This window comes from Passer montanus, unplaced genomic scaffold, assembly GCF_014805655.1.
Source record: "Passer montanus isolate IOZ18808 unplaced genomic scaffold, ASM1480565v1 scaffold1, whole genome shotgun sequence".
NCBI lineage: Eukaryota > Metazoa > Chordata > Aves > Passeriformes > Passeridae > Passer > Passer montanus.
This window is the reverse complement of record NW_024356504.1, coordinates 748,755-870,650: the sequence shown is the minus strand read 5'-3', so window position 1 is coordinate 870,650 and position 121,896 is coordinate 748,755. Positions and strand designations below refer to the sequence as shown.

Genomic DNA, 121,896 nt, shown 5'->3' with positions numbered 1-121,896 from the left:
CAATACTGCAGGTTTTGTTTATTTTTGAAGTTAGTGTAGCATTAAAGCAATATGATTCCTGTCGCTTTTGACTCACTAGCCAGTGTCGGAACCAGAAAGAGAGAGAGTTGTGTCTAGGATAACATTTGGTATGCTGGTATAGCTGACTGAACTGCAGATTCAGTAATTTAGGATCTTCCCTGAATTTCAGTTTAGATATTGTTCATACAGACAAGAAACATCTTTTGTGTACTTGCATTGTTTTAATAATTTTCCTTACATTTCATTGTTTTAGTCAAGAGGAAGCTGTGATCAGATATCATCTCCCATTCTTGATCTCCGAAGGTAATGGGGGAGGAAACGTTTAAACTGCATTATTAAATAGCTTCTGCAGATCATATTGGGTTTTGGAGAAGTAAATAACTTTATTCCTGTAAATAGGCTTTGTGTTGAGATGGGTTTGTCACAGATGTTCCAAACCTCAAGAAAGGTTGTCTTAACAATTCTAGCAAGAGAGATTTCATCAAAAAGGGATGCCAGTGCCACTCGTTTGGCACCAAGGCCATAGACAGAGCCTGCCCTGGCTGTCACAGTGATTGCAGCTTAGCACAGAGTCAGGAACAGGGGACATCTATTTCCAAACTGCAGTTTCAAGCATGGGGTGGTGTCTTTTTGTTCAATAAGCCTAGTAAGGTAACAAGAAACAAAAATGCCTCCCACATAAAAGCTTTCAAACCTCCCCCAGACAAGAGGGAACAAAGCAGATCACGAGCCAAGGGAGGAACAGCCCTGAGGTGTGGGTAGACAGCAAGGCTTGTTTGTCTCCCAGTCTGGTCAGAGCTGCTGTGCAGAGCTGCTGCTGCTGCTTCTCATCCTGTGTTGCCAGTGGCCAGCCAGTAATCCAGCATGGGACACACATCCCTATTGGTGTGCTTCTCTTGCTGTCTTGGTATCATTTTTCTGTTTAATCCAAACAAAAACTTTCGGGGATCTGGAAGCCTTCCATGGAGACAAAGTTCCTTTGGGCTCATTGGTCCTTTGTCTGGCTGTCTTTGCCTTCTTTAGAGTCTAAAAATTATATCCTGCTTCAGTGAAGGAGTCCCAAGCCCTTTCAGAGGGATGCTGTAAATACAACATGCTGGTGAATCACAGGGTAGTTGTAGGGATTTGCTCTCTTCTGATACCCGTTCCCAGAGCCTTTGCATTTTGGGTCAGTGGAAGTAGATTGTTTTGTAGTTTGTATCCACTTGGTAACAGGAAATTGCAGCTCTTGAATCTTAAGAATCTTGTGATCCTGTGTCTCTCCTGAGTCATTCAAGTGTTTTGATGCAGTTTTAAACTCCAGTGGGGGATGCTGCTCATTCTTGCTGATTTTGTTTTGGTTTCTGTATTTTGGTGTGTGCAACCTTTGGTTTTATTAGTGACTTGAGTCAAGTCTGCTATGACAACTGTTGACTGACTTCCAGCTTGGAAGCTTATAACTATTTATACTTATCTAGGATTGCACAGAATATAGACCATTGCTTTTATCTGTAACTGTGATTCTCCCTGGTGTTGTAAGAGTTTGTTTATATTATGGAAAATCCTATCTTGGTGAGGGGGTTGTAATATTGTGTAAGCCTTGTCATGAAGAGTTCAAAATACACATTCAAAATGGCCTCATTAAAAATGTAGCTATTTTAAGCCAAGTAAGCTGGATTCTCAAGGCTGAGTGGACTCTACATGTATGGCTGATATGGCAACAGTTCAGGGATGGCCTTTACTGAAAAACAAGTCATGTTTGGGAACAATTTCTGTGTGAGAAGACTCTCAAGAAGATGAAGAATTCTGCATATTTGATATGTTTTCCTAGGTTTTAATCGAGAAGACAATGCTTGAGGATTTCCTTTCTGTTTCAGCACCTGGGAGCCTGTTTTAAAGACTGCAATAATTACAGTTTCAGTTCCAGGCTCTTTATGAAGTGATTTTAATTTTTTTTCTAGAATTAAGTGACTATAATCTATAAGGTATGTTTCAAAAGGTTGTAGTCTCTAAATTTATTATTCTTGCTAAACTACTTAAGTTTAAAGTTAGATCACTTTGCTTGCAGTAGTACAGAAACCCACAAATAGTTAATGTCTAACTTGGAGTTATTTTTAATAGAAAATATTAGCATATTTAATAAGGTATATATATTTCAATGAAAAAAGGAGAAAAGCCTTTTGAATTTAAATGTGCCATTCATATAATCTGCAATGGTGTTATGAATCTTCAGTTTTCTCTAGAAGACTCTGAATTTCTTTAGGTGCTTAAAAATAAAAAGGCAAATTTCTAACAGTTCATTCTGGGAACAGCAGAGCCACAGAAAATCACTCAGCGTTCTTTTTTTTCTCCCTATGCGTTCTTGTGGTCTGCATCAGGTATAATGCAGTTACAAGTGGCTTGCAATAGTTAATGGAAGAGTAATGAGAGCCCTTAAAATTATACTGAGTTTTGAGAACCTAAAGAAAAGTTTATTTCGAAAACTTTTTACGATGTTGAAAGTCTGTGGCTGCACCAGCTAAGGTGAGTTTAACAGAGGAGAAAAGGATTCTGTTTGTTTTATACCAGGAGTAATGGAAAACAAAGTTTTGTCATTTTTTTGTATGTAGTGTTGACAGAGACTTTCCCATTTGAAATGACGAATTTTTCAGTGTAATTATTTTTGGTCTTCTTCAAAGCCAGTTACATAAGTTAATTTTTATGCTAAAGATTCTTATTGCTTTTTCTGGACAAGAAATTACTACATATTTTTACACTGTTACACTATGTTCATGTTGTTTTGTTGTTTTTTTTTTTTTTTCTCTCTGTAACAAAGTCCCTGTAGAAAGGAAATAGGAGCCAACTCTGAAATCTAAAATAAGGACTAAACAGCTTTTCATTTGCCTTTCTACCCTTTGAGATGCCAGAAGCAATTTCCTCTTGAAGCTGACTTCCTTTCTGGAAGTGATTTTCATCTCCAACCATGTTGAGGCTCTTTTCTCATTCTTTCATTCTGACTAACTTGCTTTTTTCCTGTCTGACTTTCTACTGCAGTTGGGAACTTCTGGAGGTAAGTAATGACAGACAAGTTTCTCTCTAACTTTCTTTTTCAGTTCTTCTTCCCCCCTCGCCCCCCCTCACCCAGTCAGTCTAGAAGGACAAACAAAGCACTATTGGTGTCCTCTGCAAGAGAGCACTGATAGGGGCTGGCTGTAAATTGACGTGGCATGGAAAATCTCTGCTAGTTGGGAGCAGCTCTAATGTTGCTGCGAAATCAAGCCTACCCTTAACCAAGTTTGTGGCTTGAAATCACCACGAGCTTACTGCTTCTACATTAAAAATGAATGGAAAGTACCTTTGCTTTTCGGTCTGGGAGCTGGACTTTTTCTCTGTTTGGATTTACAGCTAATAGGAAAAAAAATCAAGGGGAATTATTTGGTTCCTTTTTTTTCCCTGTAGTAAGAGCGAGAGATCTTGCTGCTCCCCCCACCTTTTCCTGCGACTTAATCATTTGCAGATCTTGCCATGGGGTGCGGACTGAGAAAGCTGGAAGACCCAGATGATAGCAGCCCTGGAAAAATCTTTTCTACACTCAAGAGGCCACAAGTTGAAACAAAGACGGATTCTGCGTATGAATATGTATTGCTGGATTTTACCTTAGAAGGTATTTATTTATGCTGTATCTTTACTATTTTGAAATAAGAAGGAACAGGAGTTAACTTAGTTTTGTCTTGTTTGACTTACAGTAAATCTTAGGCACTTTTATCGAAGCTAGCCAAAATGTAAGACTTTTATTTTGAAACACAAATCATGACGAAGGTTCTTACTTGTATAAAATTACAATGGAAACTGCTGAAGTATTTTTAACAACCAAACCCTCCAAATTATACAACTGTCCTCGTTAAAGAAGCTGGCTAGAAACTGTTAAGAGATTTTTCCCTAGTTTCCTGTGAGTCAGATACTGCCATCCGTACTCGCTTTGAATAATGGTTGTCTGAATTCAGTGTGACGGTTCAGAAAATACACTGTGCCTGAGCCTTAATTGAATAACAATTTTTTAAATGCACTCAACTTCCGAAAACAGGCTGTCATTGTCCTTGTTACTTTATGCAGAAGTAAGTCTGTTTCTTAGTTGTGTATCAGGAGTAACTTCCCCTCTTTTGCCCACCGCAGTCTCTTGGTAGAAGTTTCTGTTACAAGAGTCTGAGTTTTGTCTTACTTTTTTTCCCAAACGCTTTACTTGTAGTTGTTGAATAGTCTTTTGAAATTGTGACTGAAATGAAACAAAATCTGTATGCATAGCTGGAGGCAGACAGTGCTCTGTGGGATACTTCCTTCCCGAGGGTGTCCCATCTCTAACAGAGCAACTCCCTGTTCCACAAAGTTGAAAATATAAACAAGCCCAGATGGCTGCCCTCAGAGCACAGACAGCTCAGTTTTACAGTCACTTCATAGTAACTTGCATTTTCTAACAACCCAATCTACTGCTAATGCTTAATAATGGAGTAAATGCTGTTACTAGAAGGGTTGGATAAAGGGAAACAGTGTAAGTGCAGGTCTTACTGCAATTACAAGTACTTTTTCATAAACAAAACTTGGCTTTTGATTATTTTTAAGTGTTGTAATATTTTTATTTAAAATACAAGAGTCTTTCCATTAAAAAGCTGTGATGTACTAATAGAAGATATATTCTGCTAGGTTTTATAGTACTAGAAATCTAACTTTGTTCTGTTTATTTACACAAAAAGTTTCTCACTGTTTTTTTTTCCTTTTGAAGAAACAAAACTGTCAAATAAGTTGTGGTAAGATATTGGAAATAAAGCTAGGCTGCCTAATACATACTACTGAATCGTATTGTCTACTGATATATGAAGGATAAATTTTTTGGAAACTGAAGAGCATTCAGTGTTGTTAAATAGCATCCGTTCCAGATAGTTTTGCTGTGTTTTCAAGTTACAGTTTCTAATAGTGTTTTATTAATTATTTGTTTTAAAGGTGGTTGTGACCTTTGAAGTAATAGCCCATCAACCAAGTGCAATTAAAGGTGTATCTCTGTTTTAATAACCTAGGAGTACAGCAGTAAAGATTAATTTTTCTGTTGTTTTGATTTGCTTCAGTGAAATTATGAATATTAAATAGCTGAGATCAGTTTCAGAGTTACCTCACTCTTTTTTAGGTTTCTTACTGGAAGTGAGGAGATTTGTAAAAAAAGGTATCTTTCTGTTGAATGGTTCTAGATATGTGTATATAACCTTAAATTTTTTTGAAGTCTCTATTTTTAGAGCTAAGATGAATACAGAAAAAGAAGGTGGAGGCATATATCTACTGTCCTTTCTGTTGAATGGTTCTAGATATGTGTATATAACCTTAAATTTTTTTTGAAGTCTCTATTTTTAGAGCTAAGGTGAATACAGAAAAAGAACATGGTGCATATATCTACTGTTTTGGAGGCATTTTTCAATTCTGAGTGTTTCTGAAATGTGTGGATTGGCTCAAGTACTGTGGAGAACATACTGAGTTTTTTTTCCTTTTTCCTTCAGTCAGCTTGCTCCTGTACTTGTTGCTATTTGAATGTCCTTTGGCTTAACTAAGCTGAGTGAGAGCCCTTTATCACTTCAGGCCAAAGTTTTTGCTCTGCTGTCAAGCCGTGTATTTATGGCACTCATTCTGCTTTGCCTACTTCCAGAACAAAGTCTTCCTCTGCATAGGAGATTTCTGTGTGCCTAGGTGATTTCTTGCCACTGGATCTTGCATCAAGTAAAACAGAAAATTTGTACTTAATAACATTTTGAGATCTTACAGCAAACCATGTCCTGTATCAAGATAAAAGTATAGCAAGCATAAGTGTGTAATTTCAATTCAATATGCCTTATTCTATGCTTTATCAGGTACATGCAATATGAAGTCAAAATGAGCCTGCTGGGGAAACTTTCAGCAGTCCCTGATCTTTTCTCCCAGGCCATGATGCAGATTAGGTCAACCATGCTGTAGTCTGAATTTGCTGGCTGGAGTCCCTGTGCATCTTAACTAGATATTAGCTGTGCACTGAACCTTGGCTTCTCCCTTCCTGGTCCCCAAAATGCTCCCATCCCTACTGTAAAAATTAGCTTTGAGTTCCATGGAGGATGAAGGGCATCAGGGGAATCCCAAACAAAAAAATCACAGCCAATCTTTTCTTTTAGTGGACTGGAATAGTACAAAGAAGAGGGAGCAGTGGGCTCTGAAGTGTAATTTTAAATGCTAGTCAGTGACTGTAAATTCCAAGATCTCAGTCATTAAGCATACCCCAATCACACAAACAGCTGCTATTTTTGAAGTCAGTTTAACCAGAAAGTAGGGATAGTTTATGAATTTCTACTATACAGAATGCTTTTGCATTATCCACTATCCTTCTGTTAGGGAAAAGAGGAAATATTGATGCAGCCTGCTAAGATGACATGCTGTCAAGTTCTTGTCACTCTGAATACCAGTATGAGTATGTATGAAATAGCTGCTTTGTCATCATCTTCAGTGTCCTGCATCTGAGGCTTACTATGCAGCTGGAAAGTTAGCTGGAGTTGTTATTGCTACAGTGTTTTGGCTACCTGTTGAGAGCAGCTGTCAGGAAGGAAACTTTTTTTATGAAAAAGGGTTTAAGACATTTATAAAATCAGGGAAATTATGATCATATTGCATCATTCCTGCTTTTTTGGTCTGTGGCTATGGAGCAGTTATTTCTCAATACATGTGGGTCCTGGACTTACAATGAGTGGTATCATGGCATGGGGGTATTGCTAATGACAAAATATCATCTGTTTACAAAAGGGAAGTTGTGATACACTGTCTGCTTAAAGGAAAAGTGCAACAGCCCTGTCCTTGTGACTGAGAATGACTGACAGTTCAGTTTAATAGCTTGAATTTGCTGGTTATCAGCAATGAACCATTGATATGAATGTTGGTGATAATTTTTGGTAGTGTGTGTTTCCCATGGTATAAATCATTCTGGTTCTTCTTCATGGCTTTTCTGTTAAGGCTCTTGCAGTTACAAGCAGAGTAGGCCACCATTCTTTTTCCCATTAGTAGAAAGTAGTGTTAAAAAGCATTTGAGTGTTGTAAAGTACTAGTTTCTGATAGTTTGTGGCATTTTTTGTGGTCTTTTTTTAAAGCCCTCAGTAACTGTAAGTATGTCAATATTATCCACATTTTATAGTGGGAATGCAGTACAGTGGCTTTACAGAACACTACTTGTGAATCAGCAGAGTTCTAATTCAGTGTATTAGAATAAAATATTTATGCAAACTAAGGAGTCATATCTCTGACTTATGATAGTTTAAAACAGCAGGATAGACAAACTTAGTGACTTCTGTGTCTTAGGTCCTTAAATTGCTTGCTAATTGCTGACCTGCACTATAATGCAGAGAGACAAGAGAAGGTAGGGACAAGAAATTAACTCAGCAAAGTGATGAAAGATTTGTGGTATTGCATTTACTTTATTTTTTATTTTATACATTTTTAAATTACAGAATCAAAGAAGAGTTAGTGTATTTAATTCTTTTCAGTTGCATGCTTTGAAAGGGAATGTTTAGGGCAGCACATTACAGTTATTTGTATCTTGGAAAAAGTGTTGCAAGGTCACTTAGTTTTGACTGAGGCATCCTTTAATGCAGATGGGCACTGGTCTTAGTGCACAGAAGGTCCTGCAGAGAGGGATCCATCAGGATCCAGTCAAGGAGGGTGCTTGGAGCAGGGGTCAGCAATAGAGCAGCAGATTTCCAGGCAGGCTGTTTTGTTATCAGAGTTCCTAAGCGCAAAGGATGAAAGCTTTGGCAAATCTGTGCTGGCATAATGACTCTTCTGCTGCTATTTGTGTGTGAGTATTGATTTCCTGCTTTCTGAGAGCATCTAGAGTTCCAGCTGTACTTGAGAGAAACAGGAATTACTGACACATCAGACTGACTGTAGCAGAATATGTATCTGTTACCAGTGTGGAATCTTCCTTTTCTCTTTGCAAAAGCTGTGGATCATTTAAAAAAGGTTCTCCAAGAAGTTTTCCCTTTATCTCTGTAGTTTTCCCTAACAATAATGTTTTATCCAGGTGCTGTCTATTGATGCAAAATGCCTGCACATGCTGAGAGGGACCCTCCTTAGAAATCAGTGACTTATTTAGGTGTTGTGTAAGTCTGTTGAAAAAAGGAACTGGGACTGTCAAAATGTCAACTGATACTCCTCAGATCACTTCTAAGGGAAAAAAATAATGGAAACAAATCAATTGTCATAGGCTTAAATCTGTTATGTGGGAATTTACCTGAAAACTAGAGCTGAGGACTACTGCATTAGTATGTTTAAGGCTTTGTCTAGACAAAATAGTTGCTTTGTTAAGTTCAGCTCTAGTATGTGTTTAGATGTTAGCACAGCTTTTAAATCAGCTTGGCAGACCTTGATCAAACAGAATATTTTGCCAAGTATGTTAAAAATAGATCGTGTTAAGTTGCAAAAATAGGTACTTGAAGTAGTTGAATAGTGTTGAATCATCCATGAATCTGCTTTTTCTTGTGTAAATAGAACTGTAGGTTTTAATAAATGCCTGGGGACAGGTTTTGTGGGATCTACATAAAAGGAACTCACCCAAAATGTTTATAGACTACACAGTATCGTGTGCTTCTCTTCTGCTTTCAATGCTTTTCAGCTTCTTCAAATCCAGAAGTTATCAAGATCAGTTCTGTGCTGGATATAGCATCTCGGGTGGAAGAATATTACAGCAAAGGCTATGTTGTAGGAGCTGTGCATCCCATAATGCTGCCAGTGGGACGGAGGAGGAGTTTCCCTGCCAGCCACATGTATCGAGTGGTGCTCTCACGATTAAAGCTAAGGTAACAGTGAAATCACTTGAATACACTGATCCTTTACTGAAGCCATTTGTAAATGGGCTGCTCAGCATTCATAATTTATTCATTTGAAATGAGCACCTCAGATTAGCCAGTTAGTAAGGTCTTTAATTAGTGCTAAGCACACAGTAACCTAATGTTTCCTTTGTGTTAGTAAATATCCTAACAAAAATCCAAAGTGTAATAACATCTGTTTTAGAACTTGCAGCAAATAAAATTAGATTAGATTAACCAAAATACTAGGAGAGTAATAAGCTGCTTTAAACTGTCTCATGCTTGCTTTTTCTTGGTTTTCAAAACTTTGTCCTTCCCAGAGGAAAATGACATCGTTTGTGAATTAATATGTCAGGGATAGTTTGGGGTTTTTCCTTATTAAGAAGGAAATCATCGTTCTAGATCAGAGGACATAGCAAAAGCTTTGACACAGAGAGAGCAAGGGCTGGGTTATGTTCCAGATCCATGGTCTTGTTTATTACTCCTGTATTTACTAAATTAAAATCACCATGTGATCCTAAAGAACACATACAAAGCAATGTTACCATTCATTAGTTCCTTTGAATGCAAAGAAAATAACCTCTTGTTTTTATTTCAAATAACCAGGAAGTGGATTTCTTACAGCGATAAAAGCTGTGAAGCTTCCCCTTCTCTCCCGAGTCCTTATGTGATGCACAAAGGTTCTTGTCTTTGAGGACTGGGATGGTGTGAATTGGAAGCTGCCTTGCTGCCACTCCAGTAAAACATTCATTTGAGAGAAATTCTCAAACCCCTTGATTAAACAAGCATTGTCAGCATTATTTGCTGTTCATGCAACTTAACCTTTATGAATTCATCTGCAAGCAAGGTGAATGCTGTTCCTGTGGGCAAAAGGTTGAGTAAGAAAACAAAATGCTTGCCCTGGAGCTGGGGCTTCCAAGAGCTGACACTGCCAGCACACAGCTCCCACACTTTGCCTTATCTCTGTAGATGTGACATCCTTTGGAAGTTGTTGTTTGAACTTTTAGGCCCTTGAATGGGTAAATATTAAGATTCTGTAGCCTTCCTGTGAAACTGGCATAGGTTCCAGTTTCCTTCCCAGGTGCCATGTGTACCAAGGCTGGTTTTGCTTTGGGCAAATACACTTTTTCCAACTATTGTTTGGAAAGTTAGCTTTTATATTTGAATATGTCTAATTGATGTTCTTTTCTAAATGAAATTATTATACAGAAAAGCATCAAATAAAATCCAGTTATATTATTGGCATACACTAAATATTGTCTGACTAATGACACAGCTGGCTTTAGAAGAAACATGAGTACTATTCTGTAACTTTAAATGGAAGTTAGAGTTTGTCAGCTTCAATATGGGAGATTTAAACATTATTTAACCCTTAGAAAGTGTCTTTCTATTGTATTCGTAGTATTTGCCTATACTGTTTCATTTAACAGCTGCAGCTCTGCTTTAGTTACAAAAACTAAGCAGCAGAATATTAGAAGGGTAATAGGACCATTTCTATTCATAGTATCTTTTCTACAAAACTGAACCTGCTTTGCGCTTACTCAATTTATGGTTTAAATTTGTGTGTTTTGCATTTATTTCTTATGAATGCAGAGCTGTTTGTCAGTAAAGTTTAATTTCCAAAATCTCTCTCTGCATGGTGTTCAGATGAAATTCCTATTAAATATTAATATTCTTATCCTGGCATTGAAACACACAGTACCTGTCACTTTGTGTAAGAAGCAACAAAATACCAAAACCTATTGAGTTCTAACTAGTATGAAGAAGCATTGTCAGGATTTCATTCATAACTATCCCAAAAGAAAAGAATTCTATATGCAAGCATTTGCTCAAGTTGGCAGCAAACTCCTGACAAAGACTGCTTTCTTTCTGTGTTCTAGCCAGAAGCACACAGCACCCAGAGGACAAAGACACCCCAGGCTGGTGATTGAGGAATGCCCTTTAACATATGAAACACTGACAAATGAAGTAGTGAAAGAACTGCTAGAAAAGGTAAGGGAGGTTTTTTCCAGCTTCTCTTCAGATTTTTGTTTATATCATACATGTAAGTTATATTTAGTGGTTGTGGTTTTAGTTTTGTGTTTATTTTATAGAAGCTACGAAACTTTTCTCAAAGTGAGAAAAGAGTTACGTTTGTAATGTAGGACAAAGTTTCCCTGTAAAGCTTTGGAAGTCTTCACTGAAAGGAAAGTCAGGCTCAAGCTTGGTCTCTCTTTATAAAATACTTACATGATATGTGAACTTTTTTCCTGAGTTAAGTACCTAAGAAGAAATGTTCTTTTCATTCTTTAACAAAAAATACAACATGTATAGCAACTGTAGTAAATATTTACTTAGCACAGCTTTTGAAAACATTATATAGCTACAGAAAACTTCTACTGGAATGCAAGTTACAGTTCTAGTTCTTTTTGTGTTTAACTTCCTTTGCAAAATTGAAGACATGCTGAAACAGGAAGCTATTGTTATTACAAGAGTTAGTGATATCTTTCACATTAGCTGCCAAGGAGGGTAGTTGAAGGAAAAGCATATTGGAGATCTTTAATGATCTTTGAAATTTCAAGAATTGTTTATATGTTATTAATGGCTTGTTTTGACTTTGTCAGGTGTTTCAAATTTAAAGGGTGATTACATTATGCATTTATAATATACATATATATATATACCTATTCCAGGTTGGTGGTGTAGTGTAGCAGACAGAGATTAGAAGGAAAAACACACTTGAAATGAGCAGTGATGGAGTCTTGGAAGCATATCTGTTACAGAAGTAGTATGTGAGAATAATTTGATTTTAAAATGCTCTGTTTTAAAAACACAGAGCCATTATAATCCAGACAAATCTTAGTACTCTTTTAAGAAATGAAACAAAAAGATTTTGTGGTGTTTCAGCAAAAAGATTATGGTATTGTCTGTTTTTCTCTCTGTGGCTTGTTAATTTTAAAACCATTTTGGCTGTCCTTGAAGCAGCAGCTCTGTATATATAACCCAAGTGGTTGGCATATTGTATCATTGCTGTACATAAATAATGGCAGTAGATAGATGAGAGTGTCACTATCATGGTACTAAAAAGGGATTGCAGTACCATCAGTTGTTTGGTTTTTTATTCACTTTGGGGATTAATAGCTTATATGAGTAAACTGAATAAAGGTCCTTCCCCCTCTGCCCTCACTTAATCCAGTACTTCCCATGTGATGTCTTCTTTGTGAGCTGAAGCTCCTGTATTGACCTGTGAGGATTTTACTTCACAGGGGAGCTTGTAGTACAAGGTGTCAGTGGGGTCAACTTCCTCAATGGCAGCACTGCTTAACAGAGGTAGAAAACCACCTCCAAGAACACACATCCCACAGGTGGCACACATGTCACAGTTGTGTATTGAGACTCCAGTGCAGGGAAGACACCCCTGGCTGAAATAAGAGGCTCTTCATTTGCTTTTAGCTCCCTCCTCTCTCTGCTCCTCCACTATCCTCAGTAATAACAAAGCTGAGTAACTCCAAGGGAACCAGGGGGTAATGACTCATGACTCATGAGAGAGATACTGACCTCCAATACTACAGAAGTATTTTTAGTATGACTGGCATCACATATTTAGAGAAATACAATTTATAGCTCTACCGTACTGCTTATCAATACAACACAGTAAATAAAATACTTTGGGTTTGTTCTAAATGAAGGATTTTGTGTACTCTGAGGTCAGTACCAGTGTTGGCCACCTTTCTTGGCCTGACTCCAAAGACAAGCTGGAAAACTTCCATTTACTTTGTAGTAGGGGCAGCATCAAAGACAAGTCACCCTTCTGTAATACAGTGCTAGGCCTTTATGTCCTCAGCAGTTTAGTAAAGTGGTTCATGTATATACAAGTTTTAAAGAAGAAAAAGGTCCATGCAATTCTAAAATGACTTTGCAGCTAAGTTTATGTTGTGTTGCAGGTTAATGAAGCTGCTAAAAGAGGAAAGAAGTTTGTGGGATTTGTAACACAGCATTTTCCTCAGCCTAAAGCCTGTAATGGAACAAGCACAGATGGAGGTGCAGAGCTGGAATCAACTCTGGGCAGAAGAAATCGGGAGCACAGAAGAGAAAACTTTGAGGAAAACTATAAAAACTGGAATGAAGGGACATTGAGCGGCCACTCATCTGAGAGTGGGATAGAGGAGGAAATGCATGGAGAAAGCAGACTCCTAGAGGATTCAGATTTCCAGTTTGGAAAAGAAGTCAGCCCTTCTAAACCACGAAAAGGAGATGGTAATAAATACTGCTTGTTTGTTGCAGAAATAAGGTATTTAATTGAGTTATTGAGGCATTGGGAAAAATAGAAGAACGGCATTTTCTGTTGCACCAAATACTGGTTTTGGAAGGTGGATATGTAAATGCATACATATTTCTAAAAGAATTGCCAGTAAAAGAAGCAGAAGAAATATTTACCTTCTGTTTTATCTATGTGAGCTGTAATAAATATATTAAAATGATATTTCAATTTTCATATATACTATTGTAGATGTACTGTCAGAATTCTAGTTTGCAATTTAAAGAAAAAAAGACCACAAACATACCCACCAAAATCACCCATAATATAATTGTGGCTTGAAATGTTGTGCAAGCAGCAAGGTTTTTTGCTCAATATGTGTATAACAGACATGTGGCAGTAAAAATCCTTCCTTTTAGAAGGATGCAATTGTTATATTTTCTGCAATGCACACTTAGTTTTACTCAGTACGAAATTATAAACACGTAATGATTTCAAAGTATATGTTGTGATTCCAGTTATGCCTGTTTCAAAGCTGACAACAAAGAGAGCCCCTTCCAGCTAGAGCCATAATTTTACATGCTTCCAGGCAACTCACATAATGTACACCAAATAAATCCGTTCATAATGGATTCTTTCTGGGTAATGTGCCTTCAAGAAGTGTCCTGAAAGAGATCACTGAAATTAATGCATTGACCATGAAATCGAAGACAATAATTGTTACAAAATGAATTTCTTAGAGAAAAGTAAGCATTAGAAGTATAGGAAGGAAAAGCATAATTGAAAAAATGCTGGTGCTGTGATAGACAACTTAGTTGTAGAAGGATGAGGTGCTTGGTGTAGTCTGTGAAGAAAATGAAATATTGACTTCTTGTACTGAAACTCTAAGGCCTCCTGGCTGCTAAGAGGAAAAGGTAAAAAGAAAGAAGTAATCTAAGTAAGAGAACTAATGCAGGACAGAATTGTGTGGAAAGCAGGCATCATGAAACTTTCTTGTCAGGCTGCATTCCCTGATGAGCCAGACATGTTTTAATTGCTCTCAAAAGCAACCTTTTCACTTTCCTGTTAAAGCAGCCTCTCCAGTTTGTAGACTGTGAGAACAATGACCCGAAGCACAGAGATAATCAATTTCCCTCTTATTTTTAACACTTGAGTAAAAGCAGTTTTTCTACAAGTGAGCCTTTATAGCATAATCTGGTAAAGCTTAACTCTTTTCTTACAGCTTGAAATAGTGGGTTTCCTATATATCAGCGTTCCTGTAAGAAGTGGAAAACGAGGTTCTGTTCAGGAGCACTGTTTGTGCAGGCTGGTGTGACCAGGTAGATCAGCAGCCAGTACATCCCCTACATGCAGTGTTCTCAGGAAACTTCAAAAAGCTTTGGCAAGGACATGCCAGGCTTCTCTACACCAGTCAAATAGAAAATCGCTGGAGTTCATAAGATAAAACTTCTGGAAACTTAATCACCTTTCTTGGTGTATATTTTATGTAATCATCATTTTGAAAAATACTGATGTAAATTTCCAAGGCAGTCTTACATGTGTGTAGGTATATACTGCTATGCCAGTGTGCCACTTCCATTTCCCTCTGCTCAAAAGAGGCAAAAACCTGTATCCAAGTTCTAGATTTGGTTTTTGTAAGTATGAATTTTTACTGTTATGTTGCTTTTTGATCTACTTTATTGGATTTTGGCTGTAATACATTGCTTGCAGAGGTAGGTTTCTGGTAGATGTGAGGAATTGAATAGTTGTATTGGGAAACAATTTCCTTTTTCTGTAGAATATATGGTAAAAGAAATTAAGGTTTGTCAGGATAAACATATCTATTCCGATGTAAGCACCTATGAAAGCAGTAAAACTGTATAAAGAATTATCTCTTACTGAATTTGTTCTGAATCTCCCTTATTCTAGGCACCTGATATCACCTGCAGTGGGTGTAGTAACACTTCTGAAAGCAGAGAGGGATTCTTCCAGATATTGGTTCAGATTAATTAGAGTACCAATCCTATTTTGGAAATTTCTGTTTCTGGAGCCTAGAGAGACTGACTTCTTAACTGGGGTCATCTAAGCAAATTCCTTTGTTTTGACAGTGCAAAATGGAAATTTCTGTTTCTGGAGCCTAGAGAGACTGACTTCTTAACTGGGGTCATCTAATTCCTTTGTTTTGACAGTGCAAAAACTTTGATATTTAGAGGTTGGTTTGCATTGATTTAGGCTGCCCAGCAGTATTAGGCAATCTGAGGATATTTCTGGGCAACTGCTTTGTGTTACTCCTCTACACCAGTGGCACACAAGTGTATTTGTGGAGCACACATAGTTAGGATTCTATTAGGCAATCTGAGGATATTTCTGGGCAACTGCTTTGTGTTACTTCTCTACACCAGTGGCACACAAGTGTATTTGTGGAACACACTCACATAGTTAGGATTTCATAACTTGTGCTTGTTTGTGACTGGTTTTGTTACAGCACTGTATTAATACATAGACAGAAAAGAAATTTGAGGATATGTTGGTTTTGTATCCTTAACTTCCACTGATCATCAGTTACTATGGGAAAATCCCAGTAAACAACTAATTACACTGGGACTTCAGAGAATAACAGGTTAAAGTCAGAGCAAGGCATTGCTTACATTTGCAAGCTTAGGAAATTGTCTTTTGTTTTTAAGGTTGCAAATATTTGTAGCCAGAAGTTCCACAAGTGGCAGAAATGAAGGCTGTTTCCACTGGCTTTTCTTAGTCCTTGTATGTTTTCTTTATGCAGACCTCAACTACCTGAAGAATTCAGTGACAGCCCAGCTGTAATAAGTTCACATTTTCCTCATATCCCAAAGTGTACCTCCTCTCACACCTTCTCCTGAGTGTGTTTAGGTCTCCAGCAGAGCAACATTAAGAAACAATTATTAAAACTGTTGCTTAGAAATATAAAATTATGTAAAAATAGGAGATTAGTAATATTGCATATTTTGGAACACTGTCTTTGAGAGTCATTCTTCCTTTTTCTCTCCTTAGACAAGCTCTATACAGTCTTCAATGTTTTTGATGATGATTCTACCTGCTGGACCTACCATGAAGGTGTTTTGTCTATGAAAGTAACAAGAAAGGGGCCAGTTGTTAGTACACTGGAAGCAGACTGGCTAGAACTAACTACATTTTATTATAAACAAGGATTGGCCTTAGTTGATTCTTTTGTACACTGGGAAACTTCTAAAGGTGAGTAGTGTCCCAGACTATTGGGAAGCTTTTGCTTGTTTACATAGAATTATGTAACTTGAAAAAATTATGATTATATTTTACTTCTTGATGGGAGGATATATATGTGAGTATGTCCATATGGATCTGTAATAAAGATAAATTACTCCCTTTTAGATATCAGATTCCACAAATTCATAATAGACTAAGTAACTGAAATTTTTGCTTTGTTTTATCAAACTGACAGTTTCCAAAGCAGCAAACTAGAGTAGCTTTATAAAAAAATAAATCTCTTGTGCTAGTTCTTCTGGTTTGGTTTGTGCTTTTTGAAGGAAAATACAATGGGATGATAAGTGTTTAGAACACTTGAACTGTGTTGCTGGTAAGATGTGTAATTGGGAGATTCATTTCCATTTGAACTGGATTTGTCTGAAAGGCAGAAGTTAAAAGAGTGCAAAAAATAGTAGTGACTACTGTTGTGCAATTACTTGGAAAAAAAGTGAAGAAAATTGTAGTACCCTAGAGTTAGGAGTACAGACCAATACAAACTGAGATGATTATCAAACAACAAATGTTGTTTGATAGCAAACCTACACTGTATACTTCACTAAGGTGATGCTTTGGTTGCATTTGTACCTGTCTTACTTATACTAAGTTGGAACTTGTTGATGTTCCTTCAGAATTAATTATTGCAGTGTAAGCAAAATACAGGGTTGCAGTAGAGAAAAGTCTTGTCAAATGTTAGTTGAAAAGATTCCAGGCACCTTAAACAGTTTTTTAATGCTCAGGATGATTAACAAGTGCAATAGATAATTAGTAATGTATTAAAGTGCCTTTCATAAGTAATTTTGTCTGCTTTTTACATTAATTATGTGAGGAGGGTAAAATTACTGTCAGTTTGAGCAGTTGCAGTATTTACTATGCCTTATCCTTTTTTCTGATAATTTTGATTTAAAACAATATGCACTCTTGTATTATTGAAGACCTTAAAAAAAAAACCTGCAAAACACAAGATCTTTGCAATTTAAATTATGATTTTTAAAAAACAAAAATCTGGCAGTAATGACAACTCTTCAGTTTTCATTGCTCTCCACGGTTTTGAGTGTGAATCACTGTTTCTGTAGCTCTGCAGTAAATTTAGTGACTCAGAGGCACATAAGCTCATCAACGTAGATTTACTTCTGATGGAATTTGGCAGCAAGTGCCTCTCAAACTGTATATTTTGTGCACATGAACAGTCTTAATGCCATAGTTTGTAGCAGTCATCTTTTCTACTCTGAAACTGTTACTCCTATTTATTGAAGTCAGTGAAATGACCAAATTTCCTTTGGTGGGGGAGAGGTGAGAATTCAGACTTGTAGTTTTCATTATAGAGTTTTTTTAGAGCTGGAAAAGAACTCTCTGGAGATCTGTTACAGTTCACTGAAGGGTGGTTTTGCAGCTGTTGAAATTAATCTTTGCAGCTGTTATCCAACAAGAGTTTTACAGTCTTGCCATTCCCCACAGAGAGAGCTGTCTGCTCCTCTCTGCATGAATGACTCCCCATCTTTAATACCCAGGTAATCACATACCTCATCCAGTGTTGGAGTGGATTTAATGCTGATATTCTGAGGATTACATGATTTTGCTGTACCAATTTAGTTTGTTAGTCAGCTGTCAAGGTAAATCTCCACAAAAGGAGTTTCCCAAAGGCTGTTAGGAGAAGCAAAACCAGAAACTGAACGGATATTTGATGCACAGCTTTAGTTTGGGCCAAACGGATGCTACCAGGCTTTGACATGTGAGTCAGGGAGCTGTGCTCTGAAACTTCCTTCCCATCAGGAATCCTCCTACAATTACTTACTTCAGGCTCTTCCTGTGGCCATTTCTGTGTTTAAGTGGCTGTAGTTGAGCTTTACACTTGATGGTTCACTCATTTTTGTGCTCTCCCCCACCACACCAAAAGCCACCTGTATTGTCAGGATGACAATATTGAGGAAAAAGGGTTGTGCCCATCCTCTGCAATGAATATGTTGAATACAAGAAACTGGAAATCATACTGGAGTATCAAGGGGTTAATGCTTTTAAGACAGTTGTTCATAGTTCAATTTGTATTGAAAAAAGGGATTTTAATAGTAAGTTTACTTGCACACTTCATAAATAATCACGAATTTCAGTTTGCTGAGTTATTTAATTTTATTTTAGAGGACTGTTCAGTGAGAAAGTAACATCTTGTGTACATCTTGGTAATCTAGCAACCTAAAACTTAATGCTTATGTTTATGTTCACAGGGGATTATTTGCCCAAATCTTTAGAAGGATTATTTATCTATGAAGAAGAAGGTGCTGGGGTTCCAGGTTCTAACAGGAAAGGAAATGATGCAATAGTTGTTGAACAATGGACAGTCATTGAGGTAAATAGGTGATGATTTAACAGTGCTATTTCCTACTGGTATTTTTCTTTGTTTTTTGCTTTAGGATGCTGGTACCAGTGTTCCATAGACGTTCAGGATGGTTCCCTGAAATCACCTGCATGGGCTTTACTAAAGCCCCAAATGATAAAATGAGATCAGATTTGTGGGCATTGGTAAATGTGCATAAAAGAAATATGTGGCCTGACATTTGTAAATGCTCATACCAACAAATACAACTACCAAAGAAAACGTCTTGAGGGATTTTCATGTGTGTTTCAGACTAATTTAGGTGTTATTTCAGCAAGTGCAGATCACATTGGTAGTGTGAAGTGTTGTTTAAAAAAAGGAGAGAAATTAGCTAGAACTAGAAAAACAACAAGAGAAAATTGATAGTGAATTAATTCAATATGATATTCAGATATGTATTTTTATGAAAATTTTACTGCTAAGTATGAAATACTTGGATTTCCTAATAAATTGACATCTACTGCTGTAGTAGGTTACAGCAATAAAATTACTTAAATTACTCTTTAGAAATATTCTAATATTTTGTTTATTTGTATGAATGATGTCTGAAATCAGTTGTTGTTGGATTTTCTTACTTTTGAAATATCCAATAACAAATACATTTACAAGTGTGAAAGAAAACCAGCATCAAACTAAAAACTTGTGTATTTTAAAAGAAGAAGACTACGATCAAAACCTTAAGAATGTAGCTAAATAAGATGCTTATTTTTCACACATGGAGTGAAAACTGTAAAGATGTCAATTGAGACACCTAATTACGGTGCTTAAAAAGTTTTAGGCACTAATTAGCAAAGTGACAAGTTTAATGAGTGAGATGTGCTTTCAATTATGTCTTGATGAGCCAGGGCTCATGCCTAATGTTAATAAATTCTGTTTGCCGTGGATTTTGTAGTTTTGAACTTTTCAAGTTGTTTTCAGTTTGAAATAATGAATCTCCATCAAACAACAGCTTGATGTCATCTCAAAGGATTAGCTCATTAAAAGTGAGAGGGGAGGTGTTGTAATTGTGTAGAAATGCAAATATAACCTGTACAGAGTCTCTTTACTACTTTTTATAATTATTAATGTAGGGGTGTGAAATTAAAACAGATTATGGACCTTTACTGCACACGCTGGCTGAGTTTGGATGGCTCCTGACCTGTGTCCTGCCTACACCAATTGTACGACATGACAGGTACCCAAACTCTTGCTTACAGCATTTTTGGTGTGTGTGTCTGAGAATTATCCAATAATTACTTGCATACTTAAATGTAAAAGGAAGAAAAATGCTGGTGATGTTAAATGTATGTAAAGTTTGAGATGTAAGTAGCGTTTTCATGGAGTGCTTTGCCATCTCTTCTTAGGACTACTGATTTCAATGAGTCTAATTCTAAATTTAAAATACATTGTGTAAATCCAAACATGAAAGATTTTATTTAGGAAACTTTTTATCACATACCCACTCCACAGCAAACATGTTTCAACTAGAAACAAGTGTTGAAATGTTTTACTAGTTTAGGACCTTGGTGAATGACTGATTTAGACCATGGAAAAAGTCATGTTGTCACAAAACAGTCATGGAGTGTTTGTTGCAAATTAGGGCAGAGAATGTGCTAATCCAGCAAGTTTTTGGGCTCTTTCTCTTCTCTAATATAGACATTATGGTTCAACTCAAACATAATACCAGACTACTGGATTTCAGGTCTCTATCTCTAATGCTTATTTAGAGCATTGATTCTCTTCTCTAATATAGACATTATGGTTCAACTCAAACATAATACCAGACTACTGGTCTCTATCTGTAATGCTTATTTAGAGGATTGAGGGGACTCTTTTCTCCTCTTTTCTCTGTAAGAAGAGCTAAATTGTAGACCTGGATTCCTCATCAGGTTCCAGGCTTGCTTTTTTCTTTCTCTTTTTATTCTTAAATAACCCCTTCCCAAAAGATACAACACCTAGACCAAGCGTTCTTAATACCTCTCTTCTCTCATCGACTCTTTTCTCCTCTTTTCTCTGTAAGAAGAGCTAAATTGTAGACCTGGATTCCTCATCAGGTTCCAGGCTTGCTTTTTTCTTTCTCTTATTCTTAAATAACCCCTCCCCAAAAAGATACAACACCTAGACCAAGCATTCTTAATATCTCTCTTCTCTCATCTTTTTTTTTTTTTTAATTCTCACCCATTAGATTGCCAAACTTCAAAAGCAAGCCAAGGTACTGAGGCAGGGCTTAGGGCTCATTAGCAACTGTGAAAAGAGTGGATGACTCGAGTAATCTCTGGATCCCAGACCTCACTGTGTTAAATCAAGACAGCATGAAAAAGATCTGCATGAAAGATTCTAAGAAAACTGTTGCAAGAAAGTAGAGTTCTGCTTAAGTCATTTGACATATTTAAATCAACTCATCCAATATAAGAAGGAGGCTTTTGTGATTAGGAAATAGGTGTTGGGGTTTTTTGGCAGTGTTTTTTCTAATGGCTGATTTTAATCAACTGGTTAAATGCAAACACAAGAAAAGCTGTGGTAATATAGGTTCTGTTGCCTTTTTTTTTAAGAGTTTTTCTAATAGCTGATTTTAATCAACTGGTTAAATGCAAACATGAGAAAAGCTGTGCTAAAATATGGTAACATAGGTTCTGTTACCTTTTTTTTTTTTAAGAGTCTCTGTTTTGCTTTCCTCTGGAAGAAGCAGCAGTTTCCAGAATATGAAACAAACGGTTATCCTTTAATGTCTTCAATAATTTTGTAGCCTAAGTGTGTTAGCTTTGAACATGGTGACTTATTGGCTATATGAGCTACCAGGCCTGGTTTTCATAAACAGCTGAAATTTTGGCCAAATCTTAGAGCTTGAGAGTAAGTCTTCAGGATCTGGGTATAATCTTTGAAGAATGAGAGGGAGATTTTAGTAGTCATGGTGTGTTCTGAGTCATAGGATGAGAGAATATTTAACTTCCAACCTTTTGTGTCCCACAAGCAATGTAACTGAGCCAGTCCCCACAGGGTTTGGACAGCAGGGTCAGGAATGTCCTGAGCAGCTGCTGAGTGACACTGGGAGTGCCAGCCTGTGCTTGCAGCACATCAAATGCTGCTGGTTTGTACCTCAGAGATCACAGAGCCAAGGCAGGGCCAACTAAAAGAGGCTAAGTGCTGTAAGGGGAAAAAAATAGGCTGCAGTGCTGAAGGAAGCATGAACAGATTGATTAGGCTGGGGCTGTCCCTTGAATCAGTGAGAATATACCAGGAAGATATTTGGGTCTCAAGCAGTGCTGTACCCCAGATGTGGAACAGCCAGAGCATTGATAGCAGTGCCCATGCTAAAGGGGTTGTGTCCTGGCCAAATCTGAAACTCATTCATTTTGTATCCACTCTAGAGTAACTCAGCCTAATAAAAACCATTTGTTTTCTGGCCTAAATGGTTGAGTAGGAGTCTGTATGAATTGTCTAATGCTTGTTATCCCATTGTAGTTTGAGTTTTACTCTTGGAAGAAATAGGATGAATCATGTTCTGTATGCCTGTAGTAGATCTCATATACAGCAATTCAGTTTGCTTTAAAAAAGGGGAGAAGCTTATGAACAAGAATTCCTAATTAGGGATTGAGAATTCATGAGAATCAGAAAATTAATGTCTTCCTGTTCTGATAGGCTGAGTAGTGATTGATAACTACTATTTTTAGGCATTGATGTTGGTATTTAAAGAGGAGAAGAAATTCCTGCATGGTTACTGTGTGTCTGCTATGAAAGATGCCATTACTGTGGTGGTGCTGGGTTATCCTAGGAATGCAAAAGTCTTAATAAAGAAGGACACTTTATGCTGCTCAGCAGCTGTTTTTTTCCCCAGACTCAAAACTTTGACCTCAAAACCCAGCCTGAATATTAAGAGGTTTCAGAAACACTGAAGAAACAAAATAAGCAACAACTTGGGATGATCTGACAAAATATTTTCATGTTTATTTTTAAAATAGAATTTGTGCATAGCATTTAAAGAAAGTCTTATCTATTATCCCCATTTTTACTCATGGTAGTATTTTCCTCTATTCTGTCTTTCTTTTCTCCTAATTTATTGCAAAACTTTGCCTCATGTCAGATCTTTTGTGAGTATTTGCTTGTAAATTACTGCTACTCCAGTTTTTAGTATGGTAGTACCGTGAGTTTGTACAAGTCCCTACATGTTTGTATTGAAAACTAGAATTACTTTTAAGGCTTTTTAAATTTTTCATTTAATAGATCCTTGGAGCCAGGACACTTAGTATCCCAGGCTGGTGTCTCTCAAAACTGAAAGTCAAGATGCTATCCAAAGTTATGTTTTTTTGAGAAATGAAAACGCAAAAAAAAACCCTCACAAAAACCCACACCCATACTTGAAAACAATTTATCTTACTCCCCTTGGTCATTTTCAGAAAATCTTGTCTAACATCTGTTCTAAGTGCTTTGTACATTCAATATTCATGCATTAAAAAAATGGATCTGTAAAAACCAGAGCCATTGGCAGTACTGCTGAGCTTGTAGCCTCATGGTGTTTTGGAGGACTCGAGTATAGCTGTGTAAGGGAACACAGTTTTGCCCATACAGCATAAGCAGACAAACAAATTGCTGGTGTTCCAACAAAAGAGCCTCTGTTGCTCTTCATCACTCTTAAAAGAAGAGACAGGAAAAAGGCTTCAGCAGCCTTACTCTGCAGTGACCTTTATTTCCCATCCCTGATTACTGTAGTCCCTGAAAATGGCCAGGGCAGACTGTGGGCAATGCACTGCAAAAACACTGACTTTATGGTTATTCATTTATCCTGGCCCAGCATTTAATCTAGATTTTCAAAATGCCCTGACTTATGAGGCAAAGAGGGAATGTAGAAATGTGAGGGAAACTGTGGAGCTTCCCTTGCTCTAAGCACTTTTTCTCATTTAAATTCTGTGGAAATCCCACTGTCATTGAGTTCTTTGTGAATTAAGCTCATAGCTGCTTTGTCGTGTGCGGCATTTTAATAAGGTCAGACTTAGAAATTTGTTAATTTACTTCTTGTCTACTCACCATCATGTCCTTTTTCTGTTCTAGTAGAATTTGTACAAGCTGTAGCTCAGTGTTTGGGTTTTTTTCTTTTCTCTGCAGGAATGCAGACACTGTTACAAAATAAGCCTTAGGCTCTTCCCCATGCCAGAGACTGTGCTCAGCCTCGTTGCTTGGAAGAGACATTTTTCAGTCGATCAAGAGGGACATAACTGAGGCACAGAGAAATACCTAGCCAAGTGGAATAAGGTTGCAGGATTGCAGATTTCCTTGTAATGACACAAAATCTAAACATTGTTTCTTTTAATGAATAGTGAGGTAGGGACTCTTAGAACAGGAAACCTTGTTAGGCTTAAGGAAACAAATGAATTTGTTCTCCTGCTTTTTTGTTTTTCCCACAAGCTGGAGTTTTAGTTCTCTGTTCTCATCCAAGAAAGAGAACAAAATGCAAAGATATGCCGTGACCTGAGTTGAGCCAGACTGAAAAAAAGATTGTGAGGGTCCAAACAGAATCACAAATCCATCATCACCAACTATTGATCTGAGTGGCTGTTTATGCTGAGAATAGTACTGGTTTGTGAACTTTCTCAGAGCTTACTTCCAGAAGCTTTACTGAGGGATGGCTGATAACAAACTCTTCTGAGCTCATAGGAACAGTTCTAATCCCTGGTTTTTCTTGGAGCAAATCCTTGATGTTAAATACAAAATAATTTTCAGTTGTGAAAGATGCATCAGTTGCCTTGACTTCATGTGTGTGGTGGTTAACCTTGTGACATATCCATGCTGAAGTAAAAGTTTACGTTGTTTTAGTAGTTCCTTGTAATGTTATGCACAATAACACAGTTTTATGGTCAAGAATAGGTAGGATCATAAATACTTCAAATGAGCTGCCATCTCTTTGGTGTTTCTATTTTGCTACTTTCATTTAGTGCACTCTTAAAATCTGTATGTACCCTTTGGCCAAACAATTTCAGTGTTTTGCTTTTATATGCTTAAAGATCTTATTGAGTACTGCCCAGAAGCAGCTGGGGGAAGAAGAGCTTATAAAAATGTAGTATCTGATATTTAGAAGAAAACAGGAATTTTTAAAATCTTCTTTTTCTGGAGTTCTTGTCTTGAAATTGTTTCACTTTCAGTGACATGGGCTTGGGGTTTGTATTATATATCCTGTCAATGTGATGAGATGTATTTCTGGTGGAAAGGTAATAGAAGTACATTAAAACTTAGAGGATTTATTTATCACCACTACTAAGGGGGTGTAATGCTGATGAAATATCATATCAGTAATATATGGTCTGGGGAGCAACTTCACTAATCATGTTTATTTTTCTACAAGTATTCCCATTCGGGGGGGGGGGGGACCCAACCAACCAACCAACCAACAAAACCCCACCTTTGCTTTGCCCACAGTAACAGTATTAGCATCTGTAAAAGTTCCAGGACTGAAGTTGCTCTTTTTTTTCCCTCCCTTCTTTATTTTTCTAACCAAAATATTCTCTTGTTCTGCCTATGCTGGTACCTCCCTCGTACAAAACACCTGGTCATTCATCTCATTCTTGATGTAAAGCTTATTAAAACTGAGCTGAAGCCCTTTATCCATAGGTGGTGGGGCAGCAAGCTTAGCCTGCTGTGTCAATTAGATGACATCTTACAACTTGTATTTAGCAGTAAAGAATGTTAATTTCCAAGTTTCATACCACAAAGTATTGAGAGATTTGCTGAAGCTATGGATCTATTAAGATTGTGATATCAATCGGTAATATTATGTTGCTGTATATTTAACTGTGAAGACTAAGTTAAAAAAGGCTTGTGAAGATTTGCTTCAGACATAAATGTGCAAACTTTGATTAAAAGTAGGAGCTCTGATATTTAAACTTTCAAAAGCACACATGTTAAGTAACTTGAGTAATTTGTATTACCATGACTGGTCTGTCCATATTTTCATGTGCATCACCTTAACCTAGTTCCATGCTTCTGTTTTTTAAAAAATATCATTATAGAACCATTGAGGAATTAATAAACTGGATAATACTCTGTAGTCTGTCCTCTTCTCAGTCGTGAACTTACACTGACCCTGAAGTTGATTTTGAATAGATTAGTGACAATTGTTGCCTTTAAAACATGGAAATTATTTTCTTTAAATTTTAGTGAAGGAAATCTGGCCACAAAGCAAGTAATTTTTCTTCAGAGACCTGTTATGTGGAGTTCTGCTGCCCAGACACCAGAGGTGAGTAACATATTTGTGGTATTAATATTTTAAAAATTAGTGCTTCACATAACGGTAAGATACAGAAACAAACTAGACTTCAGAATTGACAGGGGAAAGAACTGGCAAGAACACAGTTTCCCTGCCAACAAGTTCAAGTTCATGGATGTTTTTTGCAGCTGGAACACATATTATTTTTTTCCTCAGCTGTTATCTCTTGAGCTATAAGAGAAAAGCATGAGCAGGCTAAAAACCTGTTTTGTGCTAAGGAATTACTGTGTCTCAGGTGCATGTGTTTGGCTATGCTGTATTTCCTTGGAAGTCTTTAGGGAGTCTGATCCTGCATCTCTTGCACATGAAACACAAAACTGTTTTGACCTTCAAAACGAGGAATTACTGTGTCTCAGGTGCATGTGTTTGGCTATGCTGTATTTCCTTGGAAGTCTTAAGGGAGTCTGATCAAAATCCTGCATCTCTTGCACATGAAATACAAAACTATTTTGACCTTCAAAACATCTACTTTCACATTTTTAGAAGAAAGGAGTGTTAAGCTATGCTCTAAGGGATACTGTAACCTGCTGGTTATCAGGGTGAAGGGCTGTTGTTGCATGAAAATGTGTGACAGAGATAGAGACTTTAAAACTCCTGCAGCTGAACCTCAACAGCTCCTTGTCCCTTTGGAGTGGAGGTTGTATCAAGTGCTTTGAGGATTAAATGACTGACAGTCTCCACATTCTGCTCAAAGTCAGTGTCACAACAATTACTGCACCAGCACACTGCTGCAGTCAATTCTGCTGTGGCCAGAGGAGGGTGAACTCCTGATGGGCTTTCCTTTGCCAGGTCTTTTGACCTACTGTGATGGGTTTTCATTTTTGGTTCTTTCATGTTTTCAGTGGCTGATCAGCCTTTCTCTATTCAACATGTCCTCCCTGTGATACCCTTAAGTAGTTAGGAAAACTGTCAATGTTTTCACTTGTGTCCAGCAGTGGAGTGGTAACTTCACAAACTCATTCATGGCATATAATGATATGGCAGTGATACCTAGCTGTTTCTTTCTCTATTTGTATGACTACTTCCATAAGTCTTCAAATTTCTTGCATTTCTGTTTGAACTTTCTCTGTTTTGTTTTTTTTTACCGTTTTCTTTTTTTACTGTCTGTTCAGTGTGTTGCCATCATCTGTGTTTTCCTTTGTTTAGTGTTTCTAAAATATACTCTTCCTTTTTTTGTTCTTCTCCAGGCTTCTGCTTATCTTCAGCCTAACTTCCTTCTCCCTGTGTCCCCTGATAATTAGTACTTCCATGCCTGGAAGAACTTGCCTTCAACATGTACGGTTCAAGTCCTGTTTGTTTTTGTCTCTGCCACTGTCTCAATTCCCAGATAGTTCTTGTACACTATAATGTATTTCTTCATTTTCAGAATTGGAGCTTCTGCTTTTTTGCTCTTCAGTGTTCTGTGTAGTCTCCTTTGCCAGTGTCATTGTCTCTCTCCATTCATACCCTCTTCTAAATTCTGCCAGTAGAATTTTTTCCCTAACCACCCACTGTGTCAAAAGCACCTCCAGCTTTTATCTTTAAAACCTTTTGACTTCCTCTCACATGCCTGATTTTGTAGCCTTTACTTTTTTTCCTATTTAATTTCTGAAAGTATGTTTTGGACCACAATTTTTGATAGCAGCACTGTAAATATATAAAGCAAAATCATGACAGCCATAAAATAATGGTTTTCCTGATGCTTTTCTTCTTCTTTAGTACTCTGTATATAATAAGGGCATGAACTCCTGATTCTTTTTACCTTGGTAAGGCATAATGTCACTTCTAACTATGTGCCTCTTAAAAGGCAGTGTAACTGTATGTCACAAGTTGGGTTCTGCCAAGAGATGTAACACAAATCAGTTCTGTAAAAACATTCAGTCTGAGGAACTGATGAATCTTTGAGACGTGGTGTAAATTAAAAATAGGAAACATTGTACTCACTGTTTTAATTCTTTCACCCTGCTGTAGGGTGATGAGCAGCCATGGGTATACAGATGAAATGTGTTTTGTAGTTGTTTTATTTTGTTGGAATGTGAAATGTTTGACTTAAGCATTAAACATACTCAAAGTAAACAAGAAATAGCTGATTTGTAGTCACTTACATCAGGATTTCCATGTTTGAAATCTGAACAAAATGTGTTTTCTTCAGTACCAGTGAATGTTTTGCTTCTCTACCAGAAATTTCATTATGCTGAGGTCATTTAGCTTGGGCTAAATAGGTAAACTAGGGCTGAAGCTGAAACATTTAGCAGAGTCACATTTTCCTTCTGTTTTACCAATTATGTTTGTTTTCTCCATAACTTAAATCCCCTTTACCTGGTCTCTTAATCTCACAGGGTCTCTCTTCTGAGGGTGGAATATGTTATGTCCTCACAGCTCTTCTCTCTGCCTTCTTGTGTATTTGTGGGGTAATGAGTTATGGCCTGGCTTATGATTTATGTGATAGTACAAAAGCTTCTTGGGTTACAAGGGCTGTATTGTCTCTGTGGACTTTTTGTTTGTCACATACCATTTGTTTTTCTAAGGGTTCAGAGAATGAAATGCAAGATTGAACCATGCAGTGCTTGAGGGGGTTATCTTTTCTCTTCTCTTTTTCTTTATTTCCCTTAAGCAAACTTTTCCATCCTCTTTCTGTGGCATCCAGGCACAACTTATTTCCTTCTGTTTCTCCTGAGGCAATGCTGTTTCCCCTTGTTTAATTTCCCAATGTTCCCTGTAACAGCTTTCCTAAATATGTTTCCTTTAGCCACACAGGCCATTGTTTTTACTGTTTCAAAAGGGTTTGAGAAAAAGCTTAGCAATGTACAGAAGGGGGACACAAACTTGCCAAAGCATAATAAAAGTCTGTGGAGTGTTTTGTTTTGTTTTTTCAAGTGTCTGCACTCTGTCCTTCATGCACTAAAATGCAGCTCTGTGCTGAGGCTGGATTCCCTCTCAGCTGCATGTGCTCCTTCTGTGGGCAGGGCAGTGTCCCCTGGCAGACATCTCCTGCTGTAGCTGTGCTGGTGCTGAGAGCAGGGCTCCAGGCAGGTGGCTCAGGGCACTCCAGCCTTGCTGACCCTGCTCCTCTGTGTGCCTCAAGGCACTGACATTGTCTCTGGAGGTGCTGCATCATCACAGATCTCAGGAACTCTGGTAGCTCCTGATGCTGAAGTGAGATAAGCCTTTTATTTATTGTTGTGCCTCAGAGAACCCTTAGCATAGTCTGGTAGATCTACTGTTTGCAGAAATCATGATCTGCTTACTTTGCTTTTTGACATTGGCAACCATACTTCAACAGCAAAGATAGCAGGCAGTCCCAATACTAGAGTCATACTGTATTAATCCTGAGTTCCTCCTGTGCAGGGACTCTGTAAATCCCATTTCAAATGGCTGTAAAGAGCAGCCACTGACTTCTATCTGCATAGATTTGCCATGGGAATGGTAATTGCCTCCTCAGATAATGGCAATCTCTTGTTTCTTGAGAATTGCACTTGTGATTAAAATGCAGCTACACTAAATCTATCCATGATCCATTGCAAAGTGTTTGGCTCAATTGTTTTTCCCCTAAATAAACTAACATTTCAATATTCTCTTGTTTTTCAGAGGAAATCCTTAAGACAAATGACTGGGGAAGAAAAGGGCAGGGTGTCCAGCAGAAGTGTTGGATCAGACACAGCTACTTTTTGCCCTGTAGAAACTGGACAACCACCTGACGAGTTTCACCTATCTCCTTCTAAACAATGTTGGATCAAGGAGGGATCCTCCCATTATGGAGGCTTTCCAGGATTCAGTAGCAGTGATGGAGTATTAAGGGAACTGGATGATGGACAATTTGACCAGGAGGATGGAGTCACTCAGGTCACATGTATGTGATAAGTAAGTAACTGCATCAAATGGACATGTACATAAATCACACAAATGGGTTTTTAAAAAAAAACTACACTACTTTAAATACATTGGTATAATCCTATGACTCTTCCCAAACTCTTTTTGTATTTTTGGCATTTTCCGTGTTGTGTTAATCCTACTGTAGTAATAATACTACTGCAAAATAATTTGTTTTTCTGTCTGTCTTTAATAGTATAATTACGTGACTTGGGTGCTCTGCTAACTTGTTAATGCTTTTGACAAGCAAGGAAGCAAAAGCTGTAAAACAGTGACAGTTTGAATTGTGTGAGAGAGAAAGGAATGAGGATGTTTAGAACTTCCCACAAGCTGGAGGAATGCTTTTGGATTTGTTTGGTGTTTTGTTGTTTGGAGTTTTTTAAGGATGTTGTAAATATTGGTGGGGGAAAATGAACTGTCTGGCTGTTGTTAAGTTTTAATATAATTTTCACTTTATTTGCCTTGCACGAGTTCAAAAGCCTAGAGAAATGTCAAGTTTTACACTAGAGTGTTAATAATGTAAGCTGCATTCAGACTTGGTATGGACAGAAGAACTCAGGAGGCTGTAGGTAGGTAACTTGTTCCTGGAACATAACTTCACCTATGCAGTTTTCACAGGGTTCCTTGTACATGTAAGCCAGGAGCTTATAACTTGTATTATAATGATGTGTTCATAATGTCCTTGTGAGTGGAAATTAAGAACTGCTCATCCCCTGAAAGGTAACTTGCAGTCTGTAAACAGTTAGTTTGAGAAGCTCCCTAGGAAGCATTGAGGCAGTGTGATGCTGCTAATGCATAGGAGGAAGATGTAGGCTAAACTTCATAGGCAGTATTAGATGGATGTATATATAAAAATGTCTCAGCTAAATGTATCTCACACTGGATAAAGTGCATTGAGCTGCATCCAATACCAGACTTGATGTTCAGAGGAAAGGATCAAGTTGCTGTGCTTCCATCCTTACTGTGGGGAGGAGCTGCTTGCATTAAGGGAGGTTAATGCTGTGGGGAGAGGAACAAACAGCAACTGCTTTTATGCTGCTGTCTGGAAACTGTATTTTACAGAGGAGAAGCTGAATAAAAATGCATCTTCAGAAGGTAAATGTGATTATAACTACAATGTGCATTTTTAATTTAGTTCTAGAAGAAAAAAAATTGTAAATGCTCATCATCTCTAAGCTAGTGTATAATAATTTGGTCAAAAGAAGTCAGAACTGAGCAAATGTATTCATAACTTCACTCTCAATGTTTGCAGTACAGTACACACATCACACAGGGATTTTGGTACCTGTCTCTGTGTGTTGTGTTGCAAACCTAGATGTCATTAATCATTTACCTACAACACCTCATTCCCCATGGATGGCATCCCACCAGCTACTGTGGGACTCTGCCTAATCCACAGTGGTGGATGCTGGCACTAAATGCAGTGGGCAGATTAATGCAGTGACTGGAACACCAACAATTAACTCCAGATAAGCACCCCAGGAGATGGCCAGGATAGTGGAGGTTCAGCTGAAGTCTCAGAGCTGTGCAAAAAGAACATTAGTTTTGCTTATTTCAGTAAGCAAAACTAATTCATGCAGAAAAAAAAATTAATTTTATAGGGCAAGGGGAAAACTCATTCTATGACATAATTAGCATAGGGGGAGCTTGAAATAATATTGCTTTGGAGCTGCTTCCTGAGCAACTTAAGAAATTCTTACTGGCAGGCTTGCTTATTTTTTATTATGGAAGAGCAACTCTTAACTGTTTGTAGCAGGATGGGAGGTTTTCTTCCAAAAAAAATCTACAGGAGATTCAACTGTTTTCCCATTGCATGCTGTGGGGAGTGATGGGAGCACCTCCAATAGGAGGTACAGTGAGGAACCCCTTCTGGCAAAGGCTCTTCTCCCAGCTTTCCCACCAGCATCTCGAGCTCAGGGATGTGGGGCATGAGCCTGGTGTTGACTCCCTGTGAGGGGCACTGTAGGAGGAAGATCCCTCTGCTGACAGGGAGAGTGCTGGGCTGGGTGTCCCTGCAGAGCCTGCCCAAGTGCTGCTTTCTCTTGTGGCACTTCTCGGGGGGCACTGGCCATGCCCACAGGCAGCAGGGATCTCCTCCATGGGACACAGATGGAGAAGAAGTATGCAAGTACAAGTTACAGCTATCTCTGGCAGAAAGCCAGGTAACTCTAGCATATTAAAAATGGAGTAACAGCTGGTCTCATGCAACTTAGAATATGTTGCTCTACTTCTTTTAATGAGTTATCCAAAACATGTGTGTGTGCAGTTTTAACCATTGGTCATTCCCCATACAAATCCAATCTGTAAAATGGGCAAAAATTGGTCCAGAACTCCAGTTCTGAATAGTTCAAGTTAGAGCTTTTAAAGTCTATCAAAGAAATAACCTTTTTATAAAGCAAGATCCTTGCTTAAGATAGCTAACATTAGTGAACCCTAAACCAAAACTGAACTGTAAGTATTTAATTAAGTTACGAAGTATAAAGTAGTACATTTAATGCAGTTACTCTTTCTAGAATGCATTCTTTGGATAAAAATTACTTCAATTTTAACTGAGATCTTTCCATATCACCTGTTGAAAGGGCAGAAAATTCAAATAGTATCTTTCTAAGATAAATATTCTCCTTACAATTAATGGGATGTACACAAGAGAGACTGTTTTGGAACTAGGGTGGAAATTGAGTATGCCCTGGATGTCCACAGGTACACTAGAACATCATCACTTCCAGCAAGAAAGGCTTCTTTTAAAATGAAATAAAGCCATATTCTTTTTCAGTAGCCCTCAGTTTTGACTATGCTTTAGTCCTTGCTCCTGAATCTCACAGCTGTTGACAATGCTGCAAACCTCTGGATTCCTTTCTGTCTTTTTAATGCAGTATAACTGTGCTAAATTGTTTCCACTGAACCCACTCAGCAGTTCCTGGATTGTTAAGGACAGCTGGGTTTTTTTAATGTCATTTGTCTCATAGAATCCAAGTTTCCTGTGCTGTAGAAATATTTATCTGACTTGTTTGCTTTTGGCAGTCAGGGCAAGCTGTTTGCTCAGCCTGTGTGAAGACAGTGCAAGAATTTTCTGACTTCATGCACTTCCCCACTCGTCTTCCTAAGGCTTGGATGCTGAAACTGAAAACATTGAAAATGCTTCTAAAACGAGTTATGGAAAATCTTCTGGTATGATCCTTGTAAAAAATTCTGAGAGACGACTCTTACCTTGCTTGGATGAGTGAAAAAGGGAGGGTGCATTTTGAGTATAGGAGATTTGATTTCAGATCCTCATCACCTTTCTGGCACAAACCAGAGCATTAAGCTTTGCCTTTACTGGTGGGACCAGTACTGTCCACTAAGTAAAGCAGCTTTGTAAATCAGAAGAATTCTCTGAAAAAAAACAGTAAGTACACTTTCTGTAGTCAATAACAAGACTTCAGCCAGGAACCTGGGTGTTTGAAATGTAGTAGGGAGAGCCCTTTCCTGATCGTGACAACAGAAATGCTCTGCAACTATTAGAAAGAACAGAAGGCAGCCATGATCATGAACCTCTGCAAAAGACTGTTTATACTTTCTGATGCTTAAATTGTTTGGAGAGGAAATAGTTTTCTAATGTTTACAAACAGGAAGAAACTGTCCACAGTTAAATATTTTGTACTTTGCTTATAACTGTCAGAACAGTTTATTTACATACTGGTCAACTGCAATAAATGGTTGCTTCACTTGTTTTTGGTCTGTAAAATATTTTCTTTTTGTATAGGTTCAGATCTTTTCTATAGTTCATATAGGAATGTTCTCACCATTAGAAATGCTTAGCAAATCAGTTCCTAGTTTATGGTGTTTGTCTCACACTGACATTAACTGGGTTAGATCAATGTATACCTTGCCTTGTTCAGATCTTTTCTATAGTTCATATAGGAATGTTCTCACCATTAGAAATGCTTAGCAAATCAGTTCCCAGTTATGGTGTTTGTCTCACACTGACATTAGCTGGGTTAGATCAATGTATACCTTGCCTCAAGGTAAAATTACCTTTTTGTAGTCTTGTCTGAACAGCAAAGCCTGATAGAGTTAATACCATCTAGTAAAAGCTCATAAGGTTTTCCCTGTTTTTAGTATATTCATCTTTTGAAGGCAAAAAATGGAGATTGCTGTCTTGACAGCTTAACACCATGGCTGATGTGCTGGAAGATGTGCTAAGCCAAAGGTGAGGAAAAACCCCAGTGACAAAGGAAGAAGTAATTTGACAGTGAGTCTTTGCCTACAGCCTTTGTGTCTGTGACATGCAGTCAGAAATGTGCTTATTCTGTATCTAGAGGGCCTCTTCTAGACCTCCCATATTTTAACTGTGAAACCAGCATGTACTGATTTGAGGTGTGTAAATTTGAGGTCTGATTTGTAAGTTTCTAATGAGTATTTTAGTTCTCTACTTGGGAAAGAAGACAACCTGACTTGAGCACACCTTGAAGCAGAGATGGGGTCCCAAGGGTCTGTTGGAAACAGCTGCTGTGTTATTGAACAAGATGTAAAAAAGAGACTTAACTTGTCAAAATATAGTGGTATGGATAAAGAAACAGTTTAATTTTATCCTTTTTTTACAATATAATTCAAAGACAGTCTCAGTTTCCCTATGATGTAAAGTCTAAATTAAACCTGTTAATATTTATTAGACAAATCAATGGTTTGCTTAGGCTAACTGAAGTTTTATGGTACCATCCAGGCACATGTGTGTACACAGTACTCATGTAAACAATAGCAAGGGAAAATACAAGCAGTGTCTCACTTAGGCCTTATATAAAATCAGCTTAGTACAGCAAGTCAACTTTACAGTGCACATCTGAATGAGAATAAACAGGATTCAAACTTCCAGAGTGTTGTTTTGAAGTTAAACTCTTAAAGCATAAGAGGAAGAGGTTTAAAATTTTAATGCAGTCCTGAGCACCACATCATTTTCTTCAATTTTGTAGAGGAAATGTAATTAGCAACCAGTCCCATGTTTTTGCCTGTCCCAGTCACCATGGCCAATATACACATGCAGAGTGACTGTACAAAGGAGCCACACCATGGATGGGCCTAGAGCAGACAGCAACGAGCTAAATACATTTTACCACCTGCAGAAAACATCCTCCTACCTGCAGTACAAACTCCAAGGTATCTAGCAAAATCAGGTAACCTGGTCTATACAAGGCAAGTTACAGCTAAGTGTATAGACAGTAACTAAAGCTACTTCACTCTGACAACATCTCATGCAATTACCCTGCTGACAGTTAAATACAATGATAAACATGAGACAAGAAGCTGCTGAAGAACACAGCTGTTGAAGTACTTAAGCTTAGTCTCTCAATTTTCTCATTGTTTATATTCCCTTTACATCCAGGTGATAACAGTTGCTTGAGGTGTGCTTGATTCATATAAAGAAAAATAGAATTTAAGGCATGTTTAGTATAATATGAAAAAACACTTAGTAAAAATATGTGGACTCCCTTCTTTCCATGTAAATGTAATGTAGAAAACAAAGTGTAAATTACTGAAACTAGCTGAGCTAGCCCATTCTGACCTGCTGAAAGAAATAAAGAGGGCTCCTGTCAACCTCAGAGAAACAAGCCAACTTCTTAAACAGCAAAGCAAAATTCATTCAAGAACACTGCTACTGCTTTTAGACCCTGCATTCATGTACACTTAGCAGTATTTCTCTTATATGCATCTCTAAAACATTTAATTCTATCTTTCTAGACAAAACACAATTAAGCAGCACTCATGGAAATTGTCAGTTATTGCAAATCTGCAAACACAACTTGAAACAGACACCTGATAGGGAACCAGAAGCATGACTCCAAATCTTTCTGTCAATATGGTTAAATGAAGAGAAACAAATGTATGTTGAAAACACAATTAACTCCTGCAAAGAATCGGGTTGGATATTTCAGGTACGTAGCATGTTTTGACTAGGAATACAAGCAGAGATTGTGCCAGTGTGTTATGTAGTGTAACATGAACAGCTGAGGTATAATCTGTAAGCAGTTGCCATAAATATGCACAGGTATTCTTTAGAGAGGTGGACTGGAGGACAGCAGAAGTCTGCCTTAACAGGACAGCACCTGTCCCCTGCTGCACACAAACTTCCACTGCTGACAAAGTCCAGAAAGTGTGTTAGATATATATCAAGAATATAGATGTTCAATACCATAGTGAAAGTATCCTTTTGGTTAATATTGTAGATCCTGTTAGTATCTGGATATACACATTCATGTATGTGCATATCCAGAAATAAATCTTCAAAGCCATTTTAAAAAAATAAAAAGGCAAATTAGGAATAAGCTACATTGCAAGAAGCTTCCTGCAGAATTATATATTTAAGGTGATAATCTTTGAACTAAGACTTAATATAGCTACTGCATTACAAAATGGCTTGCTGTGAAATCATAATCTCACTTTTTCCCCACCCAATCAGACACATCTTCAGGATTGGAATTCAATGATTGTTTAGCAGCATTTTTAGAGAACTGTAAATTCTTTTATTAACAGGCATTATAAACAGATACTACTACTTTTATTTAAAAACCATGAGTGCCACATTGATGAATATACAGCTCATGAATAACTTAGAAGTATTTCCCATATTAAAAGGCAATGCACACAGCATACAAAAAGTATACTAAACAAAGCTATGAGGATACGTGATTGAAGTGTCTAAAGTGATATATACAGTACATAATTAATGTTTTGTTTATGTTCAGTACAGGATTCTGTACTGCTCTTGCCATTATGCCTCACTTTCCCCTGACACTGAATTTTGCACTTCTTCTTCCAAAATTGGTACAATCAGGTTATCCTTGGACATCAGATTATACTTCATCACAAACTTAGTGAACCGGTGACACAAGAAAGTTTCATTCTGGAGGTGAAAAAAGGGAAAAAAACAGTATGTACAGAAGGATTATTTTAAACCATGATGAGGAACATGCTAAACAAAAAGCCTGCTTCTATGTAATTGTCTCATTACATTTACAGGTCTTAGTCAAGCTTACATAGTAAATTCATTGCTTCTTTTATATCTTTACTGGTTGCTTATAGTTCCTACAAATACTAAGAAACATACTGAAATTGAGGCTTCAGTCACAGCTCAATTTAACAGCACTTAGTGCATGTAGGAGGAATTTCAGAACCCTACTTTTAAATATTTAAATATATTCTTGTCTACCTCCAACACAACAGGGCACAATCATTTGTTCCAGAAACCTTCAGTGGGACTTGGCAAAGGTTTCCTTTTATATTTAGCTGTACCCCTTATCTCCTATCTATTAATTTCTACTTTCCCATTTAAAAAAAAAGGTTACTGGTTGTGCACAAGTTGCCCTCAATTATTCTGATCCTTTACAGTTATACAATTATAATTCCTTAACTGCTGTGCAACATACACAAATAGGAGATACATATACGTAAGCAGTACTAACTGCACTCAATGCTTGAATACATTGAGTTGTCTGTAGAAAACCTCAAATTCTGGCCTTTTATCTAAATGAAGGGAACCATGACTGAGTACACTGATCACATAAATGAATTTTTGTGTGTACACGTAAGTATAATGGCTTTTCAGTTCTTGTAAAACTGGAATCTACTGTAATCAATCTTTCATTTAAATACAGATCTTCTAATAGGACTAAAATATTTTATACAACTCCATCACAGCTGTAACTTCAGTAAATACTCTGCTTTCAAGATGAAATTTCAAACTACTTACTTCATATTCATCAAATATCTGCCGGTGATGAAAATAAGCGTGTGAAAATATTCTGTAAATCCTTCGGCACACTGATCCTAATTTGGCTACAGAGGATTCCTTTATGCTAACCCTGTAAGCAGCAGGAGAAAGGTTACACAACTGCTCTAATGAAATTACTACTAAGGAACATGTTGACATAAATTTTGATTGTTAAAACTACTCTGTATAATTGCATGTGAAATTTAGACTTGTTGGTGCAAGCTCCACATTTACAAATTTTACTCTGATTACAAAGAAGTTCTGCCTGTAATTAATCATCATCAGTTATTCTGGTAAAGGCTGGATCTCTGGTTTCTAGGGTTTATTGGCAAAGAAAAAAAGAGACTTCCAGTTGCACCTCCTTGTCTATACAGAATTCCTAGAGAAGCACAATTTTGACTTCTGCAAGGAGTTTTCTCTGAAGTGACCTGCCCGTTCAGTAGCCTGTCTCTGTCTTCTGTGATTGCCATGTCCCACAGTAGGTTGGTGTTGGCTTCTGGAGGGTTTGGTGCTGTCCTGTTGAAGGCGTTTGAGGTGCAGCATCTGTCCAAAGGCCATTCTCTTGTCTAGGTGGGCACTACTCCAATGGAAGCCCCATACCACTAACAGATACACTAAAACAGTTTGTACCTAAAAAGCATCCCTGAGCTCCAGTAGAGGGCAAACTATTTGAATAAGCCAGAATTCTTTCTTGGCTTAGAAGTGCCAATAGGCCTCCCAACTCCTGAGAGCTGCAGGATTTTTGATAGTTCCAATAGTAGTCCATGAAACATGCATTACACTTTTCCCTGGGCTTTGGCACTACCTTAAGTTCCAGCCTCCTCCCTCCTTCTCTCCCTCCTCCCAAGAGAAAATGTTTTTACCTGCTGGGGAAATATTTATTGCTATTCAGAAGACATGCAGCTCCATCAAGTGTGTGCCTGGTGTAGTCTATAGCAGGACACTACAGAAACAGACAGTGAGTGAGCACGTGCATGACATTTTCAGAACTTGCTTAAAAAAAAACATTTTATTATATTTCCTGATGCTTTGAACGTCATTGGTCATTTTTATTCCCAGAAGTTTCACACAGCTTGTCTAAAGGTATACCTATATATACATATACAGGTATAGGTGTAACTGCAGTTCCTCCTTAAGTGAGTAATTTCTTTTCTCTGCTTCACAACCCATATAAATTATTTCAAGGCAAAAAGTTACTATGGCAATGCCATTATGCATGTGAGTAGTGAATTTTATGTGCCTCTCCTTGAACAAAGCTGTATAATAAAAATACATGCTAGGAGTACACTGAAAGGAAAGATGATTGTTACCTCACAGCTCATTTGTTTCCCACACAGTCAAGTTGCCAGACTTGTTCTTTTACAGGCTCTGAAACCAAACCTGCACCTAAATCTATCAGTGCTTTTTACTTTGGCAAAGAAAACTAAAATCATGCATGTAACTAAGTGTGTAACAAGCCAGCCCTGGCTCTGCAATCAAGTACACCTAAAGGAAGAAAAGATGAACTGAGCCAGAATGTCTGTCCATTGTCCATTCACCAATTTCAGGAAAAAGACTTGTCAGTTGTACATTTCTCCCAGCAGTTCAAGATTTCATCAGCCCCTATCTAACCATGAGTTGGTGGCTACTGAAGGCAAAAAAAAAAAAATTTATCAAGTGGTTTAACAGCAGATCTGAACAAAGTTTAAACTAACTGGACATGCAGGAAGACAAGCTAATGGCATGCTGATAAACCCACTTGACTAGAAACATCTTCATGACTCCACCACCTTTTTGGGGTTACTGCTCTAAGAATGAGCACGTGCAGTCAGGTTTGGAGTGTCAGGTTTACACTGTGGATCAAGGGCAGTGTTTGAAGATGAGAGCCCATTCTCTGCATGGACTCTTCTATCAGTTAAACAAAGAGCTTTCTTCCCTTGAGTCTCAGGCAGGGTCAACACCAACCAGAGAGAAAAGGGGAATGTGCAAAGTTGCTAATGCTGAGGTAAAAAAGCAGTTCCTTTTATCTCATCCTGTTCCTCTGTAAAACATTACAGAATGGGAAAGAAGAGTAGCTCCAGTGATATTCATAACCCACATAAGCTCTCAGTTTGACTAGAGAAGCCACCTCTAACAGGCTCCCCATGAACATATGAACTGTGAAAGACAATTCCTGCATCACTGGAGTCAATTTTCCAAAATACATCCATACCTCTTTGGGAGTTTTATGAGCTGCACAAAGAAAAATCCACTGCTCAGTTGCTGTCATCTGAGTACATGTGTCAGGGTGACATTCACTCTGTTAAAACAATTGTTCAGTTAAGAAAAAAACCCAGCAGCAAAAAGGAGCTGATCTTTTCAAATCACTTCCTTGCCCTGTCCACCCCCCAAAAGGGTTATTTGCCATAAGCCCTTAAAATCTTACAAAACCTCCAACCTCTGCTTAGCCCTGTGTTTATCTATTTAGAAGAAGCTCTGCAATCCACACAAAACAGTCTCCTCCCTGACAAAATGTCTCAAGAAAATAATTACCTGAAGCTTGACAGCTAGTCCATTGAGCTCAAGGCAGAATTGTCTAAAAGAAATTGAACACAGCAGCATCAAAATCAGCTGTTTGTTTCCTCACTGCAAGTATCTCATAGAAAACAGCTTAGATATTATGATCTTCATACCAGCAGATGTTTTTTTTACTCAGCTAAACAATTATATTTTAATTCTTCACTGACAGCAAAGGCTGAGTTTAGCATATCATTTAGTGCAAGCATTGTACTGCCACTCAAAAAAAAAACCAAACCAGAAGTGGACAAAAAAGTTTGTTTCCTTACAAGCAGAAAAATAACTGTAAGACACTCCTGCTGTTCTTGCCTGTTTGCCTGCTAGTTTCAGGAAAACACTGGGAGCATCTGGAAATCACACTACCCATTAATGGAGATTAAGAACTGACAGTACTATGAGAAAGTGCTATGGAAATTGATGACTATATCTTCCTATTCAAGAAGTGAGGTACAAATATTTTCTTTAAAAAACCATTAAGATCAAAGCACATTATAAATCTTTAGAAGTAACAGGGAATTCAGAAAATATTTAACAGTGGAAAAATCAAGTTTCATTTAAGTTACTTTTGAAGTGTCACATTCAAATAGATTCACTACCAGCATCAATAAAACATAGTACCAAGACAGAATGTTGACAAAAGATGGATTTTTACCTTAAATGTTCATACTTCCATACACCTTCATCCTGGCCTTCGGGAGGTTCAAGGATCTTATCAATGTTGGAACAGTCTGCCCTTATGTTTTGTTGAATATACTGGTGGGGGAGTAGAAATAAAACTAGATCTTGTTGTAATTACAGTAAGAAAGTATATTTAAAACGTTACATCTTGGAGGGGCTTAATTTTTACTTAAATAATTGACAGACTAAAAAGTTCAAAAGTAGATGGGCAGGGTAAGGAAACTGGTCTTAAAAATGCCAGAAAAATGCCTTTCTTCAATTAAAAAAGGTAAAAGAATGAAGAAACTGCCACCATTTTCCTAAATCTGATTTGTTTAAACCAGACATGGGAATTTAAGTTACTTCTGCAAACAAAATTAACCATTAATTTGTTAATATACATAGGTGCTTAGGAAATTCACTGCTGTGCAGCAACACCCTAAGCAGATAAATATCAAGCCCTGTTCAATTTTATACACCAGAACACAAAACCTGGGAAACTGCACTCATTAACAACATTTCATGGAAATAGGAATACCTGCTGGACAGCTAATGTACTATCCATTTCTTCAAAGGACTCATCAGGCCAGTTGTAGAAATCCTGTTTTGAAAAAAGAAAGTTTAAAGCAATGTAACAAAACCACAGGGGGAGAAGAAAGGCACGCAGCCTACAATAAGCCTGAGCATGCAGGAAAATGATGGAGTTGATACAATTCCAGGAAGCTGCCTCTGAACAGAAGCAGCACACAGTCCTGGCAGGAAGAGGGAGAGGATTTGCACGCCCAGCACTGCAGCAGCAGCACACCTTGCAATGGAAGCTGTGCATGACTCGGCAGGTGAACACCCAGAGCCTGCACTTGTTCCTTAAACACACTGCAGGTGTCACAGCAGGCAGCAGTGGGGAAGGAGAGCTCTGCAGAGAGCAGCAGCACGCTCTGGTTATGAAACTAAACTCCCAGTGGTGACACAGCAAGAAAAACATCTCAGAACTGAGCTCACGCAACGCTGTGCTGGCCTAACCTGGTACCACATTCCCACCTCACCCCTGGTAGGGTCAGTGTGCCTTCATTGATTTACCTGGATGCTTATCAGCCTTGCAGAAGTTTCACCTCAGATCCAGCTGCAGCTGTGTTCTGCAGCTGTCCACACGTGCTGCACCCACGATCATCCCAACCACAGGCATCTCCTCACTGTGCATTTTTCACATCCAAAATTTGGTGCTACTCCCTCCTATCATGCAGAGATGCTGCATGTCAGCTTGCTGTAGTCATGCCAGGACGTGCAATGACTCAAGGAAAATGTCCCAACAGCAAAGCTTAGCAATCTGTTCCTGAGAGAGCAAGTCAGCTCTGGGAAAAATACCTCAAGTGCCTATACACTGTTGAAATATCATTGTATTTGCAAACTGAACAGCTATACCAGTGTCATCCAAAATAAACATGAAATTCAGCCACACACAAAGAAAAATCATGCCTACGGAGAGAAATTATCACTATACAGAAAACACTTCAATCTACATGAACATCATGCTATTTGACCAAACCTAGGTCTATGTCCAACTGCTTTTCAGAATACCCCAGATTTATCAAAGGCACACATCTCCTTCTCACACAGGAGACATTCTGTCTCCTTCACAGATTAAACATGCATAGAATGACCTGATTTACAGGATTGTGTAATAATTCTACCTCTACGCTATGACAAAGAACAGAAGACACGTGTCATACACGGCTCCTTTCCCACCTCGAGTTCTCCCAAAAGCAGAGGGGAAAGTCTCACACAAAGGTCTGACAGATCACCTCTCTGAAATAATCGAACAAATGCAGTTTCTGTGTTTGACGTGTGCCTGTTCCAGCTGACCGTGACACCTCAGAAACGAATTCCATTTTGATGAGGAGAAGCGATGTGACACCAGCATTTCCCTGCGCGGTTACGTAAGGCAAGGATGCCTTCCCTCTGGGACGGGCAGCAGCTACGGTCGCCGTGCCGGTGCCGAGCTGCCCGCGGAGCCCAATGAGCCCGCTCCGGGAGTTTTTTCCGCTGTTGTCACGGCAGCAGCACGGCCCGGCCTGACAGCGCCGGGAGCCGCCCTGCCCGCCCGGCCGCCGCAGCCGCCCGGGCCCGGGCGGCAGCGGCGGAGACTCACCTGGGCCTTGGTGCCCGGGCGGTTCCGCCGGAGCACGGCCGTGCCCTCCGCCATGACCATAGCGACCGCGGGGCCCGGATGTGCCGCGCGGGGCGGGGCGGGAGCGGGCTGCGGAGGGAGGGGCGGCGCGGCCGGAACAGCTGCGGGGCGGGAACGGGGAGAGCTTCTCGCGAGAAAAGGCGGGAGGCGGTGCGCGGGGCGGCTGTCTCCCCTCACGGCCGCCCTGGTCTGGCCCTGCCCTTTTCGTTTCTCTGGTCCTTCTCTTTCCCGGCCCTTTTCCCGTCCCGTCCGGCCCCGGGCAGCGCCGGGGCTGCCGCTCTCCTCCGCGCGGCGCTGGAGGCCAGGAACGCTTCCCTGCGAGCTTCTGTGTCAGAGCAGAGCTTTGTGTTCCCGAGAGACAGCACTGACGCCCCCCGCCCCACACACACACAGAGCCGGGAGTGCCGGGGGCCGGTGTCGCAGCGAGTGACCCGGTTCGTGAGGCCAAGCCTCGCACGGAGATTGAGTGGTTGGTGAGGAAATCCATAGCATTTCGTTCTGTTTCATCAGCATCCCCGCCAGCCCCGGCTGTGCGTGCCCTCACGCAAGGTCAGCCCTCGCTTGTCTGCACAACCCAGTCCCTGATGCTCTGTGCAGTACAAACCATAAGGGCGTGCATTTACAAATTATTCTGAGTTTAATATTCAAGGTTTATTTTAAAAATAACGAGTAAAACCCCACCCTAGCAAGGTGTTTGGAGCAAAATAATTTTGAAGTAGGTAGGCAGCCTTTCCAGGTCTGGAAGGCAGGATTGGGACACCCGTGAGCTTGGCGTGCAGAGGGCACGAACCGCTGTGCTGATGGCAAACAGAGCTAGCTCAGGTTTCAAGGGTTACTGAGTCGGTGTTGACTCTGTTTGCGAAGAAAACAAAAAAGACACTGTTACCTCATAGATGGCTGATAAATACGTCTCCCTTACAAGCAAGTAAACATTTTGGAAGACCGGAGTGATTCATATTATTTCTGTAGGGTAAGTGAGAAGAAAATTATTTGAAAGCTGTTCCATTTCTCTAAAATACATGGTGGAAACGAGTACAGAGTAAGGAGGGCTGAATTGCTTCTCTCGGTGTGCGAGCACGACGGAGCAGCGAGGCACCACGAGCCATTCACCTCCCTCACACAACCGAGGAACGAATGGCTGCAGCTGTGGGTGTTGTGTGGGAAATGGAGGAGCTGCTCGCTGCCTGGCGCTGTCCCTGCTCCCACCGCACGTCGGGGTGAGTGCTGCTCGTAGTTTCCCCCTTCACTCAGTTAGTTTGCTATAAATGACACGTTAAATCCCCTTCCTTCTACCCAGCGAGAGTTACAGTTTGTGAAACATTTCCAGATGGAAAACGCTGAAAAATCTCTAATGAGGCTTTCCGGTCAGAACGAGCAGTGCCCTTTGAATCCTGGCTGGGGCAAGGCCGCAGGACCCTGCCCTGTTCCAGGGCAGCAGAAATGGGCGAGGGGGCAGCGCTGCCCCCGCGGTCCCTGTCGCCCCTCTCCCGTTACACTGTAACGCGGAGCTCGGCATTCCCGGCCTCAGGCACCCCAGCTCGCTTTGCAGTAGTTACTTTTTTACTCCCGGCCAGCATTCCTGCCTCAGGGATGTCAGCGCTTCGGGTCGTGTGGCGAAACCCGGCTTGTGCAAGAAACCATGGAAAGGTTTAAAACGCTGTGAGAAATTGCTGTGTTGGAATGAGGAGTAGAAATGTCCTAGTATTTCTTTAGACCAGCTATGTTCCAACATTATTTTTTTATGAGGTTGATGCAGCTTCAAAACACAAGCAGTTCTAGCTGGAGTCCTTCAAAATTCAGCAGTCTGTTTGCATTTTTTTTATTACTGGGTTTTGTTTTGTTTTGTTTTCCCTATCATCACATTCAAGGTTTAACCTTAAAGCACAGAAAAGTTGGGGGACTTGACATTTCCATTTGTCCCTGACTTTTATTTCATGGCCATCTTGCTTTCAACATGGAAACAAATCTTACTGTGAAGAAATACCTCTCAGATAAATATATCTCTGTTAGTTCAGTCTGAAGATGGTTCATGTGTCTGTGGAAAAAAGGAAAGAAATCTGCCTCATTTATTAAGATCTTGAATTCTGTAGGGTATCTTGTGTTGCCCCTTGATAATTAACCCTGTATTCCTGGAAGATGCTTATTATTTTTATTTTATTAAATTTCAAGCTGGTTTTGAACAAAATCTGAACAAGAGTAATTTCAGTTTTGGGGTTTCAGCTGGTCCTCATCTCATGGCCTTCAATAATGAAAATTTGAATATCTGGCCAAAATGTTATCAACCATTCACGTGCTGTTAGGGACCTGTCTGTCCTTTCTTCTCTACTGGCATATAAATGTTCCATCCTTGTCTTACTGTGGCAGGATAACATACCCAGGGTGAGAAAAGCTTCCTGAAAACACTTCAGCTGCTGAGAATGGAAGCTATTCTGAAGTGTTAATAAAGTTACAAAAGATGGAGTCCACCTGGTTTCCTTGTGATTCTAACAGACTGTATACCTCAAAAAAGCAGGTGGGGCAATATGCAGCATTTACACCAAAACTGATGTTTTTAAACCACATAGAAAACAGTGGAAAGAAGCCTAAGTTCCCAGCAGAAGAACACAGCAAGGGAAGAGGGTTTGTGACTGATGGTGTGTCCTTGCCTGAAGACCCCGAGGGATGCAGGATCTGGCACACAGTCACGGCCTGGGGCAGGAACAGCACATGGATCACCTTGGCTGTGTGGCAGTTGCCTTGTCCTTGCTGACAGTGAGAGCCTTGTGGTGCAAGGATAGAATGTTCCTGTCAGTCCAGCAAACGTTCCAGTGTGTCCTCCATTTAATTAGGCCTAGGAACACTACTTTTCCCCCACATCCATAAATTACTTATTCCCGTGAAGTGTGACTTCTGCTTTTAATCACCTATGTAAACTGTACTAGATACAGCCATGCTAAGTTTAACAAATAGGCATTTTATATTTTATTTTATTTAAATAATAGGCATTTTATATTGTAATAAATAGGCATTGTTTCAAGCTGCTGAAAACCTGCTGGGCTGAAGGTGGAGCTGGGGGCAGCCAGGTGGTGTGGTGAGGGCTCACAGTGATCCTGTGCAGTCCATGTCTTTCCCATTAGGGAAAGAAATGGGGACATTTTAGAGCTAAACATTTCTCTGTTAATTCCTACTGCACCTTGAGATGGGGTATAGTCTCTCAGCTGTCTGTAAATATTTAAAATACCTTCTCCTCTTTGCTATGTGACTGCAGCAGACTGCCTGCCTTATCCTGGGAGATAAAGGCGTGCTGGCTGCAGTGGAAGATAATGCTTCCCAGGGAGTTTGTGCTTCATTGCACAATCAATTGTCTTGCAAGGTCCTTGGGGTGTGATTATCTTAAGTTTCAGCTTGAAGGTGCAGTGCTGTAACTACTGAAGTAAAACTGCAGCAGGGCAGATTTCAAGATGTAGGTCTGTTATACTAAAAAGTGTATTTTTATTAATTTAGCATCTTGCCTGTCTGTCCATAGTTCAGTGCAAATTTAACCCCCAGAGCAGTGTCTGGTTTGTCTTTAGCTCCAGAACAGGCAGAGGTAACCAAGAGTGAGCACCCCACAGCAAAGGGGAGCAAAAGGCACTGCAGCCAAGCCTGGCAAACAGCTCCTGCTGGAATGGCTGGGTGATCAATGGCATCTAGGGAGAAGCACGGCTCCAGCTGAGCCCTGCGCTGTGCAGCTGATCAGAGGGACTTTGTGCTGGCAGGAAATACATTGTGTTTCAAACTGTCAGAGCTTCGGTCCCACACTGCAGCATCGAATGGAGAGCTGGAAAATATTGTGTTACAGTTCTTTACTGTTTCCGCTGGAACAAGCGTTATAATGTATCCAGCAGTGCTGAGTTCCTATCAGCAGGACTAGAACGGGAAAGAAGCAGAGCTCAATTCCAGCCAATGAAGCTTCAGCAGCAATAAGCCATGTACTGACTGACTTCACCAGGACCAGCCCAAAAGCACAAGGCACTGTCTGCTCTTAGGCTGCACTGGATCCCTCTGGGCACCCAGCTTTGAAAGCCTCCTCAGGACAGATTTGGGTGCTCCTGCATGTACAACCCTGAATCCTTGTCAAGGCAAGAGAAGGTGGCCAGGAATGTGCAAATTTAATTGCTTCAGCATTACCTAAGTCAATGTCTTGCTATTTAAGAATGTGTGTTAAGGGTAAAGGAAACATAATTTGTCAAAGCAGGTCTCTCTTGAGTTAAGGGAAAGCTCAAGAAAGCTCTGTGTGTGAGTGTGGTAATCAGTAACAAAACTTCATTTAAAATTAGCATCAGCCCCATTTCTGCCTGATTAACTGCTGGGGGAGGTTTTTTTATTTTCTACTGGCAAAGTTTAGTGAGTGATAACTGAGAGTAACCACTAATTCTTACCTGCTCCATCTGGGAACTGGGTGATTCTGTTACAGCACAGACATGACCAACACCAAGCTCCTTCCAGCTGCTGAGGGACATAGTTTGTGTGCCTTTCAGTGTTTCAGGGTCTTCAGACAGAATTTAAAAGAACCCATGCTATCTCAGGAGTCCAGTGTGCAAGGGAGCTGGATAAAAGTCCTCAGCAAGATTGCATCTGCCTGGTAACCATTTTAAGCTCATTTCATACAAACTTGGTGAAAATAACATATTACTACCACTTAATGTTTCAGGGAGGTCATTACACAATTGAGACTCAGTTTCACTGAGCAACAGCAGAAACTGAGACAGAAGCAGAATAGTTTTATAAGTTTATTGTAAAGACCTTTACAATCTCAGTACAGAGATAAGGATATAAAATGATGTTGTCTGGAGTAATTAAGGCTGGTTGGTGGTCATCCAAATGTCACTGTTCAGTGGAACTCAAGCAAGAGCAACTGATTTCTGACTGTACATATTTTTATTTGTGTTCCATCGTTACAGTGAGATCGCAAGTTATTTGAAAGACTCAATGCCTGTTTATTATAAAATAAAGGACATTATTTACATGATGAAAGAAAAATTTCAGCATTTTAGTGGAATGGATGACTGGTACTGCAACAGGTTTAGTCCACATATTTCCCAAGAATGTCACCATCTCTAAACAAGTAGTAGTCCTGTAAAGAAAAGAAATGTTAGCCTTTGTCATGTGAATCTTTTTCTTGTTTTGCAAATACTGTCTTGTATTAGTCAGCATTATTGCAGTCATTAAGTACAAAATCAAAAGCAAGCTAACCAAGAATCAACATGTAGAGCTAGTCTTGAAGAAGTTCCTTTTGTTCCTAAGATACTCCTTGGAGAGCTATCAAGTTACTACTTCTAGCAGTGGGAAAGTGCAAGAACTGTTAGAAAACAATTCAGCAGGCCTTCCCTGCCAAAAACAAGGATGCCCCCAGGAATTCCTAAGCCTTTTTGGATGCCCTCTAATATGTGCTGGACATATGGAAGCCCATTTTGCCACCCAGCAAAGGTCAGGTCAGAGGTTCCTGTGGCTGCTGCCTTTCATGCAGGGGCAGAAGCAGCGGTAGCACAGCTCTGAGAAGGTGGCTGGATCCAGCTGCTCCCTGTCTTGGATGGTGCTCACACCAAAGCATAAACACAGTATTCATCACTGGTGTTTCAGGAACCATTCTGATTTGCACTCACAAAGTTGGGAAACTTACCTTATCTTCCAGCACGATCTTAGTACCACCATATTCTGGGAGCAAAACCTTTTCACCAACTTTTACACTTACTGGCTGAATCTCGCCATTCTGAAAAAAGAAAAAAATCCTTACTTTTCTGTAATAGAATTCCTCCAAACTACCACAATTCAACCATGTACAGAAATATTCAGGAAATCAAACTCTGCCTTTAGTTTTGACTGTAAATACAAGCGTGAGGTCTTTGACTGACACACTGAATAGGACTTCACTTGAAGAACCATGAAAACCCCTTGTAAATCAAGGGACAAACATTTCCATATTCTATAACCAAGGATAATTTCTCCAATTGCCAATTAAAAAAGTACCTTCCCATTTCTGTAACTTTGATCAACTGTTGCCATAAAACCACTTGTTTAGAAGCACCTGATGAAGTTTAATTAAATGTTTGTATTATATATAAAACATTAACACATTAGTCAAATATTACCACCCTTTCATAATATAAACTGTTAAAAATCAGATCCTGACACAAAGCAGCCTGGGATGTATAGAGGGACTCATGGTAAAGAAAGGCCAAGGCAGCGTGCCCAGGTTGAAATTTAACCTGTTTTCCAGTGTGCTACTGACTGAACACTGCTCTGGTGGGGAACCAGCCCTTCCCTTGTGGCAGCCCGCAGGCACTGGCCTTCTTGTGAACTGTCTTCTTTTATTTCCATATACATATCCAACGTGCAAAATTAACAAGCAGTTGTTCAACACTTATTTCTCTTGATTGCTGACCTTCTTTAGTCCAATAAGCCTAATCCTTATGGACAATGGTATTTTGCACAGCACAAGGCAGCCAATAAATAGGCATTTTATATTTTGTGGAAACCCCACATTCTGGGGGACCCCACTCCATTTTACAAATTACAAAAGGAATGCTGGAATTAATTTCAGGACAACTTGAGGTTTCTACCTGCTTTCTGAATCCCCTCACTTGCGATGTCAGCCATTACAGTCATCCATTTTTGTGAGCTATCCCCACTTCTGCACTATAACCATCCCACTCTTAGGGCAACATTCAAGTACCACCACACCATTACTGGTTCTACCCCAATGGAATGCTTCAGGGTAATTACCTTTCCTCTGCCTCCAGCTCCAACTGCTACTACTGTTGCTTGTAGCACCTTCCCTTGGGATTTTTCTGGTATCATGATTCCTCCTTTGGTTACTGTCTCAGCTGCACATCGCTCAACCAGCACTCGATCAAAGAGGGGAAGAAATTTCCTAAATGCTTTTCCTGCCTGTGGAAGTAATTGCACATTGTAACAAGAGAGCCATTACAACAAAAACTGCAATTAAAAGGAGTTTTAAAAACCAACACATAATGATTTCTCTTTTGAGAGAGAGGAATAGTGTAAGACAACTACAAAGCACTTATTTAATAGCAGCAAATACCAGCTCTGATTGCATCAGAAGCTCCTGGAGGCACGGGCAGATGCAGGGCAATCCTGACAAATCAGCCGTAGGAAGATTTACTCCAGCTGGGGAACAAACCAGCCAGGACAGAGCAGACTCCTCTGTCTGGAAAGGCCTCCAGGCTTTGAACACCAAGCCCTTAGCTGCCATAGCTTGTGAACATATCAATTATACGAACTGCATCTATACTTGTGAATAGGCTCACACTAAAGAAGCACAAGTCTAGCCAGGTGCCCCATTGTCAGGCTTTCTTAGGTGCTTCCAAGCATGACCCTTTCACTAAAAAACAGGTGACAGTCTGCAGCCTGAGCCACAGAGCTGTCACTCATACCAACTTCTACAAACAGATCCAGAAAAAAAATTCTGAAAGTTTAGGTCAAGGCCCTGAAAATGAGAAGGTAGGCACCCTTCTAGCTCAACTGCTGTGGTTTCTGTTTAAGCAGAGTCAAGGTGTTAAGTTGTTGAGTTTTTCCCTCACATTTGGTTTAGGGTTTTTTGCAACTACTTTCTGCTATCTGTCTGCATTTTAAAACCAGCAGTCTACCTGCCATAGGCCAGATAAATGCAAGCAAATGCACTTATCCCAACACGTGGGGGTCAGGAAGAAGGAACCTGCTTTGATTTAGAAGGAAAGATATGGCAAGTTGCCAAGTCACATGGAGATAGTGCTCCACTGGACAGGTACACAGAGCCCTCGCTCAGAGAAAGAGCTGGAAGGGGCTGGCATCCGCGTGCCCTTTGCTGGCACTCATCGGTGCCCACACACGCGGCAGCAGTGGCGGAAAGCAAAGCCACGGGCAGAGCACGAACAAGAGGCAGTACATGGAAGATGCTGTGCTCGACTGCTGTCAGCAGCACAGGGGTGACAGATAACCAAGGGAAAAGGCTGCTATTGTGGACCTTTTCATTCTGTCAAGATAATATCGCTGACCCTCTTTTTTCTAAGAGCTCTTCTACGTTTATCAGAAATAAAGCTGCCAGATTTATGCCAGAATTATGATTATATTTTACACTAAGTTTTAAGTCTTCGCGTTATTATTATCCTAAGAATCAAGTATCACTGCAGGAACAACTCAGTCAAACTCTCCTCCTTCTCTATAAAAAATTTTACAAGATTTTAGGAAAGAGAGCTCCGGAGCGTGGCACAGGTTCCCTGTCTATGTCCGCAGAGCCCCGCCGTGGCCGGTGCGGCGCTGCCCTGCGGCTGCTCCGCCACCGCGGCGGGGAGGAACCCTGACCCTGAGCTCGAGATCTGCGCAGCCACAGCAGCCCCTGCAAACCTCCCGCCACGTCCGGGCCCGCAGCCCCCAGCCCCACGGACTGCGTGACCTTGCGGCGGCGCCGCCACCCCCCGCCTCCGCCTTCCCCATCTCCGCACGGCCCAGCGCGGCCCGCGGGCACGGCAGGGACCGGGCACGCCCGTGCGCGGCGGCTGCTCGGGGGCCCCGGCAGCGCCCCAGCCGCGGGGAGGAGCAGGGGCGCCGCCCGGCCGGCCCTGCGGGCTGTCTGTCCCCGGGCAGGCCGGGAGCGGGCCCGCAGCAGCGGAGGCAGATGGCGGCGGCCCCAGCACTCACCATGATGCTCCCGCGCCGCCCGCACCGAGTGACCGCGCCGCCGCCAGCACACACGTGAGGAAGGTCACGGCGTGCGCATGCGCGGCCGGTGCCCCGCCCCAGGGCGGAGCAGAGCCGCCCCCCTCCCGCGGCCCCGGGCACGTTTAGCGCCGCCGTTTTTTTTCAACCGCCGCGGCCCCATCCCGGTCCCGGGATCGGCTACGCGCCGGCGGTACCGCGGACCCGCCGCACAGCTCCCGCGGCGCCCCAGGCCGGGCCCCGCGCGGAAGTGAGGTCAGCTCACCTCTGACCCGTGGCGAGCATGAGCGTTCCAGAAGGTTCTGGAATCGGCGGGCCCCGGAACATGAATGGTTCATGCTGCAAGCCCTTAGCGCATGCGCAGTTGCCGGCCGCGGCCCAGCGCTGCAGGCGGGCTGTGGGCGGGCGCGGAGGCCATGCTGGTTCCGGGGCCGGGCGGCGGGGCCGCACATGGGCCGGCGGCGGCGGGGCGGCGCTGACCTTGCTGCGCGCGTCCTGGTGCAGCGGCCATGTGCCCGCGGGGCCCTGCCCGCCCCGGGAGCTCCGCCGGGCCCGGGGCGGCGGCCGCGGCCTTGTCTGTCTTCTGTCCGCCCTTGACGGCGTGGCGGCGTGCGGGAGCCCTGCCTGAGCTGCCCTCGGCACGGCCCCGCTGCTGCGGCCGCGGGCGGGCGCGGCCCCGCGCCGAGCACATGGAGCCGCGCGGTGCCCTCGGCGTGTCCTGCCCCGCTCCCGGCGGGAGGAGCGCGGCGGTGCCGGAGGCCGCGCAGGGAGGAGCTGCTCGCGCGGCTCCCGGCGTGGGGACCGGGGACACGCAGCCCGGTACCTGCCGGTGGTTGTGCGTCTTGATTTCGGCCGGTCGAGAAATTCAGTATTCATCGTGCCTGCTTTACTTCCTGAATGTGTTCTCCCTCTTTTCCTGTAGAAGTAGCTGTGCAAAGCCGTAATGCTTTTGTTTTTCTCTACGTTTCTTTTAATGTTTTAGACATGCTCCGTTTATCTACAGTACTCCGTCAGATAAGGCCAGTGTCCAGAGCCCTCGCCCCCCATCTAACGCGAGCCTATGCAAAAGATGTGAAGTTCGGAGCAGACGCGAGAGCTCTGATGCTGCAAGGAGTAGATCTTTTAGCAGATGCTGTAGCTGTCACCATGGGGCCAAAGGTAATGGCAGACTTGGCCTTTCTCTTACCACAGACCTGGCTAAAAATACTGTAACAGAGAACGGTGGTTGGGTTTCTCTCTGTGAATCTGCACGATTGTGTTTGCAGAGCTGCAGCCCAAAGGGGTGGGGGAATGGACAGGCTCCTGCAAGCAGCTAGCTGTGGTCTCATGGTCACCAAAAGTGGGACAGTAGAGCATGTGCTTTTCACAGTAACAAAGTAAAATTGCTTGGATTCCTGTGAAAGGTACATTATATTCGTCTAAAGCCTTTGAAGGTTAAGGAGATGTGCATAATGTGTTACCAGCTCAGTTGATAACCTGTAACAATGCAGTAGATAATGTAACTGCCTGTGTCATGGGGTGGGTTAATTACCATGTGGGTGGCTTGGTTGGAATTTTTTTATGATGTTTGTTTTGTTTGTTAATTTTTTTTTTTTTGCTAATTACAATTTTGTGTTAGTTTACATTTTAAATATTAACAAGCTTTAAAAATATCCCAAGTGTAATGTTGAGTTTTCAGTTGGCTGGTGACTATTGCCAGCCTAAGTGAAATTTTGTGGTAGAGGCATTCACTTGTGTTAGCCTGTATTGTGTCCTGTAAGGGACATCTGGGTCTCTTGGAAAACCAGCTGTGGTGTTCTGCATAGTCATGCCACGTGCAGTAGGGCTTGAAAGGAGATTCCTCTTTTTGAGGAAGAGACACTGATTTTCTTGGGGCTTGTGTGAATATCTGTTCCCTGTAACAGCATGTGCATGGTAGTTCTTCTGAGGGTTGCTGGCCTCTGTAACATTATTTCATGTGTTCTCTGCACGTTTTTAGTGCTCTACCAGCTTCATTCAAAGGCAAAAATACCGTAAAGCTGAGCAGCAGATGAAGGTTAAGGAGCAATTATGTCAGGAAGCTGTGGCTACTTCCATAAAGGAACAAAGTTTAAGTGTAGTTGGTTAATTTAACTCTTGTTTTTTTTGAATCAGGCTGTTCTGTGAATGCTGAAGCACAGTTCTAATCCACTGGCTAAAGGGCAGTTGCTGATGCAACTTTGTGTAACCTTAGGGGATTTTTGTGTCATGCTGTTCTTAGTGTGAAAATGGAGAGGTTGTGCTGCAGTGCCTGAGTCTGCTTCTGGCATTTTTAACAAACCTCGCTCTGGTGAGGAAACCTCCTTTGGCACTGTTGTGCACTTTAAGGAGCCCAGTTTGCAGTCTCACACAATCTTTTGGTGTTGCTCCAGCATGTTGAACAGAACTGGTTTGTGTGGGAGCTCAGCTTCTCAATATGCCGGACCATTCTAAACACCTGTGCAGTCACTGGTGGTGTTTGTTCCCTTCTTCAGGAAGACAGGCAGGTGCTTTTGCTACAGCAAGCCCCTTCATGTGATTTATCTGGAGGGCTTTATTTGTTGTGCTCTTCTTCTCAAAGCTGCAAACCAAACATTAGGAATAGAGCCATATCAAAATACAGAACAGAATTAAGCAAACTACGAGACAATATATGAAAAATGTACTGGTTGAACTCCTGAAAGGAGTTCTCTTATTGAATCATTTTTATATTTAGAGATGCAGGTCAAATAAGATAGTAGTAGGGGTGCATTTTGGCATAACTGTTCCATGGCACAGAGGTAAATTTCCATAAGCTGTTGCCCAGGTTCAGCCCGAGTAGCTGAAGCAGAACCTTTCCTTGCTTTGGGAGCAGCGAGGCCTCGTGCCTGGCAGGCAGCCAGAGCTGCTGGGGCACTGAGGCAGATGTGTGGGCCCTGAGCAGGGGAGGGGCACCGGGAATCCTTGCCCCGCTCGCCTGGCACGTGATCCCCCCCTGTGCTGGGAGAGCTCTGGCAGCACCTGAGGGAGCAGGCAGGGCAGGGTGCAGGCCGGTGGGAGGGCAGTGCTCAGGTGGGGCACTCGCTCCCTTCCTCTTCCAGCAGCCCCAGCTGCCAGGATGGTAGAGGAGCTTCAGGGCAGCAGTGAACCAGAGGTGGCTCCTTGAGTTTCTGCTGCCTCCAGCTCACACTGGAACACGATTGTTTGGGGCAGTTGGTGGCTGTGGAATTAATCTGTGAACAAGCAGTGGCCTTGTGCAGGTGCATTTGCCTTGTGGTCCCTGCATGGTTCACAGTTTCCCCTGTTAGCTCTGTCTGTTAGATACAATACTCCAGCTTTTTAGTTGGATCCAAGTGTGAGGTAAGATGGGAAAAGCTTGGTAATTTGCAGTGTTTGAGAAATTACTGTAACACATGAACACAAATTTGAAGTGTTCTCAGTTGTCTTTGCTAATCACTATTGAGGTTTGCAAGTCTGCTTTTTTTTTTACCTTCCAGCACATGCAACAAATTGAGCTTTGTATTACTTATTTTTCAATCACAAAGAATGTTTATTGTGATCTGATGAGAATTTTGGAAATTTGGTTCTTTGAGTTATTATCTTTTTTATTTTGGGGTAAAAAACAGCATTTAGAGGGACTCTTCAGTTTTTTCTCCAAGGTCAGTGTTACTTAAGTGCAGACTGGTATTAAGCATTATGGCTGAAGAATGGAGTGTCATTCTGTCCAAGCATAAAGCCTTTGAGCCATTTTTCTAGTTTTGGAGAACCTTGGTATTAAAATGTGTGTTTGAGAAGTTCCAGCTGAATGCTCTGTGTCAGGTGTTCAGCCGTGACTGTTCAGAATTTTCACTTGAGCTCTTGAGAGTAACATGCTTTGGGTTGGCTTGGATTTAATGGGGTTTTTTTTGTTCCCCTAGGGAAGAACAGTTATTATTGAACAAAGCTGGGGAAGTCCCAAAGTGACAAAAGATGGTGTGACAGTAGCAAAAGCAATTGACTTGAAAGACAAATACAAAAACATCGGAGCCAAGTTAGTTCAAGACGTTGCCAACAATACCAACGAAGAGGCAGGAGATGGTACCACTACTGCAACAGTCCTCGCACGAGCTATTGCCAAGGAGGGCTTTGAGAAGATCAGCAAAGGAGCCAACCCAGTAGAAATTAGGAGGGGTAACTTTTTTCTGTTGTTTTTAATATTTAATCGCTGTCGTTTGTTTTTCATGTCCTAAGTTTGACGAGCCAACCCAGTAGAAATTAGGAGGGGTAACTTTTTTTCTGTTGTTGTTAATATTTAATTGTTGTCATTTGTTTTTCATGTCCTAAGTTTGATTTGTTTTCTGTTTGAAGAGCCACCATAAAGGGTTATATGATGTTTAGAGAGCGCAGTTGGGGTTTTTTATACTGCGGACTCTGAACAATTAATAATTTGTCTAATCATTGTACTATTTTACATGCAGTCACCTTATTTAATTTATTGTAAGTGAACTCAGTTAAAGCCATTTCTGCATTTAATTAATACTGTAGCTGTGTAAGCAAACTCCTAAGTTTGATTTGTTTTCTGTTTGAAGAGCCACCATAAAGGGTTATGTGATGTTTAGAGAGCACAGTTGGGGTTTTTTTATACTGCAGACTCTGAACAATTAATAATTTGTCTAATTATTGTACTATTTTACATGGAGTCTCAACTTATTTGTCGTGAGTGAACTCAGTTAAAGCCATTTCTGCATCTAATTAATACTCTAGCCATGTAAACAAATGTGTTACAAATTTCCATCATGATAGTATCTCACATCAATTTCAAAAAACCCATCACTGCATACACAAATGGCAGTATGGAACAAGAACTATTTGGTTTTGAAGATGCAAACAATGCATTTTTGCAGTGTGGCTTCTGTTTGAAAGGAAGCCTGTTCATTGTGATGGGTGGGTGCTCGGTTTGTGTTTTCTGTGCTCTGTACCTTGCTTTGTTCACTCACAAGTGCCCTGTCCATCTCAGGGGTGATGCTGGCAGTGGATGCCATCACAGCTGAGCTGAAGAAGCTCTCAAAACCTGTTACAACTCCAGAAGAAATTGCACAGGTAAGAAAAAACACACCATGAAATGTAACTGAAATTTAGGCAGCTCTTCTCAGAAAAAGTTTTGTGAAGTAGGTTATGTGCATCTTGATGCTGGGTACTTTTCTTTATATATCAGAAATATTCTTCAATTGCACTGCTAGAAGCTAGTTCAGAAGTTGGCAGATTTTTTCAAGTTTCATTCCAAAGTGTGGTCTTAAAACATAAATGTGTGTACTTGGGAAGAATTGATGGGAGCAAAAGTCTGGTGTGAATGGAAGCGATGGCAGAGCACTGAGGGTGTGGGAGTTCAGGTTCAGGTGTGTTGGTGGTCCTGGGTTATCTGTGCCCGGAGATGGCCTGGGTGTGATCCCAGGGCAGGGAATCTGGCTCTATGCTGCAGCTGCCCAAGGGCCTGAGCCCTTCTGACAGAGTTCCTGCCTCCTGCTGTGAGTGTGCTGCACTCCACTGCCCTGCCTTGTCAGAAATGGTTATTCTGATTTTTTTTGTTTATCATGAGGAAGCACCTTGCATTGGAAAATGAGATTAAATGTCTTATTCTTTCAGGTTGCCACAATATCAGCAAATGGAGATCAGGAAATTGGCAATATAATCTCTGATGCAATGAAAAAAGTTGGGCGAAAGGGTGTGATCACTGTCAAGGTGAGAACTGGCTAAGGGACTGTCTCTTCTCCTGTTGGGCTGGCTGTTGTCACATGTGGATGCAATGAAAAAAGTTGGGCGAAAGGGTGTGATCACTGTCAAGGTGAGAACTGGCCAAGGGACTGTCTCTTCTCCTGTTGGGCTGTTGTCACATGTGATGCTGCTGCTGCAGCTCACATTCCATAATTCCCACCATAATTCATCCCCAGTTCCTTTAGATCAGAGTTTGATCACTCTTCCCTTTTCCCTTCTTTCTGTTTTGGAGAGAAGCACATGAAACTGATGTGGGATCCAGAGCCTTTCAATCTGTTTCACATGATATGCTAAAACTGTACTTGTGCTTTTGGTAGCAGACAGGAGATTTTAATGCAGACTTTCTTACATCTAAACAGGATGGGAAAACTCTAAACGATGAACTGGAAATCATTGAGGGTATGAAATTTGACAGAGGCTACATCTCTCCATATTTTATTAACACAACTAAAGGTGAGTTACAGTAAGTTGTGTCAGTCAGAAATAATGGCACCTGTTAAAGGCTTTACAGTCCCTTGTGCTGCGCACCACAGCAAATAGAGCAGGGGGTCCTTTCCCATCAGAAAACTTGAACTTGGTGAAAGCTTGGGGTGTTGGGGGTTCCTTTTTCTTCCCTGCAAAGTGTTCTGTGAACATCAGGCTGGCCTTGCAACCCAGCAGAACAATGGAGAATTGAGAGTGGGGTCTTGGAGAAAACAAGTTGTCTTTTTTTAATGCAGCTGGAAAGTGCAACTATTGCTCCAAAGCACCTGCTCAAGTTAAAAGAATGCTTGATATGTTTTTGTAATGGAATTGTCCAGAAAATGCATGTTGTTTCTGCAGGGCAGAAATGTGAATTCCAGGACGCTTATGTTTTAATCAGTGAAAAGAAAATCTCTAGTGTACAGTCCATAGTTCCAGCTCTTGAAATTGCCAACGCCAACCGCAAACCTTTGGTCATCATTGCTGAAGATGTTGATGGAGAAGCCCTCAGCACTCTAGTCTTGAACAGGTGAGGCTTAAAATCCATTTTTTATCTATGGTGTAAGGCTGCTTGTTCTCTTGCCTGTGCCAAAGAAATAGCAGCTTTTAACACCACCATGCTTTATATCCACTCAGGCAGAAGTTCAGTTGTGTCCTAACTGCCTTTTTATAAAAAACCACCTCAGTTTGTGATGGTCTCTTTGTTTGCTTGACTGCTAGAGCTGCACTGAAATAATTTGGTGTAGTTATTAAACTCATCCTCTGAATTTTTGTCTTTAGACTGAAGGTTGGCCTTCAGGTTGTTGCTGTAAAAGCACCAGGTTTTGGTGACAACAGGAAAAACCAACTTAAGGACATGGCAATTGCTACTGGTGGCGCTGTAAGTAATGATGTTTTAAGTGGCTTTTTGCTCCAAGGAACTTCAATGCATTTTAAGGAGGAAGATACTGTGCATTTTTAGGTCATTGGCGTGTATTTGGTGGGTTGCAGGCTGTGTTCTGTTCTTTCAGAAATGTAACAGTAACTGATGTTTGAAACTTCCTGTTTTTTAGAATGATAATTGCTGTGTAATGCAGTCCTGGCTAACCATATGTCCTTGTAGCTGACTGAAGTCATATGAGGTTTCCTTGCAGGATTTAGGTTTTTAAGGGGAAGGAGGAACTCCAAGGCAATTGCTGCCTCTATAAATATTAATTGCCTGGACCCAGATGTGGCAAATACAATTATTTAAAATGCTTGGAATTGACTGAATGAATTTTCTTGCTACTAAATTTTGCATATAGTTGATGGCACTGATTAATGTCCCTTTATACTGCCCTTTTTTAATATGCACTTCAAAATCATAGCATGATATTGGGACCTAGGGGAAGCTGTTGAAACAAAACTTCATGTTTAAGGTAATGGCAGCACAAAGTAACCAACCAGCAAACTGTTCTTCAGTCAATGACATGTCAGGATCTGTAACTTCTCAAAATACATGGAGATGACCAGTGGCAGAACCCAAGGAAACACTGAAGCTGTGTCAGGGCAGGTTTAGGTTGGATATCAGGAAGAGGCTTTTACTCAGAGGGTGGAACTGCAGTAATGTGGTTATTTTGCACCATTAGCTGCTGTATGTGTTCGTGTATTTGTAGATAGAAAAACCTGATGTATGGGGAACCTGTGAATTCCAACTTCTCACATAATTTCTTTCAGGTGTTTGGAGAAGAGGGTTTGAACCTAAATGTGGAAGACATTCAGCCTCATGACTTTGGTAAAGTTGGAGAGGTCATTGTGACAAAAGATGACACCATGCTGCTCAAGGGGAAGGGTGAAAAGGCTCAGATTGAAAAACGCATTCAAGAAATAATCGAACAGCTAGAGGTTACCACCAGTGAATATGAAAAAGAGAAGCTCAACGAGCGACTGGCCAAGCTCTCTGATGGAGTAGCAGTATTGAAGGTATTAAGAACTTGGTAAAATCATGATGAACTAAAGCTTGGGCTTCTCGAGTGCTGAGGTACAGAAGACTTGCCAGTGTGGGAGAGGGTGGGTTGGCTTTGTGGCACTTCCTAGGCACTGGTGCTTAATTTGGTGGCAGCAGAGCTGTCCCAGCCGGGCTCCTGGTGCGGACCCTGACTGTGGCTTGCTGCTCGCAGGTGGGTGGGACGAGCGATGTGGAGGTGAACGAGAAGAAGGACAGGGTCACCGACGCCCTGAACGCCACCCGTGCGGCCGTGGAGGAGGGCATCGTGCCAGGTGGTGGCTGTGCCCTGCTGCGCTGCATCCCAGCCCTAGATGCCTTAACCCCAGCCAACGAGGATCAGAGAATTGGTAAGCAAATGACTGGAGGGTGTGTGTGGAGGTGATACGAGCAGGCTGTCTGCTGTCTTCAGGCTTTATTGGGTAGCTTTCAGTGAGTTTTTAGTTACTTGATCTTAGGAGCATCACGTTTCTTTGGTGTGGTGGTGTCTGCTTTTGAGTGGGAAGGAGCTTTTAAACTGCATCACTGACTGGACTGTGTAAGACCCAGTAGCAGTAAAGCAGCAGTGTCCCAGCACGGAGTGGTAAATGTTTAGAGTTGGGGGCTGGCTCTTAAAGTCAGACAAAATCTAATAATGCTCAAGAGACTGTGTGGCAAATCAAATGGAAAAAGGCTTTGTGTCATGTTACACATAAATACAGAGTAATAATACTTCTTACTATTTTTTTGTTGAAGTAAAACATGCGTGAATATCCTGCAGAGATTTCATTTGATAGCAAGTGTCAAGTAGCAGAGAACCTTTCCTCCTGGAACTGACAAAAATAGCTTATGTTCTTGCTTGGAGGATTTTCTCTTTGTATTGATCTCCAGCACTAGGGCATTCCTTGGCAGTGGGAGTGGTGCTTGTACACGGAGTTCCAACTATCCTGTTTCTTGCAGGCATTGAAATAATCAAGAGAACACTGAGAATCCCAGCAATGACTATTGCAAAGAATGCTGGTGTTGAAGGATCATTGATAGTTGAAAAAATCCTGCAGAGCCCATCAGAAGTTGGCTACGATGCAATGCTTGGGGACTTTGTAAATATGGTAGAAAAAGGAATCATAGACCCAACTAAGGTAACCTAAAGATCTTAATTCTCACTTTGCTTCCTCCCACCTCCTGTGGTGGTCAGCAGGTTTTAAGTAGTTTCTTGCTTATTTTTAGGTGGTGAGAACTGCTCTGATGGACGCCGCAGGTGTTGCGTCTCTCCTGTCAACAGCAGAGGCAGTGGTGACTGAAGTTCCTAAAGAAGAAAAGGAGCCGCCAATGGGAGGAATGGGTGGGATGGGTGGAGGAATGGGAGGTGGCATGTTCTAATTCCTGGGGTAGGGATGCATCATGAGCTGTGCTGTTAAAGACTGACAGTTCTGACTTCAAAAACTTGAGCTATCAGTGTGAGAGGATGGATAGTGACTGAAGTGAGGCTGGTGTTGAAAAGAATCACTGTAACCATCAGTTACCGGATTTCATTTAACACACGTGTAATTGTTTACAGTCATTGTCCATGCCTACAGATAATTTATTTTGTATTTTTTGAATAAAGACATTTGTACATTCCTGATAACTGGGTGCAAGATCCATCTACCAAGGTCCTGATTTGAACTTAATGAAGGCACTTGATATTCTATTTCAGAATTTCTTGGTGCTTGCCAGTACTCGAAAGAACTTGGAAGCCACTGTGCGTGAGACTAGACAATTGTGTACAAAGTAGGCAAATAGAGTTACGTGAACTTTATGTAATAAACTGCTCAAAAGTTACAAAATGTATCACCTCCTTCATCTGCACACAAAGCCATAGTTATGGGAGAGCCTGGACAGCCTGCTGTTGCTTCTAAGATTTAGTAGAAATTGACACTTATGCTTGAAAATATGACAGGGCATTTCACTCCGAGAAACATTCCTTTGTCTAGAATGTTTCTCAGAAATGCAAGTGCTTTAATTTTGGTAAGAAATATCTAAACTGAACTGCACTACAGTTCTTTGAAATATTAAACAATGCTCTGAAAACAAGGCACGTGCACTGACTTTATTTTGCCCTGTCTATGTGGTTGTTTCACGTGCTGGAACAGGCCCTGTGCACCTTTCACAGTCCCAGGGGAACTGAAGTGCCCCGAGGGTACCAAACAGGTGAGTCTGCTAAGAAAGGGTTCTGGGGTTTTTAGATCCTTCCTTTGCTCAGGTGTAATATGTGATTACCTCCTCACCTTGAGCCTTCCATTCTTACCTTCCTCCTTTCTGGTAAGGGGTGCAGGATTTAGTTATTTTGCACTAGAAATGTTGCTTTGCCTCTTTCTGTGTTCTTTGACCTGACACCACCACTAACATTGTGCAGTCTTTTCTACTTTCCAGCCTGCAGAACAATGCTGTTCCCAAACTTGTGTATGTTTATATCTGATTACCTCAACAATCAAAACTGCTTTACAACTTCTCAGTTCTGTACAAATGACCTTAATCCACCTGTTGCTTTCCTCAGCTTCCTGCCCTTAAGAACTATCCTTCCTCAGATGGAATGTGTGACATTCTAATTTTAAGTAAAATTATCTGAAACTGTTTCAGGGCTGTCTTTATTTTGAAACATACCTTTCTATGTTATTAAATATGCTGTTCTTTAATAACCATATGGATTACATGTGCTGCCGAGAAAGGACCAGCTTCAGCACCTGGGCTGAAACTTCACCTAATTTCAGTAAGGAAATCTGGTAATGCAAGGCAGCATAAAGTAAAGATGAAGAATCTGTTCAAACCTATTCCCTTGGTTTCTTCAGAGACTGGGAAGAGAGTATTTCAGGACTAGAAGTACTGAGCATGTATGTAATCAGGATGCCGTTATCACGGTGGGAGTATGGTGCTGAAAAACTTCAAAGAATGAAGGTTTAGTGCTCTCTTGCATGATTTATGACAGCTGGCCTTGGCTGTGCTTGTCTGCACGGAAGCACAGGGCCTCTTGTTACGTGCTTCCAGGGAGGACAGCACGGGTACCTGGTTCTCAGAGGTAACACTTGCTTCAAAGTGTTCTGTTTGCATTAGGTGAGACGGGGGTAACCAAAGTGCAGAGTGTGCCAGGGAAGGAGTGGCAAGGAGCAAGTTCAGCCTGCCAAATGTACTGCAAATTCCAGACAGGTCCACTGGGCACCACTGGCTGTAGCTGAGACTGCTGCACTCAGGTTACAGTACTCCTTATGCATTTCATCCCTGAAAACGAGGGGACTGCTAGAGCAGTTGCTGGTCACTCTAGGAGCAACTGCAGATCCCTGACTTACCTTTGCCATTTGAATTCAAAGCACCACTCCTCACTGGCTGCCAAACGGAGCCATTCTCTGGGAAAGCCAGTGTGTCAGTTGGCCTCTGCTTGGGCAGAGCTGGCTGAGCTGATGCTCTGAAGTTACATTCCCACAAAGCTGAGTTAATAAGTTACAGTGCTGAAAAACCCCAGGAGCTCGGCTAAGGCAGAGCCTGGGCTGTGATTCCAGGAGCCGTTGGTGTTAAACGGCAGCTGAGATAGCCCGGCTCACAGGAGCTGCCAGGTCTGTTACTGATAAGGCTTTGAGCTGCACTTGATTGCAGCTTCTGAGCATTCTATGTCTGTCTGTCTGAGCAGGTGTGTTTGGCACAGGGCAAGATCACACCCAAGCTCAGATAAGAAATAAATGCCCCAAAGGAGGAGCACGGCACTTTGTACAGGTGAAGTGTACAAACGAGTTTATAGCTGAGGTTGTTACAGTTTCCTTTAGGTCTGGTGAACTTCATGCAGCATCAGCTCCCGAGGGATGCTGGTTTCTGGGCCGTGGAGTTTGGATGCTCTTCTTTCAAAGGCAGCAACCATCTGCTTTACAACTTCATCAAAAAACAATGTAGCAAGTTTTGAGTGTAGAAGTGAACGAAATTCAAAAGAAATCTGTTTAAGAAAATAAAATGTAATTATTTTTCCTATATATACCGTTGTAAAATGCTGTTACAAATAGGCAACTCTGTTAAAGAATCTCCAGTGAAGGCTGCGGGTAAGTTGTAGAACAGTTAAAGCTGAGGAATAGGTCAATGTGGCTGAGAAGGAAATCCATGTTCTGGGCTTTTCCATTAAGAGAATCCTCTCATTCAGTTCTCTGAAGTAAACTAAACCTAAACTGTCTTTTCTTTAATAAATAGTTCATTACAAAAGAGGTTTGGGGTAATGAAATACTACTGACAATAACTGTTATTTTGTGCACAGAATTCACTTGGTGGACAAAAGTTGTCTGAAGAAAATCCTGCGTGTCAAGACAACAGACTAACAGGTAAGCTGGAGCACACACAGGAAACTTAAAAGCACCTTGAAATAGTTACTCATTAAATGCCAGTGTTTTAAATCAGTCTTTCCTTATTGGTGGCAGTAGTCATGGAAGGTTCAAACAAGCAGTGTAATGACTAAAATAACAGATTTGGCTTGTGTGTCACATCTCTGGGAAAGCCACCTCAACAGCTCCCACTCCCAACCTGACACCAGCAGTCAATGAACAAGCAGTGTAATGACTAAAATAACAGATTTGGCTTGTGTGTCACATCTCCCACCTCAACAGCTCCCACTCCCAACGTGAGACCAGCAGTCAATGAAAGGGATTGGGAGTTAAGTAATTTTTGTTATTCCTGAAAAATCACATTTAATGCCCCAAGGAGCAAATACAGCTTCTCCCCAATTCCTTATGAGCAATGCATGTTAACTGCAAAGCAGTAGCACAGAAGTAATTAAACAGCTTGGCCCAAAAGCCAAGTGCAGCTTCATTTACATTTGCTTGACCTCAAGCATCAATACAATTAATGTGCCTCTTGCAAGTCTGAGAGCTGTCATTGAGGGCATGCAGAGTTCTGCACAGGGGGGATGCCGAGTCTGGCATTGTGTTCAGCAATTATGTCAATCTTAAGGCACAGTATACATTAATTAATTAATTAATGAAGTTTGAAGCTGGTAAAAGTGGTGGTGTGCTTCAGTCTATGAACCAAATCATTTCAGAGCTGAAACCAAAGTAGGAAAGTTCCCTGCTGTATGTGGATGTCTCCTGGAATCAGGCTGGCACAACAGGAGATAGCAGCATGTGGGAACCTGCTTAGCCTGAAACTCAAATAACATTTTCTAAAGCAAACAAGCATTCTTAAGTTGAAGTTTTCTTTGGAATATCTGTAATTGCAGGGCCTGTTTTGAGGAGTTTGTTGTGAAATGCTTATCATCCCTGGCTGCACGTGCCTAGAGGCAAGCAGCAGCAGGGCAGTGACTGGCAGAGTTAACCTCAGCCAGCTGCACTGGCTTCCTCTGCTGCCTCAAAACAGGGTAAGCAGTAAGATGTGTTGATAGTGTTCCCCCAAGAAAATGAAAATGTCCATATCCAGTTCAGTTTTGATTCCATTTAACTGAAGTTCTTGACCTGAAATGTCAAAATGTTGGTATGTGGAGGTGTGGTTTTGTTTTCTCACAGAGCCTGTACTTAGATTGTAGGCTTTAAACAGTTGTTTAATTCGAGTTTTTTAACTGATTTATGGCTTGGGATAAAAGATAGCTTATGTATGTTAGTAGAAAGAATTGATGCTTATTTGCCTAAAGAAATACAAATAACATGAGCACATAACATGCAAACCATTAAAAAAGTGGTTCTTTGAGCACCTGTAGATTAATTTTTACTGTTGAAGTGTATGAAGTGCAATACAGTAATAAGCTGAAAGTTGATGCTTATTTGCCTAAAGAAATACAAATAACACAAGCACATAACATGCAAACCATTAAAAATGTGGTTCTTTGAGCACCTATAATTTTTACTGTTGAACTGTATGAAGTGGAATACAGTAATAAGCTGAAAGCTAATAACCCAAGGAGGTTAATGTGCTAGTTTAAAAATACTCCAAAGGCTTTTTCCTGTTCACTGAAGATAATTTTCAAAGCAGGGTATTCCAGCAGATGGCAGCAGGATCAGCCCAGCTCTGTGTACTTTTGCAGCCTGTGACAACCCCCAGTTCAATGCTTTATTATACACTTTGTTATAAAATGCAAGAAAAAAATGTGATGGCAGACAAACCAGAGAACGTGGAAAAGCAGTAACTGGAATGGAAACAGCTTATCTGGGAGTGAAATCAGGCTAAATCAGGTACTGGATTTAAAGAGCAATACTTTCGGGCTGCAGTGATATCCCTTTACAGATTAGAGACAGCAGAAATCTATTACACTTGTATTAGAGAAGGAAGGAGTAAGGCTTAAAATACATCAAAGAGTAAAACTGGAAGACAGGAAATTAAACTGACCAAACTGCAGCCCAAACAGGACAGATGGCAGAACCCTGACTTTCTGGTACCAAGGGCATTTAGGTTGTAGAGTGATTAAAGAAAACAGCAAAGTATATTCAGCATTTCTCCTGCATCAGACTGTCTATAAAAACTTCAATGTGTTTAGAACTGTAGGGTGAGAGGTGCCTGTTCTAGACTGTTTTATGAGACATGGACACCTCACAGAAGGCTGCTGTTTCTGAAGGATACTGAAGTGGTTTCCAGCAGGAAAGTTTGCAAAGTATTTTTTGGACAGAATTTACTAAAGCTATCTTGTTTTCTGTGTCTAAGTGTTTAAAGAAGTAGTACAGGCATTTTAAAAAGCCCCCTCAGTTGAAGATAAGTGTTCCTAGCATGTGGTAGTTTTAATTACCATACTTACTGAAAAATCCAATGTACATGTCCTTGGATAACCAGGGATACCAGGGCTCAAACGCCACACTGTTTCCAAGTGATTAAAGAGTTTTCCATCTGTGCATGACGCCTAAAATAAAGTTTTGAAAACCAAGCTACAGTTAGGCTTTTACAAATGTGACAAACAGGTATTACTGAAGCTTGTGTTTGCATTTTGTTAAATAGTGATGGTTGTGGCACAGTTAAACCTGTTCTTACAGCACAGCCAGCATGAGATCCTATATGCAAAGATGTCAATTATGGCAAAATAACTGAGGTCCTCCCAAGGCAGAGGAAAATACTGTGTGTTGAGTGCCATAAAACAGATCTGTGGCATGATGCATAGAACATCCAAATACATAACCTCAACTGGTTTGGAATTTGTAGAGAAATTTTCTGTAACTTTTTTTGGCCATTTTTTACAAGTTTTATTGTTATCCCAAGGAGCTCTGCTCCAACAGACTGTCCCCAGGGAATGGGTGTTGCTTGGCTTGGAGAGCTGTGGTGAGGTGACTCATCCCAAAGACTAATCACCAGCACAAAAACACCTACATTTCTCTTTCCAGGAATGAGATAATGCATGGCCTTGCTACTTCTTTATCAGAAAGGAAAGGAGTAGAGGGAAGATTAGATACAAAGAGCTGGGCCTGCTTTTCCCTCCTGCTATCAAAACAGCAGGAAAAATGGGAAAACTGCTACTGTGTTCCTCTTTCTTCCAGTCTTAAAGTAGCAAACTCACTCCATCATTTACCCCTCAAAAAAAACTGCTGTTACCAATCTGATTTTGACATTGTTTAAGCCCTAAAAAGGGGAAAACCTTAAGCAACAAACCCATTCCCATTTTGTGCCTGAGCAGCTCACAAGGCTCCTCCTTTGCCTGGAGTTACTTGGGAGGACAGTGAAATGGTCCAAGCACACATCACTTCCCTGAAAATGTTCCTGCAGTTCTGTGGACATAATGTAAATCTCTAGGAAAAGTAATTGCAGCAGAGAAAAGGCTAATGAGTCTCAGGGGAGGCAATCTGAAGAAATGGCTTTCCTCATCACTTTTGTGAGTCTTTTTTCTAAGAATTCTTTTTTTGAGTGAATTAAGAGGGAAAAAGAGTTGGTAAGCCAATCTGATAGCTGTGTGAAAGAAAAAAGCCTGTCTTCTCAGGAAAGTGTAGAAAAGGAAAGCTCTCAGCACGTAAGTCAGATTTCCATTATAGCTGCTCAACTTTTTATAATAAAGAATTTTCTTTTTCTTTTCAAGATCAGTAAGGATATTGAATAAAGGCACTTTGTATATTCCTTTTCCAATTTCCATGTGCCCTGTACTTCAGAAACTCATTTTCTGTTAAGTGTCTCTTATTAAAAAGTCTAGAAAAGAATAGTGAAACAGGATTTTCAAACAATTATCTTCAACAGCAATCAAATCCTATAATTTGCACTAATTATTCCAAACCAATCAGGATCTGCCAAGGGAGAGGCAGTTTTGCTATAAGGAATCTGTTCTGAGCCATTCTTTACCAAAACAGATTTGAACATGCAAGGCAAACAAACAGAAGATCCAGGCATAATTTAAAATTTTTTCCTTGATGCTTTTCTACTTTTCTCTTAATTATTGCTCATAAAAAGCTGAAAGGAAAAACATAACTGCTTCTCTTCTGAACCAATTAATTGTAAAAAAAAAATACTTTAAATCCACGCTTCTTTCTTCTCTTCAATATATTGAATAACCATCTCTTCAGCACATTGTACTGAAGCTTAGCCTTTTTTTAGGCTTTTCATATTAACTAGTTAAAATTGTGAGAAGAAAAGTAACGACAGATTGCAAGCTCATTAAGCCAGCAGAAGCTAGAGTTGTGAGACAACTTTTAACTGAGTACTTATTTTGCATTCAGAGAGGCTTGGACAAAATTAAAAAAAAACCCCAACAAACAAACAAAAAAACCCCCAAAAATGTTAATATCTTCATTTAATGGCTGCCAGCTTTGCCAGTAAAGACAAATTAAAAAGTGACTTCCTCTCCTCCCTCATGTGGCAGGTTGTTTTAAAACACATTCAAATTCTCCCCAGTTTTTCTAAAGTCTTTAAAGAAAAGCAACACAAGTTTTGAGCCACACAAAGAACTTCCAGCACTGATTTTGTTTTGAAGCAAGATGTTCCTGGAATATTCAAATTTCATCAAACAAAAGTTAAGGAAAATTATGGTTAGGAGAAAAGAAAAAGGCAATTACCTTAACTAAATGTGGTCTCACTAGGGTTACAATTGATGTGTATGTCTCTACTACAGGAGGGAATCCTATTTCTAGCTGTGCTTTGCAGTAGCCAGAGCGCCTCGAGAGTATGTCTGACTTTTTACACCAAGGAACAAAGAGTTTGTAATTCTCCACAACAGCAACAACTTCATACATTTCCTGCATGGAATACCTGGAAATGGACACATGAACATTACAGTTACAAGGTATTTAAATTTCAAATTAGCATTAAAAAGTTTCAAACATGGTATACATGGCACAGGCAGTTGAAAGGTGGACATAGTCACTACCACTGATTTTGGAAATTGAAAATGCTAATTAAGAGGAAAAAAAAGCAATACACTGGTAATTGTTTTTGCATAAAGAAGCAAGATATTATACACCATCCAGCAGTAACTTTAATAATGAACCTAATGCCTGCTACTTTCTGCAATATCAGGTAAACATGCATACTCCTCAAATGGAAACATTTTTTCCAGCACAGCTGTGTCTTCATTTAGGCAGACATTAGACATTGCACAAAAAAAAAAAAAAAATCCACACTTCATGGGTCCCAAGACAAGGTGTACCAAAACTCAAGTACTATATTTCATAAGGTTTAAACAGAGGAGCACCAACTTCCTTAAAAAAAGCTTAATTAAAAAACCAGATGCAATGGAAAAACCTTCCAGCATCACAAAATGGCTGATGTTGGAAGGGGCCTCTAGACCTCATTTTGTCCACCACCCCTGCTCAGGCAGGGTATTGAAATCAGATGAAACACTGCTAAGGTAACATTTTAGCTGATTCTGCTGTAATATGGCAAAGTATGACATAGCTATGGTTTTTAATTTTTCATTCTGACTCTGAAACAGATGGGACTAAGCATGTGCTTAATTTCCTTTAAAATGAAGCATATGTTCAACAGTACTTAGCAGTGAGGACTATTGGACAAAGGCCCTCTTTAAGTGGCCAGGCAAGATCTGTTGCAGTTCAAGAATTTTCCAAAAAGGAATTTTAAGTATAGTCAAAAAAATATGCTAATAAACAGTTCATACTGTTGTGGACCAGAGACTGGGGGCAGATCCCAGTACCACTGAATGAACTGTGATTTTTCCCACTAGCTTGAAGGTAAACTAGGTTTCAAAATCTTTTTCTGTGAGAAGTTTCTTCATCACAGAATTATTTTTCTTCTTTTAAAGAAGTAAGAAAATCTTGAGAAGTGTAATATAATGTGAGTGCAAACATTAGCGTGTGTTTGGGAGAGAATGGAACAGGGTTTTCACACCTGTTGGTTTATTCACATTTTGCTAGATGAAATTCTTAGCGTATTACTCCATTTCAAGGTTGGTTTTGTTTTGTCATGGAATGGAACAGTTATTTCTGCTGTTTCTTGCAATGGGACAAGGGCTTTGGGTTCCTACTTTTTTTTATTCAATTTCAGACTGGTAAGCCTAATCTCAACAAACTCTGAAAGTCAAAATTCCTTTCTAGGTCCCAGAGCCTCAGGGACATGTGTCTTCAGGGATACTCAGGCTTTTGAACTACTAGTGTTTTGGATTAATTACAGCAAATACAAAATCAATAAGCATTTAAAGTATCTTTCCACAGTTTTATACCAACCCTATAATTCTTCTTTCAGAATATTCTTTTCTTTTATTTATTAGTGGTGTGGCAACATTGAAGAAATTTCTTGAAAGAGTATGGCTCGTTACAGGTGCTTGCAAAGGAGAAGTTCTGGTCATCAGAACACCACAAGAAGCCAAGTGCCTGAAACAGGGAAAATGCTTTTAGATGTGTTTCCTACCAGCAAAATAATTAACAATGCATTCAGGTAAGACAAACCATCTCTTGTATAACAGTACAGAAAATGTCAGCCAGATGGAAAAACAAAGGATTGTAACAATATAAACGGTCAAAAACACAAGGGGCACCTTTTTTTTTTCCCTAAGAGAAACTAAAAATAGCCCCTAGTCATGACAGAAGTACCTGGCAGAGTGAAATACAAAGGGCTTCATTAACCACTGGCTGCATGGCAGCTCAAGCTCAGCTCAAGTCTCACATGCACTTAGTGTGCAGAACAGCTTTTGCTTTCTTAATAGCACAAACGAGGCATACTTTGCAATACTTACCCTTTTGGGTACACAAAGTAGAGAAGGTTTCACTTGGAAACAGAAAGCTGAACTCTGCTATAATCCCTCTGCTGCCCCCCTTCTCTTAAAAGAACAATTTCATTTTGGAAGTCCTTTCAGAAGGTGCTTTGTTTACCCAGCTTTCAACATTTCCTTCAGGAAATATCACCAGAACCTTGGATGCAGAGTTTTCAGAAGTAAAACTTAACAAATTACCTTTAAAAGTACCAGTAACTCTGAGATTGCACCTCAGTGTTCTCAGTGGACATTTACACTAAAATCTAACAAGTATTCACCATGTTTAACAGATCTGCTAAATCACTGATTTTGCTCAGATCAGGTCAGCCAAGATGCAAAATGCTGCCTGAGAAGCTCTGAATTTTGGCACCAGCAAAGTAACAATGGCACAATTTGCCCACAGTGACTCTACAAACATAAGCTAACAAGTAACCCAGGTCTCTGACTGATCTTCCTCTAACTATATCAGGACTGTACTTCTGGATTCACGTGGTTAAAAATGGAGCCAACCTCTTTTACTCAGAACTAGGCTTCTTTGGGGTTTGCTTGGTTGTTTTGCTGTTGTTTTAGGCACAATGAACAGGTAGATGCCCTTTTTTCTTTTTTTTTTGTTCTTTTGTTTTACCAAGCACCAAATTAGTCAGCAAATTAGTTACCAATTTTGAATTAAATTTAATTAAAATTCGCAATATGTTCTTTAAAAATCAGCATAATTTAGAATTCTGATGAAATACAGTAGTTACCCATGACTGAACACATCATCTTATATGGTCCAGCATAATTTAGAATTCTGATGAAATACAGTAGTTACCCATGAGCACATCATCTTATATGGTTGCTGTATTAGGAGTCAGGTAAATAACAAACTGGTAGAGTTTAGAGGAAAATAATCATCATTAGCAGCTGGCTAGAAATAATCTGTACAGACTTTTTAAAAACCAACTATGCAACTGGGATATGAAGCATGATGCCTGAAAACACATTGTAATCACTGCAGTTGAAAAGAAACGAAAATGGGACAGAAGTATTGTGTCAAAATCAAGAAAGGATAGGTCTACTTTAAAAGCCTTTATTCAGCTCTGCAAATGGTTGTAACAGTATCTCAAGGGATGTGGACAAAGTCTGTTTTTTCCACACAGACCATGCAAGACTGTTTAGGAAAAGCTCTGACAGGAATGCTGGCAGAGTGCCAGTAACATTGTAGCTGCCTCAACCAGATTCACAGAAGGTGTGCAAATGTTTGGAGCAGACCTCATTCTGCACAGATGATTTAAATTCCATTTTCTGGGGCCGTGTACAGGACACAGTCCAAACCAGTTACCAGCGTTGGTCTCTTGGTTTGTTTTTTACTGTAATGCTGTGCCAGTCTATTGTTTCATGCAGTTTTATCTGAACTTGTCTCAGGCACAGGGCTGAAAAACAATCCCTACAAATAATCTCTCAGCTGCTGAAAGACTATGTCCTTGCCATTGAAGGAAGGCAAGGTTAAGTATGGTGAGACTCCATCCCTCTCCCAGTTTTATCTGAAGAACAGATGCTGTGAGAATGTGCTGGGCTGGCTCCCAGGTCAGGAAAGCAGATCTCTTTAAGAAATCCCTTGGTTTCCATGGACTCTCATGCATTTTTGTGAAGCTGACACTGAAGAAAAACCAAGTCCATTCTAGAATTCAGACACACCTGCCTCCTCTGTATTTATCTCCTGCCAGTGACAGAACCATCTCCACTCACTCCTGCTGCTCACTGCTTCCTCCCTGAGCACTTGAGGACTGATCATGGCACCACCCAACTCCCACGACCTGAAAAGGAAGCATTTCTGGAATATGACATGCATGTGTAAGTGATCCATATTCTGTGATTTTTAATGTTTTTAATAACTACACAATTTTTTAAGCCTGAAGGTTAGCCTTTTGAAAAAATGGCTCTCTTAACTCCTCAGTGTAAACATTGAAATTAGTGCCAGCAGCATGCCAGGGCAAATGTGTTTACTGTACCCCAGCTGATGCTTTCATCAAGTTAGTGATATCTGACTTTATGGTCTCTGAGACACGAGTTGATCCCATTCAAATTCTTTGCCAACAGCTGTTTGTATCCCAAAAAAATTAGTGCATCAGCAAGTGTTGTCATTAGCATCTCAGTCTGAATAAGCACAGGAGACTAATTTACCACCTGAGCCCTTGAAGGCTGCTGGTGAGCACAGTGAGGTTCTGCCGAGCAGGCAGCAGGTACAGAGTGCATTCCGGGGACAATGCAGGAGGGGAGTGTCCCCGGCTCCAAGGCTTCAGGTTTGATCCAGCTTGTGCTTGCTTAAAACCAGCTGCCAAGATCCTTGCAGCGTCCACTAGAGACATTTTTAAACTGAGTTTGCAAGCAGTTACTTAATGGCTTTCCTTATACCAAACACCCTTCCAGCAATTGATTTTGCCCTGGAGACTAATAAATTACTCTTTAAAACAGCAATTTTGTTGACCAGGACTGAACGAATTTAATATTGCAGACACAACACTAAGATAACACCACAAAGAATATACAGTAAAAAATGTGGTCCAATGTTACGTTTTACCACTGCACAGCTAACAGTTTTGTCAAATAACTGCATAAAATTTGACATCATGAACCAATCTCTGTTTCACTTTTTGACAGTTTTTACGAGGATGACAGAGACACAGCAGCACTGCCATAACAGTGGTAACAGGTGAACCTTTTACACTAAGATTTTCAAATCGCACTCTCTCATCGGCTTGCTCTTTTTTCTTTCAGTTGCAAGGTTAACTCTTCACCAAAGCATATTGTTTTTCTCAAGCCGCTGCAGCCAGCCTTACAAATGCTCAGGTGAGAAGGAACTTGTTGCACTATCTGAAGCGGAAAACATCCGGGCGCTTCCTCAGTTTTTAAATCCTTAGACGGACTGCTCACCACTCTGCCACTGTCTCGGGCAAAGAGGCGGCGAGTTCCTAACCGGCAGACCGGCCCCTCTCTGTCACGCCCGCGGTATCCGCGCCTCGCCCCGCGTACCTGGCGGCGGCCCCTCGGGCCAGCGCCCTGCCGAGCGCCGCGCCGCTCNGCCCGCGGTCACGGGACAGCGCGCGCGTCCGCGGCGCTCAGCCTGATTGGCCCGGCGGCGCGCGAGCCCCGCGCGCGGCCATAATTGGGCGCGGGAGCGGGCGGCGCCCCCGTGTCCGTCCGCGTGTCCGTCCCCGTGTCCGTCCGCGTGTCTGTCCGCGTGTGTGCCCCCATGTGTGTCCCCGCGCCCGTCCCCCGCAGAGCGCCGGACCCGGCGGGTCCGCGGGAGGAGCCGCTGGTGCTGGTCCCGCCCCTGCTCGGTGCGTGCTCAGGGTTACAGTGACAGCAGCTCCACAGCAGGGCCGCAGACCTGTCTGTAATCACAGAGCAGCGCTTGAGCGCAGCTTGAAATGAAGAAATCATTAATTAACGCTTTCTCCTAATTCACCTTTCTAATACAGCCTCTCTCAAGGAAAGCGTGCCTTACAATTACTCTGCTACTCTGCGATTGGAGAGCTGCTGTTTAAATATAACTCATCGCACCTTTCATATTTTGTGTAATGTGCATTTATGTGTTGCACATAAATTGCTAAAAGTAAGACAGCAAAATCTACTTCCATAAAATAGTTTGGGTTGTCTTTTTTATTTTAGTACCAGGGATAGTCTTGACTGGGAATCTTGAACTAAGATGGTATTTTCACGTCCTGACTCGTGTCTGGGCTGTATCCACTACAAAGCCAGCCTGGATACATTGCCAGCAATGTCCCTTCAACTACGGGAGGAACCCATTCCTACCCATTTACAATGTAAATGAAGCAATTTCAGTTAAAGCTGTTGAATGCTGAATGCATTAAGAAATTAGGAGAATTCTGGACACAGATAACAGTTCAATTATATAAAATTACAACGACATCCTCTTCAGAAAATTGATCCTTTTAATTATCCCAGCCTCCTTGCCATTAGCAAACCACTCATCATTAAACAAGCACACCACCACTTTGGATGACAGACTCAATGCAGCAGCTTTTACTTTAGCACCTCAGGGTATGGTGTTTTTCAGATCAGCTGTCCTGCAGCGTGTCTCATTAACTTGATGAAGAACAGAAATCAGTAAAAACCCATATTCTCTAGTGCAGGTGAAAAACAAGCTGCAAAGCCAGAAATACAAACAAAGCCCAGTCCTGTGACGTCCTCCCCTCCTCTAACCTTTATTACTGACCTCATCTGTGTTTTGCAACTTCCACGAGTGCTGCTGTTATCTGCTGGATTCTCTGTCTGTATTTCTCAGTGGATCAGGAATTACTTCTTACAAGGACTGATGTCTTTCAGTGTTTAGAATACTTGAAGAGTGAGGCACTGAGAAGTTCAGGGTGATGGATTCCGAAGGCACTCAGAGGGGTTTTTGCCTTTTTTGTTTTCTCTCGGTAGGCTCAGGATTAAAGTTCTTAAACCTTGCTCGATACCTGTTGCTGGGAGAGAGAGCTGCATTTACTGACTTTGATGGGAAGAGCGGCCCAAATTAATCCCCAACACCAGAGGGATTTCTGATACATTTCTGATACACTAGCAAGAGACCTTCTGTGGGACCACACAGCTTGGGGGTTTTTCTAAATTTTTTTTTTTTATAACATTACCATCATTAGAAGGCTAGGTTTAAAGTCTGTTTATGAGGTTTTTACTATTAAAAACAATTATTTTAATGACACCTTTCAGTGGGCAAAGAGTCAATCTTTGATGAGGAGAGCATATCCTTGTGTAAAAAAAGGCTATTTTTCATTCAGCCCTATTCCTACAGATGAGTGAAAAGAGCAGGGGTTTAGTATGTTCCTTAGGCAGCCAGAGATATGATGAGGAAAGCAAAAATATAGCCATTGTCTTGCTGTTTATAAATGAGTTTTGAACAATACTTGCCTTTGAAAGATCTCAAAATATCTCACAATTATACATGTAGGCTGGAAAAAATGATCTACAAACATAGGTGATTAATCAGGATATAAAATCACAATTTTTTAAAATTTCATATAGCACCAGTGAACTTCTTGTTAGTAATAATTGAAGTATTTGGCTGTAAACATGTTGTGTAAAGGATTAGAATTCGATCTTCATAAGGTTTTGGTGGACTAAAAAACCCAAAAAAATGTTTAAATCTCTGCACATTTGCTCACAGCCAGTTTTGAAACCCAGCTGCTCTGTTCCTACTCTGCCCCACAAAAGCAGCCTCAGACTCCCTCAGGGGAGCCCACAGGGCTGTGGGAGCACATGACAGTCCCATCCCATCTTTGATTTATGTTCCTCAGCCACCCTTACCGGCAGTGACACAAATGATTTGTGCTCAGGTTATGCCATCTTGCAGCCCTCATCTGAAATCCTCCAGAAAGCTTGTCTTCCTATGTGTGTTTTTAACTCACTGGCTTCCCAGTGACAAAAGGGATCCTTTTTACAGTATTTCTTCTTGACATCAGAAAGGAAAATGGGACTGGATGAGATTTTATTTTGTGCTATTTTTTTTCTTGCTCATACTGTTTGAGAAGTTTCTACAGCTGCTGTGGTTAAATATTTCCTCTCTTTGTTTTAAGAACTTCTGCCTTTAATAGACACATGAATGTCAGTGATCTGTCCCTGGCACAGGGCTGGGCAGAATGAAGGACCAGGAGTTTAGGCCAGGTTTGCAGCTTTTTGCATCATGTCAGCTCATTGTACAGCTCTTTACAGCAGTGGGTGGGGGGAAAACATTAATACAAATGGAAAGTTACTTTTGGAAGAAGCAGCACGAGGATGTAGTCAAAAGGCTGCCTTCTCTGAGTGAACCAGTGCCAGAAATTTCTGCTGGCACAATAGATGGGGTCACTCAAGGACAGGCAGAGAGCCTGGATACTTCTTCCAGCAGCAGTGCCAGCTGGTGACAGCTTAAGCTGCCCTTGAAATTGGACCTGAGTCTTACATAAAGCAGGACCTTGAAGGTCTGTTACTTAGGTATGATCCCAGATCTGCAAAGCTTGAGGGCTCTTAAATCCAACCTGTTTCAAATCCATCCAGGAATCTCTGTGAACTCTGTGTTCACTCGTGTGTGTGGGAAAGGGATGGGAGCTCAGTAGGGCTGGTAAAGCAGTGAGTAACAGCCCTGTCCTGTGGAAGCTGTGTGAGGGAGTTCATGTTCAGGGATTTGACAGGCAGCCAAAGAGAACCCAGGGCAGCATACAGAATTTGGTGGAAAAGCAGGGAAGAGACACAAACAAAAGGCAGTTTTCTCATTGTTTCATCACAGCACAATTTCTGTTAGCACTCACCACACATAAGTCCCTTTTATGTGTGAAATGGCACATTCCAGAATGATGACTTCAAAGCATTCCTTGGGACCTCCTCCCTGCCTCAGGTCTGCTTAATAACAGAAGAAAGGAAATATTGCAACTGTTCTGCTTAACATGAGCTGGAAGTCAGGCTGAAGAAACGAGAGAAAGTTACTGCAAATTGATCTTCATAGCCAGTCTGAGCATGTGACATTGACTTAAAATAGTTACACGCAGTAAATTCTTGCAGTAGGGAATTAGTTTGCCTCAACCTCACTGTCACATGTCCCTGGGCAGCTTGGTAAATATCTCCTTTTGTAGCCTATGAGTATGTGCAAGTGCATCTTTCTAGAAGTGCAGAATGTGTGTTGAATAACACTGAAATTAAAGAAGACTTTCTGCAACTTCAAGTGACATTAACATTTAACACACGTAGTTAGTAAATTATTACAAGCAGAACTGTTCAGCAAACTCCTGCAAACCAGTCAACAAAAAGCAAAGACTGGCAGATCTTTAGACCAGTTGGTCAATCAAATACACATATTAACACAAAAACATGAGCTTCACATTATTTTCTTTAAGACAACCCTCAAAAAGCCATAATGTGAACTACCAGCTCGCATAAGGGGAGTGATTAGTGAAGAGTCAATATGAGTTTTGCCACCATGCATTTATCACCCTTTTTGGAAAGAGTTTATGCATTTTACCTGAGGAAAGTTCTCAAGGTGACTTCACTTGTTTAAGGGCTTCTGAGGAGATTAGGGACTCAGCAGTGTACAGTAAAACCACGTGATAACAAATGAACTACAGAAGTTTACGTGTTACACTGTGTTATGAAATATCATTGATGTGCTGCATCATGAAGCAATCTTGGACTTTGTACCCAGGTTGCATAGCCAGCCTTGGAGTTTTACTACTGCTAAAAGTTGGGACAATGAGAAACAGCTTGCTCACAGCTAAGGGAGAGTTCCCAGGGCTTTGCACGGGGACAGAATCAATCCTAGTCAGTCACGAGGTATACGATAGACAGTGATGCTGAAATGTGTGTACATCACACCAGCAGAACTGGGGAAAAAAGTTAGCAATTCCCACGCGTAATGTGGAAGTGGTGTGAGGTCAGTTATTGCAGAACAGCTGAACAATTTGTTTGCATCCCCACCTGGGTCATGTCCATAAACATCTGATTGTTCCTCCTCTCTTTAGACTATGTTGAGTCTGCCCAAGTCTCTGCTGAACGCCATCAGTGCCTTTGGCCGAGCCAAGTTAAGTGAAACAATTGATTTCCAAGTTTTGTAGGCAACACAGTTTTTAATGGCCTGGAGTAAGACTTAATTCCACTGCAGCAGCACATTGCTACGGATAGTTGTATAGCTTTGATTTCCCACGTCATCAGTTTCTGACTATTTTTGCCACTTTAAATTCATACAGTGACTTAAAATTCCAATATGTAGTAACTTCTGCTTCTTATTGTTGAAGCTTACCTCTGTGATTTTAGATTATTTCATGTATGAATCAATATAAGATGTTTCTCAATTCCTTCTTCCACCTGCCAGTTTGGTGTCGTTTGCCAGTTTCGTAAACACAGCTACTCTTCCCTCTTTCGAGTCCCTACCAAAATATTGAACAGAGCTGACCTGCCTGACGGGCTGGAATCCGGTTAACCCCCATCTTGTAGCAATAAACATATATCTGCTTTATTCTGATATCTAGCGATCCGCCTGCTGGCACCGAGCCAGCTACCCTGACCAGATGAAACACACGTCAAGCAGCTTGGCAAACAGAGCCAGGCACCCAAATTCCAGCGGGGGCAGCCCTCAGGGGCTGTGGGAAGGAAGTTTTCAGGAATTAATCCCACATTTGGCTCCTCCATTTCCCCCGCCCTCACCGGAAGTTCCCTCACGGCGGGCCGGGCTCAGCGCGCGCCGCTCCCCGCACGGCCATTGGCTGGGCGCGCCGTCCATCAGGCGGTGGGCGGGGCCTGGCTTCAGGCCCACGGGCCGGCGGCCGCGCCTGCGCGCTGCGGGCTCTGGCGGCCCCGTGCGGCGGAAGCGGCGGGGCCGCGCCAGTTCCGCCTCGGCGTCGTTGGCGCTGCACAAAATGGCGAAGATCGCCAAAACCCACGAAGGTAAAAATAGCCCGTAAGGCCTCGTGTCCGCGGCCGCCCGCGCCTCGCTTGGACATCGCCCGCTGCTGGTGTTGCTCCCCGGCTGCGGGCAGCGTCGGGCGCGGCTCGTCGGGCGGGCGCCGGGCGGGCAGGGCCTGTGTGTAATGGCGGCTGCGCTCGTCGCCGCCGGGCCGGGCGGGGGACGGGCGTGAGGGGGAGCTCTCGCTGGGCGCGCGTGGGACGGAGCGGCGGCCGGGGCTGTGCGGGGGAGCCCGGGGGCTGCACTCCCCGTTCTCCATCCGCCCATCGCGCTCGTCGGGGCGCTGTGCAAGCCCCGCGGTGCCGGGGCGAATTTGGCATCGGAAGCGCCATCAGCGCTCCTTCCTTCCCCGCCGAGCCCTTTGGCCCCGCTAAGCAGCGCTGCAGGCGCCGGCGGAACGGGTGGTGCCCCATGGGAGCCGCGCGGCCCGAGCCGATCCTCAGCCGCGCTGCTTGCTGAGAAAAGTGCCCCGAAGGAGGGGAAGGATGGTGAGGTGTGCGGCGTCCGGGCTGCCATTTTACACGCGCTCCCTGGGCCGGCCTTGGCGCAGGGCAGCGGCCCTGGGCCCCTCCGTGGCCGAGCGCTTCCCCGGCAGGGCTGTGCTTCCCCAGGCTGCTGCTGCTGCTGCGGCTCCTCTCGGTGGGAATCAAAGCGCTCTTTGTGGCCCTGGCTGCGGCTTGCCCTGCGCTGCAGTCTGCTCAGGCAGCCCAGAATAATTTGTAGAATTACACTGCTGCTGGGTTTTTGCGTCAGGGTTTTTCACTTGTGTTTCTGTGTGCGATAGAACACTTGTGATTCTGTGCTGTATTTTTTAATTTATATGCGTAATTCACTAATCGAAAACTACCTCTGGGTGGTGGTTGTGCACTGTGAGGGCACCCAGGCATTCATTGTCTTTTAGTGGGATTTTTTCTTCTTTTTTTATTTTTTTTCCCCAGTTTTGCGCTGAAAATTTTTTTCAAATGGAAAGCCATCGTCTCCCTTGGAAGTGGGGTTAATGTAGTGTTTAACAGTACATACCTAATCCAAGCTTAGGGATGAAGAAAAGCTTAAACTATTGTCCTTATTTTTTTAAAATTTAATTTGATTTTTTTTAAATCCTAGATTATTTTGGTGTAATTACAGAAATTGTCTTGTGCTTTGTTTATATGCTATGACGTGCATAAGGGTTGTGTGAGAGAGTACCCAAGTGAGTATTGCCCATCCCAGTGCTCTGCCTGTCCTACTACCTGAAGAGATTCTTGTCATAAAATAGAATTGTTAAGGTTTGGTTGTTTCGTTTGTTTTTGTTTTGGTGTTTTTTCCGAGGTGAAATTGCTCATTTATTGGAGTAAATGGTGATGCACTGACTACAGTGAAGACATTGACATGCTTCCAGTTGCATGTGCTTTGGTTAGTTTTGTATCAGAACAGGTTTTAATGGGGAAAGTAGTTAAATAAAAAATATGTATAACAGGGTATGATCACCCAAGGGGCTTTCCCACCATGGAGGCATTAACTGAGCAGCTTGATTATTTTGCTTCCAAGTTGTAGCCTATCTTTTTTCAGTTCCTCATTAATCTTTTGAGTTGTTTGTTACTAAATCATCTTAAAATATTTTTATGTATCTGTACCATTTGTTAAATACTTATTGATTGTTCAGGATACAGTTTGAAAGAAGTTTGTGTTAGCTAAATACTTCAAGGGGAGCTCTGTGTTGGAGGCTGAAAAGTGAAGTTTCAACTGGCAGCTTATAGAGCCTCAGTAAATGCGTGAGCTTTCAATGATGTTGAAGGTCGTTTTTAGTTTAATTTTTTTTTCTTGCTGAGAAAAGAGCAGAGATCTTCAAACATAATAGATCTAACATGTGTAAGAGTGCTAAAGTAGCTAAAAATAAAGCCATGCAAGGGCAAGCTAAATATGCAAAAATACGATAAGACATGAAAGTATAGAACCAGTTTACTCTGTAAAATACCTGTCCAGCACAGGATCTTCTTTTCTTTTTTCATATTTAGAGTAGAACCACATGTGTGGTAGCAGAGCACACAGAGAAGGCCTCTCTGTGAGCTAGATGCTCAGTGACTTTGAATTCATGTGTCAACTTTAATAATATTCAGAATTTGTGGTATGTTTCAAGTCAACTGCTTGTTAAAGTTACTTCTGCTAAAATACCAAAATATATAAATAATAGAGTAGAATACAGAAAAGGAATGATCAGTAGAATATTATCCCCCTCCTCTTTTTTTCCCCCTATTTCCTACTCCCTTTACTGTTTCTCTGTTGGTGAGTGAAGTTTCCATTGTGTCCTGCTTGATTAAGCCATTAAACAAGTAGTTTGTTTTGCACAATGTATCTTTAAGTAATTTTTGTGATTACTCTTTCTTAATTTGCTTTTTATTAAAGAGCTTTGTTAAATATGGTGTGAGCTTTTTCAAGGAAATACCACTTATCTCAGAGAAGCTAACTGGCACATCTTGGATGTCAAAATAACATTTTCCACCTAAATATGTGGTGTTCTCCAAACAGAGGCTACCTGTGGCCACAGGCCTCCTGGTTCAAGGGCTTTTGTGGGGTGTTCTCTCCAGAGTGCTTCATTTAAACTGGCACCCAGAAGCTGTGTGGTATTAGTTAAAAATCAGGGTGGCTATCAGTAGGGTTTGTTGAGCCTATATGGACTTTGTTTTTTTTGCTGTAGATAACCCAGCAGATTTTGCTGTAGGAAATGAGAATGCTCCTTACCCTGCTAACAGATGCAATCCTTGTAATTTAAAGGAGAAGGCCAATTATGAATGACACCTCTACCCTCTTAATTAAATATAACTGTTTTAAAAGTAGTGTTGGGAGGACAAGGCCTTGGTATGTTAAGTGTTGGTAAGAACCATCAATGGGAAAACATTTTTGTGTTGACACTTTCCAACTGTTTTACCTAACTCTGTTGGTGACAGCAGAGATGGGAGGCCAAGCACAAGCAAACCTGTGGCCCATCCTGCAGTGCAGGGGCTTGTTGGTGTGCCCTGTGTTGGAGCTGTGTGGTCACATTCAGTGATGGTGAGGCATGATGATCCTGTAGATCCATAGGTGAAGTTGGTGACAGCTCTGGGTGTTCAGTCAGGCTTGGTGTGCCCCGAAGAGGCAGGGTGTTGTTCCAGGGACTGCCCTTTGGGAATAGGGGAACAGTGGGCTTGTACCCTCACTTCACCCACTCAGTGCTGCTAGTGTTGTCCTTGGTAGACATGGCAGCTCCAGGTATTCCCTTCCACCCCAGTACTGCAGTGCACCAGGCTGCAGAAGGAATGAGGAGCTTCATCTGCTCTCTGGGAGAAACAGAAATAACTAAAAAGTCTGGGGAGAAGCTAATTGAGGTTCACTGGGTCTATATCATGCCATAGGATGATTCCACAGAAGTGGGATACCTTAAGAGGACCCTGTAAGGCCTCTGAGGGCAAGAGAAAGATCCCTAATTTGGAAGTAGTTTCTTCCTGCTGCTTCACAGAAGTAAAACATTGGAGAACAATGTATGTGGACTCACAGGATCCCCTGGGCTGTGCAGGATTTTACAGGGAGCAGGATGTACCCACAGGCTGGATTCAGGAGGTGCTCATGGCCAGCAGTATAAGGCTTTTGTGAGGTTTCAGCGTCTCATGGGCTTAAGGCATCACGAGTCTGTAACTCAGAGGTGACTGAAGTTTTTCTGCTTGAGAAAGCTGCAGAAGTTCAATGGAAGCCCTGAAGTGGCTGGAGCAGAATTCTCCTTACAAGCCCTTAGGGTATATCTTCTGTGCTTGGGACTCTTAATGAGTCTAGAAACACATTTCTGCTGGGTTTCCTCACCAGACTAGTGCAGGAATTGCTGATTTGCTGCCAGGTTTGTGGTGTTTCTTTCTGACTAAGTGAACTCCTAGTTCTGCTGTTCTGTAGCTATATGGCAAAGATTTGTCAGGTGAAGCTTGCCTCTCTGGAGAACATGCCTTTGTACAAGAGGCATAATTTGGCTGACTGTGGGTTTGTGCTTGGTTGTTGTTGTTTGTTGGGGTTTTTTTTTTTTTGGTTAGTGGCAGTCTGTGATAAGAAAAGGACCCAGCTGTGACGTTAAGGCTTGAAGTTTGCAGTGTTGACATTTTAAACATTTAAACTAAGCAATTCTGATCCAATAATTTGCATTAGTAATAATCTTAACTTTAAAAAAAAGTATTGTTATTTTTTGTGAGGTTTCCTACCAGGTGTTGCATAACATTGTGTAGTGTCTTTTGCAAGGTGGCTTGATGGTGAAAATGTGTTGTATTTATTCATCCTGAAAAGAGAAGTGAGCAACAGTAGTAAACAGTTATTGAATACTCAGAATTCAAGATTATTTGTGAACAATTCCTGTACCTTTTTTGTAAATTGACAAATTTCCTTTAAGTTAAAGTAGCAGGCAATAGCACTTCAGGTGGGAGAGCATGAATCCCAGAATTATTCATGTTGAAAGGGTGTTTTGTAGTCCAATTACAATGGAATCCAGTTCTTTCTCACAACCATGATCCTGCATATTCCTGCAGCCATAAAATGCAACTCTTGGGGGTTTCCTTGGCCATTAAAGTAATTGTTTCATCTAGTGAAATTTACATTATATGGATAATTGTCTTTCCGTATCTATTAACTCAAAATTCACATGAAAACAATAATAACTTTTGCCCAGCTGTGCCTCAGTATACCTGCAGTTACATTTGTTGAAGATGGTTGGATTACTGCAATTTATTTTCGTCTTGCATTACAACAGATGGAAGGCATGGTTTAATTTCATTCCTTGTTTTTTGGATTAAGAAGTTAATGTTCTTTCTGAAAGTACCAAATTCCTTGGGTCAAAGATGGCCACCAGAGTTGATTAGAGTCAGATCCTGATATGGCACAAGAATGCCAAAGCTCCCATTTGTCCTGTTTGAAGAGTGTTTTCTTGTCCAGAAGAATAGTAGTCTTCAAAGATGGTGGTGCAGGCAGGAATAATGATGAGTAAATAACATTTGAGCTGCCAAAGTGAAAAGAAAGACCCTAAGTTTAGGGGTTTTTTATTAACTTGTTACCCAATGGTATATTGGAGTTGGGTTTTTTTATTTACTTATTCAAAGATAGAAAAGCTTTGCAATATGTTATGAAACAGATACAGTCTTGTTTTGTTAAATCTCAGTTTTGAGAACCTGTGCAGTAATTCTTTTGAACAGGGTTGTTTAGATTAGCAAAATTTGTGATAACATTGTGAAAGGCTTTTTTTAATGAGAGGATGACATTTATTGTGAAAGGATTTTGTTGGTGTAGTGTTGAGAAATACTGTTGTGGTGTAAATTAGCTTCTCTGCTACCTCTGTCAGAAGATGACGTATGGTAACAGTGAGTTAAATAGTTTGCTTTAAGCCATACAATTGAAGTACTCTGTGCTGGATCATGTTGAAACATGAGGAAAAGCTTTTAATGAATACCAGTTTATGAATTATTATTTTGTATTTTTTTTTCTATCATATATGTTTATTTCTTTAATGACAATCTTTCAGGTTGGGCAAAAAACTCTGTTTGCTAGGAAGGCATGGTTTAATTTCATTCCTTGTTTTTTGGATTAAGAAGTTAATGTTCTTTCTGAAAGTACCAAATTCCTTGGGTCAAAGATGGCCACCAGAGTTGATTAGAGTCAGATCCTGATATGGCACAAGAATGCCAAAGCTCCCATTTGTCCTGTTTGAAGAGTGTTTTCTTGTCCAGAAGAATAGTAGTCTTCAAAGATGGTGGTGCAGGCAGGAATAATGATGAGTAAATAACATTTGAGCTGCCAAAGTGAAAAGAAAGACCCTAAGTTTAGGGGTTTTTTATTAACTTGTTACCCAATGGTATATTGGAGTTGGGTTTTTTTATTTACTTATTCAAAGATAGAAAAGCTTTGCAATATGTTATGAAACAGATACAGTCTTGTTTTGTTAAATCTCAGTTTTGAGAACCTGTGCAGTAATTCTTTTGAACAGGGTTGTTTAGATTAGCAAAATTTGTGATAACATTGTGAAAGGCTTTTTTTAATGAGAGGATGACATTTATTGTGAAAGGATTTTGTTGGTGTAGTGTTGAGAAATACTGTTGTGGTGTAAATTAGCTTCTCTGCTACCTCTGTCAGAAGATGACGTATGGTAACAGTGAGTTAAATAGTTTGCTTTAAGCCATACAATTGAAGTACTCTGTGCTGGATCATGTTGAAACATGAGGAAAAGCTTTTAATGTAGCATTTTAATATAATCAGCCTTCTGAAACATGGAGTCAAGATTCTTTTCACTCATTCTGTCACCCTCGAACACAACCATATTAACATGAATCTATCTCTGAATTTTTTGCTGTTTCTGAAGCCTTTTTATAGGATTATTAAATCTTGTTCCATATATATAGCTGACTTGTATGAAAAATAGTTTGAATATGTCTGTCCCAGTTGTCACACGCCAGGCCAGCTAGGGAACTAGTTAGGTTCTAATGGTAACTGGTTGGTTCTGATGGTGCTGACTAACAGTAGTGCTGATATGAAATACAGACTTTTTGTCTAATTTGTGCAGATAGCATACTTGATCAAATGTAGCCTATTGAAGAATACTTGAGCCTTCTTAGTGATGTGAGCAGGTTTATCTCATTCACCAGTTTGGGAATAATAAGAAAAGCTGTATGAGAGAGTTTGCTAGAATTTTGAATTACCTATTCTACTTGTCCATTTTCATATTAAAACTCTGTTTGCTGTGCATAGTAACATGACTGCTACATTTTGTATGTATGTATATGTAACAAGATTTGTGTGTGAGAAAAGCTGTATGAGAGAGTTTGCTAGAATTTTGAATTACCTATTCTACTTGTCCATTTTCATATTTTCTATGACCACATCATGTTCATTTGGTGTTAGTTTATCTAATACCAGCATGACAAATTCATCATGTCTTTACTGCCAGGATGATGATGACTACCCTTCCACAAGTCTGCTTGGCCAGAAGAAGCCAGGATACCATGCTCCAGTGGCATTGCTTAATGACATACCACAATCTACTGAACAGGTACGTCTTAAGGCCCAGTAAAATACTCTTGTAAGTATTGAGGAAAAGAAGTGTTAATAACAGGTTTTGTTTTCTGGAAGTAAAAGATGTATGTAAAGAGCTATGTTTTTTAATGTTGCTTGTTACTGCTTTAGTTTGGAATTCCACAGAGTGATAAATATTGGCACTTGTGCATGTAAAGCCAACACGAATATAGAAACTAAACGATCAAAATTTTTAAAAATTGAAATCCAATACTACTTTAAATGAAAATAACCAGGAAACTTAATATCATTTATACTTCTCTTTTTTTAAGGAAAATGTAATCACCTAAGTTTTACATTCCTGGAGTATTTTTCTGTAAAATTTAAAAGCCCCTGCAGATAGAAGGGGAAAGGTCAACAGCATGAAATGCTTTGGTAACAAGTGAATAAACTCTTAAATTACCAAATTTTTATCAGAAATGATTTCATAAGAAGCTCTTTGTTTAGAAAACTGAAATTCTAGTTATGGAAGTACAATTTAAGTTAGTATAGTGTTTTGGCATTTCCTGCATAGCTGAGGCAATAAATAAGTATTTTTAATATTACTGAAAATTAATACAGTAGCAGACACTTGTCATATTAGTCTTCATAAATCAGTGACTAACAGGCTTTCTTGGTTTTTAGTATGATCCTTTTGCAGAACACCGTCCTCAAAAGATTGCAGATCGGGAAGATGAGTACAAAAAGCACAGGCGGATGATGATAATTTCCCCTGAGCGTCTTGATCCTTTTGCAGATGGTAATTTATTTTGGATTTTCTATACCCTGTATGAATTTTTTGTCTTTAATTGTCTTTAGCCCTTTGATTTCTGTTGGCATGCTTATAAACTTAGTTTTGTTTTAAACATCCCCTTTTCATAGAGATTTGGTTGAAAATTTAGATGCCATATTCTTCATCTTTATAATACGAGTTTTCTTTCCAGGTAGAAGGACAAGAAACTTGTCAATGAGCCATTGCCATAGAAACACAAAGGGTTAAAGGTTTCTCTTTTCATTTCGTTTTGGGTTGTGCGTTGTACTTTGAACAACTTGTGTATTGAGTGCTCAGATTCATTCAGTACCTTGATAGTTTTCATTCCAAGTTATAGACTTATAGGGTTACTGCTTTTGAAATGCTAGTAGAGCACCTAATTCTTACCATCCTATGTAAATTTTAGGTGGTATAGCTAAAAGAAGCAAAAGCATATATAAGACTTTGATACTATTAATAGTTCAAGTCTGTTCTGATAATTTTAGAATGCAAGTCAGGAGAAGGGGTGTTAGTGGGTCTGAAATTTTCTTCAGGTGAGTGAGTTTCACGTGTGGCAATAAGGTGCCTGTTGGCTGAAAATTAGTAGCTATTTTGCAGGTTTTACAAATGAGAATTTCAGCCTGCATGAATTAATAGGGATATTAATTATTTTACTTGCTTAATTGTAATTGATATAAACATGTATTGTCAGAATTCACAGGCCCATACTAACTGTCCTTAATTTCTTTCCTACAGCAGTACTGCTATATGCCAGTCCTGTCTGCATTCTTAAGGGTGCAGTTCAACACATCCTGTGTAGATTATGGTGAAAAAGTATTCCAAAGGAAAGTCCTATCAAAGCTAGTGTCAGAAAGACACAGCCAATTGGGCAGTGATCTTCAGCATAGAAATGTTTAAGAAGTTTATTTTTTTCCCTAAAGTATAATAGCTATACCACTTGTATAGCAAATCTGCACATTTTTCTTAAAGAAAAGTGTTTTTCTTGACAAGTCTCATTTCTGTAAAGTTGGGCTTCTTTTAATGTATGTAAAAATTCAATTAATGCAAGATACAGAGCATAAAACAGCTTATGGTGTACAAAATCCATTACCTGTGAGTATTGTTGTGGTGGTGTATGTACTGTATTGCATTCAGCTCCCAATCACAAGTGTCCCTTGAGAAGAGAAGAGGGGGAAAGTGTCATCAAACAGTATTTTGGGGTTTTTTATTTTGTTTTATTTTTATTTTTAATGAAGCCCTGTTACAATATGACACTAGAAGGTCTGTGAGACATGTCCAGATTTGTCAAACTTATAAATGGGTCTTTATGATAAAACAATTTAAACATTACTTAGGTATGCAATAGTTATTTATAGTCAGATAACAAGTAGGATTTAACAGCTTACACAAGGTAATGTTTTGATTATAAATATCTTTCCAAAGTGTTACTAATGGTAAAGAGATAATTTTCTAGGCTTCTATTCTGCTGCTTGAAGTCAGAACTGCTGATGGAGACAAAGGCACGAAAGTGTACGTATTCCGGATTAGCAACCCAGGAACCCATCACTTCTGAAGACTCTTAACTGTGTTGTCATTTTATCATTTTTATCGGCTTTAAAATATTTGTTTGAAACTGCAGTAGTTATGTTTGTGTTCAAACAGGTTAAATTGATCAGCAAACTGAATAAACGTAAGATACATGTAATTTAAAAAATTTTCAATCAAAAAGTAAAATTAAATGATCATGGAATAATATAATACTAGAGCAGGACAGTAGAAGTCCATAGTTTCTGCTTATCCTGTACTCATTGTGCTCCATTCCTGTTGCTGTTCTCTTCTGCAGGAGGGAAGACTCCAGACCCTAAAATGAATGCCAGAACATACATGGATGTTATGCGTGAACAGCATTTAACAAAGGAAGAGGTGCGTGGAGGGGAGGGTTTTCCACTTGGGCTGAGTTTCATGTTGCAGCATTTGAAAGCATGTTACAAAAGTGGGAACATAAATTCTCTTGACTTAAAAGCCCCTTTCTTTGGAAAATCACGTTCTTCATATGTTGAAAATCAATAGAATTTAAAGATGAAAGTTCCCAAAAACATCTGTTCTATGTAATATTTAAGTAATGCTGGGAAAAACAGTCTCAATGCATTTTAGTCTGGATGGGTTTTTGTAGAGCTTGGTCTTTCTCTTGCTTATTTTCTTTCAGAGGAGGAGAGACAAAATCTTAACAGTAGCTGAGAATTACTCAGTGTGAGAGATGTTTGTTTTTGTGAGTTCTATGCATAGGAAAACCAGGGAGGTTTTAAAAGGCTTTTGATGAAGTACCTACAACAGATGTTGCAGTACTGAGATCGGGTATAAGCTTCACATTTGGTTTTAAATATTAAAAAAAAAAAGGAGAAAAACCAAAAACATGCTTTAAAATTTATTTTAATAGCTAAAAAGATAATGGTAATATAAACAGATTTCTTATGTAATACCTACAGTACCGTCTTGCTAATTGGAGCACGACTTTGTAGTTCCATTGACTTATAACTTTGATTTGTCGTATTTTAAGTGAGGAATTAGTTCATAATTTTGGCAGTCTTACTGCTTCTGGATCCACTGATAAGTGCAAAACAGTCTCTGTTAGTGTGCTGTTTTAGCAGTATCATCTCAGGATTTAAAATAAGAATTTCAGGTCTTTTTTATGTCATGATCATGGGTTGTAGTGAACATATTTTCTAAGTCATCCATCTAGTTTACTGAAGTGGTATTTGTTTGAAACAGCAGGTGGGTTATGGTCTTAAGGTGACAGAAACTGATAGCTGTAAAAATTCTCTGTGCATTTGCTGCAAGAATGGCTTTTATTGAAAAAATTAATTTTAAAAGAGCCCCTCAAGCTCAGCTGCTCTGGTGCTATAGATGAATTTGAAAAAAGAGTGGCATTGAAATGAAAGCAGTAGCCAATTGCAGGTTATTTGAGCAAAACATCAAAGTATAAAAAGATATTGAAAAAACTCTTTTAAAGGTGTAATTTGAAGAGTTCTTACATTTTTGGTTTTGTGCTCTTGAACAGAGGGAAATTAGGCAACAACTAGCTGAAAAAGCTAAAGCCGGAGAGCTTAAAGTCGTCAATGGAGCCGCTTCTCAGCCACCTTCAAAACGCAAACGGCGTTGGGATCAGACAGCTGATCAGACTCCTGGTGCTACACCTAAAAAATTGTCCAGTTGGGATCAAGCAGAGGTAATGACCCATTGCTCATCAGCTGTCTACAGAAGATGTTACCAGTGCTAATCCTCTTGAGTGTCAGAAGTTTCTTACTGTACTTATGAACAACTAGCAGTCTTTTATTGTATAGGATGAGATACTGACACTTCTGGTTTTGTCTTATGCAGACTCCTGGACACACCCCATCTCTGCGATGGGATGAAACTCCAGGCCGTGCAAAGGGTAGCGAAACTCCAGGTGCCACCCCAGGCTCAAAAATCTGGGATCCAACTCCCAGTCACACACCAGCAGGAGCTGCAACACCCGGCCGGGACACGCCTGGGCACGCAACACCGGGCCACGGAGGTGCCACTTCCAGTGCACGGAAAAATCGATGGGATGAAACCCCCAAAACAGAAAGAGGTACTTATGGCAAACTGGGAGGTGCATAATAAGTTTTGAATGGTTAATTGTACTGGGTTTTTTCGACTTACATAAACGGTGAGTCAGAATCCAGGCAAAAAGTAATTATATTGTGACATCTAGTGGTTGATGTGGGGAGTTGTTCTTGTCTGAGTTCTCAGCATCGGATTCTGCCTGTGCCTAAGTGGCATCCATGAAAGTATCTTGGCTCAAATATGGAACCAGTTTTGTCATATCTAATGACTGCTGCAAGTTGGTTCTTTATTGTATAAAGGACACGGTGAAAAAGCACACGTTGAATTACTTTTCCTTATATGTTTGTGTGTGTTATTTTTTAATTGTTATGGGGTTTTTTTTAAAAGGTTGTTATTAAAACAAGTTAGAGAAGCATCTCACCTGCCTAATTTGAATTTAACTCTGGTGACAGAGAGCAGTGAAACACTTGTTACCTAATGCTTTTATCAAGGACTACATGGAGTACTTTGTTCAATTTCTAGAATATCTGAGTAGTTCTCATTATTTTTTTCTTCTTTTAGAGTATCTTTTTATGCTAAGGTTCAGCAAGAAGATGGCACTTTTTTTGTAAAACAAATTTCTCTGTTGGATATTTTTAGTGTAAAGCCTGGGCTTTTTCAATATTCAGCAAAGTAGCCTACTTTTTTAAAGTAGTCTTTACGTGTTTGTTAATTTGTTACTGAAAATGGGTTTGAATACTGATAGTATAATTTGAGTATATACTATTCAGCTTTCTGAGAAGATTGGTTTTGTTTTTCCTTAGATACTCCGGGCCATGGCAGTGGCTGGGCTGAGACACCTCGTACAGACAGAGGTGGTGACTCCATTGGTGAGACACCAACCCCAGGAGCGAGCAAAAGGAAGTCACGCTGGGATGAAACCCCTGCGAGCCAGATGGGTGGCAGCACTCCTGTTCTGACGCCTGGCAAAACACCCATTGGAACACCAGCTATGAACATGGCAACCCCTACACCAGGTAAGCTCAGTCCCTTGTCCAAGACTTCTCTGTGTTGTAGGAATGAAGCATTTCCTTTGGTATCAACAGACTTCTGCCCAGCATGCTCTCCTGCCTGTATGAAAGCAGTCAGTGTATGCTCAGTTTACTGTTTTTGTGGCAATGCCCACAGCAGTTCATTTCTGGAGAGGAATTGAGACTAAGGTTACATGTCGGTTGCTGTTCAGTTGAGTTGGTAAAAAAATTGATAAAAGGCTCTGTAAAAGTTTGATCTCTTATTTGGCTACAGAGTTCACATGCTATGGAAACTGACTCGAGAGCATTTAAAAGTTAAATAAACAAGTCATTGCTTCTGCATACAAAAGGATTGTTTTTAAATACCTTTTTTTTTTTTAATTTGAATATAGGTCACATCATGAGCATGACTCCTGAACAGCTGCAGGCTTGGCGCTGGGAGAGGGAAATTGATGAGAGAAACAGACCACTTTCTGATGAGGAATTGGATGCTATGTTTCCTGAAGGATATAAGGTAATTAATCTGGATTAAAATACAGCAGACCATTATGAAGTTTTTTTCCTACCAGGGATTACTGTGGCTTTTTTTCCCCAGAAGTAGAATATTTCACATTAAGTGAAGTATTGATTGTACACACTTGTTTGACTTAAATCCCTTAGAAAGGAGGGTCTAAAGGTGATCTCACAGGCAAATCAGTACTGTGCTTCTCAGTGCTGGAAATGCTTGTCAGGGCCAGAAATGTACTCTGTATGGACTGATAGAAACTGTAAGTCCAGATGTAGACAAACCATGGAAGAGGGTCACAAATACTGAGGCAGCAAGTATGCTATGTTGATTCAGTTATTGAAGTACTTCTTTAATTCTTGGAGACTTCACAGTTTATTATCCCAGCTCTTAGCAGTGGGAGTGAGCTTTCTTCTGAAATGTCAGTGCAGTATAAGTGCAAATATAAGCTCCCAGGGTGAGTTTGTATTGTTGGGAACACGGGATCTGTTGTATGCAGTAACACACAAATCCCCAAACAAATAAAGTGAAAGCTACAACTTCAAACAATGTTTTGTATTTGATGGGTTCTTCTTTTGATATCTGTTGCAGTTAAAATGAATTTTGTTCTTCCTTTTTTAGGTTCTCCCACCCCCAGCTGGTTACGTGCCCATCCGCACTCCTGCTCGGAAGCTCACAGCGACCCCAACGCCCCTGGGGGGTATGACAGGGTTCCACATGCAGACAGAGGACCGCACCATGAAGAGTGTTAATGACCAGCCCTCTGGCAACCTGCCGTTCCTGAAACCAGATGACATCCAGTACTTCGACAAGCTGCTGGTAAAGGACATTTCACTCGTGCTCATTGAACTTCCCTGGTTTCTTTTGATTATGTTGCAATGCCCATTTATTTGTCTGGAATTATTGCAGGTTGATGTTGATGAATCGACTCTGAGTCCTGAGGAACAGAAGGAGAGAAAAATAATGAAATTACTTCTGAAAATAAAGAATGGCACACCTCCCATGCGAAAGGTAAGATGAATTGTTGGCTACTTTTATGTATTCTAATTTTTAAAAATTGTTTGTTTTCAGGTTTAGCTTTAGGTGTCCATGCGATTCTCTTGAAGCTTTCTCCTAAGCTTTGCTATCTCTCGTGGTTTAAACCCAGCTGGTAACTAAGCCCCACACAGCTGCTTGCTTCTCCCCTCACTTCTCTTAGAAGGATGAAGGAGAGAATCAGAAGAGTAAAAGTGAGAACTTGTGCACTGAGATAAGAAGAATCAATAGTAATAGTAAAGGAAAATAACAGGAAAAAAAAAGAGAAATAAACCCCAAGGAAACATGTGAGGCAGATGAAAAACAGATGTTCACCACCAGCCAAGTGATGCCCAGGCAGTCCTGTAGCAGTGACCCTTGGCCAGCTTTCCCCCTGGCTTGTATGCTGAGGCTGGTGCCATATGATGTAGAGCATCCCTTTGGGCAGTTTGGGCCTGCTGTCCTGGCTGCGTCCCCTCCCTATTTCTTGTGCCAATCATCATTCTCAGTGGTGGGGTGGGGTCAGAGGGAGAAAAGGCCCTGACTGTGTCGGCCCTGCTTGGTAGTAACTAAACATCCCTGTGTTATCAGCACTGTTTCCAGCACAAATCCAGAACACAGTCCCATCCTATGGGCTGTAGAGAAAATTAACTCTGTTTCAGCCAGAACAACACACTCTGTTTAGTGCTTTTGTTCTTCCTCTTCTGTATCTATATGGCTTTTTGTTATTCAGTATAATTTAATACTGCTGCTCCTTTGACAGTAATGTCAGTCACTAAATGGTGTAGGCCTTGTGTAATTTTTGGTTTTTTACAATTACAAGAAACTGGATTTATAGACACAGTCCCATCCTAGGGGCTGTAGAGAAAATTAACTCTGTTTCAGCCAGAACAGCACACTATGTTTAGTGCTTTTGTTCTTCCTCTTCTGTATCTATATGGCTTTTTGTTATTCAGTAATAATTTAATACTGCTGCTCCTTTGACAGTAATGTCAGTCACTAAATAGTGCAGGCCTTGTAATTTTTGGTTTTTTTACAATTATGAGAAACTGGAATTATAATGTGTTTTGCTTACAAGGCTTTGTTGCTTTCTGAATTTTGCTTCTTACACTTAAGTTAGCTTCTTATGTAGCTCTTATTTAAGCTCTGGCCTTAAGCACTAGGCAGCATAATAGCAGCCTTTTCTGCAAATTCTCTAAACTGACCAAGCTCCAAGCTGCCTGGATGCAAACAAGGGCTGTGAAGCTATTTTCCAGAGGGAGCCAGTATTAGCTCTGAAGTATGCTTCTCTTGAAAACTGAACACCTGGACACTAACAACAGTGTTTGTCACCACACATTTGAGTTATAACAAATCAGCATAAAAATGCTTGAAATAGTTTTGTGGTGGTTGGGGCAAGCATTTGGACGCCTGTGGATGCAGTCAGTTACACTTCAATTTGGTCAATATCTGCTATATGATTGTTCAGTGGTGTTTCCTTAGTTTAACTGGCAGGTTTTCTGGTTTCGTTCAGGCTGCGTTGCGGCAAATTACCGACAAAGCTCGGGAATTCGGAGCAGGGCCACTGTTCAATCAGATCCTGCCTCTGCTGATGTCACCCACACTCGAAGATCAGGAGCGGCACTTGCTTGTCAAAGTCATCGACAGAATTCTTTACAAATTGGATGACTTGGTCCGACCATACGTACACAAGGTCTGTTGCAGTTTGCTATTTCATCTCTGATTTGCATTTTCTGCATTTTATGCGCGTATGAGAAGAGGATGATACCACTTTTTTAAAATATATTTCACTTCCATGTTTCTTAAACCAAACTTTAAAGTTTTTATAGTGTGATGGGAGTGTAGGCTGTACAGTATTGAGGCATGATGTAAATATGATATATGCATATTTGGAGGTGGGAAGGACCTTATCTGATCTAGGTAATATCTCCAGGCTACATCCTTAAGAGACTTAAGAACTATCAAAAACAATGCAATAGATGTATTTTTTTCTGATCATTGTAAGGCTTTAAGCTTGAATTAATGGAATTGTCTCTGTTTCATGGACTCTGATAGTGCTAAAAACATTATAGTAAGTATTAATAAAAGGAAATATTAATTTATCTTTTTCAGATCCTTGTCGTCATTGAACCACTGCTGATTGATGAAGACTACTATGCTAGAGTGGAAGGCAGAGAAATTATTTCAAACTTGGCTAAGGTAAAATTCCATCCTTGTTTAAGGCACTGAATTAGCTTACATATACCTGCATGTTTATAGGCAGGTATATGGCAGAGCAATTACCTGTGCTGTTGATAAATCCAACTGGTGTGTTTTGTGTTTTGTCCTGCAGGCTGCGGGTTTGGCAACCATGATCTCCACAATGCGACCTGATATTGATAACATGGATGAATATGTCAGAAATACAACAGCTCGAGCCTTTGCCGTTGTGGCGTCTGCTCTGGGCATTCCTTCTCTGTTACCCTTCTTGAAAGCTGTCTGTAAAAGCAAAAAGTCCTGGCAGGCCAGGCACACTGGCATCAAGATTGTACAGCAGATTGCTATTCTTATGGGTTGTGCTATCCTGCCTCATCTCAGGAGCTTGGTTGAAATTATTGAGCATGGTAAGTTCTGCTTTCCCAGACAGAGGTTTTTTTTTTTCCCACTGTATATGTGGAAATTTTTATACCTCAGTGAGGCACAGTGACAGTAAGGTCCTGGTTTTGTTGTTGCTGTGACACCAAGAAACATTTCGGCTAACTCTGAAAGATGAAGGAAGACTAATGTTTCAGTATTCATGAAAATAAGTTAATCCCTTTTACACTGCTGCTCTATTTTTGCCAATTTGAACTTAAGTCACGAGTACAGAAGTGGAACTAAACCCTGATGTCTTGCAGGGCTGGTGGATGAGCAGCAGAAAGTTCGCACCATCAGTGCTTTGGCCATTGCTGCTTTGGCTGAGGCAGCCACTCCCTATGGCATTGAGTCATTTGATTCTGTCCTGAAGCCCCTGTGGAAGGGTATACGTCAGCACAGAGGAAAGGTAAATCTAAAATACTTTCTTTAGTTGGAGCTGAAATGGATGTGTGCCTGCTGTAACTTATTAGAGATGTATTTTGCATTTAAATAGGGTTTGGCTGCGTTTTTGAAGGCCATTGGTTACCTGATCCCACTCATGGATGCCGAGTATGCAAACTACTACACCAGAGAAGTCATGCTGATTCTTATCAGAGAGTTCCAGTCTCCTGATGAAGAGATGAAAAAAATTGTCTTGAAGGTATGTCAGAATGGTAGTTTTGCATTGATATTGAATATGTATGAAAAAAAAATCCAAACAAAAGCAAAAAAACCCCACACCCTACACCAGATTAAAATTGTTGGATTTTTTTCCCTGTCAGGTGGTAAAGCAGTGTTGTGGTACAGATGGTGTTGAAGCAAACTACATTAAAACAGAAATCTTGCCACCCTTCTTCAAACATTTCTGGCAGCACAGAATGGCACTGGACAGAAGAAATTACAGACAGGTATTTTTGGTGGTTTTTTAGCTGGGAAATTATTTACAGTAGAAGAAAATGAGAACGTTCATTCAGGCTAAATACTTATTTTTGTCTGTATGCTGCAACCTGGTTTTTGTTTTTACTAGCAATTTAGAAGTTGTGTAGCTAAGAAGGTTTTTCAGGTTCTTAGGAGGTTATCACAATATTTTACATCTGTGAATGTCTTCATCACTTGCAAGTTGGGGTGATTCACCCCATTTAAGTTCTTAAAAACACTGGATGATTTCTAAAGCTAAAACTAGTTTTTTATAATGGACTTAATGTGTTTTTTTCAGACTAAATTATTTTCAAGATCTAGAAAGTAGATTTTAACTATTTTAAGCATAATTTTAATTCTTATTTAACATATCTGCATTTCAGTTGGTTGATACAACTGTGGAGCTGGCAAATAAAGTTGGAGCAGCAGAAATTATTTCTAGGATTGTGGATGATCTGAAAGATGAGGCTGAGCAGTACAGAAAGATGGTCATGGAAACAATTGAGAAGATAATGGGAAATCTGGGGGCAGCAGACATCGATCACAAGCTGGAAGAACAGCTCATTGATGGCATTTTGTATGCCTTCCAGGAACAGACAACAGAGGTAAGGCCTAGTGCTGGAGTATTTCCATTCAGTATAATTGTAAGCCATTTTACTGTTGGTTATACAGAAATGTGTGCTTCTGAGTTAGATTTTTAGAATCCCTTTTTAGATGTCAGTCCTCTAATCAATGAAATCCAGAAACAATCTCTGGAACGTTTGCATTTTAAAAGCAAGTTTAGATTATGGCAAGTTTAGGTAAAATGCAGTGTTGGTGTTTGTCTGATTTTCCTTTGTTGTTTTTTCCCTCAGGATTCTGTGATGCTGAATGGTTTTGGCACAGTGGTCAATGCTCTAGGCAAAAGAGTGAAACCCTACCTGCCACAGATCTGTGGTACAGTTTTGTGGCGTTTGAACAACAAGTCAGCCAAAGTCAGGCAGCAGGCTGCTGACCTGATCTCTCGCACCGCAGTTGTCATGAAGACTTGTCAAGAGGTAGGGACTTGGCTTCCAAATTTACTCTAGCAGAGTATAGTAATGAGAGGGGAGGGGAAAATGACCTTGTAACTCTTTTTACTTGGTTGTAGGAAAAACTGATGGGACACTTGGGTGTTGTTTTGTATGAGTACCTGGGTGAAGAATATCCTGAAGTACTGGGCAGCATACTTGGAGCGCTTAAGGCTATTGTGAATGTCATAGGTATGTGTTTGTATTGATCACTTGTCTGTTCAAGAGCAAAATAGAAAAACCACTATAAAACTAAATGTGCCTCTTTGAATTCAATAGGTATGCACAAGATGACACCACCAATCAAAGACCTGCTGCCACGATTGACACCTATTTTGAAGAACAGACATGAGAAAGTACAGGAAAATTGTATTGATCTTGTTGGGCGTATTGCAGACAGGTAAGTTCAGTAATGTTAAAATAGCTAACCTTCTTTGTGGGCAATTACTGTAGCAAAAACTCAACTTTGGCTTCTGGGTATTTGCTGTCATATCTCTTGATATTTCTGAAGTTGTGCCTAAAACTTGAAATATTTAGCAGACACACTGTTGAATTACCTAATAAAGGAAATGCTTAAGTTTAGTTCTGTGGATAGCAAATGAATAGGTGCTACAGTTTGTGGCTTTATTTACAAACCTCTTGCATCACTGAAGAGGTAACTCAATTTATTCTCTTTCAGAGGTGCAGAGTATGTTTCTGCAAGAGAATGGATGAGGATCTGCTTTGAACTGCTTGAGTTATTAAAAGCTCACAAGAAAGCTATCAGAAGAGCCACAGTGAACACTTTTGGTTATATTGCAAAAGCTATTGGGTAAGTTGGTTTAATGCTTATCCACTTCTGCACACAGTTAACAAATGTAGTGATGGTTGTTACTTTTCTGGTTAGAAATACTCAAACTTCTCTATATTTTATATGTGCATACATGGTTTTACTCATTTTGAAAAATACAGTCGTGTATTCTTGCTTAACATAGGACATTGCACTTCTGAACAAAATTTGTGGACTGATAAGCTTAGAGTCTTATTTGGGAGTAAGAACTTTTGTCTCATGGATTTTTGATATTGTGACGTGCATTCAGACCCTCTTTATATTATTTCATAAACTCTCCTTTAAATAATTTATCTTCTCTTTTTCTTTCCCTCTCCCCCCACCAAATCACTAGCTTTAGTGATTCTTAAAGGTTTGTTTCCACTAAGGTCATACTGCAAGTCAGCACATTGTAAAATGAGACACATTTGTCACCTTTATGTGTGTTCTGTAAGAGGCTGATGACTGACTGAATGCAGATAGAACAAGCAGCCAGGAGTGCTGTGACTGTTCTCCATTCAGGACATAACCTATCTCTTCCAATACTTGTTTTTATACAAGTCTGTAGTTTCCTCTGGGATCAAAGTAATAGTGGGGAGGCTCTGCTACCCTCCAGAGTTCACAAGAGGAAGAACAGTGGGCAGGGAAAAAGCTGAGTCTAGACAAAGTAAAAAATGTTGCTATGAAAATACATCCTTTAGCTGTTCTAGAGTTTAGTGTTTCATGTTTAGCGTTCAGTTTGTTTCCTAGTTCTCTAAACTTTTTATGAGGGCTAAACCATAGTTCTCTGCCACTTCTTTGAAGCTTAACTAATTTTATCTAAATCCTCACTGAATCTATTGACATGGATGTCCATGTTGTCTCTTCCAGACCTCACGATGTATTGGCCACACTGCTAAACAACTTGAAAGTACAGGAAAGGCAGAACAGAGTATGTACTACAGTAGCAATTGCTATTGTGGCTGAAACATGCTCACCTTTCACAGTGCTGCCTGCACTCATGAATGAATACAGAGTTCCAGAACTGAATGTCCAGAATGGTGTGTTAAAATCTCTTTCTTTCCTGTTTGAATACATTGGAGAGATGGGAAAAGATTACATTTATGCTGTTACACCATTGCTTGAAGATGCTTTAATGGACAGGTGAGTGCACTTCTTCTGTGCTACAGTTACCCTTAGTCATATTTTTAAATACATACCTGATTGTTAATGGTAGCAAATATGCATATTGTCCTTGTTTGCTAAAGGTTTTAAGTGACCAGCATAATTTGGAAGCCATTATTTGCAAACAATTTGGATTATATATGCTCCAATTTTATTAATAATTCTGAAGATTAAAATTACAAAAGCATCTTCAGTGAGTCAAGAACTTCTTCCATTAAAACTGCTTTCGATAATTTCTGTTGTCGGTAGTTCTGTGGAATTGGAGTGCAGTAATTTGTCAGAAAACTCACATCTTTTTTCATTTTACTGATTTTTGATACTCTGTCTCTTGCTGTCAGTAAGTATGGCTTGAAAGTGTTATAAGTGCTTTCAAGAAAAGTGTTGGTGAAAAGAAACAGTGTGCTTGTCCAATTATGTTGCTTCTAAGTCTCATTTATTAATAGCCATTGTTCTCTTTGCAGGGATCTTGTACACAGACAAACAGCCAGTGCTGTGGTGCAGCACATGTCCCTTGGTGTTTATGGCTTCGGCTGTGAAGATTCTCTTAATCACTTGTTAAATTACGTCTGGCCCAATGTGTTTGAAACCTCTCCTCACGTCATCCAGGCAGTTATGGGGGCTCTGGAGGGCCTCAGGGTCGCCATTGGGCCCTGCAGGATGTTACAGTACTGCTTACAGGTATGCCTTGTGTCCTGGGGCAGCTGAGGGCAGTTGTCAGGCACGACTTCTTTCCAGTAGGCAGTAAACAGAGGGTTTGGTAAAGGGGAGATAGCTGATTACATCACAGAACTTGTGTAGAAAGAGCAGGTAACTCAGAATAACAGTTGACTAAAATAGCTTGGCGCTTTGATTCTGTACTGGAAGCATCTCACAAATTTTGAGGGTGTGAACTAATGCCTGGGGAATAAATTAGCAGTGGGACAGGTTATGACAAGTAATCACTGAAAGGATAATGATTATATAAAAATAAATGAGAGGATAGGATTAATAGCAGTGATTTGTCGTTAGCCAAGAAAAAGAGTGAGACATTTAGAAGAGTGCAGCACTATAAACAGTGCTTTGGTTAAACTTGGTACTGCTAGAGCAACACTGGGCAGTTCAGCTTCTGTAAATGTGCATGGGGTGGTAAAATCTGAAGGCTCCTTTTCTGTGTAATTGCACATGACAGTGGCTGTGTTGGCTCAGGACTTAAAAGTCACCTAACAGGTGGGGACCAAGGATTAAAGTCAAGCAGGTCAGTGTAGAGAAGCTTTGGACAGCATAATAATTTCAGTAGTAATTTGCAGATAGGAAATGTCACACTTTTGCAGTGTGGGGACCTCAGCATGAAGATACTGGCATCAAGGATTAAAGTCAAGCAGGTCAGTGTAGAGAAGCTTTGGACAGCATAATAATTTCAGTAATAATTTGCAGATAGGAAATGTCACACTTTTGCAGTGTGGAGAACCTCAGCATGAAGATACTGACATCAGTAGGAAGGTGAAAGTCTCTTGCAGTGTATATTTGTGCAAGTACTGTTTGTATATTGTTATTACATAGAACTGCTCTTTCCTAGAGCTTGTATGTTCTGTCCATTTATTAAATAATTATTTTGCAATGCTTAATTAAATTGAATAAAAGAACATTGGAACTGCAAGCTTTTATTACATTTTGTTCTGTTCTGTTTTCTAGGGTTTGTTTCACCCTGCCAGAAAAGTCAGAGATGTTTATTGGAAGATCTACAATTCAATCTACATCGGATCACAGGATGCCCTGATAGCACATTATCCAAGAATCTATAATGATGAAAAGAACACCTATATTCGTTATGAACTTGATTACATCTTATAATCTTCTTGTTCAGTTGTTTGTGTTTAATGCACAGCTGTTGTTCAGTTAAATGCTTTGGATTTCATGATGTAAAATTTTAAAATTTTGGAGATCAGTGTAGAGCTGGTCAGAGGCAGAGCTAGGTATCCAGTAGCATGATTTTTTAAATATGTCCTTGTTTTTTGATGTTAAACAGTTAAAGCCAGTAGTGACCAACAAAACAGTGATTACAAAGTACTGGAGGGATTTTGTTTTGGATCCATCTTTATGAAGATTTAGATTTCATTCCTTGTGTTTAAAGGGGAAGTTTATTTGAGAAATAAACATTTGTGTATAAAAACTAATTTGTGTGTGGTTTTTGGACAGAGGGTCTTGTAAAATAAGTCCCTTTGGATTAAGTATTTGTTTATGTAATGAATAGATGGTATAAAACATTTTAACCCTTTTTGTCATCCACTAGCTTTTGAATAAATAAGAAAAATGTACCAACTGTAGTTAATGTGTGTATCTTTGTCATCCAATAATGTAGCTGTAGCCTGCCTGATGGTTGTAGTAGAATCAGTTTATTTTCATGGAAAAAGTATTTAATTTCTTGTTACTGCTTCATACGCAGTATCCTGGTGGAGATGGCTTGTTAAATTTTCAGAAATTAGCAGTTTTATTGTAAATTGCATTTGTAAAATGAGTTGATCATTTTATGTTTAAAAAGCTAGATATTTATAGGCTGTGCTATAATTCCATTCAAGAGCTAGGAAAGTTAAGTCCCCAGCACCTTAGGTGAGGCAATTTCTAAGTTTCTAAGAAAAGCATTCTATTTTCTCATTTGCTTTTTGCCTTTTGTGTGTGTACTAGAAAGAAAAAGGGTTTGCTATCAGTAAATCATGTAAAACCCAAGGATAAATGATTTTGATAGTAGTGTAGATTGTATATGTTTGTAAAGTAACAGGAGGCAGTAGCTGGCTATCAGGCACTTTGTTCTGTGAGTCCTTGGCTTCAGTGATTCATTTCCATCTTTGCAAGTTCAGTGCAGTGGTGTTACCTAACTTCTTTGCTGTTTTACATAAATGTGAGAGTCTAACTGTTCTGTATATATAAATTTCACCCTACATTTCAGGTCTAATTTTTAGTTAGGGGTTTGGGATGCCACAAAAGCAACTTGGGACCCTTTTGTTAATAAAGGTACTATGCTACTTAGGAAAGGGGAAAAGGCTTTTTCAACAGTGAGTTGTATCCTGAAACTTGAAGAAATTGCAGCTGGTTTTTACTTAAGTCTTTATTGCTGAACTGTTTCCTCTGAGAGTAAGGTGCATTCTAGTCTATTTCTAGTGCTTTGTCACTGAATAGTATTGTTTGTATTACAGATAGCCAGCTGTCTTCTTTGCCTCAGAAGTTCTGCAAGACAGAACCAAGCAAGTGCCAGTAGAGAGAGAGAAGGGCTGAAAAAAAGCACTGAGTTTTGAGAAATGAGCCAAAAGAGAGCTTTGAAACAGGTAGGAATGGATTATGGCTCCTGACTTCTAGATATGCTTCAGCAAATCCATTATTCTTATAAATAAGAAATGAAATTGTAAAAATTTTCTCAAAGTGGAGGGGAGCAACTTCAAATTGTTATCATTTTTTGTATTTTTGAAGCTCATCACTTTTAAGTCTCAGAAGTACTTTCATAAATCTTTTTGAGGAAGATGCAATAATGTTTCCCTTGTTTCCTCAGGAAGACAGGAGAAGGAGAACTGTAATGAAACAGAATCGTACATAAAACTGATGTTCATGTTTGGGTGTTTTGTTATCCCAAGTATGAAATCAGGTTTGAAGTGGCAGTATTTAAGTGCAGTTCTTGATACACAGAGTTACCAGGAAGCATTTTTATCCTTGAGACTGTGGCTCTGTGGAACTCTTACCTAAAGAGGCCATCTTTGGATCATAGACTGATGGGATTTTCTGGGAGCCTACAGCAGCTTGTAAAGCATTTTACTTCTGTTGTTTAGCAAGCACATTGAGTTTTATTCAGCACAGGGAGATTAAGGAGGAAATTTGGGGGAAATAAATATCTAGATATGACATCTGTCCATGTAGACAAATGTGTTTATTTTCCAGCACAAACTAAAGTCATTAATAAATGGGAAAGTTTTACTCTGAGGTGGTGGCTGGTATTCACCTACCAGATTTTGGTTCTGGACAGCAAAGACCAAGGAGTTTAAATGAATGGAAGGATTTGGATCACTACTGTTTAAATTCCTTTAATGAATAATTAATTGTGCCATTAATGCAGAAAAACAGGCTAAATGAACAAAACATCTTGCTGTTTTGCTACTTGGCATGGCAACTGAGCAGTTAACCTAGTCACAGAATTAGTGTGGTATTTGATAAATAAAAATAATGAAAATAAAATCTGCATGTCCAGACTCAACTTCCTTAATTAGGTTTTCTTTTAAAGGGAACCAAGTTCCTTTCCAGTTGTCCTCTAACCCCCGTTCTGGATTTATATAGAGTTCCTAGCTTTATCAGTGAATTGCAAAAGAAGCTCTATGGACAGAAGCTGTCACTGACAGTTGATCATCCTGAACAGGCTCATGTTTCCAGTATGCAGAAAGAGGTAGAGGCACCTATAAGAAAAAATTTTAAAAAGAGGTATGTGATTTTTTTTATTTTAATCTATTTTTTAAAATAAATTACAGTTTTGCATTTGGAGGGGCAGTGAATTAGGAGAATGTAAGCCATACTTCTTTGGGGTCTTACTAGTTTAGGATATTATATTTTACTACTTAATGTGGGTTCTGATTTCATAAAATTTTTTTCATTGTCCTTTTTAGTGGAAAAAAGGATGTATTGGTTGTATATACCTACACTTCCTTACAGTCTAAATTTCTCTATCAAAGCATGCTATGGCCCTTTACAGCTTGAGCTGCTGGAGCTAAAATTAGCCAAGGCTAGCAGTTATCCTTTAAGGTATGCTAATCTTAAAAGTTTGGGAAGATTTTTTTGGTTTGTCCAAGCTTCCTTCTGAGAGCAACTGAAAATAAGGATCTAAAGTTTCCTCAGTTTTATGTTTGGTTTTAGTTGCATTTTATTGCTTACATTTCAGTGTCTTCTGTAATGTCACACACATATGCCTCCTTCACTGCCACTGTTCTGATTCATTTGTACCCATTTTGCTGTACCTCATTTATCCATGGATCTCTCTGACCTGCATCTCTCACCTCATTTGCTGCCCTGAAAGCTGCACTCTTACCTCTGTGTCAGACTTCCTTTCACCTTGCATGTATTGGCACGGTAGCAGTGGTGGCAGTGAGAGCACTGAAGAGAAATCCTCCCACCCTCCTGGTTGGCTTTGCAACTGCAGCAGTTCCTGGATGTGTGGAAAATCACTCACTGCTGGAAAAGTCTCACTCTGATTCTGCTCCTCATGCTGGGCCAGATCCAGGGGATCTGGAAGAACACAGCTGCCAAATTTTAATTGTTTTGGAAAATACTAGGGAGTGCAGTGTGCAAATATAGTCTGGTCTTTCTTGCCCAGCCTGAGCTACAGGGGCTCTTCCTCTGCCAAGCAATGTGGAGACAGAGCCTGTTCAGTGGCTTTTTGCATTCAACTTCTTGATCTTACAGTGAAATCATTTTAGGAGTCAGATTGAATTTGTCACAGTGTTTGGTCCAGACAAGGAAATGGGATGCCAGGTTGCTGAAGTGCTGTGTTTTCTGTGATGGTCTCTTCTGTGGACCTCCAGAGGGAACACTGCAAAGCTTATTTCCAGGCACAGCAGAACTTCCAACCTGAGCTGCTGCTTGAGGCGGAGTTAACCAGTTCAGATTCATAAATAAAGGTTTGCAAGTACCCTGAAAGTATTTTGCTGGTTGTTGTTACAGACATGAGGTGAAGTTTAATTCACCTTTTTTCAGAGATCCTGAGATAGCTTAAGGAATGGCAGTTGTTTTTGCAAGAGCAGAATTTTGATGCCCAGAATAAAATTTTGAGATTTTTTGACAAAATTTCTGACATGTCACAAAAGAACTTGGAGCTTGGTGTGGTTGTAATAAAGAGAATGTTCATAGCAATAAATGGTAGGAATAATTAGGTAGGTTTGTTATCAACTGTGGCATACATTCTGTTTACTGGCTTCACAGGCAAACTAAACCAGAGGGTTTTCCTTATCAATTTTACAGACATGTGATGCCCAGAGATTACATGGCACAAGTTTCTATTCTATTACTTTTTAAAAGTTTGTTACTTAAGACCACTTGAACCTTTTAGTGCAATGACTCTTGTGAAATCAAGTTTCAGCCAGTGTTGCATCACACTGATAATTCTACATGTTTTTCTCCCAGCTAAGGAACATATTTTCCATCAGTTTAAGCTGCTGTAATGAATACCCTCATTACTAATAGACTGGGGTGGGATGGGAAACAGCTTTCAAATTTTGCTTCTTCACTAACTGTGGGAAGTGTTGATGTGAAGTGATTGCCTGTTACTTAATGTACATCTGTGAGCCAACTGCAAAATCTCACTCTTTGTCAGTTTACTAAAAATGGAAGAGGTGCATGTGAGAGTCTCTGATCCAAAGTAAAACTGTGTACATCAGTGTGATGCCCTATGCTATCTTAAATCTCACCAGTAATAATGGAAAGATTTCTGCTCCCCCTGGCCTCCAGTGGTTCCTCTGACCTGTGTGGTTTGAAGTGCAGCCCTCCCTGCACTCCCCTCCCAGCTGTACCCCTGGAAACCTTGGTAGGGCTGGTAAAGGCTGCCTAAAGATGCCTGGTTAAGGGATCCAGCACACCACTGGGTAAGGAGTGCTGCTTCTTCACTCCTAACATGAGCACCAGGCCAAATGTTCTGGAAGTTATGAATAAGCTGTTCTATTTGCAGGCTAAACAGCAACAAATGTTTTATGAATTCTGAATAAACGAGGAAGGAGTAAATTAATCGACCTGATCTATCCCAAGATTGTATCAGGTTGATCCCAAAGCAATTACTGTGACTTACTTCGTGTGACTGGCAATTATTAGTGGTCATAATTAGAGTTTTGGGTTTTATGAAAGCTTGCTTTTCTTGATGGAAACAGATTTTGTTCGCTTCCTTGTTTGTCTTAAAAATCATCACCAGAGTCTAGACACATTTGTTTCTTCACTTGAAATCTGCTCCTTTCAGAGGTAGGAGACATTTTGGTCACCTTGATAGACAAATGTTTTTTTGTTTTATTAGCAACCATCTTCTGCACTGAGCTGGCCAATAAAACTCTTCAATACTCTGTAGAAGTCTTTCCCCTTGTGCCCCATTTCCTCTGAGGGCTTGTGTTTCTTGCTGCAGAATGCCATCTTTCACTGGTCCTGCTGCTCTGGAGCAGTGGTTTCTGTTAAAACCATCCCTGATCCAAGCCTGGGAATAGGCTCGCCCTTCGCTGGTGGTTCCTGGCTCTTGATTGAGACCAGATGTGACAGCTGCTCAGCACTGTAGGGTGACAGGGTCTGAGGTGACTTATTTCTAGACTTTTCTTTGGTAACTTTAGAAACAGTGACCTTCAATCCTTGCTTGTCATCCAAAACAGTAGAACAGAGCTGTGTTCAAATTGTGATTTTGCTTTGAAAGCCATACATTTTGTCTCTGTTGAACTCTTAAGTCTCCAAGGATCTGCAGGTCTTGAGCCTGGCTGATAAAAGGAATGCAACTGGCCATTTATTATTTTAGCTAATAAAAGAGGATATTGTATATTAACTTTTTCACATTCCAAGGCACTAGCAACAGAATGAAGGTTAAAGGCGTCTGATATTCACAATTAAAGAATGGAGCCTTTGTTTCTAGCACAGTATGCAGCTGAGACAGAAGGAATATGGCAGGAAATGAAAACCAGGTGGCTTGAGTTTCAGTTTTTAAGACCAAAGAAATGACCTTCAGAAAAAGCTGTTTCCTCACTCAATAAAAGTAAGTTAAACATATACAAAATCATTTAATTATTCTTTACGTTAGTTTGCAGATGTTTCTGTACATGTATCTTATATTTCTACAGAATTAGGACAGTGATGTGTAGATTAGACTTTAAAACCCTGCTGAGATAGAGCTAGAGCTTTCTGTAGCTTTAGGTTCTAAGTTCATTTTGACGGGATTGGAACGTACATCATATTCAGTGAGTGAATTTTTTACTCATTTTAATATACATTAAACAGTCATGTGTATACAAATGTTAATGTTTACATTGCTGTAATACCATTACCAGTTACATGGTACTCATAGACTCATAGGGTGGTTTGGGTTGGAAGGGACTTTAAAGATCATCTAGTCCCCCTGCTGTGGGAAGGGACATCTTTCACTAGGCCAGATTCCTTAGAGCTCCATCCAGCCTTGAACACTTCCAGGGGTTGGGGCACCCACAACTTCTCTGGGAAACATGTGCCAGTGCCTCACCACGTTCAAAGGTGAGGTGCCTCACCATAGGTGCCCTCTTTCAGTTAAAAGCCATTCCCCCTTGTCCTATCACTCCATGCCCTTATAAAAAGTCCTTCTGCAGCTTCACAGTCCCTCTCCAGATTGTCAGTACCTTAACAAAAATAAAAAATGCCTGATATTTAAAAAAAAAAAAGTAAAACCAAAGGCATACTTGTTTCTCATTCCCTCCTGTTTAGTATTATATTTATCATGAAAAATGTAACCATGGTAACTTAAACTTAGTGTAAGGCATCCACAAAGTGCAATGACAAGTCATCATTTAATACAAGTGCAGTTTTTTTCAGGTACAGGACTCATTTAAAGCTTAGAAAATTGGAGATAACACACTTTGTAAATCAGCTTGGTTTTTTTTCTCTTTAAAATGGTGAACATGACTTCCTTGTGAGAAGCTGTAGGGTTGTTTTGCTACCCACGCAGCAGCAGCAAAGTTGTAATTGCCATTAGAGCTCCAAACTGCAGTGCAGCTGGAGTCTCCTGCAGGAGGAGGCTGGACCACTGCCTGTGCTGTTTGCCTGGGTGATGCTGGAGCAGTGCTTTGGAGCACAGGTGTAAAGATACTTCTCCAGTTGCTGGGTCTGCAACACCGGTCCCTTTGTCACCTGCTTTTCTGTGGCAAGAGAGTCACTGAGGTGTGACTCAAGGAGGACTCTCAGGTGGTCACTGAGAAGCTTCTCTTGCAACTTTTTCATTCTAGAAAGTGGGCTTCCTTCTTAGTATCTAACCTAAGGCTAGAGGTGCCTGCTGGTGTGAGTCATTCTGTGTGATCTAACACATTGTTAAACACCTCCTATAATTTGTTGGTGCTAAGGTAAAGTATACTTTTTTCAATTAGCTGATGCCAAGCCTGGTTATCTTAATCAGGTAGTATGTTTCCAAAAACCGTTTTTCTTATGAGATTATTCTGTGTTTCAGGATGATGCTTGAAATTTTCTGCCACCTCCACAGAGAGTATCATGGGCCTGGGATAGCAATGGAGCAATGGGTCAAGATTCATTCAAGAAACTCAGCCTTACTTCTCCAGTCTTTTCACTGACTCTGGTATTCTGTTGAAGAGGCAAGTGGGCTTCTTGATTTGCTAAGCAAGTGTGTCTTAGTTCAAGGTGCTTCTCTGCTAGTCATCACCACCCTATGTTTTTTTGATTTTGCTGTGTTGTGTGTAAGACTTTGGTGAGACGTCTGCAGAGTTTACAGAAACAGAGATGTTTTATTACCAAATGCTGTCATGCATAGCATCTGCTTACTATTTCTAGAAGTTACAGTTAGTAAATGCATAAGCATTCATGTGGCTTCTATATATTAAGATCTCTCTGACTCACTGTCTGAAGATGAGAGAATAACTTCCCAGATATTCTGTCTTCCCATGTTAAGATGCATTTATGTGCCCATGTGCAAGTAAAAAACCACATCTGTGCTCCTGGGTGAAGGTTTTTTCTCTTATGGCCAGTTACAGTTTCCTTCTATACTTCTCTGTGTTGAGGCAGCTCTTGGGCATTTCAGTCACTGGAGACAGATCTGCAGTACAAACTTCTTGGAGTTACTATGTTTTCATACTTTGATTATTCTGTTGGTGTTAGAAAAGCAAGTGTGCAGTTCATGACAGCCTGTCAGCTGCCAGCTCTGCTTCCTTCATGCTGGTGTAATGCCATGTACCACAGTAATTTTTTATAGTATAGGATATGCAGTGATTTAAAAAAAAAAAAAAAGGCAAAACCAAACCAAAGCACAACCACCACCACATTTACATTTTAGTGTGTATCACTAATTGCTTGAATTGCATCCATTTTCACTGGGTTATTTTTAATCTCTTTCCAAGCGTGGCCTATAAAGAATTGTCCATTGTCAGAGGCCTCCTTGCTGGGTCCTTGCTGCCACTGCAGGATGCCTGTGTGATACAGATACTGCCATCTGGGAGATGTTTTGAGACTTCCTGTGCAGTTCAGGTATCAAAGAACTTCCTCACACATCTGTTAAAGGTTTTACTTCTGTTCTTGCCCCCTTTCAGGTTCTTGATGCTGCCTTGTTACCTGCCTGTGGAGTTTTGCTGCTGGGAATTGTCATTTTTTCCTCCCATAGGAATTAATGTGCATCTGATTGTAATACTTCTGTTACCATTGCAAATCATCTCTGTAAACACAAGCAATCCTTTTATTTATTCTCCCGTATTTCAGGAAAGTGACTTCTTCCCATTGGTAAAAGTAGTAATCCTCAACCCTGCTCAGTTCCTCTCTTAACACTCCAGTTGATGAGCAATTATTTTTAATTCTTTTATTTTAAACATGTTTCATCTGTTGAATTTTTGTTCTGCTTATATAGATTTCTTCTTTAATTGGATCATTTTCTTTTTGTATCCCATCCATTTTATATGGCTTAAAGTCAAAATAAAACTCCAGCTAACTTAATTAAGTACCAGTTACCACTTTGTTTAGCTCAAATGCTTTCTTTTTTACCCCAGAATATACTTCTTGAGGATGGAGCTTTAAGGTCTTGGCTTAGTGTTATGTAGGGTCTTAACCTTAACAAGGGTCGTAACAAGCAAATAGTTGTGTTTTGCTCTTTTAATTTACAGTTAAAATGTGGAACTGTCTTGTACACCTTGTGTGTTGTCAAAAGTTTGATTTATGTGCTTAAAATCAGGCAAGTGTGGGTGTAAAGAAGGAGATTAAAGCACAATAGTGGATACTGGGACTTACTGCTCTGCCATAGTATTTGCTGTGTCTTCATTGCAGAAATTGTCACAGTACCAGTTCTGGGAAACCATCTTGAGGGGAATCAGGGAGGGTCTTCCAGTAAATCAGAGGACACTTGTTACCTTGTTCTGAGGGGAAAAGTTTACTTAGCATGTGAATGATTAATTTTATCTGCTGTTTCCTTGTATGTTGTGTACAAATTGAATATTGGTACTTTGGGCAGTTTTCTGTTTCTTTCCAGCTATGATACATCACTGAGAGTTGGCCCTTTAGCCCCAGTTTTTACTTGGCTGTTTCTGTGGAAAGAAGGCATTTTCTTTTCCTCTGGAAACAATGGACTTGGAGCTGGTTTTAGGGCTTGCAGGAATGAGTGTCAGGATCTGACCTCTGAGGAGACCAGAACATCTGCAAGCCAGGACTGAGCTGGTAAATCCCCTGTAAACCTTGGGAGAGTCCCTTGAGGCCACGCTGCCCCCTGGGCTGTACACAGTTGGGAAGGCTGTGCCTTCCCATGCTTGCAGTCCCTTCCTCTTCTTTCTAGAGATTGTGATGCAGATTAATCTGTTTTATTGTCTTTCACATTCAAGAACACTCAGTAATACTGCAGTTCAGTAGCTGTTGAAAATTTAACTTATTTGCATATGGGGTAAATTATTTCAAGGCATGTTTAGGGTGTGAATTCTTCCCAGCAGCCTGCCTGTAGAAGGCCTTCTGCGAGCCCTGCTGGTGCTATTCACTGTGACAGAACAATGCTTTCTGTCCTTCAGGAGGCAGGTTCCCCTTCCTTTCCAGGGCTTGGCTGTGTCTCATAGCTGAGATAAGAATGCTCCTTAGTGTTTCTTTTTTCATAGCAGCTAAACTGAGTTGCTGGAGTGAGCTGAGGCCATCTGTCCTGATGCTGGAAAGGAAGAGTACAGCCTGCTGTCAGCTATCTTAAGCTCCTGGCAAATCAGGGCTGTGACGTGGGGGACTTAGGAAAGAGTCTCTCACTGAATTGCAGACCATGGTGATTAAACTAGTCTGCCCTACTTGGCATACTGGTTCAAGATGTTGCTGTTTAGTGGGGAGCATCCCAGTAAAACAGACAAGGCTTTTCCTGCCTCTCTGACTGGGTTCTCCTCCCCTCTTCCACGTGAGTGGGTTTGAGTCCATAACGTAGTGTTTGGAAAATTAGTTTCCTGCGTAGTCAACAGAAAAAGTCATGGAATCACTAAAATACACTACTGAAACATATTTCCTGTGCTAAAGGAACTGCAAAACCTGCCAGGAAGTGCTGTGTGATAGCAGTATGATTTGTAACATTATTTAGTGTAAGTAGTCACTAATTCTGCCGTGGCTGGACAGCAGAGTTAAGATGTTAATGCATTATTAAATCATTAGTACTAGCATACAAGCATAAATTTGTTCTTAATGTGAAGTATAAATCAAAAAAGCCATATCCTGATACACTCACATAGTTTTGCTTTGAGAAAGAACAGAATGAACTCTTACCTTGCCATTCCCCAGACACGTAGGTTTGACATTTTTGAACTCCAAAATTCATCTCCCAGATCTGAACACTGGCTGCTTTATGGCACTGTTTTTCTACCAGCAAGGTGCTTTTTCATTCTCACTGTGCTCTGGGATTTAGGGAATTACAGGGGAGTAAGGCAGCTGTACCATAAGCTTAGAAGCTCATTTCTGACCTGCTTTATTCTTGTGGCTGTGTCTGGAGATGTTAATAGTGACATTATCTGGAGCACAGCCATTGACCCAACCTTCTGATCTTGCAAGAGGATCAAGGAAGACATCTGCACTCATGCAGAATTTTACAAAAGTGCTTCAGGCTTTGTGCAAGTGCAAGGCCCATCTGTATGGGCTGCATCTATAGATTTTTATCTGGGGACCAGGCATGTGTGCTGAGCATTATTTATTCCATCCATTGCTAAGTCAAAATACTGTGCAAAACACATGTATAAAAATATACAATGCCAGAAGAACTTTAACTATTTACTCTGCATACATAAAGAGTAATTCACATCTTTTTTGGAAACATAGAACAGATATTCACACTGTGTGAACTCTGAAAGTCTTCTACAGTGAGAGACAAATCCATTGAAAAGGAGATTAAATAGACTGCAACAGAGGTACTCAGTCTTGGAGTCCTGACCTTCCTCTCTGATACCTTGTTCCAACTTAAATAAATAGAGGGTGGAATCCTTATTTCTTAGAGGCAAGGTAGCATTTTGTTGGAAATGCTTCATATATTGTAGTCTATTGGATCTTTTTTTTATTGAAAGACTCTCAGCAGTTCTTACCCACAGAGGCAGGGTTTTCATAAAGAACGTGCAAGATGAACTGATGTTGATGTTTGTAAGCCAGAGCAAGATTATGTGCTATCCAAAAATCCAGTAGAAATAAAACAGATCAACCACAGGATGTTCCTATCTGTGGCACTTTCTCCAAGGGCTCCACCAGTGGCAGTACGTGCTGGGCTCTTCCCCAGGATGTATTGTGCAGGCAGCACGGCCATCAGGCAGGTTGGTCGTTAGAATGTCACCAATGTCATTGCTGTTAAGGGTGGATTCCTGCCTCTCTACCATTTCTCTCCAGTTGCTGTAAGGCTTTAAAGAGACACTTATGAGCTAAAGAAATTATTTTTTCCCTCAGAGGAACACAATAAGCCCCTGTCAAAACAATCAGTTGTTTATTCTGATGAATGTATGTGATTATTAAAAACAGAACAACCTCTTGAAGAAATGGAGCTTCCATCAAAACCTTACAAGATTCTTCCATTACCTTGTTTGGAAGTGAAGAGGAGTTGGGGTAGAGAATTCTTTGTTTTCTTTTTCTTTGGAAACATCCTTATTTGGCATCTGTAAAGCATTTACATTCTCTAGTTCTGGATCAAAGTCCTTTCGTGGCTCATGTTACTTATTTCCTTCTCTAACTGAAGCACAGAAAGAAAAATGGGGTTTTTTCCTCCCTCAGGCTTACAGTATAAACCATTGTGAAAAGTCAAATCCTAGTTTTTAGCGAGAAAGTAGTGAGCATAAGGAATAAAACATCTCAAAATGTATAATCTGAAGAACCACCATCACCCACTTCAGAATGCATAATCTCTAAGTGCAAGTCCCTATAACAGTTACAAAGCATGTAAGGTAAAATTTAGTAAAACTAAACTAAGTTAACTGTGCTGCTGGATTTCTTTCAGTCCTCATGTTCCAAAGGTTTGTGCTCTTCAGGGGAAGACCTTTGTCCTCCTCAGCCTGTGTAGCAGCTAATACAGTTGGCCAAGCATTGGGATACAAACTGCAGTTGGACCAGGCACTAGACAGATTACAAGCAAAACGCTATTTTCTTCATTTGATGAGTAGCAGGATGAAATTTGGAATTGGCAGAAGTATTTTCTGATAGAAGAACAAGAAACTCCTGTGTATCAGCAATGGCACATTATCTTGTTTTAAACTTGCAGGAGGGTGTAGATAGTTTTGTTTCTGAACGCAAAACAAACTCTTTCCAAGTCTGCCCCTCCTATTGGTTCTGTGCCCCAAAGAGCTTGGTGTTTCTGCTTGTTTTCAGAGCTGTGCTGGCTGTTTGCTGGCTTTCTGCCTTTTGTACACACATGGAGCTGAGCCTCATCACCCTCTTCAGCTTGCAGACAAGCTTCTAGGCTGTGGCCTGTGACCTTGAATATTAGTTTCCTTCTGTTTCCAAGTACTGCTACAGAAGTATACATAATGGTTGGGTTTGATTTATCTTCTAGGAAGAAGTTGGATGTATATCAGTTTTAGCATGGCTTGGAAGGATGCAATTAGCTTGAGGTAAGCCAGTAGAATAGTACATGTACCCTTTGTTCTGCTGGAAACAAACCATAAATTCTCATCTATATTTTAGTGTGTTGAGATATTTAAATTGGTTTCCTTCCCAGACCTTCATTCTGTGAGGTTCTGGTCTAGTCCTTGTTGTAAGGGAAGGTACAGTAGTGCAAAGCATGTTTTCTATCTTACCATAAAGCAATGTGGACTACAGGCTGTTGGGCTGATTTGTTTCCATTAGCTTGCATCCAGCAGATCTGAATTTATTCCAGAGTTCCAGCATTCCTCCAAAAATAACATTACTGATACCCTCTGTCACACTGTTCTCCCTACAGAGCTCTGAGCTACATAATTTCTCTAATGCAAGGGAAAAAGCCCCTCCCTTTGGATTATGAGCTAAACCCTAACATTCAGAGAGAAACACAAACTACCACAAGCAGTGCTGCTCCCACCTTGGTGGCAACTGCATATTGGTCACTGTGTTCTTCCACACCCCTTCTAATGAAATGCAACTTCAGGAATTGCTTTTCATTCTTTGTGTGACATGAAAAACTAAATATTTTGTTTGCTTTTGGGTCCTGTGAAAAATATAGTTGAGTTTGGGGAAGGAATTTGCTATCAGAACATTCCCAAATGTTACCTGGGTCTTAAGAACTGGTGTTGGACTCCTGCTGCTCAGGCATAGGCCCTTTCTTCCTCTCTGCACGTTCAGAAGGGATGAATATGGATTCCAGATTTTGCTTGTGTAATGTTCTTCACTTTCAAGAGCAACTTTGGACAACTGACCCAGTGGTTTCTTTCCAAAATTAATCTGTTTCAGCTGATGGATTTCAACACTGCTGGCATGCATCCATTGGTGTCCCACTGGCTACTCTAATGTAGTAATGTACAGAAATGAAGATTATGCAGGTACTGTTAAGTGAACAGACCACGGATATGAAATCTTCCTCTATTAAAATAATGATGACTTCCTGATGCAACTGAGATTAAAAATGGATATTTTCTATTAGTGTGACTGTTCAATAAATTTAATCTTGAGGATGCAAGTGAAAAAGAGATTTCAGAACTAGGGATTATAAGTAACTAATTGCTATAGTTTATATAGTAAAGTGTGTAAAGAGAGGTTGTTGTAATATCCATTTCAACTTTATATATTTTTTAGGGAGTGTGACTAATTAGATGAATGCAATTTACACCATTACCTGATGTTTCACTCAGAGGGGTACGAGGGATGTTTCAATGTAACAGGAATCCTACCCCCGGAGACTGTTTTCTGAATTCTTTGAAGGTCAGGCATACTTCAAAATGTAAGTCAGTGGAAAATTTCTTATTTCTCCTAAAAGATTATTGACATAGAAAATTTAAGGTGTATTATATACTCATAAATAAAATATGGCTGAGGACAGAAAATTTGAATACTGAGCTTCCCTCTTATTAATCTGGTTTTGCTCATCCTTCTTTTTCCCAATTTCATTTTCCTCTTTTTTTTTTTTTCCTAGTACTTGAGTATCAGTTGGTATAGAGTGTCAGTTGTGGTGGAGTCTGGACTCCACAGGCAAGCCTGCAGCTCCATAGTGTGGTGAAGTGTGTAATGTATTGGGGTTTTTTGTTGATTTTATTTCGTATGTTTTGGGGTTTCTTCTATTGGAAAGCTTGATGCAGAATCAGATAACTTGGCATTTTCCAGGGAAGAAGAACAGGAAAGAGAAGTAAAAACCCCAAAGAGCAAAGTAACCCAGATCTCTCTGGCCCTTTTTATGTGATCCAAGGCAGTAGACTTACCTGGTTTCTAGATTGAGCACTGGCTTGTGTGACAAATTGCTGATAATTTTGTTGCAGCCTCTTGTCAGGAAAGGTAAAGATGGCTGTGTATTTTCACAGGCAGGCCACTAGCATGTTACTTTAAGAACTGAAGTGAGGCTAATGCTTTCTGCTGTCAGTGAAGTCTTTCTCTTTTGCAGAGATGCATTTCTAGGCTGCCATAACCAGAAAGGAGTTGACCCTGTTTAGCTTGTGTAGTTGTCATCTGGCTTAATTCCTCCCCTGATTTCAATATCTTGTGCTAATTACATGGACATCTGCAAGAGAGGTGCTAGCTCAGAACAACTGTGAAAACACCTTAATATATGACGGAGTGTTTATTCCTTTTTGATTAACACAGCAGAAGGCTGTAATAATTATAATTCCAGCTTTAAATTCACAGCTTCTTATTGTATCATATGTCTAAGCCTCACTGTGCATTAACTACCTGGCTGCAGAAGCAGAGTCAAGAAGTATTTGAAATGAGAGGAGGCCTGTGTCTGCCAAGTGGAGGTGCTTCCAAGGTCTCATCTTTGCCCCTCTCTGCTCTTACCAGTGGATTGATTCACTTTGTTTCAGTTCACACTGTCCCCACCTCGCTCCCTGTCCCATGTAAATATTAAACAAGTAGGTCTAGGAGGAAAAATAGCTTAATGGGATAAAAAGTATCACCCCTGGGAAAAAAATAGAATAAATTCCACCTTGTGGAAAAAGAATCATACTAAAACAGAAGGAAGAAGACTTGGAGAGGGCAGTGACAGGCATCTGAGACGACCATCCCCTTCCCACCTCACAGGTCACCCTGTGTGCTGGAGCAGTGCAGGAGGGGAGATGGTGACAGCAATGATTAGTTACTGTCTCTGGTGTTCTGCTTGTTCTGCTTGCCAGTCTCCTGCTGTGGCCAGTCTGCCCTTCCATTTCAAATTCACACAGCTCTGTATGTTTGTGCTTGTTTCCCCCACAGCAGACACTCATAATGATGCTTGTACATCACTCTAATCTGACTCCTACTGATCTGTAAGGGGAAAGAATGTGCAGCAAAATGTTCACACGCTGCTGTTAGAGGATAGGCAACAGGTAGGGACCGGAGGCATGCCAGGTATCTGGTGCTATTAGAAACAGTTAGAGATAACAAATATGTCTTCTGGTATCAGTTCTGTCCTTCATCCGTGCTCAGCACTGCTGAGGAATATGCTGACTGTGTGTGCTTAGTTTCCTTCACAAGGCAGGAGCCAAACATATGTCTAGGAACAATTGCACCCTCCATCTGTGAGTGATCATCATACTTAAATACAGCAGCAGACCTGACTTTGGAGTGAAAAACAGAGCAGAACTCTTCCCCTGCCTGTGCTCAACAGTGCAGGCAGAGCAGGAGCAGGGAGGAGGGTGGCAGTGCAGACTTTTGGCTGCCTTAAAGTGACCACATCCTGTTAGGCTGTGGAAACATCAGACTAATGCAGAGATCTGTCTGAGAAGCAGGAGGGTTTGTAGGAAGGGATTCAGCAGATGATTTGCAGACATGTTTGTATTGCTGCAGGAGGAACAGGGTGCAGGGAGAACTCCTGAACTTGCTCTTTTGTATAGGCTGTTCACCCATTTCCTACCCATGTCCCAGCTCACTACAGCATGTATATACAGTAAAATGGGTTTATTTCAATGAGATTGCTTTCTTCCCTGATAGCACATGGGAAGTGATTAACTCTTAACACTTAGTCTGTGGTGGCAGAGTAATGCTCAGAGCAGTGGCCAGTGGCCTTTACCTGAAATCCTTCCCCAGCTGATGCCTTGAGACTTAAGGCATCACAGCCATGCCAGAGGGTGTTCCTCACAAAGCAGGAGAATTTCCTTCTACAGGCAGCAAGCCAAGCAGCATGAGGAACAAGCACCAAGAGAAACAAGCATCATGCAGGAACACTGTGGCATGAGAGAGAATTAATGGGGAGTCTCTCAAGTCCTAAGCCAATACCCAAATGAAGACTTGCACTACTACCCCATATGAAAATGACAGGTGAGATCTTAACCAAAGGCTGATCATTTATGATGATGATGCAGTTCTGTTGAAATCACATGCCTAGATCTCAGTGTGCCTGGGAGTCCTGTTGAGTCCAAGTGAGCATAAGAATGCTAAGAGGCTTTCCTGACACAAAATCTAAGTGAGGAAGCATCTCATATGTGTATGACTGCTGATAGCAAATGGCTAAACAATCCAGTTTTGATGAAACTGAAGGAACTTTGGTCTTTCTGGGGACAAAATGAAAAGGTGAAAAAAAGAAAAAGCAGATATTTATGGTGCTGGGCCCATACTCTATAAAACATAATTGTGTTGTGGACAGAAGATCAAGAAATCTAAGTGTGGGCAGCTGCAGCATATTTGGGGCAGTTCTGTTCTTCCTTTCTGTTGGACAGAAATTGCTTAAGTGCTAAAGTTCAAACTTTCATGTTCCTATTTTGCTTTTTAAAATATGCAATAGGGGGTTGTGTTTCACAGACTTCAACTGGATGCACAGAACCCTCTTTCGATTGGGAATGGGTCAGCAAGGAACAAATGCATCCACTGTCCTTAGAGGGTTTCTTTCCAATTCCCTGTCAAAGGCCCAGTGTAGCCTAGGGCTTTTTCCTTTCCAAATACAGGTTCAATCCAAGATGACAGTACCTGGTGAGCTCAAGTGTATTTTCATTAAGGATGTTGCACGCTTGTTTTGATGGTACTTGTTAATCTCTCAGTATGGAAAGTGAACATTAGTGTTGCAGGCCATGACCATTATTTGAAAAGTTAGCTACTAGCTTTGTGACTCTTCTTCTTCCAAAAAAGGGCAGCTGAGCATTTGGCATAATTTCACATGAAAATGTGTCATGGAATTAGTTATGTACCAGCCTGGGCTAAGAAGTTGTTGAGTAAAATAGCTCAGAAAAGCTTTTGTTGATTGTGCATGACTGGAACATAGTTGTTTGTGCTGTTTTGTGAACAGGAGAGGAGGACATTGTACTTTCAGAGAAATCTTGGACTCCTTTACTGTGTGGGTAATGACTGTAACACTGGGACTACTCTTGGCAGTTCATGCAAATGATCCTTTAAATGGGAAGTAAATAAAATTGTGAGGATCTCTGTAAACTGAGAGCTGTCTGGTTAATATGGGATGTGAACACTTCCTGCAGTTCTGCATGTCCCCGGGGGCCTTTCCAAGGAGTGGCATTGTACGTGGTTGGTCCTCCTAGAAACCATCCTGGGGGGGCTGGGAAAGAGGAGCTGGCAGGAGACTCTGCTTGTTGGGAAAAAAACTTGAGAAAAATATTATAACACTGTCATGACCCATCTCCTCTATGATCACTAGCTCACATCTAGTCCAGTTATTGACTCCCAAGCAGCTGGGCTCCTACTGTGCTGTAGATTTCATTCTGATGATTTATCTCCCTGGCAGGAGTGTCAGTGGTCCCAAAGAAGGTACAAGGATTTGTACCAGATTTTTGGATCAGAAAGTGAGGGGAGCAAAGAACAAATCTGAAAAATAATTTTCCTTATGTATCCACCAAGTTTAACTGCAGGGAGAAAGCTATAGTGAATGCTAGTTCATTGGAAATAGGCCTTTATAATAGGCCTTTCTTATAATGCTGAAAATTCCCTCCATTTTCCCCTCTTTTTTTTTTTTTTTTAACTTCTGCTTACTTCTGACTTTGGTGTGGTGAGTGTGTTGAGTGGACTGTCAAAACTGAATTTCTAGCCTGAATTGGTGGGACACAGAAAGTACTGGATTGTCTCACTGGGTTTTTGTTGTTGTTGGTTTTTTTTCCTTTAAAAGACTAATTTATATTAAAACTATTTTACCATTAAGACCCCTTTAAATTAGTTGGAGTCAAAACATGTTGTAAATTGTGTGATATTTTTAATCCCCACTTACCATGGTGCCTCAAAAGCCTGAAATCACCATCTGCTTCCTTGCTGAATTGATTTTCTTTATAGAAGACACTTCCCTTTTTTTAACTACTTAGATTCACCTCATTCTGTAATTAAGGGTTGAAAAGCCATAAATCACTGTCATATTGGATGTGTTGCAGCGTATGGGAGTTCCTTACTGCAGAATCTAACTTGTGAGAAAATACCTGGCCTTTGTGTGACTTGGAGGAGGGGAAGAGGGAATCTTCAGCCCTTTGCTCTTCAGTTACATGTCCTTGGAAAAAATGTAATTACCCTCATTACCTTCAGCCTGTGCGTAACTCCTGTTGCTGTGCATTGTACCAATGATTTTAATCAAATCACATGCTTCAGGGATTCAGCTTGTCAACTCTGAGGGGTAAGAAAGAATGCAAATTTACCCCTTCATGCATTTTTTCTTTTTCTCTTCCCCCCCTTGCCAGCCCCTGGCCTCGCATGCCTGGCTGTGTGCTGGCGCTCGAGTCACACTGACAGCCAGCGCTGAGGGTGGAACTGAAGATCCCCCAGGTCGGCTCAACAAGAACAGTGTTCAATTTCATGTTCATTTTCATGTTCATTTTCTCTACAGCATGAGGCAGGGACTCTGGGGCTAGTTTGTTTGCTTATTAAAAGGTATTTATAATTTAGCATGTTAGTTTTTGAAAAATTAATATATTGAGTAGGAAGAGATCTGGACTGTCAGGAGTTACCAGATTTTTCAAGATAGCTACTACAAAAAGACGTAAAAAAACCCCAAAAGACTCCTGTCAAACAGTTGTGTCTGTGTGATGGGATTTAACAAATACATTTGCAAGCACACATGGAAGGAAGGGGGAGGTTAAGGGTTCGGTTTCTCCTTCTACCCGGTTTGGGGACCGCACGTTCGCCGCTTTCCCTCAGCGCGGTGGGGACAAGCGCGGCCCCTCAGAGCTCGGCCCTCAGGGCAGCCCCTGCGGCGGGGAAAGGGCGCCCGGCCCGAGGGCAGCGCCGTGTCCCTGAGGGGCCGCGGCTGCTCCCGCTCCCGTGGGGTCTCCCCGGCGTGCAGCAGGTGCCCGGGTCCCCGGCCGGGGCGCGGGGCCCGTCGCGGGAGCTGCATGTGCGCGGGAGCCGCGGCGGAGGATGGCCGTGCTCAAGCTCGCCGACCAGGTGGGCGCCGCGGGGCGGGCGGGAGCGGGCGGCGGGCTCAGCCTCAGCCGCAGTCCCCGCGGCGGTGCGGGCGGCCGGGGAGGCCCTTCCTCTGCCGGGGGCGGCCGTGGAAGCCCCTTCGCGGCGGGCGCCGTGTGGTGCCGGTCCTGGCTGTCCGCCGAGCCGCCGCCGGTGCGCTTCTCTTGGCTGCCCGGCGGACATTGTCTGTGTGCGGCGGGCCGGGGCTCGGGCAGGGCGCAGCTCGCCGGGGCAGCGCAGCCGGTACCGGGCGCTCGGCCGTCCCCGCCGAGCTGCCGCCCCGCGGCCCCCGGTGAAACCCTGACATCTCCCGTCGGCGGGGTGGGATGGAGGTGGGTGTCGGCCTATCGTTCCTTTGGCTTTTTCCATCGTTTCATTGCCGTGCCATACGTAGAAATAATTTTTCCCTTTTACTTAGGAAGTGTCTCATCGGATAAGCTGTTGCCGTTCTTCAGAGGCTAGTAGGAAAACCCGTAGTATTAACACTTGGATCGTGTTAAATTTAGCAGTGGACAGACAGCTGTTATCAGTATTAAAGTATTTCTTATCACTGGTAGCTAGAAGCATTTATAAATATTTAGTAAATTGATATTATGACTCCCACATCCTGGTTTATCCATATACTCTACCAACTGTT

The 121,896-nt window shown here is 40.7% G+C and overlaps 6 protein-coding genes across 22 annotated transcripts in view; 4 read left to right on the top strand and 2 right to left on the bottom strand.

The window, feature by feature from the left end:
* The first annotated feature begins 2,917 nt into the window (after positions 1-2,917).
* On the top strand, positions 2,918-33,471 carry RFTN2 (raftlin family member 2). Of its 2 annotated transcripts, none has more exons than XM_039714100.1 (10): positions 2,918-3,049; positions 3,497-3,643; positions 8,645-8,828; positions 10,718-10,829; positions 12,761-13,073; positions 16,081-16,281; positions 18,531-18,652; positions 19,750-19,853; positions 25,805-25,883; positions 29,481-33,471. In XM_039714100.1, the coding sequence occupies exons 2-10, from the start codon at positions 3,505-3,507 to the stop codon at positions 29,748-29,750; spliced, it is 1,524 nt and encodes a 507-aa protein (XP_039570034.1). In that variant the 5' UTR covers positions 2,918-3,049; positions 3,497-3,504; the 3' UTR covers positions 29,751-33,471. The 2 variants fall into 2 exon arrangements, with proteins under 2 accessions (XP_039570034.1, XP_039569948.1); XM_039714014.1 differs by having other exon boundaries at positions 2,960-3,049; positions 3,439-3,643.
* An 825-nt stretch (positions 33,472-34,296) lies between these two features.
* Positions 34,297-51,720, bottom strand: LOC120504572 (MOB-like protein phocein). 3 transcript variants are annotated; one of them, XM_039714306.1, is made up of 9 exons: positions 42,845-42,911; positions 41,776-41,928; positions 41,237-41,299; positions 40,694-40,794; positions 40,018-40,060; positions 39,698-39,784; positions 38,370-38,449; positions 37,486-37,597; positions 34,299-36,639 (listed from the first exon to the last, which is right to left on the bottom strand). In XM_039714306.1, exons 3-9 carry the CDS (start codon positions 41,261-41,263, stop codon positions 36,508-36,510), a joined length of 582 nt encoding a protein of 193 aa, XP_039570240.1. In that variant the 5' UTR covers positions 41,264-41,299; positions 41,776-41,928; positions 42,845-42,911; the 3' UTR covers positions 34,299-36,507. The 3 variants fall into 3 exon arrangements, with proteins under 3 accessions (XP_039570153.1, XP_039570240.1, XP_039570329.1); XM_039714219.1 differs by lacking the exon at positions 41,776-41,928 and having other exon boundaries at positions 34,297-36,639; positions 42,845-42,984; XM_039714395.1 differs by lacking the exons at positions 34,299-36,639; positions 37,486-37,597; positions 38,370-38,449; ... (4 more) ...; positions 41,776-41,928; positions 42,845-42,911 and adding exons at positions 47,622-47,978; positions 48,525-48,614; positions 49,628-49,792; positions 51,542-51,720.
* An 819-nt stretch (positions 51,721-52,539) lies between these two features.
* On the top strand, positions 52,540-61,311 carry HSPD1 (heat shock protein family D (Hsp60) member 1). The gene is made up of 11 exons (XM_039713906.1): positions 52,540-52,717; positions 55,453-55,705; positions 56,532-56,614; positions 57,158-57,253; positions 57,646-57,739; positions 58,109-58,277; positions 58,529-58,628; positions 59,444-59,689; positions 59,887-60,061; positions 60,651-60,829; positions 60,918-61,311. Exons 1-11 carry the CDS (start codon positions 52,544-52,546, stop codon positions 61,068-61,070), a joined length of 1,722 nt encoding a protein of 573 aa, XP_039569840.1. The 5' UTR covers positions 52,540-52,543; the 3' UTR covers positions 61,071-61,311.
* A 2,124-nt stretch (positions 61,312-63,435) lies between these two features.
* Positions 63,436-73,892, bottom strand: COQ10B (coenzyme Q10B). 2 transcript variants are annotated; one of them, XM_039714514.1, is made up of 6 exons: positions 73,810-73,860; positions 72,475-72,593; positions 70,271-70,417; positions 68,648-68,840; positions 66,418-66,519; positions 63,436-63,648 (listed from the first exon to the last, which is right to left on the bottom strand). In XM_039714514.1, exons 2-6 carry the CDS (start codon positions 72,513-72,515, stop codon positions 63,481-63,483), a joined length of 651 nt encoding a protein of 216 aa, XP_039570448.1. In that variant the 5' UTR covers positions 72,516-72,593; positions 73,810-73,860; the 3' UTR covers positions 63,436-63,480. The 2 variants fall into 2 exon arrangements, with proteins under 2 accessions (XP_039570448.1, XP_039570529.1); XM_039714595.1 differs by lacking the exon at positions 72,475-72,593 and having other exon boundaries at positions 73,810-73,892.
* A 12,228-nt stretch (positions 73,893-86,120) lies between these two features.
* On the top strand, positions 86,121-101,959 carry SF3B1 (splicing factor 3b subunit 1). Its single transcript, XM_039733825.1, has 23 exons — positions 86,121-86,252; positions 86,900-87,014; positions 88,849-88,928; positions 90,064-90,231; positions 90,384-90,618; positions 91,397-91,609; positions 91,996-92,117; positions 92,730-92,927; positions 93,018-93,119; positions 94,636-94,815; positions 95,235-95,321; positions 95,455-95,725; positions 95,999-96,144; positions 96,232-96,378; positions 96,500-96,625; positions 97,019-97,240; positions 97,490-97,672; positions 97,765-97,876; positions 97,964-98,084; positions 98,364-98,495; positions 99,363-99,635; positions 100,118-100,334; positions 101,328-101,959. The coding sequence occupies exons 1-23, from the start codon at positions 86,121-86,123 to the stop codon at positions 101,484-101,486; spliced, it is 3,741 nt and encodes a 1,246-aa protein (XP_039589759.1). The 3' UTR covers positions 101,487-101,959.
* Positions 101,960-121,166: 19,207 nt separating this feature from the next.
* The window catches only part of ANKRD44 (ankyrin repeat domain 44), a 131,169-nt gene continuing 130,439 nt past the window's right edge, over positions 121,167-121,896 (top strand). For all 13 annotated transcript variants that reach the window (XM_039699881.1, XM_039699807.1, XM_039699790.1 and 10 more), the window contains exon 1: positions 121,167-121,241. In XM_039699881.1, coding sequence (XP_039555815.1) covers positions 121,215-121,241 — 27 coding nt within the window. In that variant the 5' untranslated portion in view covers positions 121,167-121,214. The remainder of the gene's footprint in view (positions 121,242-121,896) is intronic.

Excerpts from the sequence above, each read along its gene's own strand:
- RFTN2 (XM_039714100.1), top strand. The coding sequence starts at position 3,505 with ATGGGGTGCGGACTGAGAAAGCTGGAAGACCCAGATGATAGCAGCCCT. Across the intron at positions 3,644-8,644 it reads GCTGGATTTTACCTTAGAAG|CTTCTTCAAATCCAGAAGTT; the intron begins GTATTTATTTAT and ends AATGCTTTTCAG. Across the intron at positions 18,653-19,749 it reads AACAATGGACAGTCATTGAG|GGGTGTGAAATTAAAACAGA; the intron begins GTAAATAGGTGA and ends TTATTAATGTAG.
- LOC120504572 (XM_039714219.1), bottom strand. The coding sequence starts at position 42,904 with ATGGTCATGGCGGAGGGCACGGCCGTGCTCCGGCGGAACCGCCCGGGC. Across the intron at positions 41,300-42,844 it reads GCCCGGGCACCAAGGCCCAG|GATTTCTACAACTGGCCTGA; the intron begins GTGAGTCTCCGC and ends TTTTCAAAACAG. Across the intron at positions 40,061-40,693 it reads TGGAAGTATGAACATTTAAG|ACAATTCTGCCTTGAGCTCA; the intron begins GTAAAAATCCAT and ends AATTTCTTTTAG.
- HSPD1 (XM_039713906.1), top strand. The coding sequence starts at position 52,544 with ATGCTCCGTTTATCTACAGTACTCCGTCAGATAAGGCCAGTGTCCAGA. Across the intron at positions 56,615-57,157 it reads CTCCAGAAGAAATTGCACAG|GTTGCCACAATATCAGCAAA; the intron begins GTAAGAAAAAAC and ends TTATTCTTTCAG. Across the intron at positions 57,740-58,108 it reads TTTTATTAACACAACTAAAG|GGCAGAAATGTGAATTCCAG; the intron begins GTGAGTTACAGT and ends TTGTTTCTGCAG.
- COQ10B (XM_039714514.1), bottom strand. The coding sequence starts at position 72,515 with ATGGTTCTGTCACTGGCAGGAGATAAATACAGAGGAGGCAG. Across the intron at positions 70,418-72,474 it reads GATAAATACAGAGGAGGCAG|GCACTTGGCTTCTTGTGGTG; the intron begins GTGTGTCTGAAT and ends TCCCTGTTTCAG. Across the intron at positions 63,649-66,417 it reads CATGTACATTGGATTTTTCA|ATTTCTTTTGAATTTCGTTC; the intron begins GTAAGTATGGTA and ends TTTCTTAAACAG.
- SF3B1 (XM_039733825.1), top strand. The coding sequence starts at position 86,121 with ATGACAAATTCATCATGTCTTTACTGCCAGGATGATGATGACTACCCT. Across the intron at positions 91,610-91,995 it reads CATGGCAACCCCTACACCAG|GTCACATCATGAGCATGACT; the intron begins GTAAGCTCAGTC and ends ATTTGAATATAG. Across the intron at positions 97,877-97,963 it reads GGCTATTGTGAATGTCATAG|GTATGCACAAGATGACACCA; the intron begins GTATGTGTTTGT and ends TGAATTCAATAG.